The sequence below is a fragment of the Natrix helvetica genome, assembly GCF_964273705.1.
Source record: "Natrix helvetica genome assembly, chromosome: 11".
Lineage (NCBI taxonomy): Eukaryota > Metazoa > Chordata > Lepidosauria > Squamata > Natricidae > Natrix > Natrix helvetica.
In genome coordinates, this window is record NC_138562.1 from 4,214,305 (window position 1) to 4,349,766 (window position 135,462).

The 135,462-nt window shown below is 45.9% G+C and overlaps 3 protein-coding genes and 1 long non-coding RNA gene across 8 annotated transcripts; 1 reads left to right on the plus strand and 3 right to left on the minus strand.

Moving 5' to 3' along the window:
- Positions 1–6,816: 6,816 nt before the first annotated feature.
- AMOT (angiomotin) lies at positions 6,817–66,387 on the plus strand. Of its 4 annotated transcripts, XM_081963983.1 has the most exons (14): positions 8,451–8,833; positions 24,957–25,060; positions 25,311–25,446; positions 26,464–27,343; positions 34,801–35,248; positions 37,410–37,554; positions 42,277–42,369; positions 43,837–43,982; positions 53,860–54,009; positions 57,066–57,259; positions 58,506–58,628; positions 62,074–62,306; positions 63,416–63,643; positions 66,089–66,387. In XM_081963983.1, the coding sequence occupies exons 4-14, from the start codon at positions 26,520–26,522 to the stop codon at positions 66,187–66,189; spliced, it is 2,685 nt and encodes an 894-aa protein (XP_081820109.1). In that variant the 5' UTR covers positions 8,451–8,833; positions 24,957–25,060; positions 25,311–25,446; positions 26,464–26,519; the 3' UTR covers positions 66,190–66,387. The 4 variants fall into 4 exon arrangements, with proteins under 4 accessions (XP_081820110.1, XP_081820109.1, XP_081820107.1 ...); XM_081963984.1 differs by lacking the exons at positions 8,451–8,833; positions 24,957–25,060 and adding an exon at positions 6,817–7,567; XM_081963981.1 differs by lacking the exon at positions 24,957–25,060.
- Positions 66,388–66,781: 394 nt separating this feature from the next.
- LOC309397749 lies at positions 66,782–69,357 on the minus strand. The gene is made up of 2 exons (XR_014176311.1): positions 68,371–69,357; positions 66,782–68,227 (listed from the first exon to the last, which is right to left on the minus strand). It is a non-coding gene; the product is annotated as an uncharacterized lncRNA (long non-coding RNA).
- Positions 69,358–80,541: 11,184 nt separating this feature from the next.
- Positions 80,542–127,866, minus strand: ATP7A (ATPase copper transporting alpha). 2 transcript variants are annotated; one of them, XM_081963910.1, is made up of 24 exons: positions 127,829–127,862; positions 115,923–116,082; positions 113,419–113,558; positions 110,331–110,820; positions 107,613–108,356; positions 104,725–104,949; positions 103,860–104,023; positions 102,257–102,418; positions 100,963–101,039; positions 100,579–100,804; positions 99,009–99,242; positions 97,797–97,888; positions 97,318–97,445; positions 95,910–96,064; positions 95,043–95,177; positions 93,021–93,215; positions 92,681–92,863; positions 90,627–90,840; positions 89,034–89,180; positions 87,781–87,923; positions 87,337–87,540; positions 85,932–86,049; positions 85,440–85,542; positions 80,542–84,768 (listed from the first exon to the last, which is right to left on the minus strand). In XM_081963910.1, the coding sequence occupies exons 3-24, from the start codon at positions 113,554–113,556 to the stop codon at positions 84,492–84,494; spliced, it is 4,554 nt and encodes a 1,517-aa protein (XP_081820036.1). In that variant the 5' UTR covers positions 113,557–113,558; positions 115,923–116,082; positions 127,829–127,862; the 3' UTR covers positions 80,542–84,491. The 2 variants fall into 2 exon arrangements, with proteins under 2 accessions (XP_081820036.1, XP_081820037.1); XM_081963911.1 differs by lacking the exon at positions 115,923–116,082 and having other exon boundaries at positions 127,829–127,866.
- A 2,306-nt stretch (positions 127,867–130,172) lies between these two features.
- On the minus strand, positions 130,173–133,392 carry COX7B (cytochrome c oxidase subunit 7B). The gene is made up of 3 exons (XM_081964042.1): positions 133,236–133,392; positions 130,542–130,666; positions 130,173–130,358 (listed from the first exon to the last, which is right to left on the minus strand). The coding sequence occupies exons 1-3, from the start codon at positions 133,270–133,272 to the stop codon at positions 130,281–130,283; spliced, it is 240 nt and encodes a 79-aa protein (XP_081820168.1). The 5' UTR covers positions 133,273–133,392; the 3' UTR covers positions 130,173–130,280.
- Positions 133,393–135,462: the final 2,070 nt, after the last annotated feature.

Here is a 135,462-nt window from a genome sequence, read left to right on the forward strand (position 1 = left end):
ACAAAATAAATACAATTAAATTGGTTAATTTGCTAAAATGCTGAAATGATTCTTACACATGAGAAAAGGGCCGAAAATGATTTAAAGGACAATCACCCAATAAGCCTCCTTTCAGTCATCTACAAGATTTTCACCAAAGAAATAGCAAAAAGAATATTGAGGACATTAAATGATGCACAGGCAAAGGAACAGGCAGGGTTCAGAAGTGGCTACACCACAATGGATCGCATCCAGATTGTTCAGCAAGTCACCGAAAAGCACGAATACACCATGCCTCGATGCATGGCTTTCATTGACTACGAAAAGGCGTTTGACTCTATTCCAGCAAGCAATAAGTCATGAATTGCTCAACTGAGGCATAGACACGGCTTACATAAACTTACTACAATCAATAGGTGAAAAAATAATGGTGACTGCCTTAATGATCTTGAAGTGGAAATCGACATAGAACGAGGTGTACAACAAGGCGATACAATATCACCTATCCTTTTCCCAGCCTGCCTTGAAGAAGGATTTCGCAAACCAGGCTGGGCCAAAAGATGGAATAAAAATCAGTGGCGCCTATTTCAATCGCTTTAAGGTTTGCAGATGATGATCTTTTCTTCTCACAAGACCCAGAAGAGCTACAGAGACAAGCTGCACCAAGCAGGAGAGGCATTTGGCTTAAAAATAAACCTGAAAAAGAGCTAGGTTATGTTTAATAAATTCACTAAAGAAAGAAAAAATAATAATATATGGAGAAGAGCGAGATGTAGCAGACCATTGCATAGACCTCGGCCAATAGATCTCAATGGAAGGCGATATAATAAAGGAAATTGAATGGCGTGTTATATGTGGTTGGCAGGCATTTGGCAAGCTAAGCATAATTTTCAAGGACAACCTGTCCCTATGCCTGAAGAGAAATGTTTTTAATCAGTATGTGCTACCTGCTCTAACTTAGGCCCCCAAACATGGGCACTAACCTCATCATCGAATGTGGTATGAATCGTAATCCAGGTAATCACACTTTTTAGGCTGGGCTGTATTAATGGGCCCAGTGATGGCACAAAAAAGTACGAAGAGCCATGGAAAGAGCCATGCTCGGCAACACAAGAGAAGATAGGAAGACCTGCCCATGGATTAGGGAACAAACGGAAGTATACGATGCCATCAAGAGAGTCAAAGAATGGAAATGGGCAGGTCACATAGCAAGAAGAACTGAGGGAAGGTGGACCAAGGCGGTCATAGAATGGATCCCACTGGATCAAAAGCGTCCACAAAAGAAACCCAAAAGAAGATGGATGGATAATATCAGCAGGCATTGTGGGACCAATTGGCAAAAGAAAGCTCAGGACCGTCTTGCTTAGAAACATGCGGAAGAGGCCTCCATCCTGCAGTGGATAGTGGCTAAAATGATGATGATGATGATAATGACTGGGAGCATGCAGAACTTGGGGAACATTTTCCCTATCCGAGGGGCCACATGGGAAAAGACCCTCTCCAGGAAGCTAAGTAGGGAAGCTTCTAGCAATTCCAAGCAGTCTCTTCTGACGTCTGTGGACCTAAATAATTGGACTGGTTTATAGTTCATGGGAGAGCTGATCCCTCAGATGTTTTTCCTAACCTCTCTCTCTCCACCCCCACCCCGATGAATACCTAAAAAGTAATCTCTTCTCTGGACTTTCTTATGATAGGTTGAGATCCACAAAAGATAGTACATCTAATTATGTACTACTGAAATCATCTTTCCTGTAATTTTTAACAGAGTGAAACAGTTGGAGTTCTCTATGGTTGATGAGGTGAACTCAATGACCTCCACTCCCTCCAAAGCCATCTCTCTGGCCCTTGGCACTGGCTTTGTTGGCTTCTTGGCAGGCCCTGCGGGTACTTTTTGGACTGGATGCAAGGCTTGGCAGTCTGCAGCTTGGTACTCTTCCTTCCCACACTTGAAGTAGCCAGTGGAACATCTGGGTAGGCTTTGCTAAATTTACAGACTTTCCCCTTCATCCCTCCCCCATTGATCAGTTCATCTTCAACCAATGATGTGCCATCTAGGTGTTTTGGGAACCGCTCGGATGTTTGGTGCAATTCGTATTCCATTCCCAAGCTTCATTGGCCTTGAAGACTGATGTCTCACACCTTTGGCTTCTGTCAAACCTGTCATTCCCCCTCCCTCTTTCTCATCTCTACCCCAATACAGGTTTAGTGCCCATTTCCTCTCCTCCCCCCTCCCAATAGCTGATGGCAGATGCCAACAAAGCACCAAGCCAAATATGGCAGATCTGACAGGATCAAAGCAAATTGGCACCAGCTAAGTGTTAGCGGACTTCAAGGGGGGGTTGGTCTTAGGTCTCTTCCAGGGATGTAGGGACTCCAGACTGATGATATGTTTAACCCAATCCTCAGGTTCAGGCTGGTCATCTACATGCCCCTATTCCATGCAGGACCTTAAATTAAAGCATCTCAGATAGAGGGATGTCCTTTTTCTTCTTGAGTGGATTTAATGAAACTGTTGAACTATTTTTACTGACATTCTACTGGTATCTCTTTTCCTGTAGCTTCGATCCATTATTTTCCATCTGGAACTTGAGGGAAGGTCCTGGCTATGTCCTCTGTAATTTCTCAAGAGGTTTATGAAGCAGGTTCTCACTATTACGGTCAAAACTTCCATTCTCTTCAGAGCTCGGTTCCTTTATCATCCTTACTGCTCTTCTCTTCCCGTGGATAAGGTGGTCTGAATCCTTCAGTTGACTTTAGAGTTCAGATAGTCTTGGAAGTAGTCAGCCAACTGTCTAGCCTAGACTGTACAAAAGAAAAACCCAACCAATTAGATTGTTTTACAGAGGTAGGATGTTAGGAGGATGGAGGAGGATGGACTTGATGATATTTTAGGTCTCTTCTAATGCTGTGTTCCAAAGAGAATCTCTTCAGCTCAAACATCTGGTCTCCAGCAGTGGCTAATCAGATATTGTTAGGAAGATCCTGAGCTTGGAATAATGCAAGATTGGAAAACGGGGACTTGACTGATCATCTTCATGAACATCATAATCATCAGCCTGATCTTGGCCCGCAAAAAGAATTCTCCCCCGTGGGCTGCTCACTGTTTCCAATCCTAAATGGGTTCCATTTAGCCTTTGTGGCTAAAAGTGGTTCTTTGATCCTGCCTTCCATGCATTTAGTCTAACAGCCACTTCAGCAATTCAGGGAGGGGGTTGTCTAATGTGTGTGGCAATACCCTATTTGTGGTTGCTGAGGCCTAGATGGCGGAGTTGAGGGCCAGACCAGTGATAAATCTTGGCCTGGTTTGTGGTGGATTAGCAGGAATTTCTCCCTCGTTTTAATAATATTAACAATTCACTGCTAACTTATTAGGCCGTTGAAACTAACAAAGAAGTGAATGGTGATTGTATCCAAATATTGATTTATTTTTATACCGTTTTTATACCAAAACCATGAATTTGACTGATTTGGAACTCTAAAGGCATTCTAGTCCTTATTTCTGTGAATGTCTACTATCAAGCCTCCTTTATTTTGAAGTGGTTCTTGGATTTTGGGATGTGGACCTGGAGGTTTTTAACAGAAAAACCATCCTACGCGGACCCCAGAAGCCAATTGTTTTCTTGCTGTTGCTACAGTGTAAGGCACAGACTGAGGGCCACTGGCCACTTCAGGTCTTGACTCACAATCACACTTGGCACTAGAATTTCTTTTGGTAAGGAAGATGGTTATTCTGTCACACCTGATGTTATAACACCTTTGCCAAGGTGGTTAAGTGAGTCACTGCAATTGTTACATGAATCGTACCGTTGTTAGGCTCCCAGTTTGAGTCCCCCTATTGGCTTTACTTGTTGGAAGACAATTGGGGAATGGGAAAATTGTGGTCCCATGATTTCAAGTATGTGCATCTGTTATAAATATATGCTGATCTCCGAGCATCATTTGCCTGATTGTACCAAATGTGTTAGGAGATTTTGCAGCTGTGGATTTAAATGCTGCTTGTTTTGTAACAGACAAGTAAAAATCTATTGCATACAGACTGTGGTTCATTAGGAACAAACAGATGTCTTAGATCCTGGTTGTGTCCATGGGATCCACGGATATTTAAATAGATGTCTGGTTTTCCCAGTGCCCACAATATGATCACCTGATCGCACGGGGAAAGGTGGCCACCTGAACGTTGAATCCAGGTCATAAGTAGCCCTGGAGACCTCTGTGGTAACTTTTAATGTTCACTCAGTGAATGGTCATAACCCGAGGACTACCTCTATTGGAGGATTTCATGGATTCTCTTGGATGAAATGGGGTGAAATTTCATTGGCTGTCCTAGTTCTTCAGGGTACGAAATACAGGCCCTGTTGCTGACCTTATAGAGCAGTGATGACTAACCTTTTTTGGCTTGGGTGCCGAGAGCATGCGCTCACATGCGGTAGCGGACAGGCGCATACCCATAATTCAATCCCCCCGTGTGTGCCCCATGCATGCATGCATGCATGACCCTCCCCCTGCTGCCCCACCCCCATGCATGCGTTCAACAGAGCAGTGGGGATAGTGGAAAGCATTTTACTCCTCCTGGCAATTTTTATATTTGTAATCTCCATGGGGTATTTAATTTTAACTTATTTTAATATTTCTATGTTATAATAATGATGTATTGTGTTTTTATACCTCCTCCGCACAATGTATACTTTTATATTATGTGTTTTATTTATTGTACGCCGCCCCGAGTCCCTTTGTGGAGAGGGAGCGGCTAACAAAATTAATAAATAAATAAAATAAAATAAATGGGAGGCAACCAAATTCCTCTATAACAATGATGGCGAACTTATGGCATGTACTATCTCTGAGGACACGGTAGGGCTGGGGGAGGATGCTTTCGCCTTCCCCATGCTTCAGGAAAGCCTCCGATGCCTGGGGAGAGTGAAAACAGCCTCCTCCCGCCTTCCGGAGGCCCTTCGGAAGCTGGAAACGGCCTGTTTCTGAACTTCTGGTAGGCCTGTTTTTCACCCTCCCCAGGCTTTGGAGGCTTTCCTGAGGTCCTTTGAAGGCCGAAAATCAGCTGCCTGGCATACACATGCATTCTGCATCTGACCTGAGGAAATGGCTCACGAGCCTTCAGAGATAGCTCCACGCCACCTGTGGCACACGTGCCATAGGTTTGCCATCGCGGTTATAGAGTAATTTGGTTGCCTCCCATTTTTCTACTCTCCCCACTGCTCCGTTGGGCTCTGCTTGTGGGACTCAGAACCTCCAAGCATTTACGCAGCCTTTCATGCGTTTTCATCTTTAAGGTGCTGCAAGAGCCAGTCCATTTGGCTGCAAAAAACCAACAACATTTGCCCCTCTGGAAAATGCTGAAGGTGGTGAATCTGTGGGGCTGCGTGCTGCTTTCCTTTGGGGTGCCTTTGTTCAGCCCCAACCCCTCTTGGCCAGCCCCTCTCCCTAACCCAGAGGTGCTTCTCTCCCAGCTGCATTCCGCTGGACAATGGCATCGGGAACAAAAGGCCTTGGGGGTGGGGGGTGGCTTTCTTGATTGATGGCTTCCAAAGCCATCCTTCTGTTCTGCGTTCTTTTCCCTGGATCCGAAGTAACCTTTTGCTTCATTGTGTAACTTGAAAAGCTGGCTGGAACCGAGGGGTTTTGCAGCTCTCTTCCTGTGGCGTTTCCTGCATTCTGACATTGTAGCATGATCTATTCATGGAAAAATTGCAAGCTTCCTTTCTCCAGCCGGCCCTTGGAGTATATGCCATGGTTTGGGAAGGCTGGGAAGGGCGGGGGGCGGGGGGGGGAAGGACTTGGCAAAGGGGCCTGGGATGTCCTGCTTTCTTTCTTTGCTCTTTTCCTGCTTGGCTGAAGTCCTCAGACCAGGCTTTCTTGAGCAAAGTCTTCAGCACTCTCTTATTTCCTTCCATTGAAAGGAAGATGGTTGCCAAAAGCTGCCCCCCCCCCCCCCAGCCGCCAAGAGTGGCTGAAACTGGCACTTTTTCTGTGCTTTAATGAAACAGCCCGGTGGAACATTTCTGATTCCCTCCTCAGGGTCAGCCAGTCGACATAAGAAAGCTTAAAAGGAAATAGTGGCCATTTTGTGCTGGGTTAAAAAAAAAACCATACACATCCAAGATTCATAGAAATAAAATAAAAATAGGAGAACTACTGCTTTACAAAATAGTTGCAAGCTTTCTGATTCTAACTCTGGCCAAGGGAACTCTGCATTGCGATAGGATGGGAAATGTTTGTGATTTTGGAAGCTGGAATGTCATAAATCCCTGAATCATTCCACACCAATGACCCTCCAATCTTCTTTGAAGCACACACACCCCACCCCAGTGATGGAGCCCCCACCACTCCAGGAAGCAGCCTCGCATAACCTGAAAACTCTTCCGAAAGTAGAATATACCGTACTTTTTGGACTATAAGACGCACCGGAGTGCAAGATACACCATGATTTTGAAGAGGTAATTTTTTAAAAAAAAAAGTGTTTGCACTCTTCAGGCCTCATTTTTTTGCAAAAAAGGTGGGGTGGCATGCAGAGGCTTTGGGAGGCTGGTAGAGTGCTCCTGGGGATTGGGGGGGGGGGCAAAAACAACCCGTTTTTTGCTCATTTTTGCCTCTCCAACCCCCCAGGAACACTTTGCAAGTCTCCCAAACCCTCTGCACGTCCATTTTTGCAAAGGAGGCAAGGTTTCGGTAGGCCAAAAATGCTGTTTAGTGTATAAGACTCACCCAGATTTTCACCCTCTTTTTTGGGGGGGGAAAGGGTGCATCTTATACTCTGAAAAATATGGTACATGTCTCTCTGCTTCTCCATTTCTACCTACGGAGATGCAATTCGCCCCCTGCCCTGTGACAGCCCTTCAGGAGGCCACTTCCACATCTGAGGACTCCTCACTGTCTTTCTGCCCAAGAATGTAAGCAGGTCTTTGGTCAAGGCACAGCTGGAAAATCGCCTGTTTTTTTTCCCCTCCCTTCTTCAGTTTCTCACCGTCCGCCCTGATGCAGAGAAGTTGGAAATTTGAAAATATGCAACTATTTTGGAAAACAATCTGATCTAAAATAGGGTTGAGAAGATATATCCAGGTTCCCCTGATTGTATTGCCCTTATCCGGGCGATTCCATCTACCACGGTTATTGTAGAATATTCCACAAGTCCCAGTTTTAAAAACCACCATTCAGCAGAGCTCCAGTAACCGGTTCAGCCATTTTTATCGCTTTAAACGTGGGGCCTGCATGCATATTCTGGGATCAAAATGTCCGGAAGGGATGATGTTTGCAAGAAGGAAACCAGCCTCTTTCTGGGGGAAATGTTCTAATTGTGGCTGGTGCTTCTTGGACTGGGAGGGTGCGGCCTCTGAGGAAGCACTCCACTTTTTCCACACTTTGCTTTGTTGTAGTAGGGGGATGGTGAGGAGGGGCTGGAAAGAGCAGGGCAGAGAGTTGCAGTCGTCCTGCTTGCCTTGCCCATCCTTCTTTGGCTCTTGGTGCAAAGCAACTGGGGTCCCAACCGGCTTGAGAATGTGGGCGCTTTGGCTGTTTGGGGAGGAAAAATGCTGAAGGCATCACAGCCAGGGCAGAGGCTCTGGTTCCGGCTGAGGTAAGAGGCTGGGGGCTCTTGCAGATATTTGTGGTAGATGCTTAGAGGCTTCTCCTATCTTCAAAACGACTCTATAGAGCACTGCGCACCAAGACAACTAGACACAAGAACAATTTTTTTCCTGATCGCCATCACTCTGCTAAACAAATAATTCCCTCAGCACTGTCAAACTATTCACTAAGGCTGCATTACTATTAGTCTTCTCATTGTTCCTATCACCCATCTCCTCCCACTTATGACTGCAGGACTGTAACTTTGTTGCTTGTATCCTGATGATTTATATGGATATTGATTCTTTCCTGATTGCTTATTTGTACCCCGTGACTCTCATTAAGTGTTGTACCTTATGATTCTTGATTAATGTATCTTGCCTTTTTATGTCCACTGAGAGCATCTGCACCAAAGGCAAATCCCTTGTGTATTGTATCACACTTGGCCAATAAAGAATTTTATTCGATTTGATTCCTATTCTATCCTTATTCCTATTCCTATCCTATCCGTCTATCTTGTTTCCTGGGAGGCAAGTGGGTCGGGGGTCCCACTGAGCCCCCCACTCCCCGCTTGAGCGGCGCTCTTAACCAGGGCGACCGCTGAGCTTTCTCCGGTCCTTACAGGAACCGTCCCCAAGGCTGCCCCGGGAGGGTGGGGGGCTCTGCCCGAGGCGCCCATCCGCACCACCTTCGGGCACTTCGACTGCTTTTGGCCCAGGGGATGCAGGCGGCCGGGCGGAGCAAACCCAGGCGGCACCCGGAGACCCAACGCGCCCTGCGCCTTTTCCTCCAGCGGCCGACGGCGGCCTGCGGGGGGCGCCCGGGGCTCGGCCGAGCGCGGCCGCTTCCCGGCGGGAACAATGAGCCCTTGTTCGGCTGCCCCCCCTCCCCTCCACCGCTTTCCCAACGGGCGGGAGTGGCAGGCCGGCCGTCCAACCGGCGTCGGCGTCGGGGAGGGCGCGGGCCAGTGAACGGGCGGCGGGTGGCTCCGGGCATCCTTTCCTGCCCGCCCCGCTGGCGCCGCGAGCGGGGAAGCTTCAGCGCGGGGCGGACGGGCTCGCCAACCTCCCTGCGCCGCCGCCACCGCTGCTGCTGCTGCCCGCCCAGCCATGGAGCCCCGGGCGCGGCGCTGAAGACGCCGCCCGCCGGCCCGCCTCGCCTCGCCTCGCCTGGGCAACCGGGGCGGCCGAGCTTCCTGCGGACACGGCGGCGATGGGCTCCGGCGCTCCCGCTCAGCCGCCCGCTTTTGTCCCGCCGCAGCAGCAGCGCCCGCTCGGTAAGGCTCGCGCGGCCCGCCGCGGCCTCGGATGCGCCCCCCGGAGCCTCCGTGATTCGGCTCCCCCCGACGGGGTGGTTCGGAAGCGGACACCCCCCCCCCTAAAGACAAGCGGGTTGCAACGGGGCTCCGACGCCGTCTAGGCAAGCGGGGGGAGGAGGGACTCGGTCTCGCCCCCTTGGGCGGCGTGGCCATCGGCTCGGAAGGGGGTTTATCCGCCGCTCCGCCCCACCCCCCCGACGGCCGCCTTTCTCCGGGCGGCCAAAAGGCTTCGTGGCCTTCGCGAAGGTCTCCCTGCCGGTTCACCTCCGGGAGCCGCCCCCCCCCCCCTCCGGCTCCGGGGCTCCTGGACGGCCGGGCGGCTGCAGCCGGAGCGCCCGGGCTTCGTCGCGGCTGGGTTGGGTTGGGCTCGGCGTGGCGGGCCAAGGCGACCGTTGGGGCGGGTCAACTTTGCCTGGGCGATCCCGGGCAATCAAGTCAGGCGTGGAGGCGGTTGCCCGGAGACGGGAAGGGCTGAGGGTCCCTGGGTGGGGCAGGTGGAAGCGGGCAGGGTGGAGTCGGGGCGGCTGAGAACCCGGAGAACGGTGACCTTGGCCTCTGGCCAGAGCGGGGATCTTGGGTGCCTTGGACCCAAGTGTATGGGGCAGGGAAATGAATGGTCGGCTGGACGTAAAGCGAGGACCTTCGGGTGCCCCCAGCCCCTGAGTCAGTGGCCGTCGGATGCCAACCATGGTCGCAAAGCATCCCCTACACCAGGGGTGTCCAAACTTGGGAACTTTAAGACTTGTGGACGTTGAAGTCCACAAGTCTTAAAGTTCCCAAGTTTGGACACCCCTGCCCTACACCATGTTGGGGGCAGCAACCTTAAAAACTCAGAGAGCCATTTGGACCCACAGAAAAGAAAACAGCAGGGGCCACAAAACCCTTCCCCTGCCTGGCTATTTCTTCTGAAACTTTTCTTTTCTTGGATTTAACCGTGGGTTTAACCGCGGATCCAGAGCGGTGGGTTGCTGACCCCTGTTCTAGGCCAGGCTCTCCAACCTTGGCAACCTGAAGCCTGGCGGACTTCAACTCCCAGGATTCCCCAGCCAGCAAAACTCCAGGCTTAAAAGTGGCCAAGGTTGGAGACTCCTGTCCTAGACTTCCTTCCGTCCATATCAGGAAGCTCCGTCTTGGGTTATTCCCAGGCTGGGAGGCAGAGCAGGGAGAAGAGGAATGCTGTGGGGCAGGTGCTCCACCCCACAAGTGGCTTCTGAATTCCCACAGTCGGGTGTGACACCGGCCGGGCTCTTTCCACGGTGCTCACCTTGGATTTTGGAGAGGACAGGCCTAGGGAAGGGGGGGGGCTGCTCTGCTTGGCGTGCAGAACGGCTCCGATGGGGAATCTCATCCGTTGGGCTTTCGCTACACCGACACATAACTTCCACCCCAAACCTTTGTTGCCACTGCAGTGGGAAAGCCATTGTTTGGAGAAGTTTATTGGTGGAATGCTAGCTCGCAACAATGAATCATGCCAAGGGTTTGTTGTCATAAATGATTAAAAATGAGCCACCAAGTTCATTGAGCAATAATGTTTTGGTAGAAAATAATTCATTTTTAAGAAAAAATACTTAAGAAAGACGGGTGAAGGGTACCATTTTAGCTGGCTTTAGCTGGACATTTGTACTGTTGGACTTGACTTCCCACAATCTCCCCTCGCTCGTGTTGCAGACCTCCCCTCACATCTCATGGATGTTCATTGAGTCAGCATAGCAAAAAAAACTTTGCAATCTGCATATTATTATTATTATTATTATTATTATTATTATTATTATTATTATTATTATTATTATTATTTGAACTTATTAGTCGCCCCCTCTCCCCACAGGGACTCGGGGCGACGTACAAAAGTATTATATAGCGTACAGAGGAGGTAAGAATAAATAAATAAGTTACAATACCTAAAAAAGTTAAAACCCCAGTGAAATTAACCCTTAAAAACTAAAATTACCAATTAAAAATGCCCTGGGCTGGAGAGATTGTAGTATTATGCCAGGTCAGCTAGTCGAAACAGGTAGGTTTTCAGCTTCATACGGAAGGAGCGAAGGTCGGTTGTTGTCCTGATGTCTGGGGGGAGGTCATTCCAAAGGGTGGGGCCCACTACAGAGAAGGCCCTACTCCTGGGCGTCGCCCTCTGGCACTCTCTGGAGGACGGCACCCGGAGTAGTCCCTCTCTGTGTGAGCGGACGGGTCGCAGGGATGTATGGGGCAGGACGCGATCCCGCAGGTAACTAGGCCCTGTGCCATGGAGCGCTTTGAAGGTGGTAACCAGCACCTTGAAGCGCACCCGGTAGGCCACAGGAAGCCAGTGCAGCTCGCGCAGGATGGGTGTTATATGGGAGAACCTCAATCTCCCCATAATTACCCGCGCGGCTGCATTCTGGACCAACTGCAGTCTCCGGGTGCACCTCAAGGGGAGCCCCATGTAGAGAGCGTTACAGTAGTCCAGGCGAGACGTCACCAGCGCGTGAGTGACTGTGCGCAAGGCCTCCCAGTCCAAAAGGGGCCGCAATTGGCGCACCAGGCGAACCTGGTGGAACGCCCCCCTCGCCACGGCTGCCACGTGATCTTCCATAGACAGCCGGGCATCAAGGAGGACGCCCAAATTGCGCGCCCCTTCCACCGGGGCTAATTGATCGTCCCCGATGGCCAGCGATGGCATATGCTGGTTGAACCGGGAAGCCGGAAGCCACAGCCACTCTGTCTTGGAGGGGTTGAGCCTGAGCCTGCTGTCATCCATCCAGACCCGTACGGCTTCCAGACATCGGGACATCACTTCAACAGCCTCGTTGGGGTGGTTTGGGGTGGAAATGTACAGCTGAGTGTCATCAGCGTACAGATGGTATCCCATCCCAAAACCACGGATGATCTCGCCCAGCGGCTTCATATATATGTTGAACAGGAGAGGCGAGAGGATCGACCCCTGTGGGACCCCACAGATAAGGGGCCTCGCGGTCGACCTCTCCTCTCCTGCCAACACACATTGCGTCCGGCCAGAGAGGTAGGAGCGGAACCATCGTAATACGGTGCCCCCGACCCCCAACCCCTCCAGACGGCGCAATAGGATACCATGGTCAATGGTATCGAAGGCCGCCGAGAGGTCTAATAGGACAAGGATGGAGGAACAACCCCCATCCTTTGCCCTCCAGAGATCATCCACCAACGCGACCAAGGCTGTCTCCGTGCTGTGACCGGGTCGGAAGCCGGACTGGCGCGGGTCTAGATAATCAGCTTCCTCCAGGTGGCGCGGAAACTGCTGAGCCACCACACTCTCAACAACCTTCGCTAAGAAAGGAAGGTTGGAGACAGGACGGTAATTTGCTAGCTCCGTTGGGTCCAGAGAAGGCTTCTTGAGCAGGGGCCTCACCACCGCCTCTTTCAAGGCGGTTGGTAAAAGGCCCTCACCCAGCGAAGCGTTCACCAGCCCCAGTAGCCAGCCTCGTGAGCCTTCCCAGGAGGCCAGTACCAACCAGGAGGGACACAGGTCCAATAAACATGTGGTGGCTCGCAGTCGCCCGCGCAACCTGTCCAAATCTTCGGTGACAACAGGGTCAAACTCCTCCTAGCATGGTCTCTCAAGACTAGCCTCGGACGTCCCCACTGGAGCACTGAGGTGGGTCCATCCCCTTCGGATCCGATCGATTTTATCCTCCAGGAACTCTCCAAATTCCTCTGCCCGGCCCAGCAATGAGGGGTGCCGCTGCCCCTGTGATAAAAGGGAGCGGGTCACCCGAAACAGGGCGGCAGGGCGGTTCTCTGCAATATCTGCGATCTGTTGTTCTGTATAGCTATATGATCAGTTAGTTGCATATTTTTTTATTCCTAACTAGCAAATGAGGAACTACTCATTTCCAGGATGCAAAATATTCTGCTTAAGCTACAGAGCAACTACTCTCTTTTTTTTTTCTATTTGAGCAAGTGAGCCTGCTGTTGACTCCAATCTTGTTCTTGAGTGAAACTGGGTTTTAGTAAACATTACTTCCTTTCTACCCTCAAAGCAAAGAAGCTGCCCCAGGGGCCATTCCAGAGCCACCCAGATTGTTTAGAGAAAATGGGTGCCCTTCTCCTACCTTGAACTACCTTTTCCAGCACCAGGTGCTTGATGGGGATCCAGGCTGAAGCCAGCCGCTGATCAGTGGCAAGCAGTAGGTGTGGGGAATTTAGCCTTCCCTGAATTCTGCCAAGGATTGCATCCTTTCATTTGGGAGAAATCCAAAGGAGGCTCTGTTTTTTTGGTGCTGCTGTTGCAAAAGCAGAAAATTGACTTGGCTCTAGTACATTTCTGTGTTTCTTCTGGAGATCCTGGTGCGATTTAAATGCATGTCCTCACAAATAGAAGACCTGGATGTTGCACCTGCTGAATCTTTTCCAGGCCTGTTCACTTCCCTTGTAGAAAGTTGGGCATCCTGTGGCCGCGCAAGTGCTCTCTGCATTCTTTTTGGCCACTCTTTCCCAGAAATTAGGCCATTGATGTCAGAGGGCATTGCACAAGACACATCTGCTGTCTCTCCACATAAATGCTAACCCCGTTTAGCACCATCAAAAACTAAAGCAAAAACAATCCCTTTTTCAAAAAGGCATCCCTGTGACGTCACGTGTTCCTCTTTGCCTGTTAGAAATAATGTTCATTTTAAATGTCAATTTTCATAAAGGTGATCTGCTAAGAGGTCCCATTTAGCTAGAGCAGGGGTGTCCAAACTTGGGAACTTTAAGACTTGTGGACTTCAACTCCCAGAATTCTGGGAGTTGAAGTCCACAAGTCTTAAAGTTCCCAAGTTTGGACACCCCTGAGCTAGAGCATAGCTGCTGGCTTTAGAGCCAGACTAGGTTTTTGAGTACCCTTCAAAAAGTAAAAGATAGGTCAGGAAAGAATTACCATATTTTTTTCTATATTTACTCTTCCTTAAATTAAACTTGGCAAAGGGGGTTACATCCCCATCATCAATTTCCCCCTTGTGTCACTTTAACAAAGATGGTTTGATTAAAACGTGAGGAGGCGTTTGGTGGCCCAGTCACTTTGGAAGGTGGAAGCTTTGCTTCCGGTCTCAAAGATGCCCTGCGGCCAAAAGTCCTTCCAGGTTCTGTTGAAATGACTGTCGTGGCTCACAAGAGGAGGGGGTGGAACTAGCCCTGGGCAGCTCCTGCTGTGAGTGTCTGCATGCCTTAATCTCCGATTATCTCCAGAGTCTCACCTTTCCCAGGTGAGAAAGAGGCCGAGGGCTTATCAGAAAGAGGATCATTAGTGCTCCCTCTAGAGCAGGTTGAACTTGATGGGTGGTTGAGAGAGAGGTTGTGGGAGAACCCCAGGGCCATGGGCTAAACCAGAAAGCCAAAGAATATCCCAGGAGAAGGGAGCAGCCCAACCATTTCAGTGTTCTCACCCACAAAAAAAATACCATAGATGTGTGTCTTCATAATCTGCAAAAGCCAAGTTGGATTCCAGGCTGTTTTGGCACTCAACAACTAATTTTTTTTTTTAAAAAAGCCAGTTTTCCAAGTTGTCATACTGCACAGATTTTCCTTAAGGGAAAAATTGAACTCTTAATAGAAGCTTGCTGTCATTATCCATTGTACATTATGAAGCAGCAGAACAGAAAGCTGCTTCCACAGTTTACAGGACGGATGTAGCAATTGTAGCACTCCCCTCTCGCCCCCCCCCCCGCCCCCCCACACACCCTCCCCGCCTTTTCCCTTCTGAGTTTTGCTGGCCCACAAATCAATGGGTCTTCCAGCCGTTGCTGCTGGTATCCTTGTGTCCATCCAACTTCTCTTTTCAAGGCAGCTAACAACGCAAGTGACATTCAGATAAGGTGGTAAGATTGCTTTAAAACATTAAAGTTAGCTACATGAATGCTCATAATTTAAAAAAAAACCCTATTAAGAAGCAAGTAAGAACACTTGCCTTACTAAGCCTAATTCAGGAAAAAAATGCCTTCATCAGACAGGACTGTGTGAATGATAGAAGTTAAGTTTAAGGCATAACATGGATTATTGCTTTCGGCTAACTTTAGCTGTCTGAACCCAACTTTATAGATTGCTGTTACATTTTAGTCTGAACTTCAAGGAAAGCTAAATTATATTTTAAATTCATAGCTTAGGACAGTGATGGCGAACCTTTTAGACACCGAGTGCCCAAACTCTGTGCGCTCATGTCTACACTGAAAGGTGTGCACACGCGTGAATGCACAGACATGCATGCATACTTGCGCCGATATGTGCACTTGCGCAGCAGAGACCCGAAGTCCAGCTAGCTGGTGGGAAGTGGGGCATCCAAACACTTAGCAGTGCAGCAAGAGGTAAGATCTTTTTCTTTCATGAGCTTCTGTTTCGTCATTTGCAAGGAAACAGAAGCCCACGAAAGAAACGCCACGGAGATCTGACCTGGGGTGATGGTACACATGCCAGCAGAGAGGGCTGTGCATGCCACCTCTGGCACATGTGCCATAGGTTCGCTATCATGGGTTTAGGATGAAGCATAAAGCCAGGGTATTTCTCTGACCATCGATGGTCAGACTACAAAGTGAAGTTATCCTGGCCTTGATAATGCCATGGTAAGGCCACACTTGGAATCCTGCATTCAGTTTTGGAAGCCACGATGTAGAAAAGATGTGGAGACTCTAGAAAGAATGCAGAGAAGAGCAACAAAGAGGATTAGGGGACTGGAGGCTAAAACATCTGAAGAACGGTTGCAGGAACTGGGTATGTTTAGTTTAAGAGAAAGAAGGATTAGGGGAGACATGATAGCAATGTTCCAATATCTCAGAGGTTGCCACAAAGAAGAGGGAGTCAAACTATTCTCCAAAGCACCTGAGTGTAGAACAAGAAGCAATGAGTGGAAACTAATCAAGGAGAGAAGCAACTTAGAACTGAGGAGAAATTTCCTGACAGTGAGAACCATTAATCAGTGGGACAGCTTGCCTCCAGAAGTTGTGAATGCCCCAACACTGGAAGTCTTTAAGAAGATGTTGGATAGCCGTTTGTCTGGAATGGTATAGGGTTTCCTGCCTAGGGAGGGGGTTGGACTAGAAGATCTCCAAGGTCCCTTCCAATTCTGCTATGTATTGTATTGGCCTAGATTCCAGATCGATCACCAAGACCAGGAAAGTCTTCGAGGGGTTACTTTTTCCCCAAAGGCATGTCCAGCAAAAGCAAGTCAACGCCACTCTCTCTTGGAGACCTTTCAGCTGAAGGAGGCTATAGAGAGAGGACCTGGCTTTTAAAAAGTGACTGGGTTGTGTTTTCACCCAAATTACTGTGTGGGGGTATTTTTAAGCTGCTCATAGTTGTTATGATTAGAGTGAATGGAAGCCCAAGTATTAAATGGGCGCACGTTGTGTGTTTGAGACTAAAAGTTATTGATATAACCATCTTCCTTCAATTGATCGAGTCCTCTTTTAAAGCTATCCAAAAGTTAGTAGTGTTTGTCACTCTATCTTGTAACGCTTGGCGGGAAACATGACTTCTTCCGTCTTAGCCAATGCTTCTTTTTAGACATTAAAAAGTCAATGACAAGATGGATTGTTTGACCATCGAAGGCCAGCAGTAATCCCTCAGGGGGGGGGGCTGGGCTGGGACAGAGGGTTTCTTGTCCAGTTCAAACTTGTTTTTGGACCAGTTCAAAAAGAAACTGGAGCCAGTTCAGTGGTGAAATTTCTACGTTTTGTTGGAATGGCTTGGTGGACGTGACAGGGGAAGGATACTGCAAAATCCCCATTCCCTCCTTACTCCTGGGGCAAGGATACTGCAAAATCCCCATTCCCTCCTTACTCCTGGGGCAAGGATACTGCAAAATCCCCATTCCCTCCCTACTCCTGGGGAAAGGATACTGCAAAATCCCCATTCCCTCCTTACTCCTGGGGCAAGGATACTGCAAAATCCCCATTCCCTCCCTACTCCTGGGGAAAGGATACTGCAAAATCCCCATTCCCTCCTTACTCCTGGGGCAAGGATACTGCAAAATCCCCATTACCTCCCTACTCCTGGGGGAAGGATACTGCAAAATCCCCATTACCTCCCTACTCCTGGGGGAAGGATACTGCAAAATCCCCATTACCTCCTTACTCCTGGGGCAAGGATACTGCAAAATCCCCATTCCCTCCCTATTCCTGGGGGAAGGATACTGCAAAATCCCCATTCCCTCCCTACTCCTGGGGGAAGGATACTCCAAAATCCCCATTCCCTCCCTACTCCTGGGGGAAGGATACTGCAAAATCCCCATTACCTCCCTACTCCTGGGGGATCCCCATTCCCACCACACTCCAGGGGAAGGATACTGCAAAATCCCCATTCCCTCCCTACTCCTGGGGAAAGGATACTGCAAAATCCCCATTTCCTCCTTACTCCTGGGGCAAGGATACTGCAAAATCCCCATTCCCTCCCTACTCCTGGGGAAAGGATACTGCAAAATCCCCATTTCCTCCTTACTCCTGGGGCAAGGATACTGCAAAATCCCCATTCCCTCCCTACTCCTGGGGTAAGGATACTGCAAAATCCCCATTCCCACCACACTCCAGGGGAAGGATACTGCAAAATCTCCATTCCCTCCCTACTCTAGTGGGAGGGATATTGCAAAATCTCCATTCCCACCACACTCCAGGGGAAGGATACTGCAAAATCCCCATTCCCTCCCTACTCTAGTGGGAGGGATATTGCAAAATCTCCATTCCCACCCCACTCGGGGGCCAGCCAGAGGTGATTTTTGCCAGTTCTCTGAACTACTCAAAATTTCCACTACCGGTTCTCCAGAACCTGTCAGAACCTGAGCCAGTGGTATCAAAAACAGGTGCTTATCCCACCGCAGGCAGGAGCTCTTGAGCTTTTTCCATGTCGGAAGTCATACCGCAGTGGTTGCACCCAAACATTTCATGGGCCTGGAGTATGGGACAGGGATTGGCTGCAGCCTGTTGGACCAAAGAGAAGGGTTGTGATTATTGACAACGAGTGTACTCTTCGAAATGATGAGAGTGTTTGGGAGTTTTCTCTTTAGTGCTCCAAGGGTAACTTCCTCTATTTATTTACATTGAGCTTACGTCAACCTTCCTCTGTTATACTACAACTCCTTGCGGGAGTGGGAGGGGTACGAAACTCTCTTCAAGTGGTAAGATTTCTTCCTTGCTGGGGGGCACAGAGCCATTCTGCCTTCGACAGGAGTTCTCTGCAAGATGGTTTCTGTTTCAGAAAAGGAGCAGGTCTCCTTTATTTTATTTTATTTTTGGATGTTTCTGGACTACCTGCAGGAAAAGCAGAGGGAGATTGGAAATGGGCTGAATGGGTAGGGGGCAATAGCCCCCACCCCCCCGGTCATCAAAAGCCGGTTTGGCACTCTGAATCATTTTACTTTAAAAATATTTTTAAAAATAACAAAATATCAAATACTCACGCCACGTCTGTAGTAGATGTAGCCTACATATTTTGACTGAAAAAACAGTAAGAAGTGGGGCTGGATCTCCAGATCAGAGCAAGGTGCTTTAGAACCCTAAAGTAACATCAAATGCAGCCCTTGAGTCTAGGCACCGTTGCTTCTCAGTGGTCTGCTCCAGTGGTGGGATTCAAAAAAAAATTTCTACCAGTTATGTGGGCGTGGCTTGGTGGGCATGGCGTGCCTTGGTGGGCGTGGCAGGGGAAGGATACTGCAAAATCCCCATTCCCTCCCGATCAGCTGGGACTCGGGAGACAGAGAATAGACGGGGGTGGGGCCAGTCAGAGGCGGTATTTACCGGTTCTCCAAACTACTCAAAATTTCCGCTACTGGTTCTCCAGAACTGGTCAGAACCTGCTGGATACCACCTCTTGTCTGTTCACACTTAGCCGTGAGCGATCCCAGGCCAAGACCTTATTTCAGCATAATTCAACCCCCAGATTTCTTAAAGGATAAAATAAAAACAGAGCTGCATCTAGAAGAGTATTTTTCAACCTCAGCAACTTTTAAGATGAGTGGACTTCAACTCCCAGAATTCTTGCGCCTTATCAGAGTTGCTGAAGTTGGGGGGGGGGAACACAAGACCCTGAAGTAGAAGCTGTCTTGAGCTCCTGGCTGGAGGGTGGGATCTAACTTTATTGATTGAATTCACGAATAAAAGCCCTACCAACAAATTCACCAGTAGAGGCAGAAATCTGGATTTATGCTTGAAACAAAATCATGCAAGCTGGGATTTCTTTGATCATGGTGTATTGAATGAGATGCAGTTGGTTAGATTCACACAACATGTTAATAATAAGTGTCTTGTAACTGGTAGCGCCTGGGTCCTCACGTCCAAGAATTTCCATTATGGTTTTTGTGTGCATCCAGTGATGACGATGGCCCCTTTGCCGGATACAGGTAGTCCTCGACTTACAACCTAAAACTCATTTAGTGACCATTCGACAATACAGTGTTACTGAAAAAAGCAACTTATGACCCTTTTTCACACTTATGACTGTTGCAGCATCTCCAGAGTCACAGGATCAAATTGTCACAGTTGCTTGGCAACTGACTCATAGTTATGACGGTTGCAGTGTCCTGGGGTTATGTGACCACCGTTTGTGACCGCCTGACAAGCAAAGTCAATGGGGAAGTTTAACAGCCGTGTTATTAACAACTTCAGTGATTCACTTAAGAACCGAAGCAAGATAGGACGTAAAATGGGGCAAAACTCACTTAGCAATGTCTCACTTAGCAATGGAAATTTTGGTCCCAATGATGGTTGTCAGGCAAGGACTGCCTGTATGCTCCCTTACAGGTTGCTTAATTAAATTGTATTTACTTATTGTGGTATTTGTCTACAGCAGGGGTATCCCAGCTTGGGAACTTTAAGACTTGTGGACTTCAACTCCCTGGCTGGGGAATTCTGGGAGTTGAAGTCTACAACTCTTAAAGTTCCCAAGGTTGGATACCCCTGGTCTACAAGCTCAGTGGGTCAGAAATCCTCACTTCTGTAAAGCAGCCTTTTAATGGTAATCCTAGGAATCATGTCAACAGCTGAAGTTCATATAGAAAAAGAGGAACCCACAGTAAATAAATGCCTGGCTAGAAACACTTGTTATTTGATCTCTCCATGAAGCTTAACACTTTTTAAATACTTTTTACGCCAATGGGAAAGATCAGAGTTTTTGTTGAAAGCCTTTCTGTTTCTCTTGGTGAATTTGGGGGAGAGTTTGTAGCGCTTGAAGGTTAGAGCATGATCTCATATGGTTTTCATTAACGGTCAGCCCAGCACATAGGTCTGCTCTGAATTAGCAAAGGAATGGCCAAACCGCTGGAAGAAAGGAGAATGACGCCAGAGCATTCTCGGGATGCTTGTGGGATGTGGCTGCTAACAACCGAAGAAGAGTTAGACCTAAAATGCTGAAGAACAAAATAAAAGAACTGAGTCTTCACATTAAACGGCAGTGCTATACTACTCCTTTTCAGGGAGAACTTGGGTCACAGTGGGGCAAGCCCTTGTTCTGTTGAAGTGTTTTGGCTCCTGGATTCCTGTCTGGGATTTCCAGAAAAAGCATTTCTTTTATCAACTCTTTTGTTTCGGGTGACAAATCCAGTGCCGACTTTCTTGTGAACAAATTCTTTTAATCCCAGATATTCATGCATTAGCATTGGACTCTACGTGGGAAAGAACACCTGTATTCTCAGTGTACCATGTTTTGGAAGTTGGGCTAAAATCAGAGGTGGGTTGCTCCCGGTTCGGCTGAACCGGTAGTGGTGATTTGGCCTGGGTCGCAGAACCGGCAGCGACCCAGGCTGGCCACGCCCCTGAATCAGTTCCCCAGTCTCTTCTGCCTTTGCCGGCATGTCTCTGTGCATGCACAGAATAATTTATAGTCAACTGGGCATGCACCAGCAACGCAAAGCGTGCATGTAGTGAACCAGTACCAACCAGTACAGAAACCCACCCCTGGCTAAAATGTGGCACATTATAACAGCATCCATTGATGTTATAGAAGTGTCAAGCAGGATCAGGCCAACTTAAAGCATTTGTGGTGTTCAGGTTCTCCTATCCTATCTAATGGCTTAGGAAACACCTTGGTAGCATTCTAGTCCTCAAGGCAATGCAGAGTTTGACCGTTAACAACAAGGAACTCTTCAGTTATGGATTAAATATCTACCAATGATTGCCTGGCTTTGGGAACGATACTTCCTTAATGGTTGGGAGTCACAATCCTGCAGAGTGCAGAAGGTGTCCTCTTATTGCCAGCCGTTGGGCTGCTTTTTTCAAGTTAATGAGAGAAATCAGCCAAAGGAGAAGGAATGGAATGAGGATGTGAAATCTGGCCTCCATCCATGCACCTGCCGTGCCACACCTGTATTTTCATCTGAATCATAGTTGGCAGAGAGACACAGGAGTTGGGGAAGAAAGGAGAAGCCACATGTGAGATGAGAAGCCTGGAGTGCTGAGGCCACCTGGCCCAGCCCTTTGCCCTTCCAACTACACTGTTTGCTTAATTGAAGGTGATTGTGTGATTGGTCTTTTCTCTTTCCAAAAGCATTCACTAACATTTCATTGGGGTCATTTGTCCAGTTCGAAATGTAAGTTCTCAAAATAGCTTCCTGTTTATCACAAATTCTTTTGCTTCAGTTTTGCGGAAAGCTGGAAGCAGTTACAGGAACAATTATCTTCATTTGCTTATGTCCCAACTTTTGTTATTTCGTCACCTCTTGCCGTTCGCCAAGTTCTCTCACTATTCATCAGCTTTTGATGACTTTAAAGTATAATTGTAATTTGGAATGGCAGTAAGGTCCTGATAAATCCAGCTGTACCAGGGAGTCATATATACGGCACAGTAGCACCAAGGATCATAATCTAGCATCATCAAAACGTGTGAAGATCCTTAATTGATCATAAAGACATGGTGGATGATAAGAGGCCAATATACAACGGGCCCATCTGATGATGAGCGTGGTATATGGACGATTGCAACCTGGAATGTAAGAGGATGGATTGTAAGAAGCACACATTAAGAATGAAATGAAATAAAAGCAGTTATGTTGAGGGTCTTTAAAGATGGAAATAATAGATTTGATTGAAAAGGGTTTGTTCTGAAGGGAGCAGAGTTGGTGGGTCCCTGAAGAGGGAATTTTAATTCTGAATAAAAGAGCTAAAACATATTGAGAAACTGGTGTCATTGAGAGTGCTGTGTTTGTATGAATGTAGAAATTTATAGGTTGGCAATAGTTGCATCTTAAAGGTAAACGTTCCCCTCGCACATATGTGCTAGTCGTTCCCGATTCTAGGGGGTGGTGCTCATCTCTGTTTCAAAGCCGAAGAGCCAGCGCTGTCCGAAGACGTCTCCGTGGTCATGTGACTGGCATGACTAAATGCCGAAGGGACATGGAATGCTATTACCTTCCCACCAAAGGTGGTTCCTATTTTTCTACTTGCATTTTTTGCGTGCTTTCGAATGCTAAGTTGGCAGAAGCTGGGACAAGTAACGGGAGCTCCCTCCATTACAGGGCGCTAGGGATTCAAACCGCTGAACTGTCAACCTTTCTGATCACAAGCTCAGCGTCTTAGCCATTGAGCCACCGTGTCCCTTGCATCTTACATTTCAATAAATAATGATATCGAAAGAAAAAAAACCATCCTTCTGGGAGAATTGTGCAGCATTTCAAAATAATATGATCGGGGGGGGGATATTTTTCTTGAGTGACATGAATAGATGAGTGGTAATGAAACAAGAAAACACAACTGGGCCATTTGAAGACCCAAGAGAGGAGGAGACTAGTGACTGATGTTTGAGTATCTCTTTGGAAAAGATGTTTGTTTCAAATAATGAGGTTTAAGCATAAATAGTCATACTATGGAGAGATCCAACCTAGGTAATGAATATAAAATTAAAAGTGATTGAGTGGGTGATTTATAATGAAAGTGCTACAAAGGAATGATGAGAATCTGAATGTGAGAGATAATGTTGATAGAATTGAGAGTGAATCTTGTGGGGGGGTGCACATGGAAAAAAAGGAAAGGAGTGAAAGAAATTACAGTGAGTATCATTGCATGAAAAAAAAGAATAAGTCCTGTTAGGAAGAAGTATTAGAAGACAGAATAAATGGAAAGAAGACATAAGGAAAAATGTTGAAGATGCTTGAAAAAGAGTGGAAAAATTCAATCTTAAAATTGTATGTATGCAATCTCTTCTGTAAAATCAGTTTTAAGATTACTTTGGTAAGATAACTTATTTCCCTTTCCAGGAAGTGCCTGTCCTTGAGGGGAAGGTAGAACATTGTTTATTCTTGTTCTGGGAAATTTGTGTACAGTCTTCTCCATGACTTTGTAGTGTGTATTTTCAATGTACAATTATTCTATATGATTTTCATTTCAGTAACACTTGGAATAATGTGTCCAGTATGTGTCCTCACCTACAAAAAAGACGTTGAGACTAGAAAGAGTGAAGGGAAGGGCAACGGAGATGATTAGGGGACTGGAGGTTAGAGCATAGGATGAACGGTTGAAGGAACGGAGTCTGTCTAGTCTAAGGAAGAGAAGGACCAGGGGTGATATAATTGCAGTCTTCCAGTAATTGGGGAATTGTCCCACAGAAGGGTGGGGGGGACATACTATTCTTCAAAGCCCCTGAGGGTATGGGCAAGCTACAGAAACCTACAGTGTAACAAGGAGAGATCCAACCTAGAACTAGGGAGAAATTTCCTGTCGGTGAGAACAATTAACCAGTGGAACAACTTGCCTCCAGAAATTGGGGGTGTTCCATCTCTGGAGGTTTTTAAGAAGCATTTGTCCGCAAGGGTATAGGGCCGTGATGGTGAACCTATGGCACACATGCCAGAGGTGGCACACAGCGCCCTCTCTGATGGCACACGAGCCATCGCCCCAATTCAGCTCCGACGTGCATACATGCGCCTCTCTGCCACGAATGCACGAGGGTGGAGCGGGTGAGGCTGTTGGCTTAGGTTCTACTTTGCTGTGTTTTTAAAGGCATTTTGCTCAACTTGCTCATGACACTACCATTCCTGTCCTCTCCTAGCCCTTTGAGGAGGGGTGTGTGTGTGTCCCCTTTAGTAGCTCTCTTAGGAACCAGTCAGAAGAAGATATGAGTTATCTCTCATTGTCTTTCTATGTTTGGTCGCATGAATTCTACAGTCATTTGTATACAGTTGTAATCATAGTTAAGCTCTCTAGTCTAGATAAAATGCCCATTGTTATCACTACATCTCTTTGCTGCTTTCTAAAAGCATTCCATAACTTTACTCACCATTCTCCTAACTCACCCAACCCAACCAACAGCTATAATTTTGCTTAAATGCAAAATCAGTCTTCAATCCATTAAAATCTACTTTCTCTACTTTACAGTAAACCATTGAGAATCCCGAGCCATAAACATGGCTGTTTGTATGGTCTTAGCTCCTAATTCAAACCAGGGTGTGCATAGTTTAAACATTGCAATGGCTTGATTTTTTTTTGTTGTTGTTAAATTTATTCCATTCCTTTTCCAAGGAATGAAGGAGACCTGGGTTTTTACCCTCTTAACCTCATTTCTCCAGTTTTGCATATTCATTAACGCTTCAAAATATATTTATTGGGGAAGGAATTAACTAGCCTCAAGTGACCCTGGAGACATCAAGCGTGCAGTGCATGGATTTTAATCTGGCTCTCCATGTCCTGGCACTCTATTATAGTCATTGCCTCTTTGCCTATTAAAATATTGTGATTATTTCCCTTTCAGCCCCAATTGTCTAGAGCAGTGATGGCTAACCTTTTAGTCGTCGCCTGCCAAACGCGCATGCGCACATCCATAATGCAATGTGTGTGTGAGACCGCCCCCTGCGCATTAGCACGTGACACCCCCCGTGCTTCCCTCCCCCCCATGCAAGCACGCGCGACACCCATGCCCCGTTTTGGGCCTAGTAGACCTCCCTAATCTGGGTGTCTCAAATTCTGAAGAGGTAGATTCAAGTCTGAAAACTTTTGCAGAGTTAGGCAATAAAAATATGATAAAAGTTGGCCTCTGTTTCACCTCTTAAGTCATTTGATGCTTTAGTACAGGGGTGTCCAAACTTGGGAACTTTAAGACTTGTGGATTTCAACTCCCAGAATTCCCCAGCCAGCATAATTTACTCTCTTGTAATCCCTTCCTCTGCAATCTCTCCATTTAGATCAGAGGTCTTCAAACTTGGCAACTTTAAGACTTGTGGACTTCAACTCCCAGAATCCCAGAAGTTTGGACACTCCTGCTTTAGTAGATACTTCAAATTCTCAGGCAAGAACACAAAAACCTTGGAAGATTCCATAATCGTGTGTGTGTGTGTGTGTGTGTGTGTGTGTGTGTGTGTGTTGAAGTAAAAGGACATTCCTCAGGTATTAAGGATTTAACAAATGTTGTAGTGTTCCCAAGGCTAACTTTTGTCCTCAAAATTAAGAAAAGAAACTTCTAGTTATGGGTACACAAGTGCATGCCTGCACACACATTTATATATTGAACTTTAACTTTCACCTTTTCCTGTTTTCAGATCTTTCTAAAGAGAGAAGAATTAATTGAGTAACTCCAATCAAAACAAGATCGTGAAAAACCTATTCCTGCTTTGCCAAAAAGGACCAGCTTCTCCTCATGTTTCGGAACAGCTTCTTCTGAGTCCACCAATAAAAGTAAGTAGCGCTTGCCTTCAGAGACTGCTTGTCCTTTTCCACCCACAGCACTGCCCACCATGCTTTTTCATGTGTCATATTTTTGGGATGAGAAAGTGTAAACGAAAGCCTTAACTATGGAGCAACTACAAAAAGTTCCTTCCACGAATGGTGACTTGAGAAAACCTCCTTCTCATATGTTTTATTCCATCCAGCACAGTGCATGAGCCTATGGAGTAGGAAGTCTGGGAGCTGCATTCCAACGTATCTAGACCAGGGGTCTCCAACCTTGGCATCTTTAAGCCTGGCGGACTTCAGCAAAGCTGGCTGGGGAATTCTGGGAGTTGAAGTCCACCAGGCTTAAAGCTGGCAAGGTTGGAGACCCCTGGTTTAAACCATGCCTGGTTGATGTGGAGGCCCGAATGGGCATTCCAGATGGGTTCTCCAACCGTCTGCTTCTGTTTGAAGCCCAGAGATCACCCCTGGATGGAGAGTACCAACCTTTTCAGCCTGATACTCTTTGTCTTCGAAACTCAAAGACGGGGCAAAATGAGGCCCTTAAGCTTAGGGTAGTCCTTTGACCTTCAACCTCTTCTCCCCAATGAGGTGTACATCTCGGACCTTTTGCTTTAATGATGTGTCATCACCTATTGCAGTGGTGTCCAAGCTTGGGAACTTTAAGACTTGTGGATTTCAACTCCCAGAATTCCCCAGCCAGCTTTGTTGGAGTCTGTTAGGCTTAAAGATGCCAAGCATGGCTGGCTGGGGAATTCTGGGAGTTGAAGTCCACAAGTTTTAAAGTTCCCAAGTTTGGAAACCACTGATCTAATTGTATCCCTGTGCCACTCAGAAAGAAATTTGAAAAAGCGTGGTTCTTGCCTCAAAGACATTTCCCCATGGAAACTCACCTTTCATGAGGGGGTCCCTCTATTTTTATTTATCTCTCCCAACTTTAAAGGTTTCTCCCCTCTTTTCTTCCCCCCCCCCCGCCCTTCCTCATTAGTTCCTCCAGTAATCCTCCTTTCTCTCCCCCTCCAGGCCCAGGGCAGCCACGGCCCCCTTTTGCGTTCCACCCAGGGGGCACCACAGTGGAGATGAGGAATTCAGAAGAGCCAAGCACGACAGTTTTACAGCGTTTGCTGCAGGAGCAGCTCCGATATGGGAATCCCAACGAGAGCCGCACCCTCCTTGCTTTGCACCAACAGGCCACCCTGCCTTTTGCCAGCAACGGGAGCCCCGGGGCTCCCAACGAAGGGCTGAGCAGCCAGGACCACCTCATTGGGACCCATGTTGCTCGCCAAGAGCCCCAGGGCCAGGAGATTCAAATGGACAACTGTATCATGGAGAAGCAGCTCTCGCCAAGGCTCCAAACAGGCGAGGACCTCCCGACCTACGAAGAAGCCAAAGTCCAGTCTCAGTATTTCAGGGGTCAACCACACGCCAGCGTTGGAGCAGCGTTTTATGTAACCGGTGTCTCCAACCAGAAGATGAGGACTGAAGGGCGCCCCACCGTACAGCGGCTAAGCCCGGGGAAGGTCCATCAGGATGAAGGACTGAGGGACCTCAAGCAAGGGCACGTCCGCTCCCTGAGTGAGCGGCTGATGCAGCTGTCTCTGGCCACCAGTGGCGTGAAGGCCCACGCCCCTGTCACAAGCGCCCCACTGTCCCCCCTCTCCTCCCAACAGACCAATGACTTCTACAAGACTTCTGGGGCAGGCCCTCCACAGCCTGGGGTGAAAGGCATGGAGCACAGGGGGCCTCCTCCTGAATACCCATACAAGAATGTGTCCAGCCCATCTATGGGCTGTAAACCGCTGGATCCTGGGCATTTCTATAGTGACCACCGCCTGCCCCAGCAAGGACGCTCTGACGGGCCCACCATGAGGTACCAGCATCCCCCTGAATACGGCTCATTCCGGTAAGCAGTTCAGCTTCCTTGCGGTCCTAACCGCCAAGGTTTAGGAAGTTGCCGTTTGGGTGCCATTTTGTCCTTTCTGTTGTCTGGTGTTCTTGGGTGGGCCTTGTCAAAGGTGGTGGGATTTGGGCTTGTCACAATTGAGTGCCAGGATGGTAGTGTTGGATCTGGGGATTGGAGGCTCATTTTCTCTGGAAGATTCTCTCCAACGGGGGGAGGGCTTTTGCTGCGTGTCGGTGACTCTGTACCACATCCCAACTTTTCACTTTTTCCCTGACCCCCCCCCCTCCGAAAATATGGCATTGGAGTTCAGCCACACAGTGTTCAATTTGAGCCGTGGCATTCAGGGGCAGCTCTCAAGCTAGTTAGGCATTCAGGAAAGGCAAAGTTTGGAGATACCCTATTTTTCAGAGTATAAGACGCACCTTTTTCCCTCAAAAAAGAGGCTGAAAATCTGGGTGCGTCTTATAATAATAATAATAATAATAAATTTGGATTTATTAGCCGCTCCCTTTCCAAGTAGGACTCGGGGCGGCGTACAATGGAGCATAAACAACAACACCAAACGTACATACATATACAACACCTATACATACACGTATACATACACGGAGGAGGAAACAAATTGCATCAATAGACAGTTAAGATCAGCTTTAAAATACCCCAATTGTAAAAACCCAAAAAATTAATATTTACGGACAGTTTAAAAAACAGTTTGGAGGGATGGGAAGATTACGATTGCGATTGAGCCAGGCCGGATAATTGAAAGAGGTGGGTCTTCAGCTGTACACGGAAGGAGCGGAATGCTGAATGCAGCATTTTTTGCCACCAGAAACCCCACCCCCTTCACCAAAATGGCCGTGCATAGCTTGTAAGGGGCCTTCAGAGAACTCCTGGGAGCTGGGGAGGGCTGAAATGAGCGAAAAACGGCCCGTTTTTTGCCCCCTCTCCCAGCCCCCTGCAGCACTCTATAAGCTTCCTAAAGTCTATCTATGCCCTTTTTTGACAAAAAATGGGCCCGTTTTCGTGAAAAATGGGCTGTTTTTTGCTCGTTCCCCCCCCCCTCCGAGCACTCTACAAGCGTCCTATGGGCTATTCATGCCTTTTTTAAAAAAAAAAACGGGCCCGTTTTTGGGAGGTTTGCAAAATTTAAATTTTTTTAAAATTTTCCTCTTCAAAACCTTGCTGCGTCTTATACTCTGGTGCGTCTTATACTCCAAAAAAGTAAGGTACTTGAGATCCTTCCAGCTTCCCAATCTTCCCCACATACGCCCTCAGAGACCATGGGTTTTTAAAAATAATAATAATGATAATAATAGATTGCCCACAACATCTTGCTTGAAATGAACCTGCCCTGTCCTCTGAGGGGACTAGCAGTGGGGCCTCTCCAGAATGCTCCAGGTGAGTTGTGGAAGGTGGTTTTTGCTTCTAGGTTGGTTGCCCCGATTTATTTTCCTGTTCCAGAGGGTGAAACGTCAAACTCATTCAGCCTTTTTCCCCTGAACAATTGGATCATCCAGCAAGGAGTGGCTGCGTTTCCTTCACCTGACAGGAAATGTACGTCAGCCACACCAAATGCCAAAGATTTTTGGTTTTGCAGGGATGCTTTGTTTTCTTTTTTTATTTTTAATCCCCTGGCAAGAAAATTGTGGGGATTAGCAGTGAAGCCCCACTGCCTGCTCAGGGCTTGGCAAAATGGCGCCCCGATATTTGGTAAATGGATGCTTTGCTTCTCCACATCAGCGCCCGGCTGGTGTTTAGATGCTCGGTTTGCATGCATGAAAGGTCTTGAAAAAGGTCTTTGATCTCCCTGAATAACTAGGGAAGAATGCCAGAACAGACAGGTTACAAGGCCTTGTGAAACGCCTCTGGCAGATGTCTTCAGAATAAGTCTTTACGGGCAACTGGCCGAGGGAACAATAGCGCAGCCATTCTCAAAATTTCCACTCAGAACCAAATTTTATGCTCTGAGCCTTTTTCAGTGGACTGCATTGTGCTGGGCTCAGCAGTCAAAACCTTTTTTGCGTGTTACAGTTTGAAACAGCCCAGTAAGCAAAGTTTACAAAAGTCAAGGGAAGGATGGATGGACCTGAGCAGAATAAGGCTAGGAGCACATCAAGATCACGTGAAGTGTTGACACCCCTTTATAATTAGCCTTGGCAAGACCACGCTTGGAACATTGCATCCATTTTTGATCGCTGTGATACAAAAAAGATGTTGAGACTCTGGAAAGAGTGCAGAGAAGATCAACCAAGATGATTAGGGGGCTGGAGAGTAAAACATATGAAGAACAAGTGCAGGAATTGGAAATGTCTAGGTTAATGAAAAGAAGGACTAAGGCAGTGGTGAAATTAATTTTTTTTTTTTACTGTGGGCATGTCTTGGTGGTGTGACGGGGGAAGGATTCTGCAAAATCCATTGCCACCCCACTCCAGGGGAAGGATACTGCAAAATCCCCATTCCCTCCCCACTCCAGGGGAAGGATTCTGCAAAATCTCCATTCCTACCCCACTCCAAGGGAAGGATACTGCAAAATCCCCATTCCTACCCCACTCGGAGGCCAGCCAGAGGCGTTATTTGCCGGTTCTCCAAACTACTCAAAATTTCCGCTACCGGTTCTCCAGAACGTGATGGATTTCACCCCTGGACTAGGGATGATATGATAGCAATATTCCAATATTTTGGGGGCTGCCACAAGGAAGGAGGGATTCAAGCTATTCTCCAAAGCACCTGAGGGTAGGACAAGAAGCAACAGATGGAAACTAATTAAGGAGAGAAGCAACCTAGAATTAAGGAGAAATTTCCCGACAGTGAGAACTATTAACAATTAACCAGTGGAACAGCTTGCCCCAAGTGGGTGTGAATGTTTCAACACTGGAGGTTTTTAAGAAGAGATTAGACAAACATTTGTCTGAAGTGGTGTAGGGTCTTCTGCTTGAGCAGGGGGTTGGACTAGAAGACCACCAAGGTTCCTCCCAATTCTGTTATTCGTAATAAAACCTAATCTTACTTACAACTTTAAATTTTCACATTTCAAAATATTTTCCAGAACAGTATAATAATTGTAAATATTGTAATTATTTTTACAAAAATACTGTAAATATTTTACAATATTTGCAGTTATAAAACTAAAGATCTAACAATATTAAACATTGAAAATGCAGAAGCTTTCATTGTTATTAAAAAGAGTTCAGTCAAAGCTCCATGGAAACTTGTTTCCCACAAGGCATAGGATAGTCATGAACTTGCCTTTACTCTGACGAGGCCTGACAGGCATCTTTGGTAAGGTAACTTCCAATAAAACAGGTTTAAATAAACCTGAGAATCCAGGTTTATTGACTATCTGTGGAGAATGTCGAAGCTGCAATAGAAATATTTGATGTCTAGGCACAAAAATGGTAATTTTGGACTTGGAAAAAGTATTAAAATACTCTTGATTCATATTAAGTGTATTCCTTCAAGAAAAACTCAAGGTCATCCAACTTAAGATAAATTAATGAAGTAGTATTGGCATGATAGACATGAAGGTGCTTTTTCAGGAGGCAACTGGACTTTCTTGTTTTTTATTTGAACACATTTGTCTTGTCATCCAAGAAGCTTCTTCAGCTATGACAGGACAGTGGGGAATGGAAGGATTTATATTCCTTGTAGACAGCTGGTTGTTCGCATCCTTTTAGCGAGTCCTGGAGGCCACTTGGAGGTTTACCTGTATCTTCATGGTCACCTGAGTAGTGCAAATGATTCCTGTACAAGAAAGTCCAGTTGCCTCCTGAAAAAGCACCTTTGGGGCAACCTGGATGACTGAGAATCTCTGCAGACTTTTATTGACATGATGGCTCTCCGGGTTAATTACGGTCCTATTTCTGGCATGTCAGAAATTATAGTTTAGCCACAGCTGGCTTTAGAGGTACTTGGAGGGCTGGGCCCCAGGCGCTGGGGCCTCACCTGCAACTGCAGACCGGTCTCTTTGCCAGGAAGTAGGTTAGCAAAGCATGCGGTCACGTCCGTCACTTTCAGCTGAAACGGAAGGTTTGTTTTCTCCCTTAAAATGTCCTCCTTGAAGAAGTAGATCAGACGAGTATCTCTGGAGATCCTCAGTCATCCAGGTCAGGTTGCCTCAAAGGTGTTTTTTCAAAAAGGCAACTCGACTGGATTTTTTTTTTTCTGTTTTTCCTTGAGGAAGAAGAAGAAAAAGACATTTCGCTTCTCATCCCGGAAGCTTCATCCGTTGTGATGGAGGGGGTGGGTGGGAATGGAAGCAGAGATGGTATTCAGCAGGTTCTGACTGGTTCTGGAGAACCGGTAGCGGGACTTTTGAGTAGTTTGGAGATTTGGCAAATGCCACCTCTGGCTGGCCCCACCCCCATCTATTCTCTGCCTCCCGAGTCCCAGCTGATCAAGAGGGAATGGGAATTTTCCAGTACCCTTCCCCTGCCATGCCCACAGAGCCACGCCCACTAAGCCATGCCATGCCCACAGAGCCACACCCACAGAACCGGTAGTAAAAAAAAATGAATCCCACCCCTGTATGGAAGGAAACAGTAGGTAGCAGGTACCTGAAAATGCATCTTTGAGATAGTAGCTCAGATAAGCAGATGACCACAAGCACAACGGTCATGGTAAGACCAGATGATGAATCAATAAGTGGTCCAACCTATACAAGATTGTGACTTGTTGTGTTTTAATACCTAGCTTATTGTTCTGGCCAAAATGCCCACTTCATTGGGATTGTGGTATCAACTTTTCCAGTTCTTCCTTTGTTTTTACAGCCCTTCCTGGTTCTTTGTTAGCAACTACAGCTCAGATTCATAGAACAGCCCCACTTGAGGCAAAACGATTATTCAGATTCATAGCGCATCTTGGTGTGCGCGTGGGTCTGCATTCGCAGAGTTAGGGGCGCATTAGATGTCCATTGGTTTTGCAGCTGCAGAAGCATTAGAAGACTTGGAAATGGCTCTGCTACGTACTGCCTCACTTTCGCTACAAAATAGATGTTTTGATTTCAGGGGTGAAATCCTCCCCGTTCGACCTGGTTCAGCCAAACCGGCAAGGACCATTGGCATCAGTTCTCCGAACCAGTGTCAAAAATCCCTGGTGGCCCCGCCCACACTGGTCATCCTGTGGCCGCTCACCTCTTCCGGCTGCTCGATCTGCTTTTCTTCTTCTGTTCACAGCAGAGCTGCTGCAGCCTGTCCCTTTAAAATAGACCCAGGAAGAGAGGGGGCAAGGGAACCATAAAGGGAACAGCAGCTCTGCTGTGAATGGAGGGGAAAACGTTTGGATTGTCCCAGCCACAGAATTGAACATTAAATGCAGCAGAGACATCCAAACGTTTCTTCCTCTGTTCACAGCAGAGCTGCTGCAGCCTGTCCCTTTAAGGTAGACCCAGGAAGGAGAGGGGCAGGGGGTGGGAGAACCATAAAGGGAGCAGCAGCTCTGCTGTGAATGGAAGGGAAAATGTTTGGATTGTCTCTGCCACATAATTCAATGTTAAATGCAGCAGAGACAATCCAAATGTTTCTTCCTCTGTTCACAGCAGGGCTGCTGTAGCCTGTCCCTTTAAGGTAGAAGGGAGGGGGCGGGGGGGGAGAGAACCATGAAGGGAGCAGCAGCTGTGCTGTGAATGGACTCATACATACATTTTTTCCTACTGGGTTCTGCGGGCGTGGCCTGCTGGTGGTGGTGGGGCTGTGACTGAGTGGGCATGGCCATGAGTGACATGAAGTTGGCCATGCCCACTCAATCACAGGATCCCACCACCACGCCATGCCCACAGAACCAGTAGTAAAAAAAAATGAATTTGACCACTGCTTGATTTAAAATAGTTGTTGCCCTGTTTTGGGGCCATGACACTCAGGGTGCATTAAATGGTTATGTAAAAAATGGAAGGAAAGCTTACCGGTGTAAATGAATGTTGGAGAAAAACAGCAATTCACTTGGGGAGGGGAGGGGTGGGATGTTTTCTAGTGGTGAAACGCCATTTCCCAGCAAATCCCCCCCCCCCCCCAACTACATGGGTGATGGAGGCTGGGAGACATTTGCGCTTTTTGAGCCAAATCTGGAAGTACCAAGATTCTCCATGCTTGAATTAACTAAGAAAGCATCTTTAGAAATCTTTTATGGAATAAAACCAGTCAGTCACCTGCAGGGAGACAAACCCACACAACTTCATTCAGTTAAATGGACTACCCCAAAGCCTAAATGAGCAGCAGAGAGCAACAAGGAGGTCTGGAATAACCAAATTGTAAGGTTTTGCCATAAACACAAGAATTTTCTACAGGAGACACCTAACTTCTGCAGATAAAGGTGTGCCAACACCTCCCCGAGTCCCTTTGGGGAGAGGGGGCGGTATAAAAATCGAAAATAAAGGTAAAGGTAAAGGTCAGCTGTCCAGCCAGTTGGAGTAAGGAGAGGGAAGCCCTTCAGATACCAGTAGGATCTGAGACAAGACAGAGCTTCAATACTTTGAGTTGCGCTTATAAACAGTCCATGGATGTCGATGAAGCCTTCTTGTATTTAGGTGAAGTCTGCTCAAGGCTTCTCATCAACTTGGCTCCGATTCTCTGACCCTGTTGAGATTTTTCAGACAAAATTGGAAACTGTCTTGTACGTAAGCCTGGAGCTTCATCACATCTGTTGCATCCATGCAACCACATTTTCACTGAGGTTGGAAGATGCTGTGTCAAGGGGTAGGTAGTCACTTGAGCATCCAAAGGTGGGACTAGCGCCATCCACTCCCAACAGCCTTTAGCATCCTAACCCAACCGACATGAGCTCTGCTGTTTCAGGAAGGTCTAAGGCAGGGATGGTGAACCTTTTCGGCACCGAGTGCCAAAAACCGGAACATGTGTGCATGTGCGCGCGCCAGAGTGTGGGAAACTTGAATACCCAGCTGGCTACCGTGCACATGCCTGTTTTTTGGGCGTTTTTCAAGCCAGAAAATGGCCTGGGACAGGACAGGATATATATTTAATTTAATGGCCACAGCACAGGATATATATTTAATTTCTTTTTAACTTTTGGGATGTGTGTTTTTTAATGTTGTACGCCGCCCTGAGTCCTTTGGGAGAAGGGCGGCATATAAATCCAATAAAAACAAAACAAACAAACAAAGCCTGAAAGAAGCCTGAAAATGGTCCAGAAAAAATCCCTGTTTTTTGGGCATTCTTCGGGCTGTTTTCCAGGGCCAGCAAAGACCAGCTGGCTGGCATGCATGTGCGCTCCGGAAACCAGAAGAGCAGCTGGCGACGGCACGTTTGCCCACAGAGAGGGTTCTATGTGCCGCCTCTGGCACGTATGCCATAGGTTTGCCATCACAGGACTAGCAGGAGAAGAAGCCCAAAGCTCAAATGGTGATGGAATCGAAGCCTGCAAAGTGTCTGTGGGGGCATCATGTTAGGGAAGCTGCAGGTACAAATGCAGTGTCCTTTTTAAATGAATTATTGGTTTGTCCTTGACAGGCAAAACCCGGAGATTCAGCTGCCATTCCAGCAACGGCCGCCCCACCACCACAGCCCGACCTCTTCCCTGACCTCCTTGGGGTCCCTGACGCTGTTGCAGTCGTTGCCCCCTTCCAGACTGTCTCCGTCTCAACACCAGCCCCCTCTGACCCCAAGCCAAGGAGACCCCTTCTCTCTGCCCCGGACGCAGCCGCTTTTTTTGCCCAGCCAGATGCACCAGGGTGACCTGTACCGATTCTGCCAACCTCTTCCTGGGCAGCAGCAAGCGGACTCTTACTCAGCCCTGCCCAGGCCCCCTCCAGCCCCTTCTCCCTACCAGCAAATGCCGGTGGACCCCTATGTCATTGTCTCCAGGGCCCAGCAAATGGTGGAGATCCTCTCTGAGGAGAACAAGTCCCTACGGCAAGAGCTGGACGGATGCTATGAGAAAGTGGCCAGGTTGCAAAAGGTAAGGGAAATGTCGTTCTTCTCACCTCTCCTTCTCTTTTGACCATCGCAAGGATGCTGCTTTGGAGAAGCCACAAAGCAACCACCTGTACGGCACCCCCCATCTTCATGTCCTCAGCTTACAACAGTTCATTTAGTGACGGTTGCAAGTTACAACCGTTTTTCATATGACCACTGCAGCCCCCCCTCGTGGTCATGTGATCCAAATTCAGGTGCTTGGCAGCTGTTTCGTATTTATGACAATGGCCGTGTCCTGGGGTGGGGGTGGGGCGTCATGGGATCCCCTTTTGCGACCTTCTGACAAGCCACGTCAAGGGGGGAAGCCAGATTCATTGAACAACCGTGTTAATAGCATAACAACGACAATGGTTCACTTAACGACTGTGGCAAGAGAGGTTGTAAAATGGGGCAAAATTCACTTAACAGATGTCTCACTTAGCCGCGTAAACTTTGGGCTCAGTTGTGGGCGTAACCTGAGGACCACCTGCACTGTGTCTAATTTGGGGGCTACTTCAATAGAGGCGCCTTGGGAGAAGCGGAGGCTGAGGGCGCTTGGTGTGGAGAAATCCTGGCGCTGAGGCCTTGGCCCTCCTAAGAAGGCTGAGGAGAAAACCGCTGGCTATTGGCTGCAGGCGGGGTTTTCCCAAGCCTCCATTAATCTTTTTTTTTTATGAAACAAAAAGATTTAAAATAGTTGTTTTTTATTGTTTGCTACATATTTTAACTTCTTTTATAAACAAAGTGTTGTCCAGGTTTCCCCCCTTTACATCTTCTGTTATGCATCGTTCATTTTACATCATATTTTCGTTTCACATTTCAGCCACCTTATTTTCTTTCCATATTTTCCTGCTTTAACTTTAATTTCTTCATAATCTATAAACAATATCATTATTGCCTCTCCAAGTTAATCCGGTTTAACATATCATTTCCATCTATTACTCTGTTTTACTATTGATAGCATATATCCTCAAATTTAATTTTATATAGTAAACATTTCACTTAGTTAATGATCCACAATTAATAGTATTAATCTATTTCCCTCACATCTTATTGGCTATATACCGTTGGCTATATTTACCTAATTATTCTACTAGTAAATTCTTTTCCTTCTTTCCTCCTTTCAACCATTTTCTCTTAGTCTCTCAGGAACTTCATTTCTCTTATATTCTCTCCACCCATTCGCCTAATTTTGTCTTATTCTTGTAATTTCTATATTTTTGTTTCTAATCTTTTTTTCTCTTTTTTAATTCTATTGTTTTAGTACCTTTCCCCAGTTTCCCCCCCCCCCCCCCAATCTTTCCCCATTAATCCCACCTTTGCTATTTCCAACCCTCTATTAACTTTTGACTCCCATCATTTCGAAACAGACTGTTAGCAAATATTCCCTGGAAATTGAAAAGAGATGAAAATTGGGCCTAGGTTGAGGGAAAACTACATCATCCCCTTCAGAGGTAATGAGCCTCTACTTTGGGGCAAAGGCTGAGCTCATATATTATGCTAAGCCATCGTGCCGTTTGTGTGGTTCTTACTCAGCATGATGTGTCAGCCCAGTCATTGTGCTTGTTCAACACGTTTGAAGGGAATAACGTCTTAGCGCAAAGCATAAACCTCCTATGTTCAAGCCCTGCAAATCCAGATTTTGTCAAAGTGTTGAAATGTCTCTAAGGTTGATTCACAATGCCTTGGAACAGTATTTCTCAACCTTGGCGACTTTAAGTCCTGTGGACTTCAACTCCCAGAATTCCCCAGCCAGCTGGCTGGGGGATTCTGGGAGTTGAAGTCCATAGGACTTAAAGTCACCAAGGTTGAGAAACACTGCCTTGGAAGATTGCAGGGGAGATGCATCCCGCAGTGTGTTTATGCACGTTGTGTGACTTTTGTACACTGGCTCCCTTGGCAGTGTCACATCTGGCTCCCAGATGACTCCCCCTGCAGACATCCTGGAGTCCGGCTGCCCATGTCGGGGGCCAACCTGGCATTGGGCGCCAGATGAAAGGGACTCTTTCTATGGTCAGCTGCCAGGCTGGGGTGCTTCCTCTTCCAAACCAGGCAACAAACCTTCTGGGAGTTTTGCAAGAACTGATGGAATTCAGAGTTGAATATTGGAATGTCCTGCTGAATATTTTTTTTGTGTTTTATTCTCGTTTAATTGTTTGTTATAGCTAGAAACAGAAATCCAACAAGTTTCAGAGGCCTATATGAATCTGGAGAAGTCGTCTTCCAAGAGAGAGTCTCTGGAAAAGACCATGAGAAACAAGCTGGAATGCGAAATCCGTAGACTTCATGATTTTAATCGTGATCTCAGAGGTAAAAGAAACTTTTAAAGTTCTTCTTATTGCTGCTGAGTGATTTAAGGGATATATTCTGTGGCTCCTGAAAAAAAGAATGCACCTTACTTTTTCTCCCTTTGTAAAATCCTTTATATGTTCACATTATATTTACTCTTGTGAACATTCAGTCTCATAATTTGAGTTGGGGGGAAAATAGTTTCCTGTCCAGCTGCAAAGTTCAATCTGTGTTGCTGAGTTCAGTCTCAGTTGACTGAGTTTGTAGCCCCAAAATTGTCCTCAAAGAATTTAGAAATTCAGAACCATTTTTATTAATGTGGCACAGGAGGATAGGATAGTAATGGACACAGGAAAGGACCTCCAAGACAGACCTTAAGCTCTGACATTGCTATTCACCTGGGCTGATGTGCGCTTTCATCTATCATGATCTCAAACCATTTAGGCCTTTATAAGGAAGCCCCAAAGCTCCGTGTAAAAAGCCAAAAACAAATCAGTCTGGTGGATGAATGACGTGTGGAACAACAATATAAATCCAATAAAACAAACAAACACAAACAAACAAACAACTGAATTGGGATGCTGCGTTTTGCACTGGTTTTAATTCCTAAATCCTGTCTGTCTGTGGTCCGCCCAGAGGGCACCTCATTAATTTAAGAAAGGTGCTTAAAGCCTGTGGCTAGTTCCGTCTTCTCCAGCCAGAACTGCCAGACTCTCCAGAATAGGCCCTACTTCCAGAACCACACAAAAAAAAAATGTTCTCGGGGAAACTTAACCTGGTTCTATCCAGATCTGGCTTGTGCTTCCCATTCTGACTGAGTTTTCCCAGGGATCAACATTATCTAGCCCTTGTCTGGACTGAGCATGTCCGCATACATCCACTCAGCCAGGGCAACCAGACTCCATCGCCTGCCTTGACCAAGAGGGCCGTCCATCCTCCAAACTCCAGGCGAGGTCCCTGAGCATCTTCACATAGATGCACGAGGGATCCAAAGGCCAGTGACAGTGAAGTCCAGTGGCCATCCACCAGCACTGCTTCCCGAGGTTGCTTGACCAAATCCTACACTGGCCAATTCTCTTGGTTGGGGAATCAAATGATAGGATCAGAAATGCAGAAGAAGAAGAGCACTTCCTGCTGGACTTGAATGTGTAAATCACCTGGCCCCCGTTTCTCGATCCAGCCCTGCACAAGAAGAGATGGGTTTTTCTTCACTTGAGGGGGAATGGCAGCAGGACAGCTTCCATCCTTAACCTCTTTGCCGTTTGTGTCTTTCTGGCAGCTGAACCTGAGCATCAGGTGGGACCACCAAGAAACTGTAGCTTTAATGTGACCACGGGGGACTATTAATAAATTGGGGAAATAGATTTTTTTAGGTATATTTCATTTTGATTTATTTTAAAGTTAATGTGTTGATTTTAAAGAGAAATGAGATCAAATAGATTTTATGCTGGCTCCTATCCACTTGTGTGAGTACAGTACTAATAAGCTATCTGAAAAAGGTTAAAGCATGGCAACTAGACCAAAGTTATTAAAACTGAGGTGTTTCGTTACTCATCCAAGTAACTTCCTCAGTCAAAATGAACATTTGGGTAGGTGGAGAATCAGACAGTTGGAAAGAACCAACTCTTGCCTTACAGAGTGCAGTGGGTTTCTCCCCAAATTGAAAAGCAACATATAAATGGAAATCCAATCATCCAGACCAAAATTATCTTAAAAGATTAAATCAAGCACCAAAGTTTATTAACGGATATCAGGACTACCACCGACCTCCGCTCCTTCCGAAGGAAACTAAAGACCCACCTGTTCAATTTAGCTGGCCTGGCCTAATTCCTAATTTCCAATTTTAGTCCCTCAAGCCTGCATTTTTTAAATTTTCTAGGGGTATGCTTTTAGTTGTTTTTAACTTTTACTTTTTCTGTACAGTTGTATGAGGTTTAATTCGTTTTTAAGGGTATAGGATATTTGTCTTTTGTATTCGTTTTAATGAGATACCTGTACACCGCCCCGAGTCCCTTCGGGGAGAGGGGGCGGTCTATAAATCCTGAAAAATAAAAATAAAATTAAAACTGAAATGTTTTATTACTCATCCAAGTAAGTTTTCGGTCAATATGAAAATTTGTATGGCAAGAATTGGTTCTTTCTGATGACTGTCTGACTCTCTGCCTACCCAACTTTTCATGTTGCCTGAAGACATTTCTTGGATGAGTAACTAAACGTCTCAGTTTTAGTAAACTTTGGTCCAGTTGCCATGAGTTTTAAGATACTTTTAGCATGGACGATTGCATCTCTATTCACATGTTACTAAAGAGCTACCTAGAGCACCCAGTTGGGAAGGGGGTCTGTCTTGCCCTTCTGGCAAGGGGTGTTTTTAGCTCCTCCTCTCCCCCTTTCCGGTTTTATAATACAGCTGTGAGCACCTGAGGGCAGGACATGAAAATAATAGGTGGAAGCTCAGTAAAGAGAAATCCAACCTGAAACTAAGGAGAACATTCCTGACGCTGAGAACAATTAATCAATGCTTGCCTCCCAGATTTGTGGGTGCTCCACCACTGGAGGTTTTCAGGTTGGACAACCAGTTGACCAGGATGGCATAAGGCAGGGGTGTCCAAACTTGGGAACTTTAAGACTTGTGGACTTCAACTCCCAGAATTCCCCAGCCAGCATGGCTGGCTGGGGAATTCTGGGAGTTGAAGTCCACAAGTCTTAAAGTTCCCAAGTTTGGACACCCCTGGCATAAGGTCTCCTGCCTTCAGCAGGGAGTTGGGCTAGAAGACCTCTGAGGTTACGTCCAACTGTATTATTCTATGTTCTATATTTCAAAGGAAAGAGGGCTGAAGAAGTCCATTCCAGGATTTTGTGCCCAGAGTGGTGGGTATATAAGGTGCAGGTCGGATGCAGAATTAGGGGTGGCAGGTGGAGGGAATGGGGTGATGCTTCTTGCGCAGAGGATGACATTGGGTGTCTCGTGGAAAGGGGATCGAAAGGATTCATGGGAGGGGCAAGGGCTGCCAGAAGCCATTTGCCAAGATGGCCGCCTTCTCTGCAAGACAGAAGGAAGGACTTGCTGATTCTTTTGCCCTTCCATCCCATTCAGGGACTTCCCAAAGCATTTGGGTCACCACCATGGGAGCAAAGTACAAGGCTGGGCCTTTTGGAATAGGCTGGAATAGGATTCAGCAGCCGTCCCTTAAAGGATTCGGAGATGGGTCATCCTGTATGAGGACACCATGTGTCTCGCGTGTGAGAGCCGGGGTGACATCGTTAATTAAAGATTCTGGACCAGGACCAGAGTTGTACATTCTTTCGGTTACAACTGCTTGTCCTACATTCAAGGCACCGAAACAATCACGTGTTTTGCATTTAGGTAGCAGACAGGTAAAGTTTAGCAACAGTGACCCCTGGTAGCCAAGGTAGGTGCAGCATGTTCCCTTCACAAGGAAGTCTTTAGGGATTATTACATACTTTCTCTTTCCTGTCTCCGCACCTCTTGTTACAAAGCCCTGATAGCAAAGGGAAGGGAAGGGAGGCCATTCCAGCCTCCACTTTCCACGCACAGAAGCTAAACACAGTTTCCTCAACTGCAATCTCGACCCACCTGGAGGTATCAAAAGTGAGCAAGGTATCCCTTCATAGCTTTAGGCAGGTGAGGCTTGATAGGGCACAGAGTAGCCTAGACAGTACGTAGGTGTTGTGGCCAGCCAGCAGCCAGTGGAGCTGGCAACAGAGTCGGACAGTGAGGAGGTTGGGGAGGAACCTGGGCCAGTCCTGGAGTCTGGGAAAGCGCTGATGAGGGCTCTGTCAGAGACAGAGAGGGGGCCAGAGCCGTATGCCATTTATCAGCTGCCTTTGGAGTCAAACATCAGTGAGGCAGACCAACAGCTGGAGCCTGTTCCCAGTGTGCCCATGCGCAGAGTTGCCAGACGAAGGGAACAGCTAAAGAACAGGGGTTGACCTCGGAGTAAGGCCACAGAGGAAATAAAAGAGGAGCGAAAGGGGAGTGGAGTTTGCAGGAGACAATTAGTTGGTTCGTGACCCTCCGAGACTCCTTGCCAAGTTCTGCAGATCTCAGCCTGGCAGCTCTCCAAGCCAGAGAAGGTCTGTGACTGTAAATCCTCCCTCGAAAGACTTTGATGGATGTGAATGAGCAGAATTCACAGTAAATTAATAAAAGGAGTTTTGTCGGGACAAGGAGTTTGCTTCATGCTCTTGAGAAGCCCCGGTCAGAACAGTAGATCACCTTATAGTTAGGAGCACATGTTCTCTTTTATGGCACATGGCTGCCAGTGACTCTGCACATACAGGGCATTCAGAAAGTAGTCAGAAAAACACACACACACACCTTTCACTTTTGTCCATTTTGTTATAAATTAAATTGATTGGACATGATTTTGAAAATTTTCTGCACTGAAGGTTCCTTTTAATAAAGATTAAGAAGTAGATTAAGTAGTAGTGTCCGTTGAATGGCAAGGAAGGCTAACTACTTAGCTTTTCACAGAGCCTCTGGGTTATGGATTAGCAAGTCCAGGACAACCAGGAACGCCCATGTTCCACTTCCCCTTCAGCCATGGAAGTTCACTGTCTGCCTTGGGCTGCAGTCATTTTCTTTCTCTCAGTCCAGCCCGCCTCACTAGACAGTTGTGCAAGGTGGCAGGAGGAATGATACACATGTGGGATAGACTCTGAACAGTTAATTCACCAGCCCTAACTGTTCCATGACCCCGGCGTTTCTTCTTCCTTTTGCAGACCGTATGGATACTGCCAATAAGCAGCTTGCAGAGAAAGAATTTGAAGGCACAGAGGATAACAGGAAAACCATCTCCCAGCTTTTTGCACAAAGTGAGTCCGTCACATTTCCTGTAGCTGTGGTTAATTGTTTTGCAAAGTGCTGAAAGCAGAAGAAAGCAGCCTTGAGAAATGCCCAAGAGAAGTTGGAGAGAGCCAGGAACAACCACTCTTGGTCTCCTGCGAGTAACAGAACTCCTCCTCGAGTTCACTTAGGCATTTCAGCTGCCATTTCTGCTCTGCTGTTTGTTTGCTTGTTTTCAGCTGCCTGGAGGGGAAGGCCAGTTATATTGGAGAAACACAGACTGTTCGGACCCAACTTTTTCCCCTTCCTCATGCTGAGGTTCACTTGTTGGGCTAAAGCCATTTTTTTTGAATGGTCAATATACAGCTAAAACCCTTGTGTCTCTTAACCTTAACCTGGGCAAAATACTTTCAACCTCAGCATGACATAAACCACTTCCTTTGCGGATGCTAGATGCGGGGGCGACTTTCAAGGCAGGAGACATGAGTCTCCTGCTCTGAATGCTGGGGGACTTGGTGAGCTAACCCACCATCCCAGCAGCTCCACCCTGCCAAGTACATGGGAAGAGTCGCTAATGGGTCTTAGCAATCTCAGCAAAACCTAGAAAGGGACTTGCCTCATTTTTTGGAGGGACTTTCGCTGCTCCCAGACCTTAAAGAGGAATGCTCGCACAAGGGATCTGCCCACAAGGAAGCCTCTGTGTGTGTCCCAACGACCGCCTAGGAGGACCTTCTGCTTCCCGGGTGGTTCTGCTGTCCCACCACCTCTGCCTGCCTGGCTAAAAGAGCATAACTCTGGAGGGGGTGCTGGTTGAGGTCATTGCGCACAATGGACAATGCGGGAAGACAAAGGTCTCCCAACAGCCTTTGCTTCGCTCTTCCCTATAATGTTGAAACGCTGTTCATGTTTCCCAGTGGTTGGAAGCGGAATTGAATGAACTTGTCTAGAACTAGATCAGGTAATCTTCCATTTCTGCCAAGATGCAACCACAGACTCTTCCCGGCAGTTCTGTGGTTCTCAGTTCTTGGTGGCAAGGTCAGCAATGGCAGATGTGAGAGTTTCACGGAGAATGGAGCATCGGGGACCCTCTGCCATCAGCTGCTGGATAGCGTCAGAAGAAGAGAATTCTTGTTTTGGTGTCCTCCTTGCAGATTCTGACAAACAGGATTTCCTGAAATAAGAGATCTCCCATATCATATATACATATGTGCAAACACACACACACACACACACACACACACACACACACACACACACACACAGAGCGAGCTCCTTTGTTTACTACCGCTTAATTTCCAAAACATAATTTTGGAAATTATGAAGAAAATACAATACCTGCCATCCTATAACAACAAGAGTGTCCTCGCAATTCTTTGAAAAATGTGCTTGAAACACATTTCCCTCCATCCACAAAGCTAATAGCTCACCCTTGGAGCTCTGCCCCCCAGCAACTCTCAAAGCTGTATCCCCCCCCCCTTTCTATTTTACCTGCACAGATAAAGAAACCCAGAGGGAGAAGGAGAAACTGGAAGTGGAGCTAGCAGGGGTTCGCTCAACTAATGAGGAGCAACGGAGGCACATTGAGATCCGGGACCAGGCATTAAACAATGCACAGGCCAAGGTGGTGAAGCTGGAGGAAGAAGTAAGTCTTCCCATTTTGCTCTCGGACATCATTTGAGCATGTTACGTTTTGACTGAATCCTTAATGCAGTGTTTCTCAACGTTGGCGACCTAAAAATGTGTGAACTTCAATCCCCTTGCCGACTGAGGAATTTGGAGAGTTGAAGTATCTTCAAGCTGCCAAATTGGAGAAACACTGTCTTTAATAGTAAAAAGAACACCGGTGGCCTACCTGGAATTGCAGGATTAATCCATGTGTTGCAAGCATCCAGAGACACTTTCAGGTTCAAGATTTTTTTAAAAAAAAACATCTGGAATTAAGTAGAAACTTCCTAACAGTGCAGACAGTTAACCAGTGGAATAGTTTGATTCCAGAATTTGTGGGTGCTCCCGTCACGAGGTTTTTAAGAAGAGACTGGACAGTCACTTGTCTGAAATAGTGTAGGACATGGTTCTCCTGCTTGAGCAAGGGGCTGGACTAGAAGACCTCCAAGGTCCCTTCCAGCTCTATTCTATTCTAAAAGCAAAATAGTGGAGCATACCTGAAACCCAGTTCAGTAAGGAAGAAAAAAAATGCAGAATGTTTTGGCAAGGAAGGGCTGCGTGCTTTGCTTTCCCCAAAGCCATAAAGTAATTTAGTACCGTTTTCCATTTTAAGAATGGGAACATTTTCCACATTCTTGGCTGCAGAAAGTGCAGGGCCGATGTACATAGAAAGACCCAGTTTTCAGACGATAGGAACTATATTATTGTCTCCTGGTAATGATCTGTTGCGAGCTTTCTATGCCAGTTTTCTTGGTGTTCTGTGATTTCTCTTTCTCCTCCTTGGCAGCCCCATAAGGGTCTTTCTGGCACAAAAGAATAATTTTCATTAGAGAAAAGGTTTAGCTGGAAGTATTGGCTTACTCCTCTGAAATCCTGCGTGAGAATCCTCAGGGGTTTTCTTTGCTGAAGAGAGACCCACCTGATGCACAAATCTATGTCAGTAATTTGACATTAAAGTACCATTACTAATGCAGACACACTGGTAATCTTATATCTGGTGGTCTCAGGACTGACTTTGAGGCAAACTGGAGAGGCATGTACTGCAAGCATGTGGTTCTAGTAAGATCCTGTATGAGTTGAGTTCCCCATAAACATATATGTATCCCCATAAACATATATGCAGTCCTAGGTATTTATATTTTACTGCCATGAGGGCTACAAACTTCATTTGCCAAACCTCCAGAAATTTGAGAGGTCTGTGGATAGCAGTGAAGCTCTCAGTGGTTGGTTAAGGCAGTAACAGGTTGGACTTTTGCTGGTACACAATACTTACCCCTACTACAAATAAATCTTGTTATACTAACTCAGAATTTCCAAATGCTATTTCTGTACTGTGTCTCTGCCTTTCATTCAGTTTCCATTCCCTTCTAGTGTTTATAAGCTTTGGATTGTCCTACGCTTCTCATTCTTAGTTGATGTCTTCTTATACCCTTGTTTTGCAAGACTACCGTACTTACGTGGGTGATTTAAGACAAGGAACACAAAAGCCTCCCATTAACTAAGGCTCCCACTTCTTTAAACAGTGAAAAATGCTGTTTGTTCCTTTCTGCCTGCCTCATTTATAAGATACTTAAAATGTTTAGTTTGCTGACTCTTCATCCCCTCTAAGGCTACAAAAAATTATCTTTTCATAAAGCATCTTTTCATCTTTGCAGTCCTGGCATCAACAGACAGTCCAAAAAGAATAGCCAAAAATAACATATTTTATCTTGATCACATAAACCAAATTTATATTCCTTGCTTTCACTTCTAACAATCTTAACCTTTAATTCATTCAAGTATTGTTGTGGGATTTAATTTCCCCTCAATTCTTCTTTACCCCATTGCCCAGATTTCTTCAACAAAGTGTCTTTTGTACATCTTAATAAGAACACATTTTCCAGGTCATTCTCTTGGTTTATCATTTGTATTTTCCATTTCATTTTTAAAACTAGTCAGTTTCTTTTGTATATCTAGTACAAGGTCTTTGACTTCCAACCATTATTTAATGACTGTTTATAGTTACAATGGCACTGCAAAAGTTACTTGTGACTATTTTTCTTACTTACGCAAATTGTAGCATCCCTGTGGTTGTGTCATCAAAATTTGGACAGTTGTCGGTATGTTTTTATGACAGTTGCCGTATCCCAAAGTCATGTGATCAACTTTTGCAACCTTCTAACAAGCACAGTCAATGGGGACACCAGAATCACTTTTAACAACCTTGTTATTAATTGAATAACCGCAGTGTTTCACTTAACATCTATGGCGAGAAAAGTCTTAAACAGGGGAAAACTCACTTAACTGTCTTGCTTCGCAACAGAAATGTTGGGCTCAATTGTGATCGTAGGTCAAGGACTACCATCTTTCTCTTGGGCATTCATTTATAGTTCCACTTTTGGTACTTTCTCTGTCTTGTCACATAAAACTTGCTCCACATCTGTCATTCCTTCGTTAATGAATTTTAGATCTAGTTTGTTGATAGAAGCAAACATCATTGCTGACAGTGTTGATATTATGTTACTAATTTCTGGCCCCATTATTCAAAGATCGTATTTAATAGATCGTTTTTGAAGTTACGACATTTTGCGTCATTTTCTAAAATCTAGATCAGCAATGGTGAACCTTTTTTGGCTCGGATGCCATAAGTGGGGGGAGAGCAGGCGGGTCGTGTGCGGGCGTGCCGCACCCATAATGCAATGCGCGACCCCCAGTGTGCATGCGCGCACTACAGGTGCAACCTCCCCCCCATTTTTACATGCTTTTTTTCACTCTCCCCAGCTCCAGAGGCTTTATAGGAGCCTGGGGAGGGCGAAAACAGCCTCCCCCGCCCCCACGACACCCTCCGGAGGCGTCAGGGAAGCCTTCAGACGGTCCTTGACCCCTTCGGAGTGCTCAAAACGATCCTCCGAGCAAACCAGGGAAGCTCATGAAGCCTCCGGAGGGCCTCCGGGGGGGCGGGGGAGGCTTTTTTGTGCCCTCCCCAGGCTCTTACAAAGCCTCTGGAGCCTGGGGAGGGCGAAAAATGGCTTTAAAAAAGGGTGAACTCAGCTGGCCAGTGCGTGCATGTGCGCTGGCCAGCTGACAGGGCAGCGCCTCGCGTGCCCTGACAAATGGCTGCGTGTGCCGCCTGTGGCACGCGTGCCATAGGTTCGTCATCACTGGTCTAGATATTGACTGGCATCAAGCCCAGGGTTGTATTTTTTTTTCTTCTGCTTAAAATATTTAGTCCCTTCTAGTGTCCTGTTCTAAAATCATCACTTATTTTTGTTATGACTTGCAGTAGTCAGGCTAGCCACAATAAGTCCCTATTCCCACAGGAAACCCTTTATTTTTTATAGTTAATTCCAAATTCTTATAGTAGTCCTGATTTATTTGGACTCTTAATCCATTTATAACTTTCCTAGATCAAAATCTCAGTCAGTTTTTTGCTGTTTATTTCAAATTCTTCATGTTCCTTAATATACACAATTAACCTTTTTTTCTGTTCAGAGTAGAAGATAAATTTGCCTGATGAAGACCTGTCCTTCTGAAGAACTCTTCAATAGCTTTAAAATGCTTAATGGCAATTCTTGAAAGTGATTAGAAAGCGAGATTGGGGAGCTTGATGCCTTTAAAGAAGAGGTCTTCAAAGTTGGCAACTTTAAGACTTGTGGACTTCAACTCCCAGAATTCTCTAGCTGGCTGGAGAATTCTGGGAGTTGAAGTCCACAACTCTTAAAGTTGCCAAGTTTCTGGACCCCTGCTTTAAAGAGTTCTGCCACGATTGTAAGCAAGTTGGCTGAAGCCATCATTTCCTGTCATTCAAACTGGTGGAAAAAAACACTGTCTCCTCATAAGAAGGAGCCACCCGGAGCCCCGATGGGCCATCTCTTTTCCTCTCTTTATTCATAGAGTTTCTTAGGAATCCATCTAGTCGCTGGTTCCTTGATCTTTGCAACATGAATCTGTTCGCCATTCCTCTCCTTGAATTTGTTCCGAGTAAATTTGTTCCGAGTAAATAACTTTGGGGGGGCGGGGGGAGGGTGTTTTACCCCTATATTTTCCCTTTCTTTCTTTCTTTTTGGAAAAGTCCATCAATGACCATCAATATTATTTATGTTCTCAAGATTTCTTTGCCTTTTCCAGGTTTGATTTATGGCTGTGGGATAGATAAATTATCTTACCGGCTTTTCATCTCTTCTGAACCCTCCTGTTCATTTCGCTTTGACAAGAACTTCAGCATCTTGTCAGACATGTTTATAGGCTGTCACCCCGACTCCGATTCAAAAGACAAATCTCCCACCCGCGAGGGATCTGTTGCCTCCCCCTGGGTCTAATGAGACACAGTCCTCTTCCCCCCCCCTCCAGGGGGGTTCTGGTCCAAACAGACCTCAAAGTTGGTTTGTTAGACGGGGTTCATGTGAGGCTCTTGAGAGCCTACATCCCCCACGGCTGTCCAGCTGAAAAACTTCCTGTCAGCTCCCTGAATTTGTTAGCTTGCATCCGCAAAGGAAAAGTAGGCAACGTACTTAGCTTCCTTGATTTATGGCCCGCAGCCTCCTGGAATTTTCTGCTGGCTAAGCAGATTCTGTACTATACTGAGCTTCCCTTAAAGAGGGGAGTCATCAGATGGGAGGCCAGGCCACTACAATACCCAGAGCACGACAGGTAGCTCATGAGAATGCTGTGGTTTGGCGGCGGCCTGCGGAGCTGGCAGCAGAGTCAGACAGTGAGGAGGTTAGGGAGGAACATGGGCCAGTCCTGGAGTCTGGGGAAGACTCTGCGTCAGAAGCAGAGAGGGGGCCAAGGACATCTGGTAGTTATGTGCTGCTTTTGAAGCCTCCGTTATCAGTGAGGCAGAACAACAGCAGGAGCCTGTTCCCAGTATGCGCATGCGCAGAGCTGCCAGAAGACAAGAACAATTGGGAAAACAGGGCCGACTTGGGAATAAGGCTTGGAGATGATTGGCCCCTCCCATAAGACATAAAAGAGGAGCAAATGGGGCATGAGCTTTTGCAGGAAGCAATTAGTTCATCTGGTCGGTTCAAGCTTTGAAAAGTTCTGTTTGACTCTGTGCTAAGTTTGGCCTTGCTCTGCCTTTGGCAATTAGGTCTCCGGCAGCATACCAAGGGAGATAAGGTGGGTGTTTATCAACATTCCCCTGAAAGACTGTGGCAACTCAAGCAGACATCTGTCGGAACCTTCACAGACTGTTTGTGAAGTCCTGCATACTGTTAATGACCATAATTCACAGCCATATAAATAAAAGAGGGTTTTGGGGATTAAGATTGTGATTTATGCTTTCTCAGGAAGCCTAGATGAGAATTCTGTCCTAGTAACCTGAACGGGATGTCTTGTCTTCCCTTTTATGTGACTGTTCTTTATTGAGAATCTCTGACATAGAAGAGCCCAGATTTGGGTGGCTATTTCCATCACTCTCAGCTGTATCCATGACGATTTTGGCAAAGTTCATACCATATTTCGGTGTAGTTGCAGGATAGGCCAGGTTTTCTGTGGGACTAAAATCCTGCAGGGCTTGACCCCTGCGGACGCTATTGCCTTCACTCACTGAGCAGCCAGTCATTAAGAGCTCCCTTTGGGAGAAAAGACTGGGTTGCTCACAGCTGCTTAGAAATGGAGACATTTTGGAAGGGAGACAACTGTCCCGCTGTCGTCTCTGGCAGATGAGACGGCATCCCGCATGGAAGAATGGTTTGCTGTCCTTTTAATCGTGTTTTGCATGGAAACTCTGCCAGAGGCAAAGGCACCAATTCCCCTTCTTCCTGGAACCCAGTGGTGGGTTCGGATCAGTTTGGCCAAACAGGTAATGGTTTGGAGGCCTGGGTCGCTGGATCCGGCAGCGCTGCAGACCTGCCACGCCCCTGAACGGGTTCTCCTATGGTGGCGCCACTTTCATTTTTGGTTCTGCGCATATGCAGAACAATTTTCATTGCATATATTTATTTATTTTTTCATTTTTTAGCGTTTTGTGCCTGTGCAGACCTATTTACGTGGAAATGTGCACTCGCGCGGAGCGCACTTCTGGTATGCGTGCAAGTGAAGCAAGTGTGCGCGCACAAAAAATTTGGGCGCACCAAACTGGCAGTAGTGCTGGCAGCAGCCCACCCCTGTTGGCAGCCAATGTGAAAGCTTCTCTATCAAAGAGAACCAACCTCCATTGTGCTGTGCCCCAAGAAGGGGAGGAGAAGAGAAGAGAAAAGGTCCAGCAGCCAAATTCGGGCCGGCCAAACGTTAAAACCATCATCCCTGTCTTGGATTTGTCGTGTAATCCCAAACTGCCAGACAGGTTGAAATTGAAAAAATGAACTTTCAGAGATCTGTGGTTAAACTGATCGCAGGTATTAAGTTTGGTCAAAGCTTGTTTATTTATTTGTACGTTCCTGAGCTGGTAACTGTTGGGAATGTTTGAGTCCATTTGGCGAGGGAGATGGTGCTTAGCTAAGCTGTTTTTCGGCAGAGGCCTCTGGCTTCCTTCTATCCTGCAACTTGGGCTTTCCTTCCTCTCTTGGCTGTCCTCAGCTTCCCTAATCTTTTCCAGACCCCTTTTAAAAACCCTTTTACTGGGCTCTTGTATTGTTTAACTTTGGAAATTCGGCCATCTTGTGCTCAGGGGAGTCGCCTCCGTTATCATTTCGTGGGCCTCCCTGATGGCCAACTGATTTGAAAGACATGCGGTGGGACTCACGCAGGCAGCTGCCCCTCCTGCAGTGCCTCAAGGCAGCCCGACTTCTTTTGAGCCTGGAAAAAGGGGTCATGGCTGCGCTAATTTTTTTTTTTAATTAAAAGCTTTTGATTAGATAAGCATTAAAAACATTGGACATAGTGCGACATTTCCGGCATAAACGTTTCCATAGAATGATTGGATCTTACAACAATTACATTTTACATCTATTACATGGTCTATGTAATCAGTCAGATTAACTGTCTGTTGATCCTTTCTTTTATATAATTACTAACCATACAAATACCTATCCGATTCCTACCTATCACACATTCTTAATACCATGTTTTCCTATTCTTAACTTGTCTGTGTTTTTCTGTCCCGGCCTTTTTCCCTCATTTCTAACCATCCGTACCATTTGTCCCAGATTTCGTGCTATTCCGTCTCACCCTTGTCTTTGAGCTCTAGAGTCAGTCTCTCCATTTCTGCGCACGTCAGTATCTTATTTATTATTTCTGGTTCCGAGGGAGTCTCTTTGTTTTTCCATTTTTGTGCAAAAACCAGTCTTGCTGCTGCTAAAATATGCAGCATTAAATCTAGCCCACCTTTGCCATGTTTTTCTTTCGTGATCCCTAGTAGAAATAATTCTGGCCTCAACCCCATCCTTTGGTTTAGCATCTCTTCCAAATACTTTCTTCTCTGGTGCCAAAAAGCCCTAGCTTTCATGCACTCCCACCACATATGCTAGAAGATCTCTAGTGCAGCATTACATTTCCAACATTAGTTTTTGTTAATTTTTGCTAATTTTGTGGGTGGGATGTGCCACCTATAGAACATCTTGTATAAGTTTTCCTTATACAAGGTGCTAATTTTAATGAGGGGATTCCTTCCCCAAGATAACTGCCGTTTGGGCCAGAAATCTGGTACGAGTTTCAATAGCTGTCTTCTAGAATCTCACAAGATGTCAAGTTAAAACCCTGAAGTTAAATGTGAGAGGCCAGTCTCACATTTGGCACAAATCTAGGTCATTTTGTAAAAATAAAAAATGATTTCAGGCTTCTTGAGTGCCTGAGGTGATTTGGCACCCACAAGGAATATGGGTAGATGACCTACGGCCACAGTTGGGAGCAGAATATCCATTGCCAAGCAAGGCAGTTGTTAAATGAATCACATCCCATTTTATGACCTCTTTTGCCATGGTTGTTAAGTGAATCACCAAAGCCATTAAGGAAAGCCAGTTTCTCCCATTGACCTTTTTGTCAGAAGCTGAGTGGGAAGTTTGCAAACGGCAACCCATTCTTCATCTGTCATAAGTACATGCCTGTTGACAAGTTTCCACATTTTGATCATGTTACTATGAGGATGAAGCGACAGTTGTAAGTACGGGAACCAGTCACAAGTCACTTTTTTTCAACACTGTTGTAACTGTGAACAGTCACTAAACAAATGGTTGTAAGTTGAGGACTACATATAGTTTGTTGCTTCCTTTACTAGGTTGAGATGGGTTGGAAATTCAAATTCTGGGTAGATTTTGAAGTACCATATTTTTCGGAGTATAAGACGCACCTCCCCCCCCCCCCCCAAAAAAAAAGAAAGTGAAAATCTGGGTGCGTCTTATACACTGAATACAGCATTTTTGGCCTCCCAAAACCCCACCCCCTTTGCAAAAATGCATGTACATAGCCTTTAGGGGGCCTGCAAAGTGCTCCTGGGGGCTCGGGAGAGCATAAATGAGCGAAAAATGGGCCATTTTTTGCCTGTTTCCCCCAGCCCCCAGGAGCACTCTAAAAGCCTCCTAAAGGCTATTCATGGCCCTTTTTTGGGGGGGGGGGGAAACCAGGCCGTTTTTGGGATTTCTGCAGAGTGCAAAAACTTTTTTTTTTAATTTGCCTCTTCAAAATCTTGGTGCATTTTATACTCGGTGCCTCTTATATGCCAAAAAATACGGTAGCTGAATTGCTCACAGTGGGTGGAAGTGACCCCAAGACGCTAAGAACATAACTCTACCCTGAACAGGCAGTTCTTGGTCAAGGCAAGTGATGCTTTGGGTCTTGTCTTATGTCCCTGTGCCTGCCACCCAGAGGTGAGATCCAGTCTTCCCGCTCTCTCCCCTTCCCCCGCACCCAGTGCATCATGTGCAGATTGCATAATTTTAGGAAGTTTCTAGAAAACTTTCCATGGACCAGTATAGTTCAGTACCTTCAACTGAGAAAGGGTTGTGCATCCATAATGACAGAAATTGCTGGGTTATTTTTAAAACTGCTTTCTCCAGCCCTTCGTTTTGGCTAGGGAGTAATTTCCTAGCGTTTGAACGAGCAAGCAGAGATGCTCCTTCCTTGGAGGATAATATGGCACAAATTGGTTTGGCCAGCATTTCTGAGCAGGCACATTGGCGCCTTACTGTATCTAACTCACCCTGCTGGTCCCAGCTACTTTTGGAAATCAGATTCTTCCCCATCCCTTGCCATTAAAGCTCCTTAAGCACATTTCCACACTTGTGGAAAAATTAACATGCATATTAAGAACTGAATAAAGCACAGCTCTTTCAAATGTGCTCATGGTGCATAATGTTCCCCCCCCTAACTTTATTAAGGTAAATATTTTGTAGGATGAGTATATTGTGCTCAAATATGCATTTTAACGATCTTGTTTGTTGAATAGCTCTCTTTTTTTAGTTGTCTCATTGGTGTCTGTCAGTGTCAATTAAAATAAATTAGAAAGACTCTCAAAGTAACCCTGGTGGCGGAATGTAGTCTGGATTCCCAGGCGGGAAAGGATGAGTTCCAAGGGAGCAACAGGCACAGTGGTGGGTTGCAGGCGGTATGCCCCGGTACTGGCGGACCGGAGCATGCCCGGAGCACCGGATACTGTTCCGGTACGGTGCTCCGGAGGGCCCACCTGCCTGCCAGAGCTCCTTACCAGTCTTTTAACTCTTCGGCGCTTCTGTACATGTGCGTACAGTGCCTGCACGACACTCCGCTGAGCAGCTGGAACATCACGGAGGCTCACAGAGGCGCTAAGACACATGCGCGTGCTGCGCGCATCCATGTGGAGGCCCCCAGGCCTGTTCCAACTGTACAGGTTGGAACGGGATCCGGAACCCTAACCATCCACATTCGATGCTTCAGCTCTGGCCTCAGTCTTAGACAACTAGCCTGGTTTATGGGGCGACTGAACTCTTACTCTTGTTTGTCTCCCTCCTTTGCTTCAGCTGAAGAAGAAGCAGGTGTACGTGGAGAAGGTGGAGAAGATGCAGCAGGCTTTGGTTCAGTTACAGGCTGCTTGTGAGAAGCGGGAGCAGCTCGAGCATCGGCTGAGAACTCGGCTGGAAAGAGAACTCGAATCGCTCCGCATGCAGCAGGTAAAGGCACTTTCGCAACTTCTGCTCCACTCCAGCAGGATTTGGGAATTATCCGAAAAGTATAGGCTTTATTAATTTGCTTAATGCTTTATTTGCTTTATTAATTAATTAATGCTAATTTTGGCATTTTGAGGCCATTTTTCGCCCTCCAGATGCTTCCTTGAAGCCTCCAGAGCGCGAAAAACCAGCCGTATGGACAAACCGGAAGTTTGGGAACTGACTTCCGGTTTTCTCGTAGGGGCGGTTTTGGGCCTCCCTGAAGGCTTCGGAGGGCAAAAAATGACCCTACGAGCAAACAAGAAGTGACTTCCGGGTTGCTCGTAGGGCCGGTTTTAGCCCTCCCGAATGTTCAGGGAAGCCTCCTAAAGGCTCCTGAACACTCCGGTGGCCTAAAACCAGCCCTGCGAGCAACCTGGAGTTACTTCCAGTTTGCCCATAGATCCAGTTTTTCGCGCTCCTGGGGCTTCAGGGTAGCTCCTGAAGCCTCTGGAGCGCCTCCGGGAGGCGGGGGAGGCTGTTTTCGCCCTCCCCAGGCTCCTATAAAGCCTCTGTAGCCTGGGGAGGGTGAAAAAAACATGGCAAAAATGGGGGGGAGCGCTGGTCGTGCATGCATGCATGCTGGGGTCATGCACAAAGCATTATGGGTGGCACACCCACGCACGACCCCCCTGCGCTCCCCCCGCTTTTGGCACGCAAGCCAAAAAGGGTTCGCCATCACTGCCCTAGTCAAAGACAGGACCATAACGGCCACCTCCTCCAAACGGAGCCATCTGAACAAGTCTCCGGTTCCCTGGGAGCACCCCTGGCCTAATCATACCGCAGGTTCTTGAGGTCCGTCCTTCCATAACGTCCAAAGTGAGGGGAGGAATCTGATTTCAGGGGGAAGGATGTTCCGTAATGAGGACGCAACCCCAGAGAAGGCACTTCTCCCAGAGTTCTGACTTAGGCTTCCCAAGATCATGAAGTAGACTCCTCATCCCGATAAAACCTCTTTTATTTAGTATAAAGTGAATTCCTCTCCAGCAAAGTCCTGGCAAATGGCCTTTCGAGAGATTTCACAACTACAGCGCTTTATCAGGCTTGGGGAGTTGCCAGGCCGATATCTTCCAAACGCCATGCTGTAGCAGCAATTACTTGGCAAGAAGTCAGGAACAGATCTTCACTCTAACGAATTGAACTCCTGCAAACTCCACTCCTCTTTTATTCCCTATGGGAGGGGCCATTCACTGTGGCCTTAGTCCCGAGTCAACCCTTGTTCCTTAGCTGTTCCCTTCTCCTGGCAACTCTATGCAGGCGCACACTGGGAACAGGCTCCAGCTGTTCTTCTGCCCCATTGATATCCGACTCCGAAGGCAGCTGATAACTGTCAGACGGTCCTGCCCCTCCACCTGCCTCCGACACAGAGCCCTCATCAGAGCTTTCCTCAGACTCCAGGACTGGCCCACATTCCTCCCCAACCTCCTCACTGTCCGAGTCTGCCACCTGCTCCGCTGGCGGTCCACAACACCTCGGACCCCCAAATGCCATTCCCTAGCTGACCTCTCTCTGCCAGATCTGAGAGAACTGGGGAGAGAGGCTCCCTCAAGTAAACTGACCCCGTGCCATGAAGGGATTTCAAGGTCAATATCAGCACTTCAAACCGGACCCAGAAGCTGCTTGGCAACCCTGCAGCTTGTGGATCAAACATGTCTCATGCTCTGTTCTGGGGACGGATCTAACTGCCTTCCCTGCTGCATTTTGCACCGAGCGAAACCTCTTCAAGGGCAGCCCCATGTAGGGTGTGATACATTAGTCCAGTCTGGGGACACCTAAGGGCAGGAGCTGATTGGTCAAGGGCTCTTTTTCAGACAGAGGTGAAAAACCAAACGTGGGCTGTAGTTTTTTCCCCTTCAGGCTGGAAAAACCACATGAAAGTGGCAGCTCTTGAGATAATTTTGGCTATTGCCAGAAAGCTAAACGAGGCTCGACAAGGATTGAGGAGCACCAGGAATGCTCTGTGTTCTAGACTGGAGTAGGAAGTTAAGAAAAAAGTCTTGCCAGATAAGGCAGAGGGAACCCACTTTTAAATGATGCTAAGAGTGTGTGGTTCAGGGGCTGAGACTCTGAGTTTGTCGATCAGAATGGTCAGCAGTTTGGCGATTCGAATCCCGTGAGTTTCTGTGACTTGTCCCAGCTTCTGCCAACCTAGCAGTTCGAAAGCACGTAAAAAAAGAAAGTAGAAAAATAGGAACCACCTTTGGTGGGAAGGGAACAGCGTTCTGTGCGCCTTTGGCATTTAGTCATGCCGGCCACATCACCATGGAGACGTCTTTGGACAGCGCTGGTTCTTCGGCTTTGAAACGGAGATGAGCACCGCCCCCTAGAGTCGGGAACAACTGGCATGTATGTGCGAGGGGAACCTTTACCTTTACGTTTAAGAAAACTTCATGATTTCACCAGGTGCCATTCTGGAAGTTTTACTTTAACTGGGGGAGGGGGTTGCCAAATTCATGTGCCATGTGCAATAAAAATTAAAATGTTTACATTGTTAAAATAATTCTACCACTTGCAGGATAATCAAAGCTTTTTGAACTTCCTGCGATCTCATCTCCAAAATGCCAGAATGAAAAGCTCCCATGATTTCAAAAATCTCTTGCAACATTGGGCTCCCTTTTTCCATTCATTTATCTCACTGTGATTGTTTCATTTTGCTCTGTCTGTGGTGTGACAGATGCTTTGTGGCCAGTCCCTATACCGGAATAGTGTTCCTGCTTTGACACGTGACATCCTTTCATGCTTTGTCACCAGGCAGGGGGTTGGGTTTTGACTGTTATGAGACAGTTGCCACCTGGGACACACTGTGGTCATGCCCACCTTTCTGGCCAAGTGGAGAGAACAAACCGCTCACTCGCTGCTCAAGGTAGACTGCTAGAGCCATAAGGCTGGGAGGGACCTTGGAGGGCCCCCAATCCAGCATCGTTCGTGTGTCCCTCTCTCCACCTTGACTATCTAAGGAGCACCACCACATATGTTGCCGTTCGGCCCAGTGACCTTGCTCTGTTGCCTTTTCCTGCCAGCGCCAGGGAAACTCTCAGACGGCCAACGCCTGCTCCGAGTACAACGCTGGTGCCCTGATGGAGCTCTTGCGCGAAAAGGAGGAGCGGATTCTGGCTCTGGAGGCGGACATGACCAAGTGGGAGCAGAAGTATCTGGAAGAAAGTGTCATGCGTCAGTTCGCATTGGATGCGGCAGCCACTGTGGCTGCTCACCGGTAAGAGTGCGCGCACGGACACTCACACACACACACACATATTGAGGCACCATTGCAAAAGAATCCTATAAAAAGTGACAGGAGAAATGTGCAGCTTGCGGTATGCTCCCATAACCAACAACCCTTCCAATTTCACCCTGGCAGATCAAACCCAAAGAGAATTAAGAAATGTTGGTAGTTGGGGAAAATCCAGTTTCCAATTAATACAATATATTTTGACCATGTAGTAGCAAAAGTATTTACCGAAGTTCTTCCTTCCCACTTCTAGTCTATAACTTATTATGCTGACTCCAGTTTATATCCGCTTTCAAACATATATCCTTATTCTTTTTTTTTTCTCCCTCCAAAATGAGGCATCCTCTATAGAGCTGTTCTTCCGATAGGCAAACTGTAATGGAACCATATAGTGCTTTACCAATCTCTCAAACACGTCATCGTAATGGAAGTGAGTGAAATTGGACAGTAATCGTTAAGACTTGCAATATCTATGTTTTTGTGCATTAGTACAATGATGGCAATCTTAAAACACGATGAAAACACGGCCTGATGCAAGGAGATTGAAGATGTCTGTGAGAACAGTGTCTAGTTCAATGTTTCTCAACCTTGGTGACTTTTAAGTCCTGTGGACTTCAACTCCCAGAATTCCACCACTGGGGGATTCTGGGAGTTGAAGTCCACAGGATGTAAAAGTCACCAAGGTTAAGAAACACTGGTCTATCTGATCAGCACCCTCCCTAAGTACTCGCCCAGGGATATTATCAGGACCCGCAGATTTCTTGAGTGTTGAGTTTGTGTAGGACCTTCCGAACAGCGTTTGTATCAAACCTGAGCCTGTTCATCAGGAAGGGAAACAGACTTCCTTGCTGGAACATTGTTTGCGGCCTCAAAAACATACTTAGCTTGTTTAGAAAATCCATGTCACCCTTACATGTTAGGGAAGCTGCCTTATAGTCAGTAATCACCCGAATACCTTGCATCGTAAAAACACACCTATTTTCTTGCAACTCAGAATCTAACAAACTATTTTTGTTCCGCACACGGGGATTTCTTTTGCAGGGGGGGGGAATTGGATTATCTTATTTTTCCCCTGCTCTCCCGTGTGAAATGGCCTTATTCATCCAGCTGCATTTGGCAGATCATCTGATGATGGAGCAAGTTGGGTTCCTTCTTGCCTGGTAAATGGGAAGCCTCTGTGTCTAAAAGCCAAGCAGGAATCCCTGACTCTCCGTCCAATGCTGTTTTGCAGGGACACCACCGTAATCAGCCCTTCGCCCAATACCAGCTATGACACTTCCCTGGAAGCTCGCATCCAGAAGGAAGAGGAGGAGATTCTACTGGCTAACCGGAGGTGTCTGGACATGGAGGGCAGGTAAGGGCAGCTGCTTCGTTTTTCTGCTCTGCATGGAGTGCAACTCTGGAATCCAGAAGTCTTGAATTACCCAGAAATCCATGAAGCTCTGGACTGCTCAGGAAGTGCCAGGCTCCCCAAACCAAGAAAGATGCAGAGAGTTTCTTTCATTGTTCCTCACCCATAGACAGAAATCTTGCCAAGTTAAAGTAACTACTTGCCCCATTAAAGATGTGCTCTGTGAACTCTGGGGGGGGGGGGGTGTCTTGACCCTCTTCCTCCCATCCAAACTATTTAAACTCTCTTGGTGCTCTGGGATGCACCAGTGGTGGGAGTCAGTCAGTTTGCACCTATTTGGGAGAACTGATTGTTAACTTTCTAAGCAGTTGGGAGAACCGCTTGTTGGAAGAAATCTCCTTTTGTTTTTTCCCACTTTACAGGGCTAATCCTGTAAGGAAGGCAGAAAGGAAACATTCTGGTGTTGTTTCTAGCCTAATCTTTATTGCCCTGCTTACAGAAACTGCCCCTCCCGTTAGTCCTTATTACATTGTAACAGCTAAGGCGAAGAGCCCATCGACTGAGTGTTGAGCTGGCCATGCCCGCCCAGTCACATGACCACCGAGCCATGCCCACCCAGCTGGTCATTAGGGCAGAGAGCCAGTTGTTCAATTATTTGAATCCCACCACTGGATGCAACCCCTCCCTCGCTCCTGGGAATCCAGACCACATTCTACCACAGGATATTCTCCATGGGCTACTCTTGAAAAGTGGCCAAGTTGGAGTAGACACAAAGTAGAGTAACGACTGTATTTTTCGGAGTATAAGACGCATTGGAGTATAAGACACGCCATGATTTTGAAGAGGTAAATTTTTAAAAAAGATTTGTGCACTCTGCAGGCCTTCCAAACACTCTACCCACCTCATCTTTTTGCAAAAAAGGAAAGGGCATGCAGAGGGTTTGGGAGGCTTGTAGAGTGCTCCTAGGGGCTGGGAGGGGACGAGCAAAAACAGCCCATTTTTTGCTTGATTTTGCCCTCCCTAGCCCCCAGGAGCACTTTGCAGGCCTCCCAAACCCTCTGCACATCCATTTTTGCGAAGGGGGTGGGGTTTCGGGAGGCCAAAAATGCTGTATTCAGTGTATAAGATGCACCCAGATTTTCACCCTTTGGGAGGGAGGGGGAAGGTGCATCTTATACTCAGCTAGCGTAAGATAGAAAGAGCCTAGGATTCCAGCAGTGAAAGATCTACATCAGCGGCCAGTTGCTTATCAAGCGCAGTTAAGGTGACTGCATTGACCTAGGAAGCCCTTCATGGTTTAGGGCAGCCCGACCCTTGCAATGACCCTATCTAGCTGCTAAGCCCCGTGAAGAGGCTCTTTGGAGGTGCCCTGTTTTCAGAGAGCATTCAAAATGAGACGCTTGTCCTGCATTGCTCTCTATGGTACACACTCTTGGGAAATTGTGGGCGTTTAGTGTCTTCATCACGCAAATGAGTGACAAAGAACTCCTGTTCTCCTGCCTGGTTTTAATACTCAGACGGTGAAAGGCAGGATACCTGTGCCAGGGAAATACGTTGGCCACCCCCATTCTACCATTCCCTCCCACCCAAAGATAAAGCAAAGCAATGAAATAACTTCTCTCCCAACAATCAGGAGGAGGAAGGAAATCTTTGGCATCTCTGCTCCTTAACTGAATTACCAGTGTCGGTCCTCCATTCTGACAGGGATCCAGGGCCTTTCAGTTTGCAAGTGGGAAACCGAGAGAGGAGGGGGAGAATTGCACTTGAAAAAACGGTTGGGTTTTTTAACAGAACAAAAAATTGACATGAAGCCTGAGCTGTTTCTTCTAGGAATAATAAAAGGAAACATAAGTAAGGATATTCAATAGATAATGCTCCATATAATTATTGCAGCCAGAATCTCACTTGCCCAAAATTGGAAACATTCCCCCAAATGCAGAGATCATTAAAAAGGTGCTAGAATGCGCTGAAATGGACAAACTAACGATGGAACTAAGAGATAGAGAGGAAACAGAATACGACAAGACATGGAATAAGTGGTGTAACTGGCTTGAAAAGAGATGTAAAATCAATGCATAATGAATGCATAGAAAATATTACAAAAGGAGAAGTAATAGAGATGCAAATACTGTGTGTGTGTGTATGTATGTATGTATGTATGTATGTATGTATGTATGTATGTATGTATGTATTTGTGTTACAACCCCTGGTATGCCCAAACAAATCTGCCTAATATGCAATACAGCCCTGGTTCGATTCCCAGTAAGGGTATGGCTAGCTGATGAGAGCTAAATAGCTTGAAATAGATCTATACTAGTCTCCCTTTATTTATTTATCAGCACAAATACAATGTATGTATGTATGTATGTATGTATGTATGTATGTATGTATGTATGTATGTATTGTAAAAACAAGAAACCATGAAACGGAAAGGAATATGTATATGACAATATGCTATAGAATTGAAAACCCTAAATTAGAAAGAAGAAATACCGATAACGGAAAGCTCTAAAAGTGTAATTGTGATTTTAATGGTTGGAAAATGTTGAAAAAAAGTATTATAAAAAAGAAAAAGATAGGGTTAAAACAATTTCTTGTTTTTTATAGGTGGAATTAGTGTTTAGTTTCAGTATTCCCCCTTTTCGGTGTTTTCCCTGGAGTTATTTAAAGTCCTCTTTTGGAAATGTTGGGTTGAGGCTTGCCAGGGCTTCTTTGGAAAGTCCTGTTGCTTGCGCACCAACGCAGCGTATTCAGGGGCTTTCCACATCCTCTTTCCACTATTTGGATGTTGGCATCTGACTCTGCAACTTTCCTGGTCTAGAGAAAGAAGGCTGGAGGCCTAGAGCGCCACCGGAAGGCAGGCCTCAGGCCTCTTGCCAACTAGCCGATGCCTTCAACAGGCCCAGTTTTCTGAATCTGTGCAAGAACCTCTATAGCAGTGATGGCTAACCTTTTTGTCGTCGGGTGCCGAAAGCGTGCCCGCACCCTTAATGCAGTGTGCGTGCAACACCCCTCTGCCCTCTGCGCATGCATGCACAACCCCCCCCCCCCGAACCCCAGTTTGGGCCTACTGGGCCTCCCTGCAGCCTCCTGGGACCAAAAATGGGCTGCGGGGAGGGGGGACGCTGCACTCCCACACTTCGCCCTGCCCCCCCCCCATGCATGCGTGCAAAAAAACCCTGCCCCCACACATGGGCGTGCATCTCCCACATGCGCCCCACCCCCCATGCATTCACAGCAGGGACCCAAAAATTAGATGGCCAGTGGGAGGCACATGCGCAGTGGGGCTAAGCTGGGGTGACGGCTCACATGCCCACGGAGAGGGCCCTGTGTGCCGCCTGTGGCACCCATCATGCCATAGGTTCACCATCACAGTTCTGTAGTCTGAAAAACAGGGGGGGGGTGGCTGAAATGAGCAGGCTGTCCTTTTCTCCCCCCCCCCCCTCAGAATCAAGACTCTTCATGCTCAGATCATCGAGAAGGACGCCATGATCAAGGTCCTTCAGCAGCGGTCCCGGAAGGAGGCCAGCAAGACTGACCAGCTGTCTTCCATGCGGCCAGCCAAGTCCCTCATCTCCATCTCCAACGCTGCCTCTGGCTTGCTCTCCCACTCCTCCACCCTCAGCAGCACTCCCATCCTGGAGGAGAAGAGGGAGGAGAAGAGCTGGAAAGGCAGCTTAGGTGACTGCTTAATTTTCTTTGAATAGACAAGCCAAAGGGGGGGGGGGGGAGATTATCAATAAGTAGAAATTGCAAGAGTTACACAGGGAGTGCTCCGCATTTTATTGAGCAAAAGTTAACCAGAGAAGCAGAAGAGTAATCTTTAACAAAAAAGAAAGAAATGATTTTTTTACATGCCTTTTAAATCTCGCAGCTGAATGCCAGTATCTTCACTATTTTATTATTTAAAGACCAATCTCCTAATATGTTTGATCTTGGAGCATAAATAAAATTTAATTAAAATCACCAATCGCAAAAAAAATGTGCTGAACAGATTATTAAGTAAATTTTTAGTTTCTAACTTCCATTAACATTATTTGCTATGAAATGTTACGCCGCCCCCAGATGACCGTCTGGTTAGATGGTCAGACCTGCCATTTGGGGCATGTAGACCTCTGGCAGCCAAAGGGAAGACCTGCCTGCTTTTATTGGCCACAAATTACGAAATTTTGTTCCACGTGGATTGAGTAAATCATTCCAAATTTACAGACTTAATTTTTTTCCAATAAATGTCTATTTGTTGTTAATCAAGTAAAAAAGCCTAAAAGGAGAAGAAAATCTATGTGTATATAATTACAAAGAGAGCAGTGTAATCTGTAACTCATCTATATTGCTACTGGTCTTTTTCCTACTCCCCATAATATTTTTAATGATGCTACTTGCAAGATTTAAAATTTAAAAAGATTTTGAAAGGGGTTTCTGGCATCTGGAAAGTTAAAGATAAGTTGACAGGCTCTGAGGATAAAAATGAGTATTAAAGTCCATTTGATGCCTACCTGACTCCTTAGAGGTTGCCGATGTGGAATTTAGCTCTGCTTGCAGGTTGCAATTGACACAACCAGCAGGTGCAAACCTGCCTCCTTTCTCAGTCCTGGCCCTGTGAGTTTCCTGCCTGTGGCAGGGGCTCTTTGGTGTGAAGTGCAGCTGCTTCTGCGTTGTGTGTGAGCCAGTCCTGCCCATGCTTGCTTGGTAAAGTGGGTTCCCTGGAGAATGGGCAGAGTCAGCAACCAGGCCCCGGCCCATGGCAGAGCCAAACTCCAAGTAACCACCTGCCCTTCTTTCCCTGCCAGGTGTTCTGCTGGGAACAGAATGCCGCTCGGAGTCCATCCCTTCCACACCCTCACCGGTTCTTCCCTCCACGCCGCTGCTCTCGGTGCACTCCAAAACGGGAAGCCGGGACTGCAGTACTCAGACGGACCGGGGCAGTGAGCAGAGCAAGCCCCCTGCCACCTCCCCTGCGCCCCCCATGCCAGGGAGACTCCCAATGGTGAATCTGGCCTATGGGGCAGACAAATCAGGTACGGAGGGGTGTTACTCTCAGTTGGGTCTCCAGCTCTGGACACGGCAGAGGTCAAGCAAACCAGCCAGTGTCTCCTCCTCTCTGTGTTTGGGTCCTGAGGCCCCAAAACAGAGACAGAGGGGCATGGAGTTTTTTCCTAAGCACTACTGTTATTGTTCCTCGCCTGTAGACCTTGCCAAACGAATGCTAAAGGCTTGCATCATTAGAGACAGACTCTGAGAACTCGTGGGGGGGAAAAGCCACCTCCAACCTCTTCCGACCAAACTCTCTGCTCTTCCCTGTCTCTTGGTCCTCTGGAATGCAGCCTCTCCCTCCGGGGAATCTGAGCTTCACACTTACGGTCAAGAAGTGCTGGTGTGGGGATTGTGCAGGTCATCTTCGCCTAGGCAAGCAAAATTGGGACAACCAACTCGGTCATTAAGCAAAAGTGGCCACTAAGACAAAGCGCACCTGTGCTTACGATCGGACTTCAGCTTTCCTTTCCTTTGTAGACCTAAGAAGATCGTAAATGTGGGGATGGGTTGCAAAGTTCCCGTCTCATCACTGGCATAACTTCAAACAGTGGATAATGAGAAGCCCCTGTAGTTCCATTCCAACTGGAGGATGCGACTTTTGGAAGCTGCCACGGTTTCTGGTTTTGACCAAGCCACAGAAAATTGGCAGGACTGAGTGAGCAAGAGCCACACAAGCCTCAGGCGTCAGTCAGTCAATCCTGTTGTTTTAGTGTTGAAGCCCTTCCAAGAAGGTCAAGCATGAGAGTGTCAGCTCCCCCCCAATTGCACGACCTCCCGCATCCTCTTTGTTGGTGGGAACCAACAAAAATCCTGGACCACCAGGGAACTACCAGAGGATTGGAAAAGAGCTGATGTGGTTCCCATCTTCAAAAAAGGAGAGGGAAAAAACAGACCCATGAGACTACAAACCGATCAGCCTAATATCATACCTGGGAAGATACTGGAGGGGCAGGGGGGGAACAAACAGATCTGTGAACATCTAGCAAAAAAGAAAGTTATAATTAGTAGCCAGCACGGGTTTGTTAAAGGATCAGGCCAAACCAATCTTATTTCATGCTTTGACAAAGTGACTACATTAGTAAACCAGTGAACTACTGTGACATAATATGCTTAGACTTCAGCAAGGCGTTTGACAAAGTAAACCACAGCCTACTTCTTGGTAAGCTACAAAAAAGTGGAGTAGCTAGCATCACCACCAGATGGATTTGTAACTGGTTGACAAACCGTACTCAATGAGTAGTCCTTAATGGTACTACCTCTACATGGAGGGGAAGTAAGCAGTGGGGTACCACAAGGTTCTGTCTTAGGCCCAATACTCTTCAATGTCTTCGTAAACAATTTAAATGAGGGAATAGAAGGGGAACTCATCAAATGTGCAGGTGATACCAAGCTGGCAGGAATAGACAACACCCTAGAAGAAAAGCTCAGGATCCAAAAAGATCTTGACAGACTTGAACAATGGGCCCTGTCCAAGAACATGACATTTAATGTGGAGAAAAATAAAAGGCAGGAAAAACCAAATGCACAAGTACAAATTAGGAAAAACACGGCTCAAAAACAGTAACTGTGAGAGGGAGCTTGGAGTCTTAGTGAACAGGAACCAGCAGTGTGTGGCAACAGCCAAAAAAGCGAACGCAATCCTGGGTTGTATAAACAGAGGCATAGAATCAAAATCACGTGAAGCATTAGTACCGCTTTATAAAGCCTCGGTAAGGCCACACTTAGAGTACTGCACCCAGTTTTGGTCACCACATTGCAAAACAAGTGTTGAGACTTTGGAAAAAGTGCAAAGAAGAACAGCCGATTAAAGAACTGGAGGCAAAAACCTACGAAGAACGGTTGCAGGAATTGGGCATGGCCAGTCTAGAGAAACAAAGGGCTACTAGGGGTGACGTAATAAGAGTATTCCAGTATTTGAGGGGCTGCCACAAAGAAGAGGGTGTCAACTTATTTTCCAAAGCACCAGAAGGCAGGACAAGAGACAATGGATGGAAACTAATCAAGGAGAGAAGCAGCCTGGAATTAAGGAGAAACTTTGTAACAGTGAGGACAATTAACCGGTGGAACAGCTTGCCTCCAGAAATTGTGGGTGCTTCGTCACTGGAGGTTTTTAAGAAAAAACTATTTGAAATGGTATAGGGGCCTCCTGCTTGAGCAGGGGGTTGGGCTAGAAGATCTCTAAGGTCCCTTCCAGCTCTCTATTCCGATTGAACCTCATACTAAGGGTGTCCAATTAAAGCCACACCCATCTTGATCACCTCTTCCCAACAATTGACATTCATGTTCAAAGGGTTGGCTGGATCAATAGACAGCCAGTGAAACTGGTCATAAATGATGAATGTTTTGCCCGTTGATTTCAAGAGGTTTTTTCTCACCATCCCTTTTACGTTTAATCACGGTGACACTTTGCCTTCTTCTCTTACCTGCAGATGGCTCCATTTTCCATTCCAGCACCCTAGAAAGGAAAAACCCACCTCAGAATTTGGGGCAGGACCTCAAAGATGCAGAAATGGTGGAGTATCTTATCTGAAAAGGACATGCTGAAGATATAGCAAGAATAATTTCTTCAGATACTTTTTTAAGATAGAAATTACAGTTACTATCTCATAAAGGAACCTTTTTCTCGTTATTTGTGTATATACTTTACTCTCAAAGTTATGAACAGCTTAACTTATACTTTGTTCCAAAATTATTAAATTAGATTAAGAATTGTTTTCCTTACCTTTTTTTTAAAAAAAAAATACTGGATCTGGTAGCAGCTGGATGAAAGTAAAACCAAGGTCTTAAATGCACTACGTTTTTAAAATGACAATATTTTTTAAAAAGTTTGTATTTAAGAGAAATTTGTTAGCTCTCGGGATATCCATAATGCCTTTCCAAGCCCGAGTCCACCGTTTCTGCAGAAGACGGGCAATGGTGCTGCCATGTTTTGAGTATTAAATTTCCCAAAGTTTCTGGTTTCCTCGAAATCTTTGAGCCTCCGAGAGGTGAAGGGAAACTTTCTCTCCATGTTTTCCTTCTAATATGAATGTCCCATTTTTGTAAAACATTCCAGAACTGGAGAAAAAAAAATCCAGATGAAAAGACTTTCACAATGTGCCTGCACTTAGATTTTTTTCCCCTTTAATGTTCATGTCTTGTCTGATGAGATGTCTTGCAAAGTTTTAGGGGGTGTCATTTTCATGCGTCATACTAAGGAATAATGTCCACTGTCCAGGAGGAGGAAGCCTGAGGACAGCCGCTTCAGTCCCAGAGGAGGGGATTCTTTGTGAAACCAGGCTAAAAGGCCTCTCTCTTTTTTCTTTTTTTATGCTCCATTTTCCACTTTTTCATTCCGAAATTGCTTGACTGTATCTCTGAATCCTTGTATATTATGATTTAGTGCCTTACTCGAGGCAATATTTACAGCAGGGTCAGTATTTTCAGAAATAATAAAAGGTGGCTCAAAAACACTTGTAATTTTCTGAAATGCTCCTTTCCGCACAACAAAATAAAATAAAAAATAGGCATTAAACTTCAGGGTTTTCTGTTCCCCAACCCACCACTTCCAGCCACACAAGTATAATTTGGGAAGTGAGTAAATGTTGTACCTTGGGGGTCAGTGGTGGGTTCCGGATCCCATTCCAACCGGTACGGTTGGAATGACCCTGGCGTCACTCACATGCAGCCGTGCAGCGCGCACATGCATTGTAGCTGGAAACGACACTTCCGCGAGCCTTTTTGCGACGCTCCAGCTGATTCCGTGGAGCGTTGCACAGAGGCTGTACGCGTCGTGCGTGGAAGCGCCAACAGCTTCAAAAGACGGTAAGGAGCTCGGGTGGGCAGGCGCGCCCTCCGGAGCACCGTACCAGAACAGTATCTGGTGCTCTGGGCAGGATCCAGTACACCCGTACCGGAGCGTACCACCTGCAACCTACCACTGCTTGGGATAATCCAAACACCACCGAAGTACATTTTAGTGATTACATTCAGTTTTTAGTAGAAGTGCATTTATTTACATGGTAATGACTGTCCAAATAGATCCCAGACTGATGTATATTAAATTGGAGGACTTCACTGTAAAGAGTTTTGTCATCTTTGCACATCCGGATTATGCCAAAGGTCCTTTGACTGGGCTTTTATTCTCTGTCCTTTGAGCAGGAGCCTTTTCATGGCTGGCCCGTTGCATGAGGTGCTTTCCTTAGCATCCCCTCAGTAGTCAGAAAGGGGGAAGGGGCTCGTGTCCTGCTAAGTAGCCCACGCTTCTGGATTTACATTAGAGTGGCATGGGTGAGGGGAGGTAATTCTCCTTGGATTAGCAGTCATCCTTTTTTTACAGCCCTCACAGAATATTAATTTGGATAAGGCCAAAGCACCTAACAGCCTGCAACTCTGTTAGCATTTGAAATACATCCTCTTCCTCCTGAAAAGTGCCTTAAGCATCCAACATTCGGTGTGTTTTGAGAAAACCGAGCTTTTGCTTTGCTTGTACAAGCCACAATCTTTTCCTTACAATCATTCTTGGCTTTCCGGGAGCCTAGAGGCCATATAGCTGTGCCTTTTCTTCTGGGGACTTCTCAGGAAGGTTGCTTTACCTGGTAGGACAGGGGTGTCCAAACTTGGGAACTTTAAGACTTGTGGACTTCAACTCCCAGAATTCTCCAGCCAGCATGGCTGGCTGGGGAATTCTGGGAGTTGAAGTCCACAAGTCTTAAAGTTCCCAAGTTTGGACACCCCTGTGGTAGGAGAATCCAGATGGTGAATTATACAGGATCCTTGAAGGAGTCAGAGGGCCCCCATCATTTCTTCCCTCCTGCAGAGCTGAATTTGTAAGGAAGCCAAGGCAGGAGGCCATCTCCCTGGGGTTTCTGCAGCAACCAAACTTTAGACTAAGAGTTTTCCATGAACTCGGGTAATAGAAACAAGGATATGCAAAGTGGTGTAATGGAAAGCTACCGTATTTTTTGGAGTGTAAGACGCACCTTTTTCCTTCAAAAAAGAGGCTGAAAATCTGGGTGCGTCTTATACACTGAACACAGCATTTTTTTGCCTCCAGAAACCCCATCCCCTTTGCAAAAATGGCCGTGCATAGCCTTTAGGGGGCTTATAGGGTGCTCCTGGAGACTGGGGAGGGCAAAAATGAGCAAAAAACAGGCTGTTTTTTGCTCAATTATGCCCCCCCCCCAAGCTCCCAGGAGCACTACAAGCCTCCTAAAGGCTATTCATGCCTTTTTTTAAAAAAACGAGCCCATTTTCACGAAAAACAGGCCGTTTTTGGGAGGTCTGCAGAGTGCAAAAACTTTTTTTTTAATTTGCCTCTTCAAAATCCTGGTGCGTCTTATACTCTGAAAAATATGGTATGCAGTCATCCCCGTCCCGTCCCGTCCCCCTTGCAGTTTTTATGGACCAAGAAAACAGTCCTGTGAGCCTGCAGGTCCCAGAATGCGGAGTCATTTGAGATATTTCTTTGCTCATGAACATGGAGCTCATGGAGATGTGGCTGAGGTCTAAACCTGTTGAATGTGTTTTATTTTATTTTGGCTTGGTGCAACTATAGATTTCCTTTGTACCTGTGTAGGAATGTCTGTCAATGTCTAGAATGTAGTTCTTATGATAATTGTAATTGTCCTGTATTTACAGTATGAAGAAAATACTTTTGTTTCGGAAAATGCTTGGAGTGGGTTGTTATTTTCCTTCCTAGCAGTCGCAAAAACGCGGTGTCGTGCTCTGGGTAGTTTCGCCTATTTCCTGCCGTTCGGATACATTGGGAGTAAGAACTGGACGTGGCAAAAGTTGCCATCCAAACCATACTAGGGCAACCTCAAGTTAGGAACTCTGCCAATCTCTATGATCCAGGCTATGATTATACCCCCTACTCCCCATGGTTGGTTGGCCTTCTCTTGTATTGCCTTCTCTTGTGAGTCTGCATTTAGGCAAAGCACAAAAGGACATTCTAGCAGTTTACTCTTAGCGAGCGGTGCATGCAGAGGTAGGATTCAGCAGGTTCTTTCTGACCAGTTCTGGAGAACCGGTAGTGTAAATTTTGAGTAGTTCGAAGAACGGGTAAATATCAACTCTGGCTGGCCCCGCCCCCATCTGTTCTCTGCCTCCGGAGTCCCAGCTGATCGGGAGGGAATGGGGATTTTGCGGTATCCTTCCCCTGCCACGCCCACCAAGCCACGCCCACAGAACCGGTAGTAAAAAAATTGAATCCCACCACTGAGTGCATGCTTGTATCAGGGAGGCTCTGCCTTGTTAGGAGCCAAATGGCTGATTGACAGCAAAGGAGGAGAAACTGATTAAGGTCCTTCCAATCTTAGTGTCAGCTGCACATGTCCTCTCATTCCTGTTTGGACCAAGGCCGTGAAGAGTGGCCCAATTTTCTGGCAGTGGGTAGTTGAATTCACCCCCTTGTATCCTGGAAAAGTGTTAATATCTGTTCTTGGCTAAAGTTCTGACTGAGGAGACCCCCAAGTGAGGAGCCCTTCTTCTCACCTCTGGTTGGCCCCGCCCCATCTATTCTCTGCCTCCCAAGTCCCAGCTGATCGGGAGGGAATGGGGATTTTGCAGTAACCTTCCCCTGCCACGCCCACCAAGCCATGCCCACAGAACCGGTAGTAAAACAAATTTGGTTGACAGTAAAGGAGGAGAAACTGATTAAGGTCCTTCCAATCTTAGTGTCAGCTGCACATGTCCTCTCACTCCTGTTTGGACCAAGGCCATGGAGAGTGGCCCAATTTTCTGGCGGTGGGTGAATTCACCCCCTTGTATCCTGGAAAAGTGTTAATATCTGTTCTTGGCTAAAGTTCTGACTGAGGAGACCCCCAAGTGAGGAGCCCCTCTTCTCACAACTGGAAAAACACCACCCAATACTAAAGTTGCATCAGAGGTTCAGGAGTGGCTGAATTGTTGCACATTGCATGTTATGTTAAATTTTGGTTTGAGTAATAATGATTTATTGGGGGTAAAATCACCATTAGACTGACTTGCACAGTATACTGTTCATAAACCATAGTTAACAATCCACAATGATATGGGTACACACGAAAAACATGGCTCAAGATGATGTGCAAACTCGGTCATTCGTAGAATTTCTACTTGTATTTTTCACGTGCTTTAGAACTGCTAGGTTGGCAGAAGCTGTAACAGGAGTAACAGGAACTCACTCCGTTACACAGCATTAGGGATTCAAACTACTGAACTGCTGACCTTTCTGATCAACAAGCTCAACGTCTCACTGAGCCACCACGTCCCGTTCCAGAGATGATAATGGTCAACAATTCTCAAATGCAGGCAGACCTAACAATCCAGATCCTATCAAATGCAATAGAATTCATGCCCATGGGGGCTACTTTAGTTCCATTGGTGCCACCACACTCCGTGAGGCCAGGCATTTGGCCTAAATAAGTGTCACAGATTCTTAACAGTTCTTTCAGTCTTCTCCCTTCCCTGTTTGTGTACTGGGAAGTCTGGATCAGTGGTGGGATACGACCGGTATGGGCGTACTGGTGCCTGCTGGGAACACCAGGTACCGTTCCGGTATGGTGCTCTGGAGGGCCCTCCTTACCTGTATTTGAGTTTATTGGGGCTACCGTGCACGTGCCTGCATAACGCTCCGCCGAGCAACTGGAGCGTTGCAAGCGGTAAGTACGCATGCACAGGCTGCGCGCGTATATTTGGTGAACGCCCAGCCCCATTGCACCGCACCAGTTGCAACGGGATCCGGAACCCACCACTGGTCTGGATGAACTGGACTATTAAGTGTTGTTTACCATACCCGCCAGAGCCTCACTTGCCACCTGTGGAATAAATGAGTCGGTTCTACTGTCAGTCTTGCAAGCATCCTGTGACCTAAATATGAGACTATCTTCAAGCAGAGATTAGAGCCGCAGAAACCACGGACTGCGTTGAAATTGTGATTGCCCCTTTATCAGTATACAGTACATTCACTTGGAATATATCCGTTTAGAAGGGGAAACTAAGAGCTTTCCAAATCATCGTAAATAATATTTTCTTGGTTGAGCCACAGTAGCTGGATTTGTACTTTTTATGGCTCAGTGCAATTGTTTAAAAAGCACAATAGCCGGACTCACAAAACACAGTATGGAAACTAAACCATACTATAATTTATTTATGCATTAACCTGGTCTCTATCAAATAGCTTCCCATGCTCTGCTACTTTAAAAAATTCAGTAGAAAGAGTTAATAACATTGAATAAATTGTCATGTGTGAGAGCAATAGCACTGGGGACACAGATTTATATATCTCTTCACAGCGCTTTATAGCCCTCTCTTAAGCGGTTTACAGAGTCAGCCTCTTACCACCACCATCCCCAACAATCTGGGTCCTTATTTTACCCACCTCGGAAGGATGTAAGACCAAGTCAACCTTGAGCCTGGTGAGCTGCCAAATTGCAGGCAGCCGGCAGGCAGCAGAAGTAGCCTGCAGTACTGCACTCTTAACCACTACGCCACCACAGATGATTGAAGTCTAACGTAAACTCTGAATTAAAGAGGAGAAGTTGTAGACTTCAATTTGTGTCCCACTACCTCTGAGATAGCAAAGGGGTCCCGACCCACAGGTTGAGAACCACTGTCTTAGACGCATGTTTGAGATTTGGATATGTCACGAGAAACATAACATTAAGTTGAATACAAATGGGGTAACTAAGATAGGTCCAGTGTATATTAAATCAAAATAGAAAGTCAAGAATAAATGGATTATCGGTTAATGTGGATTTCATGCAAAAGTGGGTGAGTATATGAAAAAGGCAGTTTGAGCTGGTTAGGGATAGAAAGAGTTTATGAAGAACGAATGGTCAAGATAGGGATGTGGTTGAGTGGAGTGGGAGATTTTCAGAAAAAGAAGGGAGAAATTTAAAGATCAAAAAACAAGTTACGAAGTGATGTCTGAACAGGGTGGGTCAAGGAATAGAAAGTTGTTTAAAAGGATCCAATCTGGAGCTGAGGAGAAATTTCCTGACAGTGAAAACAATTAACCCACGGAATAGCTTTCTCCTGCAGTTGTTGGTGCTTAATCTCCAGTTTAAGAATCTCCCAGTTTAGGACAGCTATTGGACTGGGATGGTATAAGGCTCATGCCTTGAGCAGGAGGTTGGTCTCGAAAACCTCTGAGGTCCCTTCCAGTCCTATGATTTTGTGATTCTATGACTGGAAGAAATACTATGTCTAGTGATATTCAGCTACATTTCCTTTCCTTTATCTCCTGTCTTTCCATAATTTTGCTTATGACGCATGATAGAGATGCAAATAGCATGATAGAGATGTATATAATGCCTGCATTCAAATAATCCAGGGGTGTCCAAACTTGGGAACTTTAAGACTGAAGTCCACAAGTCTTAAAGTTCCCAAGTTTGGACACCCCTGAAATAATCAATGGAAAAAGATGTGGGACTTTGCATTGAGTCTGACTCTACGTTGAACAGGGAAAAGCGGCCATCAGAACTACAAAGCGGATTCAAAAAACAAAAGAAAGAAAGTTCGGAAGATTAAACCTCTGGTTCTATTTAAAAAAAAAAGAACATCAAAGTGGGTGGAACAATTTTAACCTTTCTATCTCTGGGGGATTTGGAGGGTTAGAAGAAAAGGCAATGGGAATTTTATAAACGGCTACAAAGTTATGCCAGTCAGTAGAAATAAATCTGGTTTTTCCTTCTTGAGATGGGATTCCTGCAATCAAGTCAAATTGGGGATAGGGAGAATCATGATATTGTGAAAGGAATAACATCACAGATTGTCTTTTAAAGCCTGGCATTCATCCACACACCACCCAATTTAGCTAGTTTTAAGAGTGGATTGGGACGTGGTGGCTCAGTGGCTAAGACACTGAGCTTGTTGATCGGAAAGGTTGGCAGATCGGTGGTTCGAATCCCTAGTGCCGTGTAACGGAGTGAGCTCCTGTTACTTGTCCCAGCTTCTGCCAACCTAGCATTTCGAAAGCACGTCAAAAATGCAAATAGAAAAATAGGAACCACCTTTGGTGGGAAGGGAACAGCATTCCATGCGCTTTGGGCATTTCATCATGTTGGCCACATGACCACGGAGACGTCTTCGGACAGCACTGGCTCATCGGCTTTGAAACGGAGATGAGCACTGCCCCCTAGAGTTAGGAATGATTAGCACATATGTGCGAGGGGAACATTTACTTTAAGAATGGATTAGTAGAGTGGCAACCAAGACTTTCTAGAGGCAATCTGCCTTTCAGTACTAAGTTACCTTAATTCCACCCTGTCCTCATGGGCCTCCTGGAGGCAGGCTCTGCCTTTTGGGAGAGCAGAAGGCTGGACTGAAAGGGGAAAGGATGAGGGCTGGCTCTATGCACAGATAATCCCAGGCCACATGTGTGACTTTTGACCTCTCTTGGTATGTTTTGGGGCTTTGAAAAATGTAATTGTGGCTTTTTGATACAAAAGCAAACAATGACCTAATGTGGGAACCAAGATGATGTGTAAGGGAGTCTAAGTGTTCCCTCAAATTGCTATGAGGGTTCTTGAATTAATCTATTTCCTGGCTTCTTGTATGTCTTCCCCTCTTCCGGTTCTGATGGTGCTTCCTTTGCCTCAGGAGATCCCAAATGCTCTTCCTGGCAAATTGATTATGCCGCCTGCACCACAGACTGAAGGACCAAGACTGACTTCACACTTTGTAAAAATGCAGCTGCTAGGCCTGTACAGAACCCTTTATATGGTTAAGGGCAAATTGTAGAATGTTGATTTCTCTCCCTCTTTGCTGTTATTGGAACATTTACATATGAGTATTGTTTACTGGGCCATTTCCCAGCTCTTTGATGCCAGCACCACCTGCCTTCTCTGGAAAGGCAGAAGGTTCCATAGGCGACTGGCACCACAAATATCCCAGAAGGCGGCAGGCAACATCATGATGCATGGATGTCTCTGACTTAGCACTGAATTCAACTCAAGGCGACTTTATATCACTTTAAAGGTAAAGGTAAAGGATCCCCTCGCACGTATGTGCTAGTCATTCCTGACTCTAGGGGGCAGTGCTCATCTCTGTTTCAAAGCTGAAGAGCCAGCGCTGTCCGAAGATGTTGCTGTGGTCATGTGGCCGGCATGACTAAATGCCAAAGGCGCACGGAACGCTGTAGTCAAAGGTGGGATAAAAATGTTGTGAAATAGGGGGAAAAAACCCAAATGAATGAAAGCCTAGTTGCCACCAGTAACATTGCCTTGATGACCTTATTTGGGGAATATGTCGTTGTGATTTACCTATAAGTCACAACGACATGTATAAGATAAGTAAAGGTAAAGGTTCCCCTCGCACATATGTGCTATTCATTCTGGACTCTAGGGGGCCGAAGACATCTCCGTGGTCATGTGGCCGGCATGACTAAACACCAAAGGTGCACGGAACAATGTTCCCTTCCCACCAAAGGTGGTTCCTGTTTCTCTACTTGCATTTTTTATGTGCTTTTGAAATGCTAGGTTGGCAGAAGCTGGGACAAGTCACGGGAGCTCACTCCATTACGCAGTGCTAGGGATTCAAACCGCCTACCTTTCTGATCGACAAGCTCAGCGTCTTAGCCACTGAGCCACCATGTCCCTTTAGTGACCTTGAATAGACAACAAACAAACTGATTTAAGATATCTTGTTTCGATAGAGTGTGCACATATCAGCCTCATTCTGGATTTCCACAGGAAAAGTAGTATTGCTGATTGTTGCTTTTTGTTGCTCTATATCTGATGGTGGAAACAGGAAGCGTGTGGGACCTTCTGCTGTACTGCAATTCCAGGGTTGCAAAAGTCTCTCCTCAGCAATTTTATCCAATTCTGGGTATGACCTTCCAGTTCTCAAGTCAAGTCTTGAGTTGAGATCAATGGACAACTCCATATGGACTTTTTGGCAATACTACGCAGGTCTTTGGTTATTGTCTTCTTCGGGAATGTCCTTTCACTTCCGGGTGCAGCCTTCTCTCCCAGGGATTTCCTGATGGGACCCAAATACTAACCACACTTGTCCCAAAGGTGCTTTTCAACAGGCAACTGGACTTCCTTGTTTTTCCTTGAAAATGCATTTACTTCTCATCCAAGAAGCTTCTTCAGTTCTGACTAAATGATGGGAAATAAAAGGATTGATATTCTTTGTGGCCGCACTGGTAGCACTCTGAAGGTCAGGCGTTCGCTTTCTGAGAGAAGTTGAGGCCCCTTGGGGATTTATCTATACCCTCAAGGTCATCCAAATCAGAGGTCAAATGGGTGCAGAACCTTTTTTGGGACAACTGAAAGGACTGCATTGTAAACCAGAGATGGGTCCCAAATCAAATAGTATTCCGTTTCTCCTCTTTTTTTAAATTTCCATTGTTAGCCTATCCATCTCTGCACATTCTAACACATTTTTTAAATCACCATTCCATCAGAGGGGATGCTATCATTTTTCCAGTTTTGCATATATTTGATTCTGGCCGCTGTTATTATAGGTAACATGATATATTGCCTTTTTTTACAGTAATTTCCTCTTAATATGGCATGTCCACCACATGTGGAAATATGTTCCTTGCTTCTGTTTACATTTCCAGCATTCCACTGGACGATCCCTCTAAAGGCAGCAGGAGTGGTATTGGAAGGAGACTGAGGTTTCGGATACTAAAGCAGGCTGCCCCAGGCTCAGCCCTCTCCCATACATTATTTTCTACACGAAACCATTTGGAATAAACTTTGCTTTGGAATTAAGCATCATCAATATATCTCATCCGCACAGGCCAAGCAAACATGGTGGAAATTCCTACCCAGAGCCTGGAGGCTGTGAAAATCCAGGTGGGACAGGATAGTGTGATGGCCCCATTGGTTGCTGACTTGGAGAATGAGTTGGAACAAGGGCCACCAGACACAGGGGCCCAGGGGACCCAGAAGCACTTGAAGAATCTGGAATTGTGGTGGTGGAGGATGCAGTCCCAGGTTTGTCAGGCATCGGGGGGGGGTGCGCGATGGAAGCTCCCCGCTCCAAAAGGAGGCTCACACTGACGATCAACAGGTTGACTCCGATGAGGAACTGCTGCCACCCCCACCCAATCTTTGGACACTAAGAGTGGAGAGACGGAAGCTCAGATGGGTCAGTGAGGCTGCTCGCGAGGAATCAGCCTCGCCCTTCTGTTGGAAGAAATGTCCTTCTGGGTTCGCCCCCAAGTGGGGAAAAATACACTGGAGGCATGGAGGCTGCTTACAAAGATGGTTTAATGTTTTAATGGAGGACAGGACCGCATGGCTGGAGGTCCTGGGGAAAAAGGTGATCACATGCTTCCAGGTGTTGGGTGAAGAAGAAAAAGAGAGAGAGAGAGAGAGAGAGAGAGAGAGAGAGAGAGATGCTGAAAGTGCCTAGCTTTATACTCTCTGTTCGGCCCCACCTATCTGTTTCCTGTTCCTGTGTAAGAAATGTATTCTGATTGGTTTCAGACTCTTATGGGCCCATGCAGGGGCAATCCTCTAGGCTGAGTTTTGAATCCAGGTTTGGTTGAGTTCAGTTGCCATGTGGTCAGTTATATTACCATGCCTTTATTCCCTTCCCCCTGGAGCTGAAGGGGAGAAGTCTTTTATTATGTAAAGTGGACTACCTTGGGCTTTAATGGCTCATGGACAAAAGGTGGGGGCAGGAAGCTGCAGGGAGAGTTACCTTGTCTTTTTGAAACATGTTTCTTTTCACATCCAGAGAAATATTCTGCCTTTTCAATATTTCCTAGGATATTTCATTTTTCTGGAAGAGGGCTGGGTGATAACTTCCTACACTTCCTAATAAGGAACGTCGGGTTGTGGATTGCTTAGTCAGTGCGCAAGAAGGATCCGTTGACGAAGAGAACTATTCATTTTCTTGGGTGTTGTCTTTGGCTCCGTGCTTCCTATATCCTGATTTTGCCCTGTGATACTTGGGTTGGTCTTTCCTTCCTGGACCTGGACTTGACACATGACATGTGTTTGATTGAGAGCTTATACTTCAGCTCCATGCATGTGACCTTGAACTTACTCACTGAACTGCTTGGGAGGGAAGTGTCATGGTTGACTCGCTAAGCAGGAGACAGACCCAAATCACAATGTCATCGCCTGGGAACATCTGAGGCAGACAGGCCATTTCCAAAATAAAGCAAGCGCAACTCATTGGTGGACAGTGGATAATGGGAGGTCCAGGGCAGAAGTTTTCCTGTGCTGTTTGCATGCGAAAATATCAGAGCTGACTTTTCTATTTCTGTACCAATATGGCTTTTCAGTAAATTATACTCTTGGAGATAAAAAAAAGGTCTTGGAAGTTTCTTCTGCTGTTTGATACTGTCAACAGGCAGTTTGTAATTTGGGGGATTTTTCCGAGATATTGTTAAAATGAGACTTATTCCACTCACACCCATTGCTGTGTGTTTTACTTGGGTCAAGATTATGCTCAAGACTGAATTTCAGCAAGTTGGAGATGTTGTTCTGCTTCCATCTGCTGCTCTGGGAGGAGTCCCACTTCTCCCGAAGGAACAAGGAATCTGAGAATTCTCCTGACTCAAAGTTCCTGATAGGAGTAGCTGATAACGAGATTTTGTGGCAAAGAGATCCTTCAACCATCTTTAGTTGATCTGCTAGTTATATCCTTTCCTGGCCAAAAGCCAATGAAGACACTCACTGTCAGATCCCTAACATGATACTGCCATTCAAATGAAGGGAGTGGGGGAGCACGAGGATAAGCTGTATTTTTATAACCTTTTTCCTGGCGCCTAAGCGCCCTGCAGTATTCTCACTTTCTTTGGAATGTAATAAGGAGGGAGGGCCAAGTGGATTATTTCAGGTTGTTGAAAGCGGAAGATCCTGGGAACGGCTCCTTATCTGTTTCTCAGGATGGCCATTACAAACACATCTTCATACCTGTGGATTGGGTGAATCCACATTCGGACCGGAGGGAGGGAGGGAGGGAGGGATTGATTCTAAAGCCCTATTTCTAACTGTAGAGTTTGGGAGGGAATTTAGAGTCTGTTTCGCCTGTCCTGCTATCACTTCTTCTCAATAAAAGATTTCTTTTGAAATACGTTTTCAAGAGTCTATGCTTTCTTGGGAAAGGAGGAGAGGCAGATCCTGAGTGACACTTGTCATTGTTAGACCACAGAAAATTGTGTTCTGTGGTGCCGTGTCAGTCCTACAAGTAGATCAGGCGAAGAAACCCATGCCATATAAGTTAGCGCTACTTTTATTGGAACAGTTATAGTAGCAAAATTTTTCAAATCTGAATGTTCCCACTTTATATTTGGCAAACTAGGGAGGGTTGAACCTGATGCCATCACCCTCTTCTCGCTATGAACAACTTGCCCTCTTCCAATCAGGAGTTGTGTCACTCTTTCATCCTTTAGGAAAGGGACGGAAACAGAATTCTGCTTGAGAGCGTTCAGACTTTTCTTTAGGATACAGCAACTGACATACTTTTAATTACCGGTATATATTTTGTTCTGAAGTCAATACAAATTCATTATGAGCCATAGAAAAAGTAATCTAGTGACCTGAAATGAATCCAAATAATTTAAAGGGTTTCACAAAAGCTTCAAGAATGAAGGGTTTGTTTGTTTGTTTTTCAGCTTCCATGTAAGATAGCTCTTGGTTAATGACCATTGGCACTTCCAACAAAGAAAGTCATTGAGGAAGCCATGGATGTCTTGCCTAATGACTGCAAAGGATTCTCCTAGTAACTGCAACTGGAAGTTGGCGCAGTTGTGTGACACTGAACTTTATGATCGCATCACTTAACGATAGAGTTCCTGTACCAATTACTATTGTTAATCAAGGACTATCTATAGGTATATGATGATTTTGATAAATCAAGATGGCCAGAAACCTGAAATATAGATGTTTCTTTTCTTGAACAATATTTCTGCATTGTTGGATCTCTTTAGTAAAGTCAGGGACAAGCATATTAGGACATTGTGTGTGTGTGTGTGTGTGTGTGTGTGTGTGCGCGCGCGTGCGCTTCTGGTGGAGAATTTGTGGCCCTCCACAAGTTGGAGGCGTTGGATATGCTCAACCTTTTGTTAATACTCTGGGGAGACATGATAACAATAGCACTTAGACTTATATACTTCTTCCCAGTGCTTTACAGCCCTCTCTAAGCAGTTTACAGAGTCAGCATAATTGCCCCCCAAAATCTGGGTCCTCATTTTACCCACCTCGGAAGGTTAGAAGGCTGAGTCAACTTTGAGCCTGGTGAGATATGAACTGCCAAATTGCAGGCAGCCGGCAGTCAGCAGAAGTAGCCTGCAAGGACTGCATTCTAACCACTACTGCTCCTGATGACCTCTTTCAAGGTCCTGAAGGGCTGAAATGGAGAAGAGGCAGAATTGTTCAGAGCTGCTCCCCAGAAACAAGGGGGTTTAAATACACATGGAAGCCGATTTCATCCAAAGTGAGATTTTCCTACTATCTAACCATGAACCATTCCGCTTTTGCAGTGCTGCAAAACTCTTTTACCAGAAGTATTTAAACCAGAAGCTTGGGTGGGCAAATCACTGGACACTCTTGATTTTTCAATCCTCCTTAATTCTAGAAAAGGAGACGATGTTCAAGAATGCAATAAATAATTCTGACGGAAGAGAATATTTAGCTGCAATATATCTATCTATCTATCTATCTATATTTAAAGCAGAAAGCATCATCAAAAGAAAAAAAACACGTCATTTAATGTTCCAGCATAGTAATAGTTACAGAAGTGAAGGCACATTCTTGAGATCATGACATAAGCTCCACATAAACTAATATTGCACACGATAGCTTAATATAACTTCTTTTTAGCTTTCTTTCAATGACTTTGGACTGTTTCCTGAAAACGGAATCAGCAGATCTGGGACTTCAGCTTTTGACTGCAGGAAGCAAAGAGGGTCAGGGAGGCAAAAAGTAGTTCTAGCTTTAAAAAAAAAAAAAACAACAACACCACCACCACGCAGTTAATTTTTCAAAGTGGAGAAAAAGGGAAAGAGATTTGCCTTCCTTTGTGAAAGAAAATTATGATCAGCACAAGGGATCTGAAGAACGGCTCTTTGGCCTTTTCTCAATTTACCCAAAATGTTTGGTCAACTGGTGTCTGTCTCAGGTAGATTTCCTGAACAAGACTGGGACGAGCAGAAGCAGGTAAAATATGCATGTGCAGCACAGACATAAACATCTTCAGAAATCCCCATCATAGATGCAATAAAATCAACCCTGCATTGTTTTCATTTTGGATGCACTGATGTATGTTTGCATAAGATGTATGGGTGATCCTTGGCTTGTGACCAGTTAAGACTTACAACTGTAAAGCACTTCCAGTTGTCATAAAATGTCAGACACGCCCCCCACCCCCCACGCACACAGTCAAATGACTTCATTTTGGGTGCTTGGCCACCAACTGGTTGAAGTGCCCTATGGCCACCTGACTGCAATTTGAAAATGCTTTTGGAGAAAACGTTCATTCAGGAGAATGGACGCATTTCACAACCACATGATTCCCTCAATCACCGCTGTAAAAAACGTTGAAAAAGTGGGTTAGGTCGCATGGGTGCCTCAATTTACATCCGTAACTACTCAGGACAAAAATTCTGGTTTGAACGATGGCTGTTGAGCTGAGAACTATTTGTATATTTCTGGAGTGAAAGTCTGCTCTGGAAGCATCCCCTCCCCTCCCCCCCTTTTGTGACTTAGGGAGCCTGCAAAAATGCTTGGATTGCAACTTGCATTATAACCAGCCAGGCTGCTGGATGATGCCAGATGACAATGTCAGGAACCAGAAACGATGGGAAGCAAATCCGGTGCATATTAAGAGGATTGAGGCTGGCCTGGAAGATCTAAGAAGCTGACGGGCATTAAAAGCGCCATCACTAATCCTGGCCTCTCTGAAGCACTTTTTCAGCATTTTTTTTTTAAAAAAGGGTTCTGCCTGAAATGCATACAGGGAGAGATGGATGCGCAGTATCTTAAAAGAAGGGGACATCAGCTGGGAAGGGAAAGGGGCTTTTGAATTTAAAAGCCAGACAGAAAATGGGACGGAGTGACATGGGGAAAATCCTGACTTGCATATATGTCTGCATATACGCTTTGTCTAATAATTTAAATACATCAGAAAAACATGTTACAGATACATGGAACGACCAGAAGCAAGTAACAAAAATAAATAGATTTAAACGAAATGCATAGCTTGTTCTAAAATCTGCTTTTGAAGCTGTTTGGCTGACTTCTGATAATCTAAGACGCTTGATAAACAAGTGTGCCTGAGGCAGGAAAGGAACTTTTTTTTTTTTTTTAACAAAAACGGCTACTTTACATTTTCGATAAGCATTGCACATTGAAAGCAAAGAAGCAACTTTTGGTTCTTTGAAACAAAGTCAAGTATAAAACCTTATTCACAAACATATCAAGATAAAGACTCTAAAAATCTTACCAAGGCATGCCAAGGTGGCAGAGAATTGGATGAGGAGAGAGAGTTAGGGGGATTAAAAGGGATGGCTTCCTCCTGAAACTATGGAATTCAATTCACCATGTGAATTTTCAGTTTTCATACTATGCAATGCTATTCACCTGACTAAGTGAGGCATATACTTACATTAATATATAAGAAGACACGCCCCGCTGTGTGAGCAGAATTTTTAATACACCTTTAAAAAGCTCAAACTTACTTTGCTCTGTGTCAAAAGCACCAATGCTGCTCTTTCCCCAGAGCCTGGGCCAGCCAGGGGCCCAAAGCTGAGGGCTGCTCTTGTCACGGACCCTCTTGGGACCAACAAAACTGGAAAGGGCCATCTTGTTCAGGGGGATAAGCCAGGCACGAGCCCCGTTTCCTAACAACCTGATCAGCTAAGAGCAGAATCAGGGCCTGGAGAGCAAAAACTCGCTCCCAGAAGGCTCAGGAAGAGGTTGTGGGGGAGGAGACACTTCAGGAGGAAATGTTTAATTCTCCTTGGCAGTGGTGGCTTCTGGATCACGTTCCAACCGGTACGGCTGGAACGGGCCTGGTGATGCCCACAAGGACGTGTGCAGTGCAAGCACGCAGCGAGCGCATTCAATGTAGCTGCCAGCGACGCTTCCGCAAGCCTCCGTGACGCTCCAGCTGCTCGTCGGAGTGTTGCGTAGGCTCTGTATGCGCCATGCGCATAAGCGTCGAAGGCTTTAAAGGACAGCTAAGGAGCTCGGGAGGGCCCTCTGGAGCATGGTACCCAGTGTTCCGGGCAGGCTCCGGTATGCCTGTACCGGGGCATACTGCCTGCAACTCACCACTGCTCCTTGGACACAATTTTACTTTCCCTGTCTCTCTTGGAATCCTTAGTGCAGGGGTGTCCAAACTTGGGAACTTTAAGACTTGTGGACTTCAACTCCCAGAATTCCCCAGCCAGCTCTGCTGGCTGGGGAATTCTGGGAGTTGAAGTCCACAAGTCTTAAAGTTCCCAAGTTTGGACACCCCTGCCTTAGTGGATGCAATGGGCCATTGGGGATGTTTTTTGTGTGAAACTCCCAGGAAAGATAAATAAATAGTGCAAAGACCCCCCTGGAAGTGGATTTTCACTCATCTACGAAGAACTTCGCAGTTCTTCCTTTTTGTATTGTCAGCACAATCGCTGCCGCTCTCTGAGCCCTCTCTCTTCCGGAGGCCACTCCTGGAGGGCTAAAAGAGGAGAAAGGATTTTTTAAAAGCTGTGGCTGTGTTTCTCTAGCCGGGTATTCCAAAGGGTTTTGTAAAGGGGATTAAAACACCTAAATTGTGTGACTTAAACCAAACCGAAAATTAAGTAAACAATCTTTTTCATGAACTTTGATCCTGACAGGTGTATCTCGCCGTTTTAAATGAAGACAAGTCCATCATCATCCGGTAAAAAAGACGCCACTGATCTCTCAGGGCTAATTCTGGCAATTCTCACCAATTCAAAATTATAAAAGCAACGAGACCAATTCTGTTCTCCCTACAGCGGCTCACCATCAAATCAAAGCTTGTCTTTTGAAGTCACTGTTGGAGGAAGACTGATCTTACAGGGGGGGGGGGGGGGAGGCCCCAGCCTCCGAATTCTCTCAGCCAGGCAAACCTGAGACATTATTCTTCACATGATAGAAACAGTTGAGAACAACAGGGAGGCCACTGGCAATCTCAGGTCTTGAAGGGTACTGGATGATGATCGGAGGAAGAAGGAAGAGCTGGTTTGGCTGGACTCTCACACAAAACAAGAAGGGAAGAAACTTGAGGGAGCAGGGGGGGGATTGCACAGCTTTGATTCCTGCAAATCAGGCAGGGGAAGGAAGGGCAGGCTCACCACAAGAGTCTGTTCCTGCATTCCTCACAAGCCACAAATGAGGGTGGGACAGACAAGGTGGAGTCCTGCTGAGGCCCAGAAGGTACCAGCCTGGCCTGACTGGCTCTCAACAGCCTCAGGTGGAGGAGGAGGAGGAGGAGGAGGAGGAGGAGGAGGAGGAGGAGGAGGATACAGTCTGTGGTTGGCCAAGAGGCAAGACATCCAGCAGAAGGACCACTCAGCTTTCTCTCTCTCCCAGTTCCAGCCGTGACCTGTGACCTGAGAATGCCTCTGCTCCCATATAGAAGTAAGGCACGGTTCTTTGGCAAATGGGAAAACAACAACAAGACCTAAAAACAGTCTGCTGGTAACTGGGAGATATCCTTATTTTGGCTTCTTCCCCCCAAAAAAGCAACTCAGTACTGTAGCTCCGGGTTCTGCTTCCTTCTGGAATCTTTTGTCCCATTGCGGCTGCTCAGAGGGGCAAAACAGTGTAGAAGACACTCATCTCCCTGGGGGGGGAAAGAAAATCCAGAGTTCCTGCCCTCCCCCCCTTCAGCTGAGCAGGCCAAGCACGAGAGATGCCCGAACAGCCGAGCCCTCGGCCCTGCTCAGACTCTTCAGACGGTCGTGTCGTCTTCCTCCCGGGAGTCCCCCACCAGAAGCGAGTGCTTGTCGGGCTCGCTCAGGGCCATGTTGTTGAGGGAGTGCTTGTCGGAGAAGAGGGAGCTGATGGAGGCCTGGCTGTAGTGGATAATTCGGTCCATGAGGCTCAGTTTCGGAGACCCTGGCCCAATGTCGTCGATCCCAATATGGACACTGATTTCTGAGGTGCTCTTGCACCTCACCTGGGTGCGGGCATGGCGCTCGTACTTCTCACAGGTAGGCTTCTTATAACTAAAGGGGAACAGAGCCGAGATTGGTGTGTGGTTCTTGACAACTCCAGCAGGGACTGCCCAGACCTTACAGCCCTGAGAGCCCCATGGGTGAAGCTGACCTTTTTGGCACCTTTTACAATTGGGGCGGAAGGGTGCACTAGGGACACACTGTGTGTCAAGTGTGAAGAGCACAACTCTTCCACAAAACTGCTCCCACTGAAGAAACCTCTTGTCTTCTCTGGCTATCGCTTTTGTAGCCTCAAAACATTTTCCTACCCCGTTTCCCCCCAAATAAGACCTCCCCAGATAATAAACCCAATCAGGCTTTTGAGCGCATGTGCTAATATAAGCCCTCCCCCGAAAATATTGCAACACAGCAGCAGCCATGAGGTGACCACGCTCTCCGCCTCCTGCACCTCAAAAATAATAAGACCTCCCCGAAAATAAGGCCAAGCGCTTATTTCGGGGGTCAAAAGAAAATAAGACCCTGTCTTGTTTTCAGGAAAACACAGTACCTGCTTTAAGCAGATTATTTACTAAACCTTTTGTTTAAGCTGACATTATTGCAAGCCTTCCTTGCCCTGGATGGCCTTTCGCTCACGGAGATCCCCCCCCAAAAGGAACCCCTCGCCCTCTCCTACACAAGGCACCTGGCGGTGTTCCCCCCCTCCTGTCTGCAGAGCTACTCACAGTTTTAGCAGCAGGGAAGACAACACAACGGATACAGAGGAGGCTGCCATCGCTGCAGAGCCCATCCAAGGCTGCAGAACTAAGCCAATCGGCAGGAAGACCCCTAGGACCAAGCATGCCAGAGTTCAGGGGAGCGCCGAAACTCAAATACACAGAGCGTGAAGCATTTTCACAACTATTTTCTGTCCCTGGAAGGGGGGGGGGGGGGAGGAGAGAAACTAGAACCCAAAGTGAAAAGAGGAGATTTGCACAGAAGAAATTTCTTAGCCCTCCAAATTTATTTTATTTTGACTAAGCTCAAGAATTCCTCCTTAAACCGACTGAAGCAAAATGGGAGGAAAGTCTGGAATTTGATGTCCTCTTAATGTTTCTTTTCTCAGGTATCATTTCTTGCAGCTTTTTGCTTTACTTCTTAGCTCTCTCTCTCTAAACTTAGAGACCTTTTGCGGAGGACACCAAGCACTTGGTTCAGCACCAAGAAACGTTACATACCTGCAGCGACAGGAATACCAACAAGGTTGTATATGAGAGCAAAGACGAAGTTGATCCGTATCCGTTTAACAGTTTTCCGTGACAAATCTATGCTTGCCACCACATCCAGCAAATCATTCTGCAAAATACGTGGATTCAGAAATTACTTAACAGGATTGATTCCATCGATCAACGCTTTCGATTCCCGGTAACTTAACAAAGCTGCATCTTTTTCTGGACCTCAGCTAACTCAACCCCATTGGACCATTTTAGAAAGTGCACATATAATAATTTTAAAAAATGCAGGGGGCAGCCTGGACATCCTGTAACCCCTGAGGATTGCTTTGCATCCCTTTTCCCTTCCTCTACTTTCCACTCAACTGCTGGGCTTCTGACTCTCATCTGGAGAAGAAACACCACAGGGATCCCTAAGGCTATATAGACTAGACCTCAAAGAATAAATAAGCATTCTACCAGAAAAGGAAATAGAAAATAATAGCAATAGCATTTAGATCTACCGTATTTTTCAGAGTATAAGACGCAGCTTTTTCGGAGTATAAAAGTGTGGAAATGTTGGTGTGTGTTATACACCGAACACAGACATTTTTGCCCTCCCGAAACCTCACCCCCGCATGCCATTTTTGTGAAAAACGGACTGTTTTTTGCTCATTTTTCACAAAAACTGAGCTGTGTTTGCCTTCCCCCACCTCCCATAAGCACTTTGCAGGCTTCAGCAGGGCTGCAGGAAGGGGAAAATGCCCATGTTTGGGTGAAAAACAGGCAAAGAAACGGGGGCATTTTTCCCTTTCCCCAGCCCTGCTGAAGCCTGCAGAGTGCTCCTGGGGGCCAGGGAGGACAAAAACTTATTTTTCTTACTTACCTCTTTGAAATCTTGATGCGTCTTATACACCAGTGTGTCTTATAGTCCGAAAAATACGGTATATACCGCTTCACAGCCCTCTCTGAGCGGTTTACAGAGGCAGCCTCTTGCCCCCAACAATCTGGGTCCTCATTTTACCCACCTCGGAAGGATGGAAGGCTGAGTCAACCTTGAGCCTGGGGAGAGTCGAACTGCCAAATTGCAGTCAGTCAACAGAAGTAGCCTGCAGTAACCACTGCACCACCACAGCTCATCTTTAAAAATCCTGGCTCTGGCTGCTCACTTTGTACCACCTTTCTACCCACCAATATTGTATGTTCTTCATTCAAATGAAGATAAGTGGCAGTAGGAGCAATTTTAAGAGTGGAACGAGTGGCCCAGAGGTCCTACTGGGCTCCTTCAATAGGGCTTCTCCCACCGAGTAGAGCTTGAGTTACAGCCCCTTGGATTCCCTCCTAGCTTTTCCTCTCCATTCCAGAAAGGAAATGCACAAACCGATGCAGGCTGAGACTTTGGCAGAGTTTTCCCCTCCACCGCACAACTTACCCTGATCAAAACCACGTCAGCTGCTTCTATAGCCACGTCTGTGCCCGTGCCAATGGCGATGCCAACATTAGCCATGGCCAGGGCTGGGGAATCATTGATGCCATCTCCCACCATAGCCACTCGCTTCCCTTCTTCCTGCAGCTGCCTCACTTTGGCAACTTTGTGGGAGGGGAGCACTTCGGCAAATACTTTTGTGATGCCAACCTAAAAGCCAAAGAGAGAAGGCTTGAAACCTCCAAAGGAAGGAGGCTCTTGGGGGCAACGCCAGGCTCCGGAATCAGGGTGAGACAAGGCCTCCTCCCAAGAGACTCTGGTCTTCCCAAGGCATCTCTCCAGTCACCAGTGAGGGAAGGCAAGATGCGTCACATGAAAATACGATGCAAGCCGACTGCATGGTGAAGCCTTGGAGGTGTCCAGGGAAGCCTCAAGAATCCGGCAGCTTACCTGAGAAGCAATCGATCTGGCAGTTTTGCCATTGTCCCCCGTCATCAGGACCACCTCCAAACCCATCCCCTTCAGAGTCCGCACAGCCAGTTCCGCTTCGGGCTTCACGGTGTCAGCAATGGCTACCAGGCCACACAACTCCCCTAGGAGACAAACAAGTTCCCATGAAGGCAGGGATGCCTCCAGAAAAGGCCCACTCCTCCATTATGTCCCTTCCTAAACTGGGATCTGACTTAGTCATGTTTTACAAGATTAAAAAAAAGGTGCTGATTGCTGTGGGCTGCCCACAATTTTTGACAGTCAGGAAGCCTACAAGTTTGAAGAGTAATAATACTGGACCCCTTGTTTAGTTGCTACAAGAAGATCACACAGGCTGACTCCAAACAACGGCGTGACAAAGTAGCAACAATGGTGCATTGGAAGATCATGAATTTTAAAAATATATCTTGTTGCATTTATACGAATGATATGAAGGATTTCCAGGAGCCAAGATTACTTAAAGTCAAATATGTGGTTAGGATTAAGAGAGGGGAAAAAATAATGACACACCTTCATAGAGAATAAACCTACATTTGTTTAAACCAGGGGTGTCCAAACTTGGGAACTTTAAGACTTGTGGACTTCAACTCCCAGAATTCCCCAGAAGTATGTTGCATGGCTGGCTGGGGAATTCTGGGAGTTGAAGTCCACAAGTCTTAAAGTTCCCAAGTTTGGACACCCCTGGTTTAAACAAATAAATAGTGTTCATCCAAGCTAGGCTTAACCCTGGTTTATTGTGGCATTCAATTTAGGCCAATGATTGAAATATTCCAATGAAACAAAGAGAATGTTTTATTTCTAAAAGAGTTTAGTAAGAATCAATTTACTTATCTATTAGCTGTCCATCTCATATTGAAACAACTCTGTTGAATATTTGAAGGCAAGACTATTTGATAGTATATATATTTGCATTATTTAAGAGAGAAATAGTCAATGACCATGGTTAACAAAGTTTAGACTGCCAAATGATTTGAGCATTTAGGTTTATTGTAAATGCAATAAATACTCCTAAATAGCCATTCAGAAATACTCTGGAGTTTTATTCATTATTTAGAACTTTTCTGAGGTGCATCTTTGTCAGTAATTTTCCTCCCACTGATCAACATTTATACCCTGCCAATTGTTTCAATACTTCCGGTTATACGTCCTTTTTCCCTGCACTCCTTTCGGCCTTTTCAAATTAAAAGGTTGAATATCCCAGTCCTCAAACCTACCATCCACAGCTAAAAGAACCGCCGTGCGGCCTCGGCGCTCGTGCTCCATCATGGTTTCGTCAACGTCACTTCCGAGAAGAAGGCCGTTCCTAGACATCCACTCTCGGTTTCCAATGAGAACCGAATATTTGTGCGACGTCCATGTGTCTGAAAGGAAAACTCCCATTATCCAAAAAAAGAGAGGAACAATTTAACACTAAGACACAGTCGTTAGTCAAGGGCAGCCAAGAATCGGAAGTATGTTGCACCCTTTCAGGCTAATGAATGTTATTCAAAGACATGGGATTTAGAATCATAGGGTTGGAAGGAAGCCAGTCCTTATTCCATCCTGGACTAATGGCTGTCCAATATTTTTTTTGGAAAACCACAGCAATGGCTCTCCTACAAGCCTGGGAGACAATTGGTGCGGCTCTTTCATCTCTCTGCTGCCGCTCCCTATTGCCAGTCGGTAAAAGGAAAAAGTACGCCATGATTGGAGGAGACTCTACGGTGAGGGTATTGGGCTTCTGGTCGGCATCCAGTGGTGGGATTCAAATTTTTTTTACTACCGGTTCTGTGGGCGTGGCTTGGTGGGCGTGGCAGGGGAAGGATACTGCAAAATCCCCATTCCCTCCTGATCAGCCGGGATTCGGGAGGCAGAGAATAGATGGGGGTGGGGCCAGTCAGAGGCGGTATTTACTGGTTCTCCGAACTACTCAAAATTTCCGCTACGGGTTCTCCAGAACTGGTCAGAACCGGCTGAATCCCACCTCTGGTGTCATCTTATGCCTAATTATGTTGCCATGTCTTCCAGAAAAAGCAGCTGTCCCTTCCATCTGCAGAATGAAATGAAAGTATCTGGAAGCCACTGAGCATCTTACTGTGGAAAGGCCATCGCATTTGCTTCAATGGTCACAGAATAAACTAGTCTTAGAAAGGTTTACCACCTTTCTACCATCATCATTTAAAATTCAAAAAAAAAAAGAGCCCCAGTGGGCCTGGGGAGTGTGCATTTCTCCCCTTTGCCACAGGGCCGATCACTCCCTACTTTCAGTTCTGCCTAGGAGTAATCTTCCTCTACATGAGAGGAAGCCCAAAGCAAGTGCACCCAGACCGGATCCCATTTGCAGAACATCCCATGTGGGTCAGTAAAGCCCAGGAGAAGCTACAAGATAATCCTGCCCAACTATCCTTTGCTTTTGGGGTCATCAAATTCGACTGTCAACTCCCCCTCCGCCCTTCAAAAAAAAAAGTAGAGGACCCCAGGCTTTATTTACAAACTCTTGTACTCTTAATGACATAAAGCAGGCTATTTAATGAGCATCACAATGTAACTTTTGCCAACTGGAAGGCAGGCTCTCTCTGTAGCAATGTAAATCCCTGCCCACTAGGCGGCTTCCTGTTGGGGCAACGAAGGAACATTTATTCACATGGTTGTGTTTGGCTGTGAATTAACACAGAATGAATGAGGAAGCACTACCACACAGTTGTCTTACAAGGCATGATAACGCGCCAATCCAGAAAACGGGAATCCCCTCCTCTCTCCAGAAGCCAAACCCTTGCCAGGAACACAGGCTCCCATTTACCAGACACACATGTCACACATGAACTCACCTGGCATCTGCTCATCGATGATCAAAGCTGGCTGCATAAGGGGATCAGCCTTCTCATCCATGCTCACTAGAGCAGCGTTCCTGACATTGGTCTCTTCCACAGTTTCACTCTTGCTACGGAGTAAGCCTTCAATATTGGTAACTTTACAGCTAATACCACAGCCGGGCACCACCTGGAAATCAGTGCACGTCCCAAGGGTGTCTGCATCCAATTCCTAGAGAAAACAAAAGGACCACACAACAAACTCACTTGGGCAGAAACAGGACCATCATCTCAAACAAGAGTTCCAAATCGAGATTCCAATAGCAATAGCACTTCCGGCCATCTCTAAGCAGTTTACAGAGTCAGCAAATTGCCCCCAACAATCTGGGTCCTCCTTTTACCGACCTCGGAAGGAGGGGAAAGGCTGAGTCAACCATGAGCTGGTGAGGCTCAAACGGCCGGCAGTTAGCAGAATTAGCCTGCAATACTGCATTCTAACCACTGCGCCACCACGGCTCCAATGTGGGAATAAAATACAGCGGTGTTTGAAGCAATAAGCAGCCTTCCCAAATCTGGAGGATGTGAGGAACGAAGACCTCCAAGAGGGATATCTGCAGGCTATTTTGAATTATGTGCCCCACGTCTGAATACTTTTACTAGCAGTACGGACCTTGTACATTCTGCCCGTGCTTTACTTATATTTGAACCCATCTAAGGAGCAAAAGTAGCATATTTAAATCTCATTTTATTTCCTGCATACTCTATTATTATTATTGTTGTTGTTGTTGTTGTTGTTGTTGTTTTAATTAAACAAAAAAAACCACAAAAACATTCTTCATTACATCTTCCAGAAAGCATGTCGATTGGTTACAAATAAATTTCGTGCGTTACTACAATCATTCTTTATACTTCATTCATATTGAATTGTACATTTTAAATCCAAAAATCTTTATACCATCAATATACCATCATTCTCATTTAACTATATTTGTTTAAATGTGCTTTTGTCTAGAATCATTTATATTTATATTATAATAAATCTAGACAAAAAATTATTACTAGAATTTATAAGTACCCAAGAGAGATTACATCTTTATAACAAAATCTAAACAAAAAAAATATTAATAAAATTAATAAATCTTCTGGGAGTTGAATTCTGGGAGTTGAAGTCCACAAGTCTTAAAGTTCTCAAGTTTGGACACCCCTGGGTTACAGTGATACAAAAAAGACTCTACAAAGTGTGCAGAGAAGAGCAATGAAGGCGATAAAGGATCTTAAGGCTAAATAATATTACAAATGGTTGAGGACCTAGGTAGGTACCATATTTTTTTGGAATATAAGATGCACCAAGATTTTGAAGAGGTAAATTAAAAAACAAACGTTTTTGCACTCTGCAGACCTCCCAAGCCCTCTGCACCCCTCATTTTTTGTGAAAAACAGGGCACGCAGAGAGGTTGAGAGGCCTGCAAAGTGCTCCTGGGGGCTGGAGGGCAAAAAATGCCCCATTTTTCATTTGTTTTGTTCCCTCCCAAGCTCCTAGGAGCATTTTGCAGGCCTTCCGAATCCTCTGCATGTCCATTTTGAGGCCAAAAATGCTGTATTCAGTGTATAAGACACACCCAGATTTTAACCCTCTTTTTGGGGGGGGGGGGAAAGGTGCGTCTTATACTCCGAAAAATACAATGTCTAGCATGTCAAAGGGAAGGATTAGGTGGGACAGGATAACAGTCTTCCAGTACCTGAGGGGCTTCTGACAGAGAAGAAGAGGGTGAACAATTCCCCAAAGGGCCAGAGGGCAGGACAAGAAGGAATGGGTGGAAGATCATTACAGAGAGAGCCGACGTAGAACTAAGGAGACATTTTTCTGACATTGAGAACAATTAATCAATAGAATACTTGACTCCCAGAGTTGTGTGTGTTCCATCACTGGAGGTTTTCAAAAACAGACTGGGCAACCATTTGACCCAGATGATATCAGGCCTCCTGCCTTGAGCAGGGGGTTGGGCAAGGAGACCTCCAACTTCCCTTCCAGACCTCTGTCTGAGTCTATATTCTGCGGTCTGCTCTTCTACCTGTTTGCAGTATTTTGTGATTGCTGCTCCTAAGGGGTGCTCACTGTGGCTCTCCGCGGTTCCCACCAGCGCCAAGACTTTCTTGCGGGGTATCCGGTTACCCTCCGCTAGCATCTTCATCTGCATCACCACTGGAGTTCCATGGGTGATGGTTCCTGTTTTATCAAACACCACAACTTTAACCTGCAAAACACCCACACGTCCACAGAACTTTAGAGTTGTAAACAACAGCAAACAGTTTGGAGGGGAAGGGAGGATTCATAGCATTCTCAGACAAAGGTAAGATATGAGATCTTTATGCCTCTGCCACTCAACCAAAAAGGACATTCCATTTTCTCACCTTGTGTGCCATCTCCAGCGGTTCTCCGCCTTTGATCAAGATGCCATTTTGTGCTCCTACGCCGGTTCCCACCATCACAGCGGTTGGAGTGGCTAATCCCAAGGAACAAGGGCAGGCGATACACAGCACGGTGATGGAGGTTTGAAAAGCAAAGCGGATCACGACCTCTGCTTTGGAAATGCTCTTACTATAGCCCTGTTGGCACACACACACACAGAGAGGACTGAGTGGACACTTGTTTTAAAGAAAGTCACAGCTTGATGAGGTCACGTGCTGCCCTAAACGTGGTTTCTTTGGCTTCAAATTAATACAATAAGGGAACTCGTCAGTTGCGGCATATAAAATAGGGTGTATAGTTTTATCATTTTGCATTAACCCAGCCATAATGGTAATTTGTTCAATTGACCACAGATTTGTGTGAAGTGTGAATCTAGTCATCTTGGTTTTGTATCTCATCTGTGTATGTGGGAAAGAGTGCAGTTCTTGCTATGGGAAGGAGGCAAAAGGTAAAGAACCAGTAAAGGGAGAAGTAACAGCAACACAGAAAGAGGAAAGTGTGGGAAACCAACTCAAAATAACTCCGCTTTGATTATGCCCAGTAGAAGATGTGGCAGAGGACAATTCCGATAGACTTTCAGGACCAATGTAGAAGAGGCACTAAACCAGTGATGGCGAACCTATGGCATGCGTGCCACAAGTGGCACGCGGAGCCATTTGTCAGGGCACGCGAGGTGCTGCCCTGTCAGCTGGCCAGTGCGCATGCGTGCGCTGGCCAGCTGAGTTCACCTTTTTAAAAGCTATTTTTCGTGTTCCCCAGGCTCCAGAGGCTTTATAGGAGTCTGGGGAGGGCGAAAAGAGCCCCCCCCCCCGGAGGCTTCAGGGACCGTCCAGAGGCTTCCCTGAAGCCTTCGGAACGCTTAAAACGACCCTCCAAGCAAACCGGAAGTGACTTCCGGTTTGCTCGGAGGGTGGTTTTAAGCGTTCCGAAGGCTTCAGGGACCGTCCGGAGGCTTCCCTGACGCCTTCGGAGCGCTTAAAACGACCTTCCGAGCAACCCGGAAGTCACTTCCGGTTTGCTCGGAGGGTGGTTTTAAGCGCTCCGAAGGCTTCAGGGAAGCCTCCGGACGGTCCCTGAAGCCTCCGGAGGGTCTCCGGGGGGGGGGGGGGCGGGGAAGGCTCTTTTCGCTCTCCCCAGGCTCCTATAAAGCCTCTGGAGCCTGGGGAGGGCAAAAAAAGCATGTAAAAATGGGGGGGTTGCGCGTTGTGCATGCATGCATACTGGGGGATTGTGCATTGCATTATGGGTGTGGCACGCCCGCACACGAACCCCCTGCGCTCCCCCCACTTGTGGCACGCGAGCCAAAAAAGGTTTGCCATCGCTGCACTAAACTATCCAGCTAGAGTCAGACACCAAATGTCAGCAAAGAGAAACATTCAAGGAATACATTTCAACCTCCTGCTGTAACTTCCAATGACTGCATAAAGGAGAGGACAATAGCATTTTCACTAATCACAATGAATACAACTAAACGTTATGATCCAACATTAAAAAATATTACAGAAAGTGTGAACTTGCACTGCCTTTGTACATAATTTATTCTTCATTAAGCTGGTGATCAACTGATGGTCAAAATGGGCCTTTCCCACTCTGAGATCTATAAAATAAGAGTTCCTTTGTGAAAGCACGGATCATTTTCTTCCAGTCACATTTTCAGGGATCTTTATTAGCAATTATTAGCATTTAGAATAGAATTACAAATCCTATTTAAATATTGGGCAAAAATCAGGAAAAATGTAAATGTAAGGCAGGCAAAGCAACATTTTAAAAACACCATTCTATGAAGCAATGCATCTGAATCGTATTTCCCTTTTTTTTTTTTTTTTTGCTATTTAAATTCAAATTAATCTATCGTACCTAATATAGGGAATATGAACAATAGTCAAGAAAGGAAACCTTTTGGCTAATCAGATTTTGCAGGTCATTTCTTTACAAAAATGAAAAACAAAAGGAAAGAGACTTACAAGAAAATAGGTTTCTACCAGTTGAAAATTGACAAAGCCAATCACAATCCACGCAAAAAATGTAATCACAGAAACTCCAACAATGAAAGGAACAAAATAGCCACTCAGTTTGTCAGCAAACTGCTGAATTGGTGCCTAAAGCAATGGAAGGAGAGAAAAAGAAGCAACATTAATTCTAGAAGTCCTTTTTGAGGCTGAGCTGGTTTGGGTTTTAACCTGCAGATTTGTAATACATGATTTTTAGTGGGAAAAGGTATTTAAAACTCAAACTTTGCTGATGCTATAATTATTGGTATGGCCCCCAAAAAAAGGAGAAACAAAATTTTGCTGAAATCTCACTGCATAGACCAGTTCGGCATATTACATAACCATATACTGCAGCTAACTTTATTTTATTTCATTTTAAAAATAGATTTTATTAAACATTTTCAAGTTTAAAAAGAACAAGACAAAACAAATGCAAAAACAAATACAAAACAGGTTAAAAACACAAACAACATAACAATATACTTTTACAGCTTTCTGTATCAGCATATATTTCTCCTTTTGTGGTTTACAATTCTATTATTGCCTTCTCTTAGTTTTTAGCAATTCTAATGATAATGTGATGATTATGTTATAATATAGTAGCATACGACTGCAGCTAACTTTAAGCTACCAACTTGCTGTCTACACTCACGGCCATCGGACAGGAGAGAAACCTAAAGGTGTTAGTCCAGTGTTTCTCAATCTTGGCAACTTGAAGATGCCCGGACTTCAACTCCCAGAATTCCCCAGCCAGCATTCGCTGGCTGGGGAATTCTGGGAGTTGAAGTCCGGACATCTTCAAGTTGCCAAGATTGAGAAACACTGTGTTAGTCTAATTACCTTTGATGTCTGAGCTTCTTCCACAAGCTTTACGATCTGGCAGAGGGTAGTATCAGACCCAACGTGGGTTGCCGAGATCAACAGGGATCCATTCTGATTAATCGAACCTGCTATGACTGAACTTCCAGGTTTTTTCATCACGGGCATTGCTTCACCTGCATAGATCAGAAACAAAACAAAATAGAAGCTGCTCTTTGACAATTTCCCTCCCCCCCCCCCCCCCAGCCTGGAGTCTAGGGCCCATGAAAACCGATTCTGAGGGCAACAATGGAAAGGAGGAAGGATGAGGAGGGAAAGGAAAAAGCAGAGAAAGTAAGGGAGGGAAATTAAGAGTAGGAGAGAGAAATATTGGAATGTGCAGAGATGGATAGGCTCATGAAAGAATTAAAAGAGAAAGAAGAATCTGAATATTACTCCATATGGGATTTATGGTATAATTGGCTAGAGGAAAAAGGGGGGGGGGGAAGAAGCAGGAAAGCAAAAAAAAAAAAAAAAAAAAAGAAGAAAGAAAGATCAACAAATTAAAAAACAACTACAAAACCGGAAAATGATTAAAAGATAGAAATACAAAATAGACTGTAGCAAATAAATAATAGGAAATGTATGCAAAACAATTCAAATGTAATAAAGGTTGTTATACATAGAATATATAGAATGTTATATATAGAATGAAGAAAAAAGATGTATGAAATAATATAAATGCACACATATATATAAAGTTATAGCTATATAGGACCGTGTACCGTGTTTCCCTGAAAATAAGACAGGATCTTATTTTCTTTTGACCCTCGAAATAAGCACTTGGCCTTATTTTCATGGAGATCTTATTATTTTTGAATTGCAGGAGACAGTGAGCGTGGTCACCTCATAGCTGCTGCTGTGTTGCAATATTTTCAGGGAGGACTTATTTTAGCACAGGCACTCAAAAGTCCAATTGGGCTTATTATCAGGGGAGGTCTTATTTTTGGGGGAAACAGGGTACAGATAAAAGAATCACAATAGATATGTAAAAGAAGTGTAATGCGTTGCAAAGATGTGAAGTTTGCATAAACAAAATAAAAAGTTTTTTTAAAAAAGAGAGAGGGTAAGGTGGAGGAGGAGAGAGGGGGAGAGGGGAAAAGAGAGGGGAAGAAGAAAAGAGGAAGGAGGGGAGGAAAGAACAAGGCAGAGAAGGGAGGTTGAGAAGAGAGAAGGAGCAAAGTTGTTGCAAAATAAGATGGAGGCAAGAAAGTGACCCAAACTGTACTCTATATATTTGTAAGAAAATAACGATAACGATTAACGATGAATAAGATACAGTAAATGTTAAAAGTAATTATAAGAGTGCATAGTTGTGAATGAATTTGAAAGAGAAAAATAAAAAACTTTCTAAAAGAAAAAAGAAAAAGGAAATCCTATTCCGGCTTGCCTGTGATGAGCGATTCGTCTACCATCGAGTGTCCTTCAATCACTCGGCCATCCACGGGAAACTTGCCACCTGGGACCACCTTCACGATGTCACCCCGCTGAACTAGTTCGACATCCACTTGCTCTTCGCTGCAGAAGAAGCCAGAACATTCAAGACTCAGCGATGGAAGCTATGTAGAAGTTCAGATTGTTAAATCCTGCACAACAGAAAACCCTTTTCTTTTAAACTCCTGTCCAAAGTCTTCTTCATCTGCAGGAGGCTGGAGTAATGTAAGGAAATCCCCAGCTGAAATTATGTTTTGGGGAGTTTATATATGCAACTCTTGTCTCATTTACAAAGATTTATAATTGACACTGAACTGCATAGGCCGAATGTTACCTGGTACAATACGGAAGTAAAGACTCCAAGGAAATAACAGGGAACGAAACACTGCAGCATATAAATATTTCATTAAAAAGCCACCACAGAACCGGAAATACCTCACGAGGATGTTATCTGGACCTAAAGTAACAATCGTTGCTTCTGTTGCTTGTAGTGAAATTAGCTTCGCGAGGGCCTCTGATGTTTTACCCTAAAAAAGATTAAAAGGTGTTCTATGTTCAAAGCACCACAGAAATGCATTGCCAGCATCAAAATCACAGGTTAAGCAAGAGGTCTTTAACCATGAGAGTTTCCTCACAAGCTAGCAAGGAAAAAGAAAACCCTGGAAAGGGGCCCTTATGAGGTGCTCTCAGCCAGGTCAGCTGGACCAAAGTTTTTGAAGGAGGTCACTCCTCCATCACTCACCCTTTGTCCTGGCTTGTGACAGCAGAGCTTGCCTTCCCAAATGTTGGGCCCAGGATGGCGGCTTTACACACACACACACCACAAAGCTGGCTGCCTCCCTCTCTTGCAGCCTTTCAGCCTTCTTGAAGAAGGCCTGGAAGGGAGCTGAGTGGCATTTGTGTGCATTAAGCGACTCCCAATTGGCCGTCCATCAAGCAGGAAGTGAAGAAAAAACAAGGGAAGAGCAGGGAGGTGAGGGATCAGGCCGTCTCTTGGGTGCCCCCTTCTCAGGAACTTTAGCCCTCAGAGAAGACGGTCCACGGTTTTGAAGACGGAAGAGGGCTCTATGCCCCAACGGCAGACAAAGCAGCAGAGCGATCTTCTAGGAGAAGGGAAACTCTGATGACAAACCCCCACTGCCTTGTGGCTCTTTCCACTACTGGAAAAGGCTTCGGGAGTCAACCTCCAGGCAAAATCCAGAGCCGGAGTCTCAGAAGCAGTTCGTGACTGTGTACAACCACGTTTTGGTAACTCCTGCGACGCAGCTGGAAGCAATCGTATCGGCTCTAATGTTCCATTGGACTATTTCAGCGATGTGGAGAAGGGGGATCTGCTGCTTGGGTAACAGTCTACCCTCCATATTAATCTACCCAGGCCTCATACTCTGGAGAGGACACTCCAGCTTTGACCTCTTTCCAGAGCACGATTCCATAGTCTTTTGAGACTGAAGGATGCCAATGCAATGCATGTGTGTATGTGTAGTAGTATATTGTTGTTACAGATATTCTCTCAATTGAAACGTACGTTTTTAATAACACCCAAGTTGTAGTTAAACACAGCTACGTACAGAGCGTGGCGGGTAACTTGAAAGCATAGTTTCCCTCCACCATCACCGCCACCCTGAACCAGAACTCTTTTGCCCTGACCTTAGCCACATGTTCCAACCAGCGCCCCAACGCGATGAAGACGAAGAGCATTGGCGGTGTGTCAAAGAAAGTCACCGGATTGGCCGTCGCCTGCTCGGCCATTGCAACCAGAAGAACTACGGAGGAGTAGACAAAGGCGATGGTCGTGGCCAGAACGATCAGCACGTCCATGTTGGCTGTTTTATGCTTCAGCGCTTTGTAGGCTTGAATGTAGAAGTGCCAGCCTCCGAAGAACTGCAAGAAGAGGAAATGTCAGAAGCACATCTACACCGAAAGACGGAAAACGGGGAGCCAAATGCTGGCTCACTGCCAAATTTCAGGAGAAAATTCACAGGAGTTTCCCTCTTAGCATCTCAAGAAGACAACCTCCCATCTACGCTGGACTTGGCAGGCAAGCATCGGATTCCTAAGGGGCATCCAACAGAGCAAGTAGGGAGTTCTAGAACAGTGTTTTTCAACCTTGGCAACTTGAAGATGTCCGGACTTCTGGGGAATTCTGGGAGTTGAAGTCCGGACATCTTCAAGTTGCCAAGGTTGAAAAACACTGTTCTAGAGGAACCTCTTCTTGTGCGGCTGCTCTGCCTGGCTAGCAAAATTCAACAGGGCCCTCCTTATTCTCCATCTTCTCCATCCTTTCCTTTACCTCCCCCCCCCCCCCTCAACAAGTTTGGTTTCGGAAGAAATTCAGAATAATTGTGAAATGCATTTTGTTTAGTGGCGCCAGAGATTTTTCACCAGGAAGAAAAGTCTCCCACTGAACGTCAAGGGAAAAATGATACTGAAAATAACAAAACATTTGGACAGAAATACACGAAATAAAAACATTACTCTTGACTTTCTTCCAAAAGAATAGAAAAGGGAAACTATTTCAATAAACGAACCTGTGGGTTAGTCTTTTGGTGAAAGAGTAGAGTCAAAGGTTATCTGTAAAGGAGGGTGCCTACTGGACACTTGGCACTTTCTGGTGACCATCCACACAATCGCATGCTCTACCTAAGCACTAAAGAGGTACTCTGAATTTTACTCTCCCAAAGAGACTTAGTCAGTGTTTCACAATTACCGTATTTTTGGGAGTATAAGACGCACCGGGGTATAAGATCCACCAAGATTTTGAAGAGGCAAATTAAAAAAAAGTTTTTGCCCTCTGCAGACCTCCCCAAAATGGGCCTGTTTTTTTTTTTTTTGTCAAAAAACCGGGCATGCATAGCCTTTAGGAGGCTCATAGAGTGCTCCTGGGGGCTGGGGGGGGGGGCAAAAACAAGAAAAAGATGCCCCCTTTTTCGCTCATTTTAGCCCTCCCCAGCTCCCAGGGGCACTCTGGAAGCCTCCTAAAGGCTATGTGCGGCCATTTTTGCAAAGGGAGCGGGGTTTTTCTGGGGGAGGGAATGCTGTATTCAGTGTATAAGACGCACTCAGATTTTCACCCTCTTTTTTTAGGGAAAAGGGTGCGTCTTATACTCCAAAAAATATGGTACGTACCGAGATTAATCCTTCACCCTAACCCTAAAAGGAATTGGGCCATGACATCTGTGTCCTGCCATCTGAAGGACTGGCCCCTCTTTCTACTTGCCTGAACAGGAACACACAATAAAAAGGAGAGCAAATTCATAATGGACAACCCAGGAAGAATCTGCTGCTCCAGGAACATGGATGGCTGGTGGTCTTCTATCTCCTCTTGAGTCATGTTAGAAGCCGCGTACATGGCCGACATGTGACTTTCCATCACCATCATGTAAATCATGAGCCCCATTACAGGGATGCAGAAAATGAGGCTTACAAGGAAGGACTGTCTCCACCTAAATAATAAGCGGACAAGATAATATTGAATAAACCATCAAAACTTAAGAACTTAGGTAAAATTTCAAAAGACAGTATATAGTTATGGGGGTGGGGGTGGGAATAATGTTTTAGGAAACATGTGCAAAACTACAAATAAACACCCAAAAGGACTTACTGCCTTATTTCCTGCTTGTGGTCTAAGTGGCTAGCAGATCGGTCTTTCTTTACCAAAGTAGCATTAAATCCTAGATTCTGGAAAGAGACATAATGTGGATATGCAAATTTCCCACAGATCTTAGCTAAAAATTAGTAAGACATAGACTATCAGCAAAGGGAAACTGACTCTTCATCAGAGTTGCTTTAAAAGTTTAGACATTTCTGCATATTATTAAACAACCACTGTCCAAAAACCAGTTGCTTTAGAATGAATGTTATAAACTAACAACAATAGAACTCTGGCAACAGCTAAGAGCCTGAACAAACAGATACAAGAAATAAGGAATTGTAATGTGGTGGGAGGGGGGGGGGGGGAAGAATAAGAACATAAACCCAACTGGGAGAACCTAAGTTTCAATCCTAAACCTAGCATTTTGTTATAGTCACGTAGTGGGATCAGAAAATTCCAACTTCAAAGCAGCTTCCATATTCAGCCTCTTCTTTCAGAGTTTCCTCTACTTAGTTACAGTGACTTTTATGGGGAGAAAATAAATCTATATAATAAAATAAAATAACAAAACAAAATTATATATATGTGTGTGTGTGTGTGTGTGTGTGTGTGTGTGTGTGTGTGTGTGTGTTGTATTTGTGCTGATAAATAAATAAAGGGAGACTAGTATAGATCTATTTCAAGCTATTTAGCTCTCATCAGCTAGCTATACCCTTACTGGGATTAGAACCTGGGCTGTATTACATATTAGGCAGATGTATTAGCCACTAAGCCACAGGCTCTCCTCCTTATCAGCTGAGCCAGGGAAATAGGTATGTATTTGTATTTGTGTTACAACCCCTGGTATGCCCAAATATGCCTTCCATATTTGGGCATACCAGGGGTTGTAACACAAATACATACCTATTTCCCTGGCTCAGCTGATAAGGAGGAGAGCCTGTTGCTTAGACAGCCCAGGTTCTAATCCCAGTAAGGGTATGGCTAGCTGATGAGAGCTAAATAGCTTGAAATAGATCTATACTAGTCTCCCTTTATTTATTTATCAGCACAAATACAACACAAACATAGCAAAGGCAACATTAAAAATAAAAATATGGTTTTCTGCCTAGATGGTCTTCTGTAATGAGCCGAAGGACAGAAAGGGGGAGCAGTGAGCTCCCTCCCATATTTGGGCATACCAGGGGTTGTAACACACACACACATACATACATACATACATACATACATACATACATACATACACAACCATTGTATATATATAGCAAGCTCACAAACAGAGAAACTGTACTGGCAAAATACTTACCTGTATAATCTGTATAATATCTCGAGGGCCAATGATCTCCAGATCATACTTAACATGGGCTTTATTGGTTGCAAGAGCCACTGAGCTGTACAAAACCCCTTTGGTTTTCATAAGGGTCGATTCTATTTTATGAACACACGAGGCACAAGTCATCCCTCTTACCTGTGTGAGAAAAAAAACTTTGTTTGCAGAATATTGTTTCTTAAAGAATAGTTTTGCCTGCGTGATGAATAATGAATCGGAGAATAACATGATGAAAGGTGATAGAATTCCCCCCCCCAAAAAAAAACTTCTAATCTTTGGGCAAGATTTGGGCTAGCTTATTGCTTTTGTTATGCTTCTGTAATTGTTCTGCTTTCAAACTGCTAAATAGAGTCACAGTTGGCTTAGTGGTTAAGGCACTAGGTTAGAAACCAGGAGACTGAGTTCTAGTCCTGCCTTAGCCATGAAAGCCACCTGGGTGACTTGGGCCAGTCACATTCTCTCAAGTCTTACTCACCGCACAGGGTGGTTGTAGTGGGGACTACAGGCAGAGGAAAGTATCTGGAATATGCTCGCTGCCTTGAATTTGTTTGAAAAAATAATGAAAGGCGAGAAACTAGCAAAACAAACAAACAAACAAATCACTCCTTCTACTCTTGCAGAATGGAAACGCACAGATAGATAAATAGATACGATTAAGATTTTTAACAGTCCACCAAAGAGTAAAACTCTGGAGGAGTTGGGAAAATCTGTTATTTGCTCTGCATCTCAACACCCACCCATTCTGTCAGTTAGCAGTTGTGTTTCCCGGTCTGCATACAGCCCTATCCTGCAAAGTGCATTCTTTGCCTTCCTGACCAACAGGGGAAAAACTGCGATGGACATGAGAAAAAAGCAAACAAATGAAAATATACAAAAGCCCACTTCTGTTTGAGGAAAGCGGGGGGGGGGGGGGGGGGGGAATCCCACTAAGACAAGAAACTTGAAAACAGCAACAGAAACATGCCCAAACCTTTTGGTACATAGGCAAAAGTAGATACGGCAGCAAATGGAATGGGTTTTAATTATAATTTTGAGGGGAAGGATTGCTACATTGAAGGACACGTCCACCTAAACATGTTTAGACAGGCAAAGTTCCCCTAAAGAAAAGCAAGAAGGTGGAGTTGGAGGGCTGGGGCTGCCACTTCAATGTGGTCTCACTTAGATATACCGTATTTTTCAGACTATAAGATGCAGCGGTGTATAAGATGCACCAAGATTTCAAAGAGGTAAGTAAGAAAAAAAAGTTTTTGTCCTCCCCGGCCCCCAGGAGCACTCTGCAGGCTTTCAGCAGGGCTGGGAGAAGGCAAAAGTGCCTGTTTTTGTGAAAAACAGGATGCGGGACTTTGGGAGGCCAAAAATGGCTGTATTCGGTGTATAAGAGGCACCAACATTTCCATGCTCTTTTAGGGTGGAAAAAGGTGCATCTTATACTCTGAAAAATATGGTAACACCAGCAGGACTTCGAAGTTTTTCAGAAGCCCTGATATGCTGCAGTTACCCAAGTGCTTCCATCCTTTCTATACGTGCTATGAAATGCTGCCAGATGCATTGTGTGTTGATAGTGAAACAATGTGCTTACAATCAGCTCCAAGACGCCATCTCCTTCCTCATAATCCTCCAGCACAGTAGCACCAAACCCCAGTTCTCTAATCCTCTCTGCTACAGTCGGGGGCTGGATGACGGAAGGGTCGTATCTCACTTCAGCCTTCCCAGCCATCAGAGCAACGAGCACAGAGCATATTCCTAGAAAGAGGGAATCACACTTAGCAAACTTTAGGGCAGGGGTGTCCAACTTGGGAACTTTAAGACTTGTGGACTTCAACTCCCAGAATTCCCCAGCCAGCATGGCTGGCTGGGGAATTCTGGGAGTTGAAGTCCACAAGTCGTAAAGTTGCCAAGTTTGGATACCCCTGGTTTAGGGGAAAACATAATCAGTATGCTGTCCTGAATATACACACCACGCTGGTATTTTTGTCAGTGTAAAACAGATTTTCTTATGACATCTCATGGCCCAGGTCCAGAGAGGTCGTGCTGCTGCTCCCTAAAACCTTGATTTGTGGGACTCCTTTCACAAGTGATTCCTTTTATTCTCCAAAAATATGGAAAATGAAATTTGAAAAAACTCTAGCACAGTAAAAATGCCAAAGTCTGTTCAGAGCATCCTGCATTAGTGACAACCTTCAGGGGGAAAAAGGGTGATTTGCGGCGGTCCAAGTGAATCAGGTAAGATCCCCCCACCCAAAGACCAAATGTTAAAACCTGCATGGGGAGTGGGGGGAGAGAAGGACACACTTCTTCTTGTACCACATGGACCTTTGCCTCATCCTTGAGCAGGAGTTCAAATCAGAACAGCTCTCCTTCTTCCTTCACCTGAGATCTGGTCAACTTCAGGCATAAACTCCGTGACCGCAAAGGTTAATCCGCCTTACGGAAAGGTTTCTTACCATCTTCCCTCTTCAGGTTCCTCTCAATGTTTGCCACGCAAGAAGCGCAGGTCATGCCAGTGATCTGAATGTAGCATTTGGACGGTGCCTTCAAGCCCGATCTGTTCGCAGCTGGCGACAGGTTGGCATGAGCGACTGCTTTGGGCAACTTGCTTTCTTTAGTTCTAGCCAGCCTCTCCTGGGAAGGCTGAGTGATGAGCACCATGGGATCTGGGCTTGGCGGTCCTGGCAGAAGAAAATTATCATCATAAAACAATGTCCCAGGCTCTTCGACTACCGCATTTTTCAGAGTATAAGACGCACCGGAGTATAAGACGCACCATGATTTCGAAGAGGTAAGTTAAAAAAAAGTTTTTGCACTCTGCAGACCTCCCAAACCCTCTGAACCTCCATTTTTGTGAAGGGGGTGGGGTTTCAGTAGGCAAAAAATGCTGTATTCAGTGTATAAGATGCACCCAGATTTTCAACCTCTTTTCTGGGGCAAAAAAGATGCATCTTATACTCCGAAAAATACAGCAACTGCATTCTCATGACAGGAGTAGATACGCTGTCTGGATGCCTAAGCTCCCTGTCCCACCTGGCTTTAGTTTTTAAGAAATTTTTCTTTTAGTTAAAAAGTAAAATTAATACAGTAGATAAAGGTAAAGTGTTTCCCTTGTCCAAATCTGGGGATCGTGCTCACTTCCGTTTCCTAGCTCAGGGAGTCAGCGTTGTCCAAAAACATTTCCACGGCCATGTGGCCAGCATGACTATACGCCAAGGCACTTGGAACACTGTTACCAACGTGGTACCTATTAATCTACTCACATTTGCATGCTTTCAAACTGCTAGGTGGGCAAGAGCTGCGGTAAGTAACCGGAGCTCACTCCCATCGTGTAGAGCTCGGGTCTCCAGCTGACAACCTCAGTGTCTTTGACCGCTGAGCCACGTGCCCCTCTCAATATAAGGTAAAGGTTTTCCTGTCAGTTGTGCCCGTCTCTAGGGCACAATGCTCATCTTCATTTCTCGGCTGAGGGAGCCAACGTTGTCCGAAGACAACTTCTGTGGTCATGTGGCCAGGATGGCTGTACGCCAAAAGTGCACAGAACGCTGTTATCTTCCCTCCAAAGTGGTACCTATTACTCTGCTTGCATGTTCATGCTTTCAAATTGCTAGGTGGGCAGGAGCCAGGGCAAGTAACAGGAGCTCACCCCTTTACATGGCACTCATGTCTCGAACCTGAGCTGTCAGCTCTCCAACTGACAAGCTCAGCAACTTAAACCACCGAGCCATGGTCCCTTCATCTTAATACAGTAGACAGAAACAAATAATGGGGATGGATATGCTCCTCCTTTCCTTCCAGAAGTGCAACTGGGTACCACATAAACAGACACTGCAGGACTGGGAAAGGAAGAACTGGGCGATCTTGAAACTGGCCAGCCTATCATTGTCATCATGTTGTGAAAGAGTCCTTTATATTTATCAGTTAGATGCGTCACTGTCTTTCCTCCAGACACTCAAGGCCTTTCCCACAGCCCCCCTTTCTCCAATTTTCTCCCAGAGCACCAACCCAGGCAGGCAGGCTGGGCTGAGACAGCGCAACTGGACACAAATCAGCCAGGAAGGTTCTATGGCACAGGAGGAGTTAAATTTGGGACGCACTTAATGCATGATTATTATTTTTTTGCAACACCACACTGATTTGTCTTAAGAATTTTCCCAAACTCCAAATGTATCCCATGAGCCCAAAAGGATGCCCTTCTCTGCCCAGGGCCCCTTGCTACCGCCGTAAGTGTGGCTTGCAGAATGAAAAAAGCTCAGGGCGAATGTAGGAACATCAGGGTGCAAAAGGAAACCACAAACAGCAAGGAAACTGGGCTTGCTCCTACATTCCTTTTGTTTTCCTTGAGTTTTCTCAGAAGATACTGAAATATGGAGAATTTCTGCATTCCCCCCAAAATCTAGTATAACTAGGTGCTCTAAGATAGCTGAGAGGAGGCTACCAATCACCCTTCACCACATCTAATCATAAGATGGGGTATGCAGAGCAGAGCAAATCATGGGGATCCAAGTCATTTTCAGGGCAACCGGACACCACAACTGGAAGGATGCTGTGCCTGACCCCGCGCCTTTCCCATCCGGCCTCCCCTAATGGCACCAAGAGTGATTTCCCTACAGTGGACTAAGATGACAAACCGGCTGCTCAAAGGGAAAAGAAACAGCCACTTGCTGCTCAGAAAGTTGTAAGGTTGATCTTTAAATCCGCTTTAAGGAAAATGCAGGTTGCATGAATGGGGCGCAGTCAGCGCAATACTACGTTGCAGGACCCTCTCGAGCAGTGCAGGATTACTCCTGCAGGGGGATCATTAGAAAAGTTGTGGAAACAATGTGGAATCCCCCATCCCCCACAAAACAAAAGCAAAAGAGCAAAAAGCAAAGCACGAATGTATTTACCGTAGGCACATTGGTTACCCATCCTTTCTGGAATGATCCTGTCATTGGCTAGATGAGCTTCTAGGCGACTGACTGGCCTGAAAACCCAGGACTGGAGGGGAGAAGCAACCCACCACGCCCTTCAGTCCATTGCTTGCCTTGAAGCACAACTCATGTGCATGTGCTGCAACCCCTCCTCCACCCAAATAAACCAGTCCCGTTAAGTAAATTACATTACCCCGCATAATACGCTCCCCCCGCCCCCCAAGAAATCCTTCTCCTAAAGCAGGGGTGTCCAAACTTGGGAACTTTAAGACTTGTGGACTTCAACTCCCAGAATTCCCCAGCGGCTGGCTGGGGAATTCTGGGAGTTGATGTCCACAAGTCTTAAAGTTCCCAAGTTTGGACACCCCTGTCCTAAAGAAACAGCTGTGGTTGTCTTCTCAATTCTGCCTGAAATCTAAGGAATAGCTTACCAGCTATGGATGCGTCAAAGCCCATGTCTTCAATTGAGTTTTTTAAATCGGCTGGAGAGGTCAGAGTTGGGTCATATTCAATAGTCCCATTTCGGTCCCGCAACGACACACAGACTGATTTCACACCAGGCTTCTGTGAAATGAGCCCCTCGATCGACTGCACGCACGAATGGCACGTCATTCCTTCGATGTGGATGACGGTCACCAGCATCAGGGGATGAGGCTCGATGTTCTGGACAGCTGCTGGAAGAGAAGACTTCGATGGGGATTTGGAGTTGTTCGGCTGCTCGGCCTTTTCGTGGGCGTCCAAAACACAGACCTTGAAAGTCCCCGGGGAGACGGCCTCAATCTCCCTTCTGAGCGCACCGAGGCTGATGAGGGCGGGGTTATACTGGACAACGGCCGACTTCTCTTGCAAAGACACCGTGATGCGGCTCACCGAAGGAAGCGCCGAGAGGCTGCTCTGGATATTGAACACGCACGAATTGCAGTGCATGCCATCCACACGGAAGGTGACGGTCTTCACGCTCAGCTCGCCTTCGGAACTTTCCCGCGGGGTCCTTTCCGAGCGTTTGGTTTGGCTGCTCTTGAGCCGCTCTATGTCAATAGAGCCGAGCTGGAGCGGTTTAGGCATTTTCTTTACGGAGGCGATGAATCCTGCCACTTCAATTTGCTTCTTTATTTCTTCTGATGTAATGAGGTGAGGCTGGTACGAGACCACGGCTTCCTGATTATCCAGGGAAACTGCAAGGCAAATGAAGAAAGGTTGGCGTGATTCTCTCTTGGTATTCTGTAAAATGTTTATCCATGAAAAGACTTCCTGTAAGTTAATGGTCTAGCTAACTTGAGGAGCTGGAAATCAGGGGACTGAAAACCTAGCCCAGAGGCTGCTGTTTTCTGGCAGTGGCTGGTTCTGAGCAGGGACGTGAGAAAAAGAGAGGGGGGGAATGTGCCATCTGTTCTCCTCCCCTCAGCAGCTCTCAGCATGTCACATCCCACCAACCAGCCAGCCACTTCTTTTCTGCTCCTCCTCTGCTCCTCTCTCTCCATAGCCACCACCGATAGCCTTGGGCAGTGCTTCTTAACCGTGGCAACTTTAAGACGGGAGGGATTTCAATTCCAAGAATTTCCCAGCCAGAATGGCTAGCTGGGGAATACTGGAGTTGAAGTCCTCACATCTTAAAAGTTGCTAGAATTGGAAATGAATCTCTTTGGGGCTTTTAGTATACTTGTTCATTCCATGCCTGGAAAAAAACGCAACAGCTGTTTCACTCTGGACATGGTTGAAAAAGCTTGATGCAGTTTAGGCATCGACCCCACCAAAACCAGTGGGGAACAGTTTGCGTCCTGATACTTCCAAGCAGTCCAGAAGTATCTGTGAGTGTTGTGAGAGGCCTTTCAAACAGGTAACGTCCAGAGTGCTTGACACAGGCAATTTGGGGGTTAGACTATTCAGCCATGGAGCGTTTGGCACAGACTTACTTGGAAAGCATCCTCTTGTTCAGCTAGAAAAAGCCTGGAGGAACTTACAGACTATATCACTGCTGTGACAGCAGGCAACAGAAATAAATCACAGGGCAAAGAGGTGGAATTTAGCTTTTGGCATGGAAGGGAAGGGAACTGGAGCGGTTACTTCATGCCATGAAGGCTGGGTGAGTCTCTGCCTATTTTTTCCAGTTTTGGAAGAACCCCCCATCCTTCTTGCTAGTCCTAATGACTTACTAGAATGGGGGGGGGGGGGGATTACCGTATTTTTCAGAGTAAAAGATGCACCTTTCCCCCCCTAAAAGAGGGTGAAAATTTGGGTGTGTTTTACACACTGAATGTAGCCCCCACCCTCCCACCGGCCCCAACCCTTTGGCCTATGCCTCCCAGCAATTTACCTCTTTGCAGCAAACGGAGCCTTGCGGAGGTTTCAATAAGCTATAGCCATCCCTGCAGCCTGTAACAGCTGATGATCGGGAGAAATGGAAACTTGCTGTTTGCTCCAGTGGCAAATTGCTGGGAGACAGGTTTTTTTTTCTTGTGCTAATCAGGCTGTTTGCTACAAGGAGGTAAGTCAACAACTATAAATGCCTATAGAACGTTCAAATTATTAGATTTATTTTTTAAAGACTGCTTTATTATTATTCTAAACAACTTAACAAAATGAAGAAGCTTTTTAAAATAAATCCTTGATCTGAAGAGGCCCAGAGCTATTGTTTTAAAAAGTGCTATTCTTTTAAATAGCAGAGAATAACAATACTTCCAGAAAGCACATCACTTTTAACAGCATCTGTACAAGTATAGTCTGAAATATAACACTACAAACAGTGTATATTGTCTATAATGTTTGTTGCAAGGAGGCAAATTGCTGTGAGGCAGAAGCAGATATTTTTCCCTTGTTTTCCTCCCCAAAAATCTAGATGCGTTTTATACTTCGGAGCGTCTTATGCTCCGAAAAATACGGTATTTCAAATGTGTATGGTCTCAGCATGGGTTCTGTTTCTTGGTTATATTTAAGAATACAAAAAGCTGGATGTTATTTTTTTAGAAATATTGTAGCTTTACGAATGGTGGCTTTATGAAGGACCCACAGGTGGATTTCTCCCTAAACAGAATTGTCATCCATATTTTGTACCTCTTGGAAGTTAACTTGACTATTCAGGTCATAGTGGAGAACTGATGAAAATGGTTTAAAAGGACAAAAGCTCCCAAAGTTGCTCTATTTTTAATTACCTTTAATTCGCTTGACCCCTTGCAGCTTGCCAATTTTTCCTTCAATGGTGCTGGTACAGGAATGGCACGTCATCCCCTCTATTTTCAATCTCAGCACCACGTCATTTATTTGGTTTAAACTTACATCTTCACACGTTCCTTGATTTTCATCTTGTGATGCATTATCCGAATTTAATCCCGGTACTATTTGATTAATCTGTTTGCTACTTAGAATAGAAGAGATAAAGGTTACGACTAGAGTTGCTTTGTCGGAAGAGATTTTCACATCCAGGATGCCTTTGATCTTTAGGAGGTCGGTGCGAATCTGTTCGCAGGTTAGAGCCGCCTGGGTGGGGATCGCAAGAAAAGTGGTGTCATGTGGAACGGAGTGTGGGTTGGTGTCGCCAAGAACAGCATCAAACCCCATGTCTTCAATGGCTTCCTGGAGCGACTGTGGGGTTTGTTCTTTGGGGTTGTAAACAATGGTGGCGCTCTTCTCATCCAGGGAAACCTTGCAGAGGAAGAGAAAAGGCAAGTGAGCCAAGAAAGATTAAGATGGTATTAAACTGGCATTAACACGTCAACAGCTTTGGCTTACTACACTGACACCCTGAACGGCAGCTTCCCTCACCTGAGAAGGAAGTGTAAGGTGGTAACTATGAAACCATAAATTAAGTCGGATTTATTTGTAAGACAAGACTAGCTACAGAGTTGAGCCACAATAAAAGCAGCAAAACGATTTCAGAAATCTCTCATACAATAATACAGGATACATTTCTCACATGAACTTTCTGCAGCGCCTTAAGTATACATTACAATCGATATACGACATAGTAGTGGCAGATAAAGATTAGCCTAATCTTCAACTGTCATGCCCAGAAAGTTAAATAGCTGGCTGATATGGAACATGATGTTACAATGCTACACTGGCTTAGGGTGGACTGTGATAAGGGCCATAGGTTGGGATGAACGGAGCAACCCCCCACTCCTCAATTTTTAAAAGTATTCTGTGGCCTATAACTGGTGGGTATTTAACTAGGAAAATGGGCTTTGAAATTTCACACACATTGACGAAAAGGAAAGTGAACTTTAAGGGAAGGAGTGGCAGTATCTGGGAGCGAAGTTAAAGAGAGATAGCCAGGAATTCCCAGGTAGCCACAAGTGGACTAAGTCCAACACCCCACCCCACCCACCCCCGAATTCTTTTGACCCATATCTACTCCAAACAGGGGCTACGTTAGTTGAGAATATCCCTGGGCATTAGTTTAATTAGGCCTTCGTGTGTGGACCTGATTTTTCATGCCTGACACAAACTCCCATCTTGTTTACTGCTAGTGTGTTAAGGATAAGTTTAATGCTAATTAAGTTCATATTTTAATAAAAAGTTACAAACACACCGTGAATAAAGAACTGTCAGGATGGAATGGCAAGTCAGAAATATGCTGTACATGCAAAAAACGGAAAAGGGAAACGATGATTAAGCCCACAGGAGAAACTGACGGAGCTACCCTGAATAGCTTGACTTATTATTCTGGAATCTGAAGAGATCCCTTCAGGTGGATCCCCTGTCAAGTGTCCAAAGGCAAAAGAATCTGGGCCAGGGAGGTGGATAATCAAAGCCCTGCACAGCTTCCCTTGATGGGCTCCTCCCAAAACAACCTTATTATTACTCTGATTATTTTCTTCCGTGAGCCCATAGCAAAAGAGACTCTGACAGTTTGGATCTTAAGCAGAGAACAACAGTTCCCAACAGTTCTGTAGTCCGGAGACCACAGGTGTACTAGGAAGGTGCAGCAGGCGGTCTGGATACTCAAAATCAAAATGTTTTTCAAAGGCAAATCAATCTCTTGGCAAATCGCAGAACACCTTGGCATTCTCACCCAAACTCGTGTGACATTTGGTAATTTCAAAATATTGGAGCTATTTTAGAAACTTAAATGAATGTTAATTTGCTATAGATACTGTAAGGCAGGGGTCTCCAAACTTGGGAACTTTTAAGACTTGTGGACTTCAGCTCCCAGAATTCCCCAGCCAGCATAGCTGGCTAGGGAATTCTGGGAGTTGAACTCCATAAGTCTTAAAGTAAGTCTCTCCAGCAGAGCTGGCTGGGGAATTCTGGGAGTTGAAGTCCATAAGTCTTAAAGAAAGTCTCTCCAGCATAGCTGGCTGGGGAATTCTGGGAGTCCACAAGTCTTAAAGTTCCCAAGTTTGGACACCCCTGCTGTAAGGGAATAACACACGCCACGGCACACATACAAGCTCTAGTCTAGGTTCCATGAGGGACGTATGACAGGATACAGGCATCCCCAATCCAAGTTTGGACTCTAGTTGCTGGATTGCTGCAGACCAAAAATTTCCATTTAACACCTCAAGGTTCCAGTCACATCAGTGATTTCTCCATCCAAGAAAAAGCCTCTTCCTCTCTCTCTCCTGGGTGGAAGGCCTGGCTGGGATTAAAACTGACATGCTATTCCTGAGAGCCTCTTCTAGCAGAACAAGCACCTCTACTCATCTTAGTCTCTTTACCTATGTAAAATACGCAGCACAGAAAAGTAGGAACTTGGGCTCCGATTCTTTGGCAAAAAAAGTCAGAATTCCGCTGAGATACCAAGACTGCAACAAGTGGGAGGAACTTCTCTGAACTTTTCTCCCTCACGGATTTACTTTCTTGTAATACCTAAAATCTGATTTGTTTTCCAGGAGACGGTCAACATATCCTGTTGCTTCAATTTCTAAAAGGGCAAATGGCCATTACTGGAAAGTCCATTGAATTAACGGCAAACTTTCCATTTGCCATAGGCAAAATGCAAGCTAGAACACCCCCCCATACACCCCCCTATAATTGAATTACACAAAGGTAATCATTTTAAAAGATTGCGGTTTCTTTCTTCCACCTTTGGCTATAGCATCATGGATTGATTTACTGCCAATTGTATGGAAGATAACCAAATTCAGGCTCTCTGAACTGCACGTCCTCCCCCAGCCCCCTCTTTAAGAATACTGACTCTAAAACCTGTCAAGATGATTCTGCTAAGCTGCGTGGAAAAGCAGTCCTCCACTGCTGCACCCCGTCTAGCCTCTGATCTGTAATAAAAGCAAAATTACTTACTTTAATGACGTGAACGCCATTTAGTTTCCCAATATGCTGCTCAATTGTCTGCACGCAAGAACTGCATGTCATTCCCTCCACCTGAACCACAATTGATCTGGCCCCTGATGATGGATCCATTCTGTTATCCTCTTGCATTCCTGAAAATTCCGAAAGAAAAAGAGAATGGCACAAATCCAACAAAGACACAAATCAGACGCCCCATTTATACGGAAATGACAGCACACCTACAAGAAAACATCCAGGAACAATGGAGACCAGGTGTTAGGTCAGACATCAATTCTTTCCCTGGCTTGATTCACTATTGGAAAATGAAAAGAAAAGGGGGCTGCTTGGAGCTGCTTGGAGCAGAGAAAGAGGCAGAACAGAAATGAAACGAATATATAAATAAGCAAAGCAAAGGGTGTGGCAAGGGGCGTGTAAACTACACCATCTATTTCCAAAAGCAAAGCATCACAAATGTTAATGAGAAGTAAGTGGGATTGCTCAAAAGAAACAACCGGAGCAGATACAAGGCTGACAAGTTTATTTTCACTGGCATGTGGAAAAGCCTTCAGAGGAGTGACCCAAATAACAAAAGTGGAGTATGCAATTACTCCGTATGACTAAACCTTTGTTTACATTAACTCTCCAAGTGACAGTACTCGATTATCCAGAATGCGCACAGATTTTTATCCACCTTTTGCTGAGTAGAGTTTCCCTGTAATCTGCAGAACTGAAGGCCAATCTACTCCGTGCTTATTGATCAACCAAATAATTAAGGATCCTAGCTAGCATAGCGTGTACTTTGTGGAAAGTTATCACCCAGCCCTCTCCCAGAAAAATGAAATATCCTAGGAAATATTGAAAAGGCAGAATATTTCTCTGGATGTGAAAAAGGAAGAAACATGTTTTATAAAGACAGAATAGCTCCCTGCAGCTTCCTGCCTCCACCCACTTTGTCAATGGGCCATTAAGAAGGCCAAGCCAGTCCCTTTACATAATAAAGAGTTCTCCCCTTCAGCTCCAGGGGGATGAGATTAAGGCAGGATAATATTGGCCCTTTACCCAACTCCCCAGTGGCATCTGATAACTCATCCGAACCTGGATTCAAAACCTAGAGAGCAGCCTAGAGAGTTGCCCCTGCACGGCCCCATGGGAGTCTGACAACCCATCAGAAGACAAGCTCAAGATCAAAGGCCAGAGAGGGGATAAAACCAGGGACTCAGCATCTCAGTCCTTCTCTTCTTCTCCACCAACATTGAAGCATGTGATCACCTTTTCTGTTCAGGACTCAAGCCATGTGGTCCTGTCCACCATTAAAACCACTTTTCCAAGCAGCCTCCATGTCTCCAGTGTCTTTTTCCCCACTTGGAACCGAACCCAGAAGGACATTTCTTTCAACAGCTTGAAGTGCATTATCTGTCTGTGTATAATTCACTGCAAACCACCTTAGGAACCCTGGAAGTCACAAACTGGAATGAATAAAACCACATTCATAACTAAATGGGACTGTGATATTAGGGCACACTTTCAATACCTCTCCATCAGGAAGCAGATAAAGATACCCCAACTTTCCTTTTGCCATCACAAAAAGTAGGCAGGAGCATCAAGAGGTATTCTCTCCAAAACCCTCAAATCGGGTTCTCATTCACTAAATAAGGAATGAATATTACCTTGATATTTAATAGTACAGGGTACGTTATAAAATTACTGGAATCAAGTTTCCTACTAATCTATGGCTGGTTACTAAAATTAGCTTGGGTATTAGTACTATACCCCAAGCTCTCCCAGAGAACACAGAAATTATAGCAGAAAAAAAGGGATTCATATTCTGGATTGATTAGCCATCTCAATAATGATCTCAAAAACTGTCTGTGGCCTTCAACTTTTCACAATTAGCCACAAGGACAAGGTTTCTTAAGCGTTTCCCCTTCATCTGCTGTTTACCGTTTACCGAGTACAAAAGCATCTGTTATTGCATAACAATGACTCTAAAAAAAATGTAAGCACATTTTAAAAGCAATTAAAGATTTAGAATTTTAGGTGGTAATTAGGTAGCAGGTGCAAATGAAGCTTTAATAAAGGAAGTTTCCATGTAAATAAACCTAACTGGGGAAAATAAATCCAGCTAAAATGCACCGTGGCATTTTCATGCCAAACATGAATCTGATATTAAAGTGCAGGCATATCATTTCACACCCATTACCTTTCAGACGCAAAGAAAAAAAAATTAAAAGGCAGGAGATAGAAAAAAAAAAGAAAATTTCACTTACATCAGCACTAGTTACTAAATTCGTCAATACCTCTCTATCTTGCACAGCAATCTTGCTTTTACTGTGCGTTACCTGATAATTGTATTGTTCAAATGTCTCATCTCTCCAGCAAAACCACTTTTCTTGGTCTTCATTTTGTTCCTCGTTATTTTTCTCTCTATGGTCAAACTATCACAACATGCTTATTTCATACAGTCACTTGCTTTTGCATTCCTTATTCTCTTAGCACTCATATTCCTCTGCTCTCACCTTTCTTTTCTGCTTCTCCTGGATGTGGTTTGCGCAGGTTATATTCAAAACAAGGAGAGCCAGGTGATAAGGCTGACACGATGACCGGGCCCCGCTCAGAATCCTCTTTTGGCACAGCCAAGATGGAGTCTTCTGAGGAGGACAAGAAGCAGACGGAGGGCTGAAATGAAAGGTGGATATAAATCAAATACAGGTAGCTCTCGCTTAAGTCAAAGTAATTGGGACAGGCATTAAGTGATGTGGTACTAAAGTTTGATTTCATATAACTACGCCACTGAGTTCCAGCAGTCGCTGTTGCCATTACGAAGTGAGGATCTTACTGGTCATTAAGCAAAGACCTTGCCTGACTTCCGACTCCCTCACTGATTATGATTGTGGGATGCTGGCAGGGAAGCCTGTCAATCATGATCACGTGACTGTGAGATGGGGTGACAGTTGGATATCTTGGCTGGTTGCCAAGTGATCACGAAGACAGTGGTGCTGGGACAGCTGGAATTTCAGGGATTGTGTTTTAACTACCTCTCATTAACCATTATTACCGGTTTGGTCCCTAAAATGCAATGTTAAATGAGGACCACCTGTAAATAAGCTGCTTTTATGAGCTGGTTGGAAGAAACACCATTTGGGTAGGTTCTACTGCCTGTCTGAAGTGGGAAATGGAAGTCGTATAGACCAGAGATCTTCAAACTTCGCAACATTAAGACTTGTGCATTTCAACTCCCAGAATTCTCCAGCCAGCTGGCTGGAGAATTCTGGGAGTTGAAGTCCACAAGTCTTAAAGTTACCAAGTTTGAAGACCTCTGGTATAGACAAGTCTTTGACTTTCAACCATTTGTTTAGTGATTGTTTGAAGTTATAACAGCAATGAAAAAAGTGACCGATGATCGGTTTTCATACCTACAACCATTGGCACAACCCCTTGGTCACACGATCAAAATTTGGACGCTTTTGCTAACTGCCATGTATTTACGACGGTCACAGTGTCCTGTGTGTGTGTGTGTGACGTGATCACATTTTGTGACCTTCTGACAGGCAAAGTCAATGAAGAAGCCAGGTTCACTTTACAACCATGTTACTAACTTAGCAACTGCAGTGACTCACTGAACAACCCTGGCAAGAAAGGTCACAAAATAGGGCAAAACTCAGTTAACAACCATCTCGCTTAGCACAGGAAATTTTGCCATTTCAATAGCAGTCATATGCGGACGATTACCGTATTTTTCAGAGTATAAGACGCACCTTAATTTTTGGGAAGGAAAACAGGGGAAAAAAGTTTCCGCCTCTGCCTACCAGCATCCATCGGTATTAATCTGGCTAGTGTCCTTGCAGCAAACGGCCTGGTCAACGGCCTGACTGGCTGGGAATGGGAGATGGATCTGGCCAGGAGGAACACATAGGAGGAAAAAGAGCATTTCAGGCAGTGGGCGGTTCCAGGCTGCAAAGATCGCAGCGCAGCCTGGAACCGCCCGCCACCTGAAACGCTCTTTTTCCTCCCCGATTGCAAAAATGGGGCATGCATTCCTCCTGGCCAGATGTGTTTCCCGGGCCAGAAGCAGAATCCAACCGCCCTCCACCTGGGTTGTCTGGAGAAGCGGGAAGCCGAGCAGCGAGCCACCTTGTCTTATGCCCCTATAGAGTGCCTACTTCATCTGCCCCTTCTCCAGACGACCCAGGCGGCTATATCCGGAGTATAAGACATACCCAGATTTCCACCCTCTTTTTTGTGGGAAAAAGGTGCGTCTTATACTCCAGAAAATACAGTACTTGTACATTTTCTCCAACTGGCAACACAGCACCAGATCTTTTGTTTTGAGTTGCATTCAAGAGAAACCTCTTGGCAGCTTTAAGTCCAGTGTGGACTTCAAGAATTCCCCTTCCCGTTTGCCTTAAAATGTTGGGCTTTGACTCCCAGAATTCCCCAGCCAGGTTCCTGGGAGCTAAAGACAGCACACCATAAAGTTGTCGAGGTTCAGAGACATCACTCTAGACAGAGCCAGGCTCCTTTTTAAAAAGTTTAAAAGGACTGGGGAGCTGATAAAAACAAAGGCAGGCTAGAGATAAAATTGTAAGAATTGTTCAAGTATTTCCATTAGGCACAACTTAATTATACATAATTCACTAAACTTAACTAGGGACCATGCACTTATTTTCAGAACACTCTGGAGAAAAGAGATCACACAGGGAATAAATCAGAATTTCTTCCATTTAGACCTGCACAAACAATATTCCAGCGAAGACGCCCTCTTTTGCTTCCTGTTTTGCTGTCATCCTAGAATCATATTCAGCTAAAGCAGTGCTTCTCAATTATTTTCTGTCATGCCCCCCCTAGGAAGAAGAAAACATTTCGCGCCCCCCCCCCCGCGCGACTGTAAATAGTATCATTTGTCTATAAAATTGTTATAAGTACACCTCTGCATAACATAGCACACCGGTCTTTCCTCGTCTCCCACCGTAGTCACATGCTTTCTTTCCTCTTTCCCTCTTACTTGTCTATCCTTCCTTCCACCCTCCCTTCCTCCTTCCCTTCCTTCCTGCCTCCCTTCCAGTTCCCTCCTTCCTCTTTCCCCCTGCCTGCCTGCCTTCTTTCCCTCCTGCTTATCTATGCTTCCTTCCTTCCTTGCACCTCCCTCCCTTCTGCCTGCCTGCCTTCTTTCCTCTTTCCCTATCCTCCTATCCTTCCTTTCTCCCTCCCTCCTTCCCTGCCTCCCTTCCAGTTCCCTCCTTCCTCTTTCCTCCTGCCTGCCTGCCTGCCTTCTTTCCCTCCTGCTTATCTATGCTTCCTTCCTTCCTTGCACCTCCCTCCCTTCTGCCTGCCTGCCTTCTTTCCTCTTTCCCTATCCTCCTATCCTTCCTTTCTCCCTCCCTCCTTCCCTGCCTCCCTTCCAGTTCCCTCCTTCCTCTTTCCTCCTGCCTGCCTGCCTTCTTTCCCTCCTGCTTATCTATGCTTCCTTCCTTCCTTGCACCTCCCTCCCTTCTGCCTGCCTGCCTTCTTTCCTCTTTCCCTATCCTCCTATCCTTCCTTTCTCCCTCCCTCCTTCCCTGCCTCCCTTCCAGTTCCATTCTTCCCTCCTTCCCTCTGCCTCCTTCCTGCCTGCTTGCCTTCTTTCCTCTTTCCCTCCGGCGTGTCTGCTTTTCTTTCCTTCCTTCCACCTCCCTTCTGCCCTTCTTCCCTCCCTCCCTGCCAGCAGCTCCTCCAGCATCCCAGCTGGAAGCAGCAGCACAACAGTCGCCGTTACCAGGGGCGAAGGGGTGGCGGTGGCAAGATCGGGCGACCGCCGCCCCTTTGTCCCTTCCCCAACAGCGGCTGTTGCGCTTCCGCTTCCAGATGGAATGCTGGCAGTGGAGCTGCTGGCGGGGAGGCGAGCTACGCGGTGGCGAAGACGGGCGGTCCCATGCTTCCCTCCCTCCCACCCCCGCCCGAGCAGGCTTCTTGCACAGCTCCAGCCCGCGGCTCCAATGAAAATCCAGTCCGAAGTGCTGCCACTTCCAGGCGGGATATATTATGCCTCGCCCACGCCTTCACCGCCGTTGCACCCAGATGGAAAGGGAGCCTTCGCGCCCCCCTTTACAGAGCCTCGCGCCCCCCCAGGGGAGCGCGCCCCACTATTTGAGAACTGCTGAGCTAAAGGTAAAAGTTTCCCTCACACATACGTGCTAGTCGTTCCCGACTCTAGGGGGCGGTGCTCATCTCCGTTACAAAGCCGAAGAGCCAGCTGTGAAGTTCCCAGAAGGCGACCTAATTAATTAACTGCGTTTGAATTTTACCCCTGTATCCCCTCCCTTCTGTCCTGAGTCATAACTCATATTCTCCAACTAGGCTGTAGATATGAGATACGACTCCGGCCGAAGGCATGCATGGAATTTCCCCTGATAATAGTCATTGCAACGCTTTTGAAGTTGATACCAGCACTGTCCGAAGACGTCTCCGTGGTCATGTGGCTGGCATGTTTACACACTGAAGGCACATGGAACGCTGTTATCTTCCCACCAAACGTGGTTCTTATTTTTCTACTTGCATTTTTACGTGCTTTCGAACTGCTAGGTTGGCAGAAGCTGGGACAAGTAACGGGAGCTCAGTCCGTTACGTGGCGCTAGGGATTCAAACTGCCGACCATTCTGACCGATAAGCTCTTAGCCACTGAGCCACTGCGTCCCCTATATTCAATTTACTTTATAACAAAACCTCATCTTCTGCAGATTTTACTGTTGTTTATAGTTATTGGTTGTATTGCTGTTATATACTGCCCAGAATTGCTTAAAATGTGTGGCCATGTAAATATTTTAAATAAAAATAAACAAATAGGACCCCTTAATCTCAAGTCTGGGAATAAAACCAGGTTTCCTGCCTGATATGGTGAAAAGAGTAAGGTTCTACATTTAGGCAACAAAAACGAAAAGCACAGGTACAGTATGGGTGGTAACATTGCTCAACAGTAGTAACTGTGAGAGGGAACTTGGAATCCTAGAGGGCAACCATTTAAATATGAGCCAGCCGTGTGCAGCAGCTGCCAAAAAGCCAACTCAGTTCTAGGTTACATAAACAGAGGGATAAAATCAAGATCAGGTGAAGTGTTAATACCACTTTATAATGCCTTGGTAAGGCCACACTTGGAATACAGCATTCAGTTTTGGTCGCCACAATGTAGAAAAGATGTGGAGACTAGAAAGAGTGCAGAGAAGAGCAACAAAGATGATCATGGGACTGGAGACTAAAACATATGAGGAACGGTTGCAGGAACTGGGTATGTCTAGTTTAATAGAAAGAAGGACTAGGGGAGACATGATAGCAGTGTTCCAATATCTCAGGGGTTGCCACAAAGAAGAGGGAGTCAAACTATTCTCCAAGGCACCTGATGGTAGAACAAGAATCAATGGGTAGAAACTAATCAAGGAGAGAAGCAACTTAGAACTGAGGAGAAATTTCCTGACAGTGAGAACAATTAATCAGTGGAACGGAAGTTGCCTCCAGAGATTGTGAATGCCCCAACACTGGGAGTCTTTAAGAAGATGTTGGATAGACATTTGTCTGAAATGGTATAGGGATTCCTGCCTAGGCAGGGGTTGGACTAGAAGACCTCCAAGGCCCCTTCCAACTCTGCTATTGTATTGTATTGTATATCAGGCAAAAGTTGTCCGGATCTCTGGGGGCCTGCAGTACCAAAGGACAAGTCTGGCAATGGAGAAAGCCAACTTCTTAGGTCCCAAAAGAATGAGGTCACTTGAAGGAATCACTCCTGGACCATTCAGGCCCATCCTACCTAATTCTACTGTGCAGGCAGAAACCGTAGGAAATAAATGATCCCTTGAATAACCAGGCCCTGGGCTGTGAAGGGATTCATAGGTGGCAACCAATACCTTGAATTGTACCCAGAAGCCAACTGGTAACCAATGCAGGTTGCAGAGCAGAGGTGGCACATGAGGGTATAGGGATGCGCCCATCACCCTCCCCCACCCCATGCCACTGGGGCATGAATAATTTTTTTGAATTACTTTCCAATCTAGCAGTGGGCACAGCCATACTGTGCAAAAGCCCTCCTGACATCAGCTGCCACCTACTCTTTGCGCACTTGGTTGTGTGCTTGGTATTGTTCAGTGGTGGGTTCCTGCCGGATTGCACCGGATCGCACGCTCCCTTTCGGCGCTAAACCCGGAAGTACGGTGTTGCCCCGCCCCTGGCGACGGGACGACGCTTGCCTGCGCTCCACCAGCTCGGCTGGGAACGGAGACGTTTCCCCAGCGGAGCGGAGCACCTGAAAGGGACGCAGGCTCAGCCTGCCAGGCTGCCACCACTCCACAGAAGACATTGCTAAGCAGAGAAACGTCTCCGTTCCCAGCCGAGCTGGTGGAGCGCAGGCAAGCGTCGTCGCGTCGCCAGGGGCGGGGCAAGACCGTACTTCCGGGTTTAGCGCCGAAAGGGAGCGTGCGATCCGGCAGGAACCCACCACTGGTATTGTTGCACAAACAGAATTAGGCAAAACAGTTTTTCAGAGCAAGAGGTTTGGCGAATGTATTATCACAGAAAATGAGCTTTTGTGGCTTCACAAGTGTGACAGAAATAACATTTAAAACTTTTTTTTTTTCCTACAAGTCAGATATGAGCCATACTGATGATGAACAATTCAGGACCCCTGTTAAGATGAAGCTCAACATTACACCCTCAACACATTTGTGGTTGTAGCAAGAAAGATGTGCAGGTAGAAGCAAGGAGGGGAAAGCATTAGAGGACACAGGGCTGAGATCACATCCTTTTTAGCTACACTTTCTAAGATTTTGGCTGAACGAGAGGGGGGGAAATGCTCATTTAAAAAAAAAATGGGGCCATTTTGCCATGGGCACCTGCAGGGATTGGAAAAGGCCAGTTTACATTCCAATTCCAAAGAAGGGCAATGCCAAAGAATGTTCATTGCACTCAATTCACATGCTAATAAAGTTATGCTCAAAATCCTACAAGCTAGGCTCCAGCAGTATGTGGATCGAGAACTACCAGAAGTACAGGCAGGATTTCAAAGAGGCAAAGGAACTAGAGAGCAAATTGCCAACATAAAGTGGATCATGGAGAAAGCTAGGGCGTTCTAGAAAAACTTCAACTTCTGTTTCATTGACTATGCTAAAGTCTTTGATTGTGTGGATCACAACAAACTGTGGCAAGTTCTTAAAGAGATGGGACTACCAGACCATCTAATTTGTCTTTTGAGAAACCCATATGCGGGTCAAGAAGAACAGTGAGAACTGGACATGGAACCACTAATTGGTTCAAAATTGGGAAAGGAGTCTGGCAAGGCTGTATACTGTCGCCCTGCCTATTTAACTTATACGCAAAGCACATCATGAGAAAGGTGGGACTAGATGAATCAAAAGTTGGAATTATCAACCACCTCAGATATGCAGATGATACCACTAAGGGCAGAAAATGAAGAGGAACTAAAGAGCCTCCTGATGCGATTGAAGTAGGAGAGTGCAAAAGTTGGCATGAAACTCAACATTAAGAAAACTAAGAACATGGCATCCGTCCCTCTCAATTCCTGGCAAATAGATGGGGAAGAAATGAAGGTAGTGACAGATTTTATCTTCCTGGGCTCCAAGATCACCGCTGATGGGGACTGCAGCCAAGAAATTAAAAGATGTTTGCTCATGGGGAGGAAAGCTGTGGCAAATCTAGACAGCATAGAGACAACACCCTGCCAACAAAGGTGCGTATAGTCAAGCTGATGGTTTTCCCAATTGCAATGGATGGCTGTGAAAGTTGGAGCATAACGAAGGCTGAGCACCAAGGAATTGAGGCCTTTGAACTCTGGTGCTGGAGAAGATTCCTGCGAGTCCCTTGGACTGCAAGGCGATCCAACTGGTCGGTCCTAGAGGAGATCAACCCTGACTGCCCTTTACAAGGCCAGATCCTGAAGATGAAAGTCAAATACTGTGAGAAGGAAGGACTCACTGGAGAAGAGCCTAATACTGGGAAAGATTGAGAGCAAAAGAAGAAGGGGACGACAGAGAATGAGGTGGCTGGATGGAGTCATCAAAGCAGATGGCGTGAACTTAAATGGACTCCAGAGGATGGTAGAGGACAGGAAGGCCTGGAGGAACGTTGTCCATGGGGTTACGACGGGTCGGACATGACTTCGCAACAAACAACAACACCTGCAGGGACAGATGGAAAATAGAGTCCCTCCCCAGACATTTGTCCCTGCTAATATGGACGAGAGGAAGAAATATTAACAAAAATCAATGATCTATTATGCCAACATTCGATATTCCTTAAGGGGTTTGCAAAATTAGTATGTCAAAATCACCCCATGCTTGCTACTCTGCATGAATACTAATGAAGTACATACAGAAAAACAAGATCCAGAAAAGAAAAGAAAAGAAAAGAAAAGAAAAGAAAAGAAAAGAAAAGAAAAAAACAAGTTAGACACTTGTCTGCTTATTAGGCATGAATATGGTGGAAACCCCCATTGCCAATCTTGGATTAGAAAAACATGGAAAATGGGTAGAGGGGAATTAATGCCTTGATTTAAGAGGTGGTTAATGCTGCCTTACTTGAGGGCAAGAGAGGCCATTGTCCTTGAAAAAGCCAAGAGTGCACTCTCCTTGGTTGAAGGCATCTCTTGAAATGTGGCTGCCTTGCGTGTCCTCCTGGATGGACATCTCCTCCTAGGAGTCTTTGCCCAGCTTACGGCAGCTATTTTATTTATTTCTCATAGGTCTTTGCAGATGTAACCTCAAAACTCTCGGCAGCTAACAAAGTATAAAGAGACAATAAATACAAAAGGACGAAATGCAACTCAGGAGCCAGGTGTGGCCCCAGATGGACTAGGAAGCCCCGAGGACAGTGACTGACTCGCATCCTCGTCACCACAAGCTTCGCCACCTGGAACAACCTGCCTCGGAAGCCGCCTGGAAGCTGCAGTGGTACAAAATGCAGCCATCCCAATGAGAGAATGATTATGCCCGTTTAGGGGGTCGTGGCCCTTGCTATCAATAGGTTTCTGAGTCAGCTCCCAAGGGGCTGGGCTACCATCTCTGAAGCCCTGGCTGCAGGAGATCGGCTCTCCTGAGGGGATTCCATCCAACTTCTTTGCAGACCCACTCCTTGTCTCTATGGGCCTCCCACACTACAAAATGAATGTGTATAAAAGTACTCCCTGTTCTCATTTTCAACAAGATTGTGAGAACAGGCCTTTGAAGCTTGATTTAATAAGGATTTTTATGCTGATGGGATTTGTGTTTTCTTTGGCGTTGTTGAAGTCTCATTTTTTTGTTCCTGCTTTGGTTGCCATTACTTCTATTTATATCTTTTAATCCTCTTACTCAAAATTGTCCAGAATCTAGGGAACTGGACAATATATAAATGTATGCAAATAATAGCACTAGCAATAGCATTTATATACCTCTTCATAGTGCTTTACAGACCTCTGTAAGCAGTTTACAAAATCAGCATATTATCCCTGGATCTTCATTTTACTGACCTCGGTAGCCGGAGTCAAACTTGAGCTGGTCAGGCTCAATAAATATATGCATTTATCATAGTAACGTAAGTATATCTACAAGGATTTTCTCTTCAAACACAAAACACCTATGGAAAATATAAGGTTCCGTCTTAGGCCCAATACTCTTTAATAGCTTCATAAATAACTTAAATGAAGAAATAGAAGGGGAACTCATCAAATTTTCAGATGACACAAAGCTGGTAGGAATATCCAACACCCTAGAAGAGCTCAACCTGTGTGAGCAGTGAGTTGGTAAGCACTTGCGCGCATGTGCACCAGCTTGTCACTTGCGCATCCCAGTTTCCCCACCCCACCTTGCCAGGCCACCAAGTCGCAAAGATTGGGGATTGATGAACTAGAAAACCTCCAAAATCCCTTCCAGCTCTATTCTGATTGATCGATTGGGACATGAGTCTACAGCTGAAACAGGTTGTATTTCTCCTTGCAATATTGCATAGATGGAAACCAAATAAAAGATTCAAAAGCAGCAACTTTCAAGGACTCTGAATTCAAAACAAGTGCATTTGCATTTCAACTTTTTGCTAAGGTTTTGTAAAAATGCATTACATGTTACATTGCAAATCCCATTGCTTGTTTGATTCACACAAGAAATACCCTACAAACAACAGATGCACGGAGGAAAACATAGGTAAGTCTTATTTCCAGCTAAACCAACAACAGATTGCCTTTTCCAATAAATGTAAAGAATTCAATTTATAACTTAAGATGACTTAAGAAAAGAAGAAAGGAAAGGAAAGCCTTTAAAATAAAATCATAAAAGCACAGTACACCAAATCACGGAAGTAAAACTATCTTAAAACAAGTAAAAATTTAAAAAGTTGGACTTTTTAATACAAAAGTATTTTCCTGGCAGGAAAACATAAGAGGACATTCTGCCTCCATCTCTTGCCCTTCGCTCAGCAAGGCCATTTAGCCATGTCCACCTGGATTCCACCATCTGAGAGGGGGTTCCTTGTGATTCCCAGCCCCAGCATAACCTCAGGGCCAAAGGCAGGCAGCAGCCTCCTACTCTGAATTGCTCTCACACGGATTCAGAGGCGGCATTCAATGTAAACGGGCCACAGGAGCACCCACCCAAGAAACTGAGAGGGTGGAATCAAAGGAAGAATGAATTGCTTTCTCCATGCACTGGGACTATTGAAGGAGATGCCCAAGTTCAGAATTTCTCAACTTTAGCAACTTGTGTGTTGCTAAAGATGTGTAGGCCTACCTACCAAATTGTTTTGCGACAGACAACATAATCTAGAAACGTCCTTAAAATTAAAAAAAAATTATCCTCTAATTAACTTTAATAACCTCTGACACCCTGTTTTTGCAGAGCAGGGTACATTCTCAAATATGATGCAATATTACATCCAAAAAAAGAAGTGAAAAAGCTCCTTCAAAGTTTCTCTTCATGCCAGCATAAAGAGGGGGGAAAGATGTTTCCTCTGCCTTCCACTGCACACAAAGGCAGACTGGCTTCCTAAATTAAACGCATGCTTTAGAAATGGTTGAATGCTTCTTTTATTACGAAGCACTTTCTTTACATATCGCTGCATCCATGAAGGAAGAAACGTGGAAGGAAGGGAGGGACATTTCAAGCATACCAAGGAACATATTTGGGGAACGGAAGGAAGGTAAAAAGATGCCTCAACAAGCAGAGCGAGCCACAAAAGGAGCTCCATGCAAAAGGCAGGACTGGAAAAGCAACACTGGGCAAGGCCGGAGGGATTTCCTTCCTTCCCCTCGAAGTGGGAGGCCTCTGATCTCGGGCTCCTTTGGAAAACACCCTCCACAATTTGCCCCTTGGAAGGAGAAGGCCGAAAAGAGGAATCTCCCCACCCAGGAGACACAGAGCCCAAACAGAAAAGAAGCATCCCTGGCAACTTTGAGACGGCTGGACTGCAAGCAGCCAGCATGGGGAATTCTGGGAGTTGCAGTCCCCTCATCTGAAAGAGAGAGGGAGGGGGAGAAAAAAAGAAAGAAAGGCGAAAGAGAAAGAAAGAGAGAAAGAGACAGGGGGAGGGAGGGAGGGAGAGAAAGAAAGAGAGAAAAGAAAGAAAGAGGCAAAAGAGAAAAGAAGGAGAGAGAGAAAGGCGAAAGAGAAAGATAGAAGGAAAGAAACAGTGAGAGAAAGAGAGGGGGGGAACGAGTGAGAGAAAGAGAGAGAAATAAAGAGGCGAAAGAGAACAAGGGAGAAAGAAACAGAGAAAGGCAAAAGAGAAAGAAAGAAGGAAGGAAGGGAAGAAAGAGAGAAAGAGAGAAGGGGAGGGAGGGAGAGAAAGTGAGAGAGAAAAGAGGGACGCGAAAGAGAACGAGAGAAAGAAAGGTGAAAGAGAAAGAAAAAAGGAAAGAGAGAATGAGAAAGGTGAAAAAGAAAGAAAGAAAGAAAGAGTGAGACAGAGTGAGAGAGAGAGAGAAAAGGAAGAGGTGAAAGAGAACGAGAGAAAGAAATAGAGAAAGGCAAAAGAGAAAGAGAAAGGTGAAAGAGAAAGAAAGAAGGAAAGAAAAAGAAAAAGGAAGGAAGGAAGGAAAGAAAGAGAAAGAGAAAGAAAAAAGGAAGGAAGGAAGGAAAGGAAGAAAGAGGGAGGAAGGTGAAAGAGAAGGAAAGAAAAAAGAAAGAAGGAAAGGAAGGAAGGAAGGAGGGAAGAGGGGCTTCTCTTCCCTCACCCGGACCCCCGAGGCCCCCGACAAATCCGGCTCTTTCTGCTGAGAAGGCGTGGGGAGAGGGGATGTCTTCGGGACAGCCGGTCAAACAGGAGAAGCCGCCGAAGTCCCCGCAGGGCAGGTTCCCCCCCCCCACTCCTCCCTCCCTCTCAGCTCCTCGCCGATCTCGGGGCCAAGGAGAGCCGCCCGGAGGGAAGAGCCTTGCGGGAGGGGGTCCCGCTCCCTCCGCCCCGCCCGAGCCCGCCGTACCTCAGCCGCGGCCCATCCAGCGCGCGCCCCCGCCGCCGCCGCCGCCGCCGCCGGACCTCTCCCTCCCTCCCTCCTTCCCTGCCCAGCGCCGTCGCCGCCGGCTCGGCCACGCCCCACCCTCCTCCAGGCCACGCCCCTCCACGCGACGGTTGCTACGCTCTGCACGCCGCCCTGCAGGCAAGCGGAAGGGAGCGGAGTCACGTGGACGGGGGAGTCGGGTGACCAGAATCACGTGACATCTTCCGTAGGTGGGGCGGGACTCCTTCAATCTCCCGGGCTTTGGACCCCCTGCAAGGCGGGGGGGGGGCGCTGGGGAGGGGACAGCATTTTTCACAAATCTTATTAAAAGACGGGAACTTTATCATTAACATGATAAAGATGACACCAAACTGGTAGGGACAGCCAACCCTCCGGAAGACAGGCTTAAGATACAGAAGGGTTTTGACAGACTTGAACATGGGGCGCTATCTAACAAAATGAAATCCAAGGGTGAAAAGAGTAAGGTTCTACTTGTTTAGGCAAGGAAAACAAAATGCACAGGTACAGTAGGTACCTTGCTCAATAGTGGTAACTGTGAGAGGGATTTTGGCTTTTAAAAGTTATACCTTTCACTACTACAAAATAGAGTCCAGGGTCTTTCTTTCCTGAACATCCAAGCTGGGACAGGCCTGACACTGGGTGCCTTAACCACTAGAACAAACTGCCTCTAATAGTCCCAAATGCTGTGTTCTGAAAGGGCTGGACATTAGAGCCCCTTGCCACCAATTCTCCAGGCCCTCCACTGTCGCCAAGAGGTATCAGGCATCATTCAAAGGGATGCTTTTAATATGACTGACACATGGGCACTTTCGTGACTGCTTCATCCTTCTACTCCTTCCTCCCATTGAAATTCTCAGCATTATCCCATTTCTGAGAAGTGGCAGCAGAGTGGTAGGGGTGGTGGTGGTGGTACCCTATTTCTCTGCAATGGCCCTGGTCCTCTCATAGAAGTGAAATTGCTTCCCTTAATAGTCTTCCTGAAAAATGCAATGTCACGAAGTACAGTGCTATGTAATTTTAATGTAACTTAATCTGAATTTTAACTTATCATTTCTTCTTTCTCACATGTACACTCATCCATACAAACCCTTGTCAAATGACCAAGGCTGGGTTAAAAAATGATTCAAGAAGGGGTGGACTTTAGGACCCCTTTTTACCCCCCAGGTTTTTGCTTTGTTGATTAGCTGGGATTGGATCCCCCACCCCCCAATGTGCTGAGGCCCAACTTTGACTGGTTCAAGTGATTTGTTTTTCCTTCCATGACTTGTTTCGTTTTTATCCACCTTCCCAAAGGGATCTTTTAGACACATTTCTGGCACTTTGTCTTCTCTGCTTATATGCTTGCTTCATCTTTAGGTTACAGTAAAGTCAATCTCGACTCAGCCTCACTCATAGCCTCTTTTCCTACATGATTCCACCCGGCATCCCTTCTTCATTCTTCCAATTGGCCCAATTCCATATATTTCTCAATTATTTTTGCTCTGTTCCGACCAGTTCAGGTAGGTCACAATTAAATTTGATTTAGTGCAATTTGTAAATTGATACCAGGTCACGCTGGAATCAAAATTCAGTTAGTGCAAGGCTAACAACGTGGGCAGTTGAAACAGGCACCCGCAGTTGTTTGTGCAAAAAGTTCCAGTGAGGAAGGCCCAGCAAAGACAAGGCTCCTTTTGAGAAAACAGGAGAACAGATATGCTTTGGATGTAGGTTTATCCTCTTTTACTGTAATAGTGTTTTATGTTAAAATAAAAATGTATGGTTAACATTTTAATTGTCTATTTCCATCAAGCTGAAATTACTACCTTATTTTCCATAGCAGTATTACTTCAAATGGTGCAAATCCAAATAGCGCAAATCCAAATAGCGTGAACCTTATGTGGAATTAATCGCAGTAATCAAAACACATTTGTAATCTTTTCTTGGGTCTGCTTTCCATTCAGTCTTTTGAGAAATAATGTCAGGCTCCAAAAACCAAAAAGACACATTCTGATTCTTCCAAGCAGATTTTGTTTATTGTTCTTACCTCAAAAACCTTGCACACTAAAGCATGCTACCACCCCCATAAAACATTTACTCTCAGAACTAATAAGGAAGGGAGGTCTTGACCGTCTTACTCTCACATGAACCATCTGAACTGAGTTATTTCTTGTCCCTCTGGAATGCCCCCCCCCTCCCTCCTGGGAATCTGAACTACATTCCATCACAGATGTATGGATAATGCATGCAGCTGTAACATCCGGACAAAACCCCAACTTACTTGACTACCAGTTCTGCATTACAAGAGTATATACATTATGATCCCAAATTATTTATTTTCAATACTTTTATTATATCATAAGTAGCACAGAAGAGTGCCAGATAAGGGTGGCACAAAGAAGCTCAGATTACTTCCAGAGGTGTCCCAAAGTCATTTTTAGTCTTCTCTCCATTCTTTTGGAGTAAGTCGTCCAACTGGAGAGAAATTCCATACAAGTGGAAGTTGAAGGCAAGCCTGCAAGAGTGATCAGAAATAAAGCCTTAATCATTGCAGCAATTCTCTTCACACAACATATTTACCCACAGCCCAAGTGCCTGGACTGACACCACGAAGCCCACTTTAACAGGCAATCCCAGCAACTGTTGGAAGAAGGGTAGAGTTCTGCCCTGGCTGCAGTGAAGTCTGCAAAATACTTACATAGGTCCAAATGCCAATACCAAACGCCACCCCAGAAAGGAGAACGAGGTTGCCATACTTGTCATGGAAATCAGGTTCAAGTTTGCGGTGAGCCTGTCTCGTCACCGTATGTTGAATGCCACGGGCTGGAATACAAAGCTCTCACAGTTGAAACACCAGTTCACCAGTCAACCAAGCAAATTGACATGAAGCAGGTCTTATTGTTATCGTGCTTTTGATGCAGAATATACTAAGCGCTGAAATTCAATGAATGGCAATCATGGAGGGACTGGGCTACTGTCCTCCTTTTCTGGCATTTTTAAACTGAGGCTGGCTGCTTTTTATATTTTCTAATTTTGAAGCTGTTCAACATTTAACTCAGACCTAAGGTTAGCTGACATCCTACTGTCACAGGCACATTCACAATGTTTCTGCATGAACCCTTAACAAACATAATTATGCAAACCTGGGGTGGGAGCAGGAATGGATTTCCAGAGGAAAAAAATGCAGACTACAGGAACCATTTGCCCCACTCAGGTGACCCTGAGGACACAGATAAAACCTCCAAGTGGCCTCAATGACCCTCTAAAAGGATGCAAATGACCAGCTGTCTGCAAGGAATATAAATCCTTCCATACCCCACCACCCAGTCAGAACTGAAGAAGCTTCTTGGATGAGACGCAAAACACTTTCAAAGAAAAAATAAGAAAGACCAGTTGCCTTCTGAAAAAGCACCTTTGAGACAACCATGACCTGGATGACTGAGAATCTTGACAGACTTTTATCTGCATTAGCATTAGGTAAGAACTCAAAAACCCATCAGTGGAAAATCTCTGCTTTCTTGAAGAAAAGAAACACTTGATTTTTGTGATCATCAATTCCAGGAGGAAGGGCCTAAGTCCAGCTTCTAAGACTCAGCCTGGCATCCAATTGGGGCAGGGACTGCTTCATCAACAGCAGGTGCCAGGGAAGGGAGAGGGGGTGCTCAGGTCTTCTTGAATTGAGCAGGCTAAGCAAGCCCAGCCCGCAGTTGGTCCCAAAAGCTCTGCACCTTTTTGTACCATGCAATGGACTGAGCAGTGGTGAGAAGGGGTTTAGGAGGCCCAACATGGAATATCTGCAGGCTGAAGCACTACAGTGACCTGAAGGTTCAGATCTGGGGATATTCCAAGTTGTGTGTGTGTGTGTGTGTGCGCGCGCGCGTGTATCTTCATGGACTGGCAACTCCTGCTTGAAAAACAGATGAGTTGTGGCCAGGAAGACCTTTGTCCAACTCCATCTGGAGCACCAGTTGCATCTTCTAGATAGGGGAGAGGATGCCTTCAGAAACTCACTCATGGCCTAGTTACCTCACAGCTTGACTACTGCAATAGATTCTACATGGAATTGCCCTTCAAGGCCACTCAGATGTTTCAAGTGGGCCAGAATCCAGTGGTATGGGCAGTAATGGGCATGCCTTGGTTTTGTGCCTTGTGAGCCACATGGGGATTGCGTTGGCCAACTGTAAAGGCCTCCCACGGTGTAGGGCCCGGGTAGAGGAGGGCTGCCCATCTCCCACAGCATCTCAGGAGGGGTTTGATCTTGCAGGGTTGGTGCATGCTAGGTCCCTTGGAGTCGGCAGTGCCATCTATCCAGCCTCTGATGCGTGCTTCCTCTGCACCCTGCGGAAGCAGTTCCTCAGGGCCCCGCCAAAGCCCTTTGGCAGGGCATGGAAGGGCCATGAAGGGGGCTCCTGCCTGGCGCTCGGGCATCCCCCATCGTGCTGTCATCTCCTACTGGTCCTGTTGTGATTGTTTTGATTGTCGGACCAGAGTCATTGAGCGCAGTGGTGGGATACAAACTTTTTTACTACCAGTTCTGTGGGCGTGGCTTGGTGGGCGTGGCAGGGGAAGGATACTGTAAAATCCCCATTCCCTCCCCATCAGCTGGGACTCAGGAGGCAGAGGACAGATGGGGGTGGGGCCAGCCAGAGGTGGTATTGACCGGTTCTCTGAACCACTCAAAATTTCCACTACTGGTTCTCCAGAACCGAGCAGAACCTGCTGACTTTCACCTCTGGTCGAGCGGGCATTTATCCTTCTCCTGGGTCAGGCTGCCTGGGACTTGAGAAGCGGCTGAGGGTTGGAGGCATCCAGGGCAGCTGAGCCAAACCCGGCAGGTTGACTCCCCTTTGCTTTCCCTGCAAGGGCCGGTCGGCTGCCCAGGAGGCGGGAAAGGCCCTACCCGGCAGGAGGAGGGTTGTGGCACCCCAGGCAGTCCTCGAATTACGACCACACTTGGGCCCAGGATTTATGTTGCTAAGTGAGGCATCTAAGAGTTCACCCCCTTTTACGACCTTTTCTTGCCATGGTTGTTAAGCAAATCACTGCAGTTGTTAGCTTAGTCACACGGTCGTTAAGCGAATCCATCCTCCCCATTGACTTTGCTTGTCAGGAGGTCGCAAAGGGGGATCACGTGACCCACCCCAGGACGCTGCAGCCGTCATAAATATGAGACACTCGCCAAGCCTCTGGATTTTGATCACGTGTCAGCGGGGGAAATGCCGCAACGGTCGCTAAGCGTGAAAAAACGGTCCCAAGTCACTTTTCTCAGCGGCGTCGCAACTTCGAGCAGTCACTAAATATACTGTTGTAAGCCGAGGAACACCACCTTTCCCCTCCCCCCCACCTTCACCAGGCCTGTCAGGAGGGGGGGGCTCCGGGGCAGCAGACTCACCCGAAAGGCCCAAAGCTTTCCGCGCCAGAGGGAACATCGCGCAGCGTCTCCCCGAAAGGTTTCTGCGGTCACCTCGCCGGGCAAGAGGGGAACAAAATGGCCGCTGGCTTTGACGTCACACTTCTGCGCCCGCCGAGGAGCGATGCATCCTGGGAGATGTAGTTTTTCTGGGGGGGGGGGATGAAGGAAAGGTGGGGGGAGTGGGGCGCCGCAATCGCGAAGGGGAGCGATTCGCGACGAGTGAGGGGGCTCCGACCGGGCCACGTTTCGGTCCCAGCTTCTTGACTCGGCTCAGGAGAGGTGTCGTATCACTCGCTAAATGCAGTGTCCCTCCGCCGCGCAGCTCCTCTGGAGCCTTGAAGGGCCTCCGCGAGCGCTTTTTTTTCGTACTGTCAGGATGGCCGAGTGGTCTAAGGCGCCAGACTCAAGGCGATGAGCCTTCCCGGTAGGCGGGGCATTCTGGTCTCCGAATGGAGGCGTGGGTTCGAATCCCACTTCTGACAGAATTCTTTTTTGGGGGACTTTGCAAACGTTTAGTTGCAGCAAATGGAAAGGAAGCCTTGGGAGGGCGGGGGTCTTCATCTCCCCTCTCCCGGCAGAGTAGCCGGCGCCGCCCCTCTGAGTCTGCAGGCGCTTAGGGGCAGGGAAAGGAAGAGCCTTTTTTGCAGAAGAGCGCAATGCTCTTCTGCAAAATGCTTAAATGCTTCCAGGCCGGAAGGACAAGCAAGTTGGAGGGGGGGATTGCCAGAACCCCCTCCCCAATCCCTCTGACGCCCCCAAAGACATGGGGGCTTCTCTCCCCAAACGCATCTCTCCTGAGACCCAAAGGAGCGCGATAACAGTAACAAGAGTTGGAAGGGATCTTGGAGGTCATCTACTCCAACCCCCTGCCCAGGCAGGAGCCTGTTTCAATTCAGCCTCGGTTTCTGTAGCATTTATTCATTTATTTAGCAAATTGACACAGTTACAGCCCGCCCTTCTCACAAAATGTAATTCCTGTATTGCAAAGAAAATTTAAAACATTATATCGAAAACAACTTTGTTTCCATCCTGTCTCTGACCTTCCTCTTCATCACTAACGGGACTAACAAAATAACCGAAAGTAGGAAAACCGTGTTGCAAAGACAAGGAATCCACTTCTTCCCCTGGTAATGAACGATCAGCCTAAATAAATAAATGAACAATAGCAAACCAGGGAAAGTTCTTTACACAAACTGCTTTGAACTCACAAATGAGTTGCCCCAACTTAACGCATACAATAAAGAAAGAGATCTGCAAACGTAAGAAAAGTTAATTAAAATATTTTCCCCACTGGAGTTACACGTCCAACCAAATTAAGCGTCAGAGACACTTAATTATGAGTACACACACATACCACACACCCCCACAGACTACCTGCCCTATATTTATTTCTAGCCTCTGTATCTCCATTTACATCTTCCTATGAGAGCTATCTGTATGCTCCCAAATAATTTTTTTCTCTTTCAAACAGCCTGCTATGGGAAATCAGTCGACCGCCTCTTCTTTGTGGCAGTTCCTCAAAGATTGGGAGGCTGCCATCATGTCATTTATAATCCTTTTCACTAGACTAGACACGCCCAATTCTTGCAACTGTTCTTCATGTCTCCAGGCCCTTAATGATCCTAGTTGCTCTTCTCTGCATGCTTTCCAAAGTCTCAACATCTTTTTTGGTCCTATCTTTGCTTTCTTTTGCCACAGTTGTTCTGCTTTTATTTATCTGGTGCTTTTGGAGAATACGTTGAACCCCTTTTCTTTGTGGCAGCCCCTCAAATATTGGAATACTGCTATCATGTCAACCCTAATTCTTCTTTTGTTTAGACTAGCCCAGGGGTGTCCAAACTTGGGAACTTTAAGACTTGTGGACTTCAACTCCCAGAATTCCCCAGAAGTATGTTGCATGGCTGGCTGGGGAATTCTGGAAGTTGAAGCCCACAAGTCTTAAAGTTCCCAAGTTTGGACACCCCTGGACTAGCCAAACCGAAATCCTGCAACTGTTTTTCCCCCTATGTTTTTGTCTCCAGGCCTTCAATCATCTTAGTTGCTCTTCTTTGCACTTTTCCCAAAATCTCCACACCTTTTTTGTGATGTGGAGACTAACACTGGATGCAGTATTCCAGTGTGGTCTTTTATAAAGCAATACTAATACTTCGCATGATTTTGATTCTATGCCTCTGTTTATACAACCCAGGATTGTATTAGCTTTTTT

What these genes read in the sequence shown, in the direction of transcription:
- AMOT (XM_081963984.1), top strand. Translation starts at nt 26,520, where the DNA reads ATGAGGAATTCAGAAGAGCCAAGCACGACAGTTTTACAGCGTTTGCTG. An exon ending in TGGTGAAGCTGGAGGAAGAA is followed by an intron (nt 43,983 to 53,859) that starts GTAAGTCTTCCC and finishes CCTTTGCTTCAG; the next exon opens with CTGAAGAAGAAGCAGGTGTA. An exon ending in TGTCTGGACATGGAGGGCAG is followed by an intron (nt 58,629 to 62,073) that starts GTAAGGGCAGCT and finishes CCCCCCCCTCAG; the next exon opens with AATCAAGACTCTTCATGCTC.
- ATP7A (XM_081963911.1), bottom strand. Translation starts at nt 113,556, where the DNA reads ATGCAAGAGGATAACAGAATGGATCCATCATCAGGGGCCAGATCAATT. An exon ending in CCAGATAACATCCTCGTGAG is followed by an intron (nt 97,446 to 97,796) that starts GTATTTCCGGTT and finishes CTTCTTCTGCAG; the next exon opens with CGAAGAGCAAGTGGATGTCG. An exon ending in TCTTCCCTGCTGCTAAAACT is followed by an intron (nt 84,769 to 85,439) that starts GTGAGTAGCTCT and finishes GTTCCCCTTTAG; the next exon opens with TTATAAGAAGCCTACCTGTG.
- COX7B (XM_081964042.1), bottom strand. Translation starts at nt 133,272, where the DNA reads ATGTTCCCTCTGGCGCGGAAAGCTTTGGGCCTTTCGG. An exon ending in GAAAGCTTTGGGCCTTTCGG is followed by an intron (nt 130,667 to 133,235) that starts GTGAGTCTGCTG and finishes TTTGTATTCCAG; the next exon opens with CCCGTGGCATTCAACATACG. An exon ending in GTATTGGCATTTGGACCTAT is followed by an intron (nt 130,359 to 130,541) that starts GTAAGTATTTTG and finishes TCACTCTTGCAG; the next exon opens with GCTTGCCTTCAACTTCCACT.